Raw genomic sequence first — 108,024 nt, forward strand, 5'->3', positions numbered from 1 at the left:
CTTAATTGTAAAAAAAATTAATGATAGTGCACTATTTAAATGTGTTTTAAAACTTCTTCAAGAAGTTAGCATTTTATTGGGCTATTATTTGTTCAATTAATCAATTGTTTTTTGTCTTAAAAATTATTTTTTGATAGAAGACACCTCATATTTTCATTTTTCCTCCAAAAAGGGCATTAAGGTCTTTTCACCAAACTTGCACTTTAGATTAAGATAGATTACGGTTTAGCCTTATATCTATCGTACCGTGCGAATTTCAAGTCATTCTCACAAAAACGCAGTTCGAACTAAATACACATAAATTATTCAATTATTTAGGTTTGGCCTTATATCTATGGTAGTTAGAATGACTTTTGAGCTCGATTTTGCAAGCATCGTGCGAATTTCATGTCAGAACGTTTTTGGCCCATTTCGGTGTACAGTGCAAGAACTGAGTAACATAATTCAAAACATTATTATTATATCATATAACATAATTCAAACTTAATCCCATCATTTCCTACTTTGAACCAATTCACTCTCGATCCATCGATATCGATCTGTTGATTGTACTCACACCTTTCAAAACTACCTACAACAAATAGGTGTTGGAGGTTTTCAAACAGATAGATCAATTCCAGAAGTTTTTCTACATTTTTGCAATTTTGGATATTCAGCATTTCCATTTCAAACAATCTACACATTCTCCCTAGCATATCAGTGAAGTGATTGCAACTTAAGTCGAGATTTCTAATTTGATCCAAATCTCCAATTTCTTCCGTAATCTTTAGTAAAGAGCACTGTGATAACAAGAGGGTTTGTAAGAAGAAAAACATGCAAATGGTTTTGAGGTCATCCTCAATCAAATTGGTACCACTTAACTCCAACCATCTTATGTGTATCAATTTCTCATGTCCAAGTGGAAGACCATCTAGACACGCAGGCCTTCGCACCCTTGCACTTGCCAGACAGTCACAACAAGCTACGATACTTTTTAACTTGAGAAATTGAATGAGTATCACCAACTCCACAAGTTCTGTTTGTCACTTCAGCTACCTCCTATCTCTCTTCATTCTTCCTAAGAAATGTGGCAAAATCATGTATTATATCATGCATTGTACACAATTTTATCTGTTTTCTCGTCCCTGATTTCTTATACTCTTTAAACAAAGAGTATTACTAAATCGTTCAAATACTTTTGCCCTTTGAGTTCCACTCCACCGTTTTCCCTAACAGATCCCAAGTATCCTATTGTCATCCACCGTTCTACCACATGATCTTTATGATCTTTAGGATAGATGGAACAGTATGAAAAACAACGCTCAAGTGTTGGAGACAGTTCGTTGTAACTCGATACCAAATGAGGGAAAAGCTCCACGTCCTAGATTTTACTGTTTTCTATGTATTCCCACTCCATCTAGCTATATTTGAACCGCATAAGTTTCCCAATATAATTGCAGCAAGAGGCAATCCATGGCATGTGGCGACAATTTTCATGCCGACATCCTCAAATGTGCGACACTCGTCATCACTCCTTCCTAGAAGGGATATCTGACGCAATAGTGACCAACACTCGGCATCACTAAGCTATCCTGAGTGGTAGATCTCATTGTCTAAGGTGGCCATCGTCTTAGCCACCCTTTCGTTTCTTATTGTGACCAAATTCTTACTATCCGAAGAACCGTATGTGAGATTAGTTTTCAGAGGATCCCACTTGTTGTAGTCCTCTGTTCATATATCATCAAGGACAGGAGGAACATTTTTCCAGCAAGTGCTTTCAACTTTATTAGTACCAGCTCCAATTGATTGGCATTCGACTATTCGGAGGAATCGTTTTCGTTCCAACCACGTCAACTATATCTGTTGCAACCTTAGCCACGTCAAACGGATCAGAAATGCATATCTGAATATTGGTATCGAAATAACCCTTCAATTGGGTATCATTGTAAACCAGTTGAGCTAGGGTTGTTTTCCCAAGCCCTCCCATCCCAACTACAGATATGATATGCATATCACCACCATCAATTTAGCCACTATGTTGTTCTTATTCCTATCTATGTCCCCATGAACTTTCCAAGAATCATGAGTTGCAGCACTTTCGGGTAGGGAGATGACAAATTCAAAGCCATCATTCTCCTTGAAAATGTCATCAAAAGTGGCTTTGACACGTTCAAAATCTTCTTTGAAATATCACGGCGATAAGAAACTTTCTTGAACCACATGCATGAAGGAGATGGGTTGAATGAACAATCAGCCTTTTGCTCTGACTGAACAACTTCTTCTTTCATCTTATACTTGAATAGAGTGTAGTTCCACTCATCCAAAATGTCGTCCTTATCATAAGTTGTGGCTTCAAGCTTCTTTAGCCAACATTTGACGCTATAATTCTTAGCACTTCTGGTTTTTTTTTTCATCAGCCATAACCCTTTTGATTCCCTTGAAATTTGTTGATGAAGAAGCTCAATCCCAAATTTTGATTTGTTGAATATGCTGTGATTGAAATGTTTTGCAGCTAGAAAACACATTCTTACTATGACGTCATGTGATGTGCATCGCAGTTACTTCTCCCGGAATGGGTTGGAAACATTATGTGTCAGACATGAAATTCGCACAATACTTGCATATCAAGCTAAAAAGTCATTCTGACATACCATAAGACTAAATCCTAATAATTGAATAATTCATGTGTATTTAAATCGCATTGCGTTTGTGTCAGAATAACTTGAAATTTGCACGTGACTTGAAATTTGCACGTTATCATAGGTATAAGGCTAAACCTTAATTAGAACAAGTATTACACTCGTGCTACGCACCGACTGAGATATTTTCAAAACATTGATTTAGAATATAAATTAATTAATGAAATTAGAAACAACTTCATTATATAAAAATGGTAAACAAAGATTTATGTACTAAATAGATCAATAATAATATGATACAATTAATCATATAGTACAATATTCCATTATTAAATCATAGGAGATAAAACCTATCATATTAAATAATTGAACAAAAGAGGAATCACCCATAAATTTTGGAAAAAACAATTTTATACACTATGTTACTTGTAGAATTAAATGAATATAATTAAAGATCTTTATTGTAAAATAGATCCACTAACACCTTCTACAAAATATGTGTATAGGCATATAGGAATAATTTAAGTATAAATTATTTCTTAAATATTTATAAATTTGAAAATAATATGTAATGCCTATATTATTTTCAGTTTTATATATTATTCGATGCACACTTATTTTGCATGTATATATTGAGTTAACTTATTTTATTTTTTACGATACGTTTTCAATTAACTTATTATTAGTTGCATGTATATTTTGTATTGTATTTTTTCAGAAAAATAGTATAGTTTTTGTTAATGATATTTTACAAAAAAAAAATCAAGTTATTCAAGTAATCATTTTAGAAATAATTTTCAAAATTTAAATGAATCTATGAACAAGATTTTATATTTCGTGATCAATTATGAAGAATATAGTATTTTATTTTTATATTCAAAATCTAACACAAATTTGAATTCCACAAATATATTTGTTATAATATGAATACTGTTGACAATCTATTTCACTGCAATAGTATTATTATCACTATGACAAGTACATTTGTTAGTATATAATAGTATAAATATTGTTAAGAAATTATTCTTTTTTTACTAATTAATTTATTTTGCATTCTGAAGGAATATTATAGAGTATGTAAAATAAAAGTAAGCTTTATTTCAATATAAGTACTCTTTATTTATATTTTTACTTATATTTTAGCAGAATACATTTCTCAAGTAACTACTTAAATTATTCGCATTAAAAATGTTGCAATTAATGAAAATATATACCGATTAAGCATGCATGATCGATTAATTGCTATAATCAAATTATATACTACAATAATAAATTAATTAATCAAATTTAATATAAATTAATCGCATTATACAAAAATTATACTACTATCAAAAGGCTAAGCAAACTCTTTTACTAATTCTTTCAAGCCCATAAATCACATGAGGCCCAACAACAATGTTTAGCCTATGAACTACGGTTAAACATTGTTGTTGAGCCTCACCAATCATACGAGGGCCAACAAACTCTAGTTCAACTACCTGATTCTTCCTACTCCTATAAAAGACGCTTCCTTATCTCTCATTTCATCTATGAACTACGGTCAAACATTGTTGTTGGGCCTCACCAATCATACGAGGCCCAACAAACTCTAGTTCAACTACCTGATTCTTCCTACTCCTATAAAAGACGCCTCCTTATCTCTCATTTCATCTATGAACTACGGTTAAACATTGTTGTTGGGCCTCACCAATCATACGAGGCCCAACAAACTCTAGTTCAACTACCTGATTCTTCCTACTCCTATAAAAGACGCCTCCTTATCACTCATTTCATATATGAACTACAGTTAAACATTGTTGTTGGGCCTCACCAATCATACGAGGCCCAACAAACTCTAGTTCAACTACCTGATTCTTCCTACTCCTATAAAAGACGCCTCCTTATCACTCATTTCATATATGAACTGCGGTTAAACATTGTTGTTGGGCCTCACCACTCATACGAGGCCCAACAAACTCTAGTTCAACTACCTGATTCTTCCTACTCCTATAAAAGACGTCTCCTTATCTCTCATTTCATCTATGAACTACGGCTAAACATTGTTGTTGGGCCTCAACAATCATACGAGGCCCAACAAACTCTAGTTCAACTACCTGATTCTTCCTACTCCTATAAAAGACGCCTCCTTATCTCTCATTTCATCTATCTTCACATCTCTATACCCCTCTGGTCTGTTCTTGTTGCCCTTGACTTCCGCCGCCGTCTTCCTCATCGCAGTCTTTGCTGTCGAGCAGCTTCATGCTCCCTTTAAAACTCAGCATTACTCCTTTCCTTTATGTACTTGCTTTTCTTCTTGGGAACTCTCTATTCCAATGGAGCTTTCACTTGTTTATATAGAGCCAAAATAGTCTGGATTAATGTAGATGAAAAGTTTTAGCTCTAATATTTGAATTAATTTCTTTGTAACCACTATTTTTTGAATTTACCCTATATGAAAACTGCCGTCTGTTAATGTACAAATTTATTACTAACAAAAACAGTCAAATTTACCAGGGTACCATTTGGTAATTAATGCTTGTTCAACAAAAACTAGAATATTTATAATCCTACAACAAATAATACTAATACTACACGAATAAACAAAATCCCCAATTTAGAAAGTTAACATTCACAGGTTAAGCCATGATAATTTAGAACAAGGAATGGGTCAAATGGACCAGTCTTCGAAAAGGTACAGACCTCTAAGGGTTCGCGGTCTAGGCTTAGGCTACGGCTACTGGCGAGCTCTCTTGTTGCTGCACGAGGGGCACTTGTACTGCTTGATGTGCTCGGCTCTGGCAGGGGTGATCTTCACGCATTTGCCATGAAACCACTTCTCGCATATGTCGCAGCAGATCCAGAATTCGTCTGATGCATAGTTATCGCCACAGGCACCGCATAATGTGTCCCCGTGCTCGTCCTCGTCTTCCTCGTCTAGTATGCCATCGTCTTCGTCTTTTGGCTGTGACTGCGGCTGTGGCCTTGAAAACTTTCCAGGAGTTTCAGCTCGCTGTCACCAAAAGAGTGAAATATATTACCATGTGCACGAGGAACAACTGGAACAACGGTTAAACATCAACGAAGATGCATGAGCCTCTTTGAGATTATTGCTTACCGGTTTGGGGTTTGACTTTAACTTGTTGCTACTGTGATTTGAGATTGAAGATTTCTCTTTCTGCTGTTTTTTGGCAGCACCGGTCACAACTTCGAATACAGTCGGTAGATCATTGATCATGTTGAAGAGTCGCTTCCTGCACCCAAAAAAATAATCCACGGACATAAATATCAAACTCCAACAAAACTTTAAGCACATTTAATGATAGAAATGCTCAATATCTTAATGCTATGGAGCCAATCATAAGTAAACAATAATTTGGAATTTGGGAGAGACTTGCAAACAGACAAACAAAAGCGCGATAAACAATACTTTTTCCCAAGTTTTCTATAAAATGGATAATCCTAGAAACGGTCACCAAGGCACTATAGAGACCCTAATTCCACAAAAAAAAAGAGTCGCGTCTGAAACGAAATCTTGAAGAAATACAAGAAACTATCAGAATCACTATTACTAGTTAAAAATACACTTGCCCATAGAGCCACGCAGATAAAATAGCTGTATAGGAGGTACCTGTCGGCTTTATCGAATCCAAACCTAGAACCAAAGTAGAAGGAAACAGCAAGCAACCAAGCGTCGCTGTGGACAGCAACGAGAGATAACCAGTCCTTTTCTTGCATCCCATCCCTAGCAAAGTTGATCCCTAAAGCGGGCTCAGGGAGTTCCGGCGGAACTTCTTCAGCAGGTAAATTGACCTCCCATTGCTCACTAGGAAACCCGTACAAGCACAAATTCTCCTTTTCTGAAAGAAAATGTAAATAATATTAACTGCATCCGACACGAAACAAGAAACGTGACATAAGCACTTTTCATTTATACCACAATCTTAAGACGAAATGAACCAAATAATACGACAATCAACACCACCTACAATCTAACACAGAACAGAATCTACTTCCATATGCGACAGTACCACTATCATTTACAATAGACACAAAAGAAGTCGCTAAGCACCATTATTGCAAAACATAAACATAATGTCAAAGGATCCAATAAAATTGCAAGACGTAAAAACCCAATTGCCACATATCAACAAACATTACGACATGTTTCCACATCGCAATGAATAGACGTCATCATGCACCCGCTTAACAAACTATCCCTCGTGCCCGTTACATAACAATAAAGCATAGATCTTTAAGAAAACCAAAATTAGAATCTTTTATTGAATACAAAAACAAAAAAACGACGAAAAATGTACACTGCTGCTCAATTCACACTCTCTCCGCACAGAATCAACAAAATCGAAGCCATTCCCCAAAACACGGCTAACACAGTAACATCAATCCAGCGAATTAACACTTGAGAATTTATATCTGAACAAGTATATAACTCATACACATTACATTTGCAGTGAGACACAAAATTGGGATTTTATAAAACACAACGTCTCAATCATCCAAACAAATCCACTCTCATTTCCAAACACACATTAAAACCAACAATCACCAAAAAACACACATTCAAAAACCCAAAACCACTGATTCAAAAATCAAATCAAAACCCTAACGAACACAAATCAACCTCAAATCCACTTCACAACACACTCTCTCCGCACAGAATCAACAAAATCGAATCCATTCCGCTAAAAAAGCCTAACACAGTAACATCAAACCAGCGAATTCAACACCACAGAAAACCTAACCAAAAAATTACACAAACGCAAACCAAAAATCACCATACCAGGATCACACTGCTGGAAAAATTCCTCAACATCTGCAAACAAAAACACAAAATCAACCACACCGCAAAAAACAAATCGACAAAAAACACCGCGAAACAACAAATGCAGCTGAAACGGACCAATTCAGCACCAATTCAACGCGAAAACCTACCTGTAGTGAGAGCTTTGATGAGTCCAGCTCTCCTCCCCTTGAAATCCCTAAAAACCTCCTCCACAGTGCGGGGATTGTAGCCTGCTGCATCCATTAATCTCCCGAGCTCAAATTTGCAACGGAATTCAAATGGAAAACGCAGCAAAAAAAATGTCTGCGTGGGTTTTATAGGTAATTAATAGCAGGAGAATTTCAGAGAGAGAAGAATGAATGAATGAGAGAGATGGATTGAATTGATGGAGCGGATTTGAATCTAATCAACATCGTCGGGTTTAACTATATTTGAATATTTGATGATGAGTCCGATAAAGGATTCTTTTTCTATTTACTCTGGTTGTCTCGTTAAATATGCAATATTTGCTTTTCGGAATGCGATTTTATACATTGCTGTTTCATATGGTAGACCATCTCCAATTATACACCAAAACTCATTTTTGGTGTAGATAATTTCTCCAACCGTACACCAAACGCAAACCTATTTTTGGGTTTTTGAGGCCATCTCCAATCATTTAGGCCAAATTCAAACTCATTTTTGAGTATAAGTCACACCAAAAAGTAGTTTTACTCCAACCATTTACGCCATCTTTAAGTTTACACCATTTTTGAGTATTTGCCTAACAAAATTTTGGCGTAAACACCAAATTTGGTGTTATTCTATTGAAGAACCTAAAAATGGCTTTGAGTTTGGTGTATGGTTGGAGAAATTATCTACACCAAAAATGAGTTTTGGTGTACGGTTGGAGGTACTCTGAATGGAATAACACCAAATATGGTGTTTTCTCCAAAATTTTATTAGACAAATACTCAAAAATGGTGTAAACATAAATATGGTGTAAATGATTGGAGTAAAACTACTTTTGGTGTGATGTATACTCAAAAATGGGTTTGAGTTTGGCATAAATGGTTGGAGATGGCCTAAATGAAGAGAGAGTAAAGTAAAAGAGAAGAAAAAGTAGAAAGAATATTGTTTCTATTTTCTTTTAGAAACATTTCATTTTTAATAGGACAGAGAAAGTATTTATTACGCATTTATTTTGTTTTTATTAAATATAATTAGCCATAATCATAATTAGGGTTTTCCACAATTTGGAAATAGTGGAGTAGTATTATTAATTTTTGGAGTGTTGTGTTTAGTTAGATAGGAAAGAGATTCGGTAGTCTTTTGCTTTGACCGTATTGCTCCTTATTTAGTTAATACTATGAAGAGTTGAAAGTGATTTGGATAGTACTATTTGTAGTATTTTATACTAATTCAATAGAAATTTGATTAGATAATAGCTTTTCAGCAATGATTATATGTTGCCTCGAGGAATCCCCATCTGTCGTTTTAAGACATTGATTTCATAAGTCCTTGTGAATCCACAAAATAATCATCCTAAGATATTAGATTTTTTAATGATGAAATTTGTGTAGCAATTGTTCATGAAATATGAGAAGCAAATGATTAATCATATACTTTCGGAAAAAATCTAGGAATTTATTGGGATTCTACAAGATCGCTTCGTTCTTTTTTCTATATTATGATAGATAGTCAGACTTCGTCTTAAATTTAAACTCTGCTAAAAGGTCTACTAGAGATTATAAATTGTTGAAGAAACAATCAGATCTTTCTTTTATTTTTGTTCTTTTTAGGCGATAAAAAAATAGAGAATCAGTTTTTAAATTACATTCTTTTAATACTAACAAGTTGAACTTTTAAGTTTTAACCATCATTTTCAATTTGTCTAAAAAATTAGGTGGTGCTCTTGGCTTGACTTTGTATGTTATCTTACATTGTAAATTTGTAATCCTATGTTTGTGTTAACATTTGGTGATGCTTTTTCAACAAAAACCAGCATATTTATCTGCATATATTCTCAATAGTAGCATTAAATTTACTATTAAGCCATGTCAGTATTTGAAAGTTGAAACAGAGATATGAAAAAGAAGCTGATACTATACGAATAAACAAAATCCCCAATCAAAAAGTTAACATTCACAGCTTGATAACTTAAAACAAGGAATGGGATATAAATTGACTAGTCTTGGAAAAGTTACAGACCTCTAAGGGTTCGAAGTCTACGCTAAGGCTACTGGCGGGCTCTCTTGTTGCTGCACGAAGGACACTTGTACTGCTTGATGTGCTCGGCTCTGGCAGGGGTGATCTTCACGCATTTGCCATGGAACCACTTCTCGCATATGTCGCAGCAGATCCAGAATTCGTCCGATGCATAGTTATCCCCACAGGCGCCGCATAGTGTCTCCCCATGCTCATCCTCGTCTTCCTCGTCTAGGACCTCGTCGTCGTCTTTTGGGTCTTCGTCCTTTGGCTGTGGATGTGAGAACTTTGGCTGAGTACTTTCCATCATTCGCTGTCACCAAAAGAGCCAAGTTGTTATTACCACCCTCGAGTCGAGAAAAAAGTAAAGTGAACAATGTCAAGATGCTTCGATGATTGAGAGATTTTTCCCTACCGGTTTGGAGTTGGACTTCGACTTGTTGCTGCTGTTGTTTAGAGTTTTTTCTTTCTGGTGTTTCTTGGCAGCACCCGTCACAACTTCGAACACAGTAGGGACATCATTGATCATGTTGAAAAGCCGCTTCCTGCAACGAAAAGGGCATAGTTCCATCACACAAGTACGAGCTCGGGCAAAAAGAATCATGCAAATTATGATCATGTCACTGGTCCTCTAATCGACCCAAAATCAAGAAAGGAAGATATAGAATTGGGGTACCTGTCAGCTTTATCGAATCCAAATCTAGCACCAAAGTAGAAGGCAACAGAAAGTAGCCATGCGTCACTGTGGACTGCAACTAGAGATAGCCAGTCCTTTTCTTGCATCCCATCCCTAGCAAAGTTGATTCCCAATCCAGGCTCAGGGAGTTCCGGAGGTACTTCTTCAGCAGGTAAATTGACCTCCCATTGCTCATTTGGAAACCCGTACAAGCACAAATTCTCTTTCTCTGGAAAAGGAAACCATCACATAAGCATAAGCCAAGCAATAAGACTCGAAAGATGGCACACACACAATTAATTTCTACCGTGAGAATATGACAAATATGAAACAAGTGTTATGATACAACTACATCACATGTAGCATCTAACTCAATGATACTAACTTGTGAATGCAACGATACAACTTCCAATGTCAATAGCGACGGGAACCAATAGCCATTTGTACATGCTTCTGCCAGGTCACATATTTGGAAAGTGAATTCTAGGCTTGGAGAAGGAGAATTACAGTGCGTGTTAAAGTATGAAGCAATTCTTGGCAATTCCCGAAGATACACAAAATTTTCAAGCTCTCTCAAGTGTAGAGAAGCCGAGAAGACAAAAATTTGAAGCCCTTTGATGATTGACAATCAAAATAAATGCATTCCAGGAAGAAGATAAGTAGTATGAAGCAGGCTCAAAAACTTGTTGAAGGGAACTCTTCTATTAAAGGAATTAGGTTCTTCTCAAACCAGGAAACCCTCAGATTAGCTAAAGAACTAATAGGAGACTGGCTGAGAATCTTTTTCGTAAAGGAAAGACGAAGATATGGAGCACACATCAAAGCTTGTAACTAGTCAAGGTCAAAATATTTGGCAATATCTTCCAACAGTTTATTAACGCCCCCACCTATTCCACCTCAAGTTTGGGACATATCGCTTTAGATTTCACTGCAAGCCCTCCAAATCTACAGGATATGAAGTTGTGCTAGAGGCAGTGGACTTTTGGCAGGGACTGTAAACAGCTGAGCTTCCCAAAGATATGCAAGAATCTTAACAATTTGAGATCTCAAAAGAGGTAAAAACAGTGAAGTAGCTCTGGTGCAATCAGTGATATCCGGAGCGAAGGTGCACCCGGGCGATTGGGTAAAAATTTGGGGCACAGGCTACGAGGAACACGCCCCACCTAATTAATTCATTCTAATTCGTCAGCTCAAAAATCACATTTGCAGTTACATTAATCTTCAACCCCGGCAAAGTTACGTTCATTCACGAAACCGAAAATCCGTACAAACAGAAGGAACCAATGATGGAAACACAAATATGCATCAAAAAGTTTAAACCTTACGCATCAAAATCCAAGCTAACACTAATTTCATGTCATTATGTACATATTTTACGAAATTGAAATCAATTTACGGATAAAATCTGACACACGAGATGAAACCAGCAATTGAAAAAAAAATACCATTAAAAGGAAACATATATTCATAGATACAGAACTAAAACCCTACCAGGATCACACTGCTGGAAAAATTCTTCAACATCTGCAAACATGAAAAAAAAATCAAATACAAAGTAAAATCAATGAGAGCGAAATTCAAATTAAAAAAACGCACACACCGAAGCAAATTAATTCGTCACTTACAAATACTACCGTGAAAATTCGAAATTCGGAAAAGTTTGGGGGAATAAAACAGAAACCTGCGGTGAGGGCTTTGATGAGTCCAGTTCTTCTGCCCTTGAAATCCCTAAACACTTCTTCAACGGTCCGGGGATTGTAGCCCTGCTCCATCCGCTTCTCGAGCTTAATTTTACAGCAGCAATGGGGAAACGCAGCGGGAATTTATCTCTGTGGGTTTAAGGTTAGGGGATAATAAATAGGAAGAGAGAGAAGAAGGGATGATTTTGTGAAGATTTGAATCTAATGAAAATCAATGGGTTTAACTGTTTTTGAGATTTGGGTAAAGCCCAATATACAAAAACACTAATTTTTATTTTTCTTAAACGTTATTTCTATAATTTTTTTTATTAAGTTTTCTTCAATTTTTTGGTCGAAAAATACAATTTTGAGTTGGTAAATCATAGCACGTCCAACAACTTAGGAGTGGATCAAATCATTTTCTAGAGTGATTTATCATTTTCGATAACTGAGGAAATACTGCAATTTGGCTTGAATAAGAATCGTCGTTAGTGAAATAAGTTATCGCACCTACTGTACAACCGATTGAGAGAGAATTGATAGGTTTCTTTTGAGATTGGTTTTTGGGGTTTTTGCGGTAGTTGTTAATCGGAGCGTAGGTTAGGAGGTTGGTGTGAGGGCGAGAAAGGTGGTGACAACGTGTAATCTTAGCCTACTAATTGCACTTGACGGGAGATTTCGAGAGAGGACACTTTTGATGATACTGACTTCATGGATTCATTTATAGGATTCGGTCAAAGTGGAAAGATATTACACAACAATCGAATATTTCTACCGTTGTAGAAGTAAATGCTCAACAAGTTATAAATTTAGATCATGTTCTGAAATGTTTTTCATTGTGTGTCATCTAGTTAATGACATAACAAGAATCTGAAACATAACAACCATGATGACAATACAAAGACAAAAGGAAAGTACATATTTTCACTTGAGTTGAGGTAATGGATTGTCTCCAACTTTCCTCATTTTAAGGAATCTTCCACCCTTTCCTCTTACTCTTCTCATTGCATGAAGATGTCTTGATTCGTGCAAATATGGCTGCCCAAAATCAATACAGTATTTTGAAATAAACTCAATTCAGTATATGCTTTTTTGTGTTATAATTAAAACGCTCAAAACGAAAGAGACACTGAAATCAACATATAGACAGTAGAAAGAAAAACGGCAAAAACGGCAGACCAACCCACGTAAACAAAAGCAAATGAACAACACCATTACGACATTATCCGTTAACCAAATCCACCCAAGGAGAGTGGCCTCATGGCCGAAGTTTCAAACAAATAATCACATAACACACGATAAAACGATTTAGTACATATTGATGGGATTCGAATTCACGATAGTTCAATCATGACAAAACCATCTAATCATTCATAACATAACAAACCTTTTTGGGCTTCTTGAGTTTATGCATCTTTGCTCTTTGTCTTCTACGTCGCAAGATCGCTTGATATTGCCTTGCGTTGACAAATATAGGCTCAAATTCTTGAATATCAAAAGGGACTAAGATTCTAAATAGAGGGTTTGCGATGATCATTGTGTTTTGTGCTAAATATGAACAAGTAGCTCTCGATTTATATAGATATAGATCAACTTTGGGATTTTGAATTCTTTTTTACAAAGAAAAGAAAGCATCTTTGGACTAAGCCTAGTTGGTTGTTCATATAAATATTTAAGTTGAAATTTTGACAATTTTAAGGTTTTGTGGTTTTTAAGGATCTTAAATGTCGTAGGTTAGTGTATCTAGTGATGGATATGGATGCATGGTTAAATATGCACCGTTGATTTGGCAATAAACGGACTGGCTATCTATCGGTCCGATTCCAATATTTCGAACCGAGAATTGGCGTTTAACCGCCATTTTTTCCGAACTAGGAAACAACTGAAAATTGTAAAAGAAATGTTGAAAAATTCAATAAAATGGTTTATAAATTAAAAAAACGTCGATTTTGATCGAAAACCAGAACTATTAGTTACCAATTCAAAGCCAAAATGGACAAATATGTCGTCGGTCCCTTGGAACTATAACCACCACTTCGTAACAGAAAATAATGGTTCTAATCAATAACACACTTAGATTCGAGTGGTGCAGAACTATTTTTATTATTATTTTTTTAACTCTATATAAATGTTTTGCCAAGAATCATGAACTTAGTTTCCTAAACTATTGTAGTGTATTCCATGAAGTGTAGCATCTATACTATCTATACCACCATAGGTATATTTGAGGAATCACTAGGTGAAGAAAAGGGAAGGAAATTATGCAAAGGGACGAATTGAAAACTTATAAAGTTATGTAGGTGCTCGAATAAGTAAGTTGGACTCCCTTTATAATTTGAATATGTAGACTTGGAATAACGAATTCCATCACATCAAACTAGTGACTATTTAATTTTTATTATAGTACATATCACTTGTCATTTTATTTATACTCTCATTGTATACTAAACAACCACTCATATTCCAAAAATGAGTAAGATACCAATCTTGATTTTCCACCAATATAGTTGCATTTAATAAAATTTCCATAAGAATTAAACTATCCTCATTCAATAAATACTCCTTGGATCAAAATAATTTAATGACAATATGACATGGATTTTAATGAAGTTAGGTAGTGTGTTTTAAATTTTAATTTTTCAAAGTCAAAGGCAAGAGATCTAAAAACTATTTAACGCTTATAGGTGAAAATAGGGGTGGCAAATCGTGCGTGTCGGGTCGTTATCGTGTCGACACGATAACGACACGAACACGATAACAACAAACACGAACACGACCCGTTAAGAAAACCTCAAACACGAACACGAACACGACCCGCTACCCTCAGACACGAACACGACACGAACCGTTTCGGGTCAACACGACACGAATCCATTAATGACACGAAAATAAGTATTGAAAAATGAAAATAATAATAATAATACTATTAAAATATTATGTGTTAATAAGAATAATAGTATTAGAATATTATGTGTTAACGGATAACACGAACACGACACGAACACGACACGAACACGCATTGTTAACGGATAACACGAACCCGACACGAATACGACACGAACACGACACGAAATTTTCGTGTCCTTAATGGGTCGACCCGATAAGGACACGAACACGATAAGGTCTGACCCAAACCCATTAGTTTCGTGCCGGTTCGTGTCGTGTTATCGTGTCGTGTCAAAAATTGCCAGCCCTAGGTGAAAACTCTTTATAAAAATTCAAAGATATTTAGAGAAAATTTTAACTAACTAATAATCAATATATTAATTATCGATTCATATCAAACCCAAACAAAAAAATCAAAAGGAATACATAACTCTATGTTAGAACACCACCAAAGTTAAGAATGTGAAAATCACTCACTGTTAGAAAAAATGTTAAAACCATTAAGGGGGAAAAATCCCCTAATGTCACATGGTCTCATCACTCTCGTCGTCTCAAGCTCGACCGCCACTAAATAACACATCGGCTGCTTGCCTCACACCAAAAAATCCCCAAGCAGCCTTGTAAAAATTTGAATCCCCAAAAACACAACATGTAGGTGGTGTTTGCCATCATTTAGCAAAACTCTCCCTTCACTTGTACTGCATTTACTGCATAAGAATACAGGATTTAATGAATGGGAAAGATAAAAGTAACGAGTTTTCAGCACAAGATACGTTGTGATTGTAAGTAGGTGGTGCTCGACAGAGACGTGGGACAGCATAAATGGAACATTCAAAATCATGTTTGTCTACATTAGGTGTCATTAGATGGGCTCCATGAAGATTGGGAGATTGTCCACATGCAAAATCATGTTTTAGTCGAAATGCATGCTAACAAGGTCGAAACAGTTCTACTCGAGCTTCTACAACATAAAGTGGGAAAAGGAAAGAGGGGGAATGGTTGCTTACATGTGGGTATGTGGGCATGAAGTAAACTGGCCGGTGTTGTCCTACCGTCATCTGTTGTCCATACTACAAAAAAACTAATTAATTTTCCTCGGCACCACAAAATTGTGGGCAGAATCCTGAGTAGAGCAAAATACGACTAACCTGAGGTCCGTTTGGATGGTAAAATTGCTGTGACATTGGTGTAGCCGGTGGATTATACATAACTGGCGGCTGTGCAGTAAACAAAGGTCCAGCCTACACAATCATAATAAGCCCAAAATGGATCGGTGTGAGTTAAATTTACTAAGAAAGTGCAGGCATATGATGATCAAGATGACAAGGAAAAAGTAGTTTCCTTCTTTGTAAACCGAAGATACCAAGGCTATGATTGATACTCCTGTACACAAAGATATTCTTCACTTTTTTATATAATGAAAACAGACATAAATATACATTGTCCAATAAGCTCATTTTCTATTTCTTCTCCTAAAAAACACTCTTAAAGCACTCAAAAGCCATCCTTATGAATTACAATCTCAAAAATCTCGCAGTTATTGAATCATTAGATACAGAATTTCTTTAGTTTATGCGATTTTTTTCTAATTTTGACATTATTGCTGTTGACTGACATGCAACTGAGGGGCTGAGAAATATTGAATGAAAAGAACTAGCATCCACTAGTTATTATACTACATGTGTTTGACAGCTAAGGTAAGCTCGATTCGTAGAAATATACTAGACCATCTAAACCAAGATAAAAGGCAGTAGAAATAGAGATATGTGCACTCACCCCAACACCAGATGGCATGCCATGCATATGTGTTGCAGTAGCCATAGGTGGATAGTAGAAGGAATTATCTACAATAGGAGAAATCGGCCTAGGTGGCTGAAATGGGACGAAGCTCTTAGCATTTGCATTAAATTTAAATTCCTGAAAAAGACGAGTAAGAGAGTTAGCAAAAGACAAATCAAGCACAAGGAACATAATGACACGAAATTATGAGCATGCATCTGAATTTCCAATCATGTAGTTCACCTTGGCATGTGGATTAAGTGTTGACTTCTCTGAAGACAGTGAAGCAACAGATGAACTGGGAGACAATCCACGGCCAGCAGAAGTTGAGGTACCTCCTCCGCGATCAGAAGCGGACGACGCAGAGCTACTGGTCCGGGCAAGAGAGGTTGCTGCCCCTTGTGCTTCAGGACATGATGAACCCTTTGGTAACTCGTTGGAGAAGCTTCCCTTATCCTGAACTTTGGATGAAAAACGTGATGGATCAAATGCAGCAGCATTCGCAGATAATCCAACCTTCAGACAGCTTTCTTCATTCAATGAGTTTGAACCTGAGAATGTAACCACATCAACCTTAATGAACACAAAGATGAATATCATGGCTCAAGGGGAAATAGTCTATAGAACTCAGAATACGCCAAAGCAAAAGAAAATTAATTTAAAGAAATACTGTAAATCCTCCGTCCCACTCAAGATGTCCACATTCTTGAGTGGCACGGGATTTTAGGAGTTTAAAGGTGGATAAAGTAGAGAGGAAAAGGTAGTTGAATATTTTAATTAGGGGAGAGAGATTTATTTCCAAATATAGAAAGTGGATATCTTGAGTGGGACAAACTAAAAAGGAAAGGTGGACATCTTGAGTGGGATGGAGGAAATCCTACTATCCTAGAGATTTTTGAAAAACTCATCCAATAAAAAGAAATTTAGGTCTAATTAAAAAGAATGAAAGAGCCAAACATATATGTGTGGCTGGAAAAATAAGAGAGATCACTCACCCTCGGCTTTAGATGCTCTCCGATCATGTACCTGCAAATAAAACAAGTGGCAGTTAGATCCAACAACATCAATTCAAAGAAACGCCATCAAACTCCAGAGCACTCAATAGACTCTCACATCTTGCATTTCTTCATCCTCCAATACTGTCTCCACAATATCTTCATATGATCTCTCATGATTCCCCCGGTAGACTGAAGAAAAGCGAGTTTCTTCATCTATCTCAATGTTTCCATCAATTTGAATACCTCTTTCCTACACAATAACAAACTGAGATAAACAAAAAAGCATATACTGAAGGAAAGATAAAAAAAAAACATGAAACCAAGCCTCAGTCCAACCTCTGCGAGATGAAGATCAAGGGTTTGTTCACCCTCAATCTCTCTAGCTATCTTTAGAGCTTCTCTTTCCAATTCTCTCGTTTGAGGGCCTCTATCGAGCTTCGTTGTGTAAAGCTCCTCATCAAAGGTGCTCTTAACTCCAAATAAAGTTTTATTTACCTCAAACTGATCCCAGCCTCTGTTGTGCATATAAAGGTACCATACTAATCAAAATAGCATCACATGTACTGAAATAATTGGAGATTACAGGAACTTTTTCATGAATAAATAGTAACATTTCAAATCCTAGTCCTACTATATAATTTCCAAAGGTAATATGTTGCTATCTTCGAAACCATGGCTGATGGCTTTTTGAACATCTAACCACAATGAAGTAGACAAGAGGTTTCGGAGTTAAATAAATTCATACATGCAAAATACCTGTTCCAAGAACCATCAAATATATTCTCCAGTTCAGGACAACCAGGATCATCTTCATCAGGGACCCATCGCTCCAATTCTCTCCCCGCCTCTACATTCCGAGATTGTGATATGCAGGAATCTGTCATAAGCTCTTGCTGCTTTCCACGTTGGAGCTCATTCAAGAAACCATCCCTAATTACAGACACGTCCTGTTCCAGTTACAATTTACAAATTACAAATAAGATTAATTTGGGATTTTAAATCCAATTACAAGATATCCATTTTAGCAGAATGCTCTGCATCATAATCAAGACAAAACAATTTACATAAGTTACAGGTAACTTTATCATGCAAATGCCAATGTAGCAGTCCAAATTTGGCATCAGAAATTTTTTTTTTACAAGTACGAATATTGTTGTACCTTTGCCATGATTTGCACAAGATCCGTAGCAGGTATTATCAAAGTCTTAGAAGGAGGCTCGGAAGAATCTGAAATATTTTTCTGACCTTGAGAACCATTCTTAACTGAACATGCCATTTTCAGAATAACTCCTATACCAACAAAATAGTACTATGTCAGGGAGATTTTGTAACTGCAGGGTTCAAAATAGTTCATAAAACACAGCAAGATGCTTTTTCATTAGCCTTATTGAGCTATATTTTCTTAACGTACCATAATCCTCCCCGCTGATTGCATGAAAGATTCCAGAAAATATTGATCCATCTTGAACCTGTACTTCCACTTTATGCCCGATGAGGCATGTAGTTAAATATATAAGTCTATCACAAGAATTTGATTCATGTGAGTCTGCTACACGTAAAGTTACACAGCGTTAGATTTGGCAGATTATACACAAACTATGAGATCACAATCATGAATTCTTAACTATACTGCTCCTGCTATCAGCTGAAACTTACTGTTAAATCTTGTTGCGGTATCTCCTTCGAATTTATGGTGACCATATCCGTTAGAAGAGGATCTTGGTGGGAGAGCTTGCTGCATATTCATCTTCAACCGACGCAAGCAAATAAATTAGACCCAGGTACAGAAAATGTACTGCAAAGGAAACAAACAATACAGTCAAAATCATCACCAACAAGATAAAGTTCAAGACTTTGAACTAGATAACTTCTCTTGGTAATATGAAAGGAAACAACAAAACACCACCATTTAGGTGTGACCATGGACCAAATGCCTAGAATAGCTGAAGATTCAAGTGGTTGATTTCCATAACCATTAACCATGTTCATTGAACAACCTAAAATTACATGATTTCCAGTTTGAGACAGGTTCGAATTATTCGCCAGAACTCTTCTTTTACCAGCATAGAAGGTTGCATATCTTCTAATTGTGTAGAGGCATCCGGATACATGAAATTTATATTTAAGAAAAAAGGATAAATTAAACCAACAGAAGATGTCTCCATTGGAAGTTACTAAGACACTAGCAGAAGCAGGATCCAAACAACAAACTTGCCAAAAACTAGATTACAAACTCACAAAAAGGGATAATGTAGTGAAAATGGTTGTTATTTAATGTTCACACATAATAAGTTAAAACCAATACTTCAAAAAAATGAAAGAACCTTGAATTCTAAAGATTCCACAAAGCTAGAAATCCAATCCTAGCATGCATCAGCAGATTTATTTACTAATAGGCAAAATATTGCATTTCAAAATCAAAAAACAACAAAAGGTTCCTGATAACGATCACCATTAACAAATAACTACCAAAATCAACAAACATAAATAACTGTTTACAACGCACCTGTATAGCAATCACCACGCAACAAAATGGAGCAACTACAAATTATATTTGCAGCTATTTTCCTGTGTTTGTGTTCAGCTATATCATTTTCCGAATAAATCCAAACGAATATAGCTACAACGGATAAAATCAACTAAATTGGGAACTATATCGCCCTAGAAAAAAAATCGTCCTTGAATTTTTTATTCCATGGAACAAATCGCATTAAGCTATGAATCCTGCGATGAAGGATGCCGGAATTACTCACGGGAAATAGAATGGGAGATGTGGATTGTAGAGAGAGAAAGGGAGGCAATCTCGGAGAAGGTTTGATCGAGCAACGAAACGATGTAGTTTTGAAGGCTACAGCCGCGAAAAATCCGGACCCGGCTCAGGAAATGGGGCTAATTGTGATTGAGGCGAAATTCTGTCTGCTTATATACGGTACCCGCCCGGAGACCCGACCCGAATGAGATATGCCGTTGAATTTCGCGGAGGTTGGTTATTTGACTGGAAAGATTTTGTTTTTGAAAACACGTTTCTTGTAGTATTTTAATGAAAAAAACTTTCAAAGAATAATGGTAAAAGTATCTAATATTTAATTATGATTGGATGAAATCAAATATTTTTTTGGGATATTGGCATCTAATACCACGAAACTTTCAAAAAGTTGGGTTTTTCCCACGAACTTTAAAATTGGCAAATAATATCACGAACTTTATCTCTTGTTTTTTTTTTTCATGAATGAAAAAAATTCATGTTATTTTAATAGATTGAAGAACAATTTTGGAGGGTGTGCTTCAAGAAAAACTATCTTCAAAGATTGAAAAACTTGAAGCTTTCAAAATTGTTGTCGAGAAATTACGAAAAAAAATCCTTATCATAATATTATTTGTGGGAATTTTTTTATTCGTGGGAAAAAAATAAACACGGGATAAAGTTCGTGATATTATTTGCCAATTTTAAAGTTCGTGGGAAAAACCCAACTTTTTGAAAGTTTTATATATTAGATGCCAATATCCCTATTTTTTTTTTTTTATCAGTTAGATATGTATGATAAATTGTGCCTTGTGGGACTCAACTTACTAAAAGAGTGCTTACTACGGCATGTAGTTTCTTGTAATGTTCTAAATTCAAATATTGGGCTAAAAATTCGATCTATAGTTTTATGCTGATATAGTCAAACTTTTACTTATCGTATTGGCCTGCAAGGTTGTCGTAACGTAGTTAATAGCTACTAAAAATTAGAGATGACAATCTAGCTTTGAACTGATGAATTGCTCTAAATCGATCGAAAAGACTCGAGTTGTAGTAGAAAATTTATAGATAAAACCGATTCCAACTCAAGTTTATTGAAATTTTGTAGATGTCAAGTCAATCAAAAACCAATAGATTGCACAAAAAATGATGTACATGGACAAAAGAAAAAATTTACTACTATCATTTATTTATTTTTTAAAAAGATGGAAAGAAAGAGAATATTTCTGCAAAGTAGTTGGAATGAAAATCTAAACCAAAGAATAGATACACATTTTTTTCTTTTTTCTCTACCCTGTTTCTTGATCCCACACAACAACAGTAGGATCATATAATACAAATGCCAGCTTCAAAGAGCAAATGAATGAAATGAAACACATAATCCCCAAAGACGTACACACTGGTGTCAGATATAACACCTTAACCGGCACATTCCCGCTTCAGAAGCTCGATCACGCTGAAGCAAACGCCTCTCTTCGTGCGTTGCCTCAGCCACCGTGCACCAGTGCCACTGTTCGAGTCAAGAGTATGATGTAGCAGAATGGAATCCTCAATCGTGATGCACCGTCCTGCTTCAAGAAGACAATTTGTATAATTTACAGAATGGAGCCTTGAAAGCCTATCATACAGGTTGACTTAGAGAGGTAGTTGGATCCTTTCGGACCAGCTGAAGATGTCTGAGTACACCCGATCACCTCCCAGTTCCTCCCCCGTAGCACCGGCAGCAACCCTCATAACGTCCTCGATCAAGGCAAAGTTTCCCATGATGTCAACATGAGCACCACTCTGCGTGCCGCGGCCTTCAAGAAGATTAGACGGGGGAGCATGATCGCACTCCCGTATATAAGTTTTCATTCCTGAAGGATTGAATCTAGTTTTTCCACGCCACCCTTTTGCGCTCATGTAGCCTGCACTTAATACAGGGACAGTTTCGTCCCCATCAACGGTGAGAACACCATCTTTTATGCATCTATCTATATTTTCTTCAACCGCAGATGTATCAATTTGAAAAGGAATGTAGCAATCTGTAGCCGCGACCTGTCTGTATACATAAGCTCTTTCAGTAGGAATGCCAATTCCATACATAGAAAAGATCTCCATCTCTGGGGCATTTGGTAACCTGCAAAAAGGGTGTTGTTAAATGTATATTACAAAATGCTGCAAACCTAATAAAATCATGGATAAAAATTAGTTAACAGAGATCAAAAGTTAAGTACACGATGCTCACTGTCTAACCTTGTTTCTAATGGATTTGACCAATATTTGTAGTGCGAATACTTGGGGTCGTCCAAGTTATCAGCAATACCATAAGAAAAATGAGCACCGCCACGCTCCATCATTTTGGGGGCAACGTAGTTTAGCAGATCCAGTATATCTCCAGCAGTATAAACTTTATATTCAGTAACAGATGTGATGCCACTAATACCCATGTCATGATACTCTGTCCACACATCTTGACAAGTATCGTTTGCAAAATTGTTGCCCTTTACAGCATCCTGCAAAAAATAACTTGATCGTATCAATAAAAGGTTTAGTAACAGTCCATGACACAATTAAAATGACACATTCAACTACATTATGTTTATACACCATCCAGATTCCAGGCACATCATGTTTTTTCTCAGAGCTGTTTTCAACTTAAACCTATTTCAAAGGCAGGTAAAATAAGTTGAAAGAGATTGAGATCAGAGCAATATCTTGTGACATTGATTTCTCATGACTAGGCTGCTGTTTTGTCTTTATACAGAGAACAATCACTTCCATTTTTGTTTGTTTTTTTGAACTCTTAAAATCAAAGTAATCTAGCTTGGGATGTAAAGCTGAAGCACATTCACTTTGGTGAAATCAAAATTTAGTTTAGCCAATCTTCTAATATTAATATTAATCTGATGCTGCTATTTGCTGTTCTTTTAATCATTGTCATGAAATCATTAATTTGCCAGATGTCTTTATTTTTCCCCGGTCGCAAGAAACAGACCAGAGAAATGGCAAATATGAAACTGGTGGAACTAAATTAGGGACATCCCAAAGTAAGGACTAATTAACATGCGATAGATATCACAGAAGAAAATAAGAAACGTTACCCTAAAATCAACTCTCTGAATATCCGAAGAATCTGCCTCAGCTACATCTTTCCCAAAGGATATTATTCTTCCATAATGGGCATGTTTTACTTTTGGTTCAATATTTTCATCTTCCGTACCGGTTGAGTTCTCAGGTTGGCTGGTATCTTGCTTTCTTTTGCTAGCAGCATAACCCTGCTCAGGTGACCAGTCAAGTCCACCCCAAATGGTGTCTCCACCTTTTGGTATCATTGACATTGTTGAATCCCATGTCCTTGTCATCCTCATTACGTGCTGCAAGGTTTGGATTCGGAATAGATCCTTATCCAGGACACCAGGAGCAATTGTCCTGAATACAATTGACCGAAAATCGGCTACGGGTAAGCACAGGAACTAACCATACAAAAGGTGGCTGGCTATCAATCTTAACGAGATTTGCACTAAAGTAAACAAGAAGTTCGTACCTGGCCACAGCAATATCTCTTGCTTCTGCAGAGAAAAGCCCAGAAACAGCTTTCGGAACACCTAAAAGTGGCCCCCCAATGTTCATCACAGCCTTTATATGTTTAGCACACCAGTCTGGTCCACCTCCTCCACCCACTGGAGCAGGTGCCTCCACCCATTTCATAAAATGGAGAAAGTATAGAACACCCATGGAATGTGGAATGATTACTGCCCTGTGTCCACTTGTAGCAACCATCAGTTCTATATTACTTTTTATTCTGCTCAGTGCTCCATCACGCACCTGAAAAGTTAAGTGAGTATTTGATAACAAAAGTGCGTCAACAAGAACAGAGGATTGATATATGTTAACACGTACTTCTGTGTTCTGGAATGAAAGCCTCCAATCATATGCAGCCATGTACATGGCTTTCTCTTCATACCCAATCTGAGCAAGATTAGCTATTAGAACTGCCCAAACAAAATACCCTGGAGCAAAGTAATCTGCCGCGACAAGGCCAGTGACAGGCCTGACTCTCACACCAGGAGGATCCAAGCCAGTTTCATTATCCAATGACATATGCTCCGCCCAACATAGTGGCCTACCAGTAAAAATAAAAATACAGGTTGAAAACTTATATAAGAAGCAGGTCAATGATAGATAAGAAACTTTTGAGGAATAACTGTTTAAAAACTGTTATGTACAAACTCCATCCCACATCGGGAGTCTGAGGGAAGTTTGGAAGGTGTATATAATTCCTGTCTAACCCCAATTAGTTGCAGTCGACGATCCTAACAAATTATCAGAGCCTGGTTTTCGGACTAGGGTTTTGAATTCCGCTGCTAGGATTTTCTGGTAAATCGAAGATGTCTTCTCTGAACGTGAAGGTAGGTCGACAAATTTGGGAGAAGTGCCTTGAATCTGTATAGGATTGTGTTTCCTAATTGGAATAGGATTATGTTTCCGAATTAGGATAGGATTATATGTGTGCCTATTTATATGGGAGTAGGGCACATAATTCTGTGATTTGACAGATCCAATCTGTAGCCATAATCTGAAAACACTCTGAATACAATTTGTTTTTCGTTTCCTACCCGTGGAGTTAACCAACAACGTTGGTGAACCACGTAAAACTGTGTCTTTTTACGTTCTTTTGTTTGTCGATTACACTATTACCCTATTTGTCATAACAAAAACGTTATCTCATGTATTGTGTCTCAGAAGCATGAAAACATCTTACAGGAAACTCAAGAGTCTTAAACACACACAGACACAAACAAGGCAGTAGGCTTCCACTAATAAGTGGTGAGTGATAGTGTGATACCACCACTAATTACTTTACATAGTAAAATGTTCATGTATTAGTCCTGCAAATACCAACATAGCTCCTAACTAGATAGAGATCTAACCTTTTAGATACACAATTACTGTACAAAAGCTGAAACATTATTCCAATCTTTACTTTTCCTACTCTATCTACCTTTTCAAAAACCAAACAACCAATTTCACCTCAAAATCAAGGAATAGTGTAAACTCAAACAAAAAGAGAGAGTCAAGTCAAATCTTCACCTCTTGTAAACATCACCAAAAGTGCCTCCCCACAGCCTCTTCCTGAACAAATCTTCAGCACAGCTGTGCCCCTCCCACAGCTCCAGCCCTCCCGTGACGATTCCCGGCACGAACACCACGGGATGCTTCGCCTGCAGCCCCTCCTTCTTCAGATTCACCCCGGGCGGGTCGGGCATTGGCCCCGTGATCGCCTCCGTGACGTACTGCGGGAACGAGGAAGGCATCATGTTGAACAGGAACAGCAGCGCCCACCACGCCACGCAGACGCACCCGATGAACCAGCAGCAATTGTCCAGGCACGACCATTTCCGCTGCCTCCTCGGTCTCCGGAGCTCCGGCTTCCTCTCGTCCGGATCAGGATCCCGGACCGACTCCTGCGCCGCGGCGCGCCTCCGTCGCAGCGATGGCATCGCGGAATGAGTGTTGGCGGGAAAATCGACCGATCCGGATTGAATTTTTTTTTTTTTTTTTTGAATAATTAATTCTGTGAATTGATTTGGATTTTCGATGATCGAGGCTGCGATTAGTACCTAGCTGCTGCTTGTGTGTGAGCTCTGAGAATGAAACTGGCGGCGGCGGCGGAGGAATTGGTGGCGCGAGGCTGAGTTTCTACCGATTGAATGAATGATCCAATCTCGTGTCAGTATCACACGGCCGATTTGAGTCGGGTCGGGCCGGGAGGTTCGGGCCGGGCGGGTCGGGTCTAACTAAGTACTACTGTATAAAGATGAACAAAAGCCTTAACTGTAATTGCCTACATTATATTTTTATTAAGGTTATATTTTTATTAAAGGATATTGTCATTTAATATCACGAAATTTTTAAAAAGTTGGATTTTTCTCACGAATTTTAAAATTGGCAAATAATATCATAAACTTTATCCCTGGTTTGTTTTTTCCCACCAATGAAAAAATTCCCACAAATAATATTATGATACGAATTTGTTTTCGTAATTTCTCGACAACAATTTTGAGAGCTTCAAGTTTTTCAATCTTTGAAGATAGTTTTTCTTGAAGCACACCCTATAAAATTGTTCTTCAATCTATTAAAATAACATGAATTTTTTCATTCGTGGGAAAAAACAAACCAGGGTTAAAGTTCGTGATATTATTTGCCAATTTTAAAGTTCTTGGGATAAATCTAACTTTTTTGAAAGTTTCGTGATATTACATGCCAATATCCCTATTATGTTTTAAGTTTCCAAATTTTGCTATGAAATTATTTTTAATAGTTCAACCTCAAAGTCTACTTTGTTTATTTAATTCGTGGACTATAATATTTTCTGTCCATTGCACGGAAGGCACATAATTTGGAATAGAAACCCGAGTTTTTTTTATGAAACATATTGGAAATTATTTTCATTTTATTACTAGAAAAAAATCAACAGTCTTAAAATCGCCACGGTCACATTGAGCTTTAATTTTGTAGAGATTATATTATTCGTATTGTGATTATTGGATCTAATAAATGGATTTAATTTGTAATTTAGATTGGTAACGTTTTTTACACTAAAACTTTCTGGAAATTTGGGCCAAATTATAAATTAGCTTGAAGTTTAGGTGGGCCTGAATTCTGATTTGTGTTCACTGACCATTCCCTCCAAGAGATGTGATAAAATAATGGAATAATATTAACAAAAATATATGGATATATTTTTTAAACAGAGAAAACATATTAAATTAATAATATGTTTATTAAACAGAGAAAACATATTATAATAATGATTAATTCACCTACTCTCATAATATACATTTGGATTAAATATGAGCTATCCAAAGTTTATTAAGGAGTAAACATATAAATATGGAGTATGTTGAATTTCTTAGAAGAGAGAATTACTACTACCTCCGTTCACCAAAATTTGTCCCATTTTTCCATTTCCGTCCGGCCCCCAAAATTTATCCCATTTCACTTTTACCATTTTTGGTAGTGGACATCATCTTCCACTAACTCATTCCTATTCACATTTTATTATAAAACTAATATATAAAAGTATGACCCACAATCAACTAACTTTTTCAACTCATTTTCTATTACATTTCTTAAAACCCGTGCCGGGTCAAAGTGAGACTAATTTTGGTGGACGGAGGTAGTATCAAATACTCCCTCCGTCCCTGAAAATTTGTCACCTATTTTTTTTTTCGTCCGTCCCTAAAAATTTGTCACATTTCACTTTTACCATTTTTGGTAGTGGGCCCTACATTCCACTAACTCATTTCACTCACATTTATTTTAAAACTAATACATAAAAGTAGGATCCACATACCACTAACTTTTTCAATTCACTTTCTATTACATTTCTTAAAACTCGTGACGGGTCAAATGGTGACAAAATTTGAGTGACGAGTACATTAATCCAAAATGGGCATTTTGGTAATTTCAGGTTCCTTAGTCTGCAAATAGTTTCACTTCCATTTCCACTTAAACCATTTCAAATTTCCCCCAAATTTTCGCAATTATTGAAAACCTAATTTCCTAAAAACCCTCGCTCCCAAACCCCCAACTCTCAGCCGTACTCTTCTTCCCTCAATGCAAAACTGAAATTCAATCCAAAACCATAGTCTCTTCAAATTAGGGTTCCTTATCGGATACATTTATCCGATTTTTTTCTCGACGAAGTGACTCTCGCTTTCGGACTGCTGATCCTCTCTTGATTGCTGGATTGGAGATGGTTTCCGGTGCAAAAATCGACGGCGGGGCGCAAGTCTTATCGGCGGGAGTGCGGAGAACTATCCAATCGATTAAAGAGATTGTGGGCAACCATTCTGATGCTGATATTTACGTGGTGCTTAAAGAGACCAACATGGATCCTAACGAAACCACCCAGAAACTGCTCAATCAAGGTTCGTTTTGTTTAAAGACTGTTTTTTTTCCCTTTCATTTGTTGATGCTGTATAGATTTTTATCTTTTTGCAAATTTGGGTGGGATTCTTGTGTTTTGAATCTTTTTTGTATGGAAAGCTGGAAGCTGAGAATTTCAATCAGGGTGGGGTTGTGGAGAGGTTAACACGTTAGTGTTTGTTTCTAGCTAAGTGCATTGGTTTGTGCTTGAAGATATTTGTGGTTTCTCTACAATGCATGTGGAATAAGAGATGTAATCATGGAAATTGAAATGTTAGTCCCAGACTGAGGGGAGCTCATACAAATTGATTCCGCAGCAGTATTAGTTGTATCTTTCAAACAAGTTGGTAGTCTACTGTGTATTTATTTTGTGTAGCTCTGATTCGTTTCATATGGTTTGTGGTAGTGCGTGGGTTGGTGCAAGAAATAGGTGTTATGTTAGGCACTTAAATAACCTTTTAAGGGAATCACTCATAATTCGTTGCTTGCAATAATGGCGAGGACAGAGGGAATATGAAAGCATATTCATCCACCTAGGAACCAAAATTTCTTGCACTTAGCTAGAAGCCTATCCCTATATTGTGGTAGAAAACCTATCAATTCATTTATTTATTCCATTCATCTAATAGTTCTATAAAAGTCCTCACCACTACTACTTATTCTGGAGTGTTGATTCATTGTCTAATGTAGAGAAGCCAATTTTTTCTTTGCTTTATAGTCTATATTCTCTACTATGATACTATCAAGTACTTTATGCTACATAGTTGTTTTTTATGCAGATCCATTCCATGAGGTGAAGAGAAGAAAAGATAGGAAGAAAGAGGTATAGATGGCTGTCTTTTCTTTATATATTTTTGGATTTCTTATTAATATTCATAATATGTATGATGGTAAGGTCAATATTAATTGCTAATTGTGTAGTTTTATTCTAAGAATTTCCCTCTGCTTTTAGTTTATTTGTTGCATGATCTTATTGAAGTTATATACCAAACACGATGCATGAAGTATGAACTTACCAATGTTCTGTCTACAGACCCCGAATCCAGTGCAAAATAGTTACACTGCAGTGGAGCCCAAGAAAAACAATGATGTTGCACGTATGCCTGCCAAGTATAATACTTATCCTGACCGTAGTTCTCGAAGAGGGGGAACCTCTCGAAATACTGCATCTGGTAATAATATCTCCTGAAAAAGTTTTATGTGTTTACCACTTCTTGTGGCATTGGAATTCCTGTATTAGGTGACATATTCTTGCGATTAAATGCCCTTCCTATGGAAAATGGATGATTCCATGACTGCTGGTATACCTAGGGCTGTTACTGAGCAGATCCATGTCAAGCTCGAGCTCGTTGAGCTGGAGCTTGACTCTTACCCATACAAATATCATTAAGGGTAAAAATCCTTGTGAAATATTTTTGATGAGTTTACATGGTTTTATTTCTTCAGTAGTCTTAAAAGTCAGTAGCAAAAATGGTCTCCATCTTTCTCCATTTCAGTTTGCTGCCTATCTCATTTCAGTAATGGGTGTAATTTAACTGGATGCAGGGGGCACTCGAGAGTTTCGTGTTGTTCGTGACAATAGAGTCAATCATACTAGCGTCGCAGATTCAAAGCCTGGCATAAATTCATCTTCAAGAAGTCCAGGGGTGATCTCTAGTGGGTCATTGAAGAGGTACTAATAGTTGGATTGAATTTTACTTGATCTAGTTGTGCTTTCGTTGTCTGTGCCTTATTGAAGATAGTGGTACAGTTCAGTTATAAGCTTTATGGTTTTCATGAAGGAGCTATTGCATCATCTAGGCGGCGTATAAGATGTCCATCGGTTAATTGAGTAGGAGAAAATTGAATTAAATAATTTATCATTAGTGACTGACCTGTTATGGTCAGTTGCAATTGGGGGGGGGGAGAAAAGTTGGTCACTTCCACTTTTGGAACTAAGCCATTTTTTATGTAATTTGTGTCTTATATGAGTAGCTTTCTGAGATATTCCTTTCACAGTTCTCCCAGCGGTTCTGGACATCAAGAACCTGCTGTATTTCAGCATTCATCTCAGTCTGTCAAGACCGCTGATTCACAAACAAGGCAAACTAAGGATGCTTCTTCAGTTGGTAATGACAGGAAAGAAATGGCTGGTGATAAGCGCTTTCCAATTCCGAGTGCTACTTCACATGTGCAAACAAAGGCAAATGCTTCCCAGCAACAATCTACAAATTTGTCCAGTAGCTCCGTTGTGGGTGTTTATTCTTCCTCCTCTGATCCTGTTCACGTACCATCACTTCATTCTAGACCTGCTGCTAATGTTGGGGCCATCAGACGGGAGGTTGGAGTAGTGGGACCTCGTCGCCAGTCATCTGAAAATTCTCCTAAACCATCATCTTCTCAAGGCACATCTTTGCCAAATGCGCAATCCAGACAAGATGGCCAATCGCAAGAGTCTGTGCAGTCATTTAATGCTAAATCAAAGAATGGCCACTCAAACCAAAATGTGGCATCTGACTCTGCTGTAGCTGGTCCACCTGCTGGGAGATCATTTTCCAGTAATTCCTATGGTAGCCGTTCTCATCAACTCATTGGACACCAAAAAGGCAAGATAGGTATTTTGCATTCCTCAGATTGTATATTAGTGACTAAAGTTGAATACTCCCTATAGTTATTTCCTTATACTACATTTAGCATCTGGTGAGCTTACTGAATCTTTCTTCTGTAGCTCATCTGCCCAACAAGGAATGGAAGCCAAAAGCAAGTGTAAAACCAAGTGCAAAGACAGTCTCTCCTCCCGCAGACAATCCAGAACACACGAAAAAAGAAGCAGCTGTCTTGCAAGATAACATTTCGCAATTGAATCTTTCTGAAAGTCAAAATGTGATTATAGCTGCGCATATCCGTGTCTCTGAGGCAGACAGACGTCGTCTGACCTTTGGCAGCATAGGCGATGGGTTTGAAATGTCTGCTAATTCAGTTGGCATGGCTGCTAATGCCGTAGAAGAATTATCTGCCAATCCCTCTGGAAGGTTGTTTTCATTTAACTTTGTCAGATGATTATTTATGAATTTCTTTCCCTTCTCTTATTTTGGTGTCTTTTTACCCTTTCTTACTTATTTACTTACTTGTTCTCTTCATTGGGAAGTTTAGTCAGTTTCATGTTTGTCTTGACATGCATATGGATATTGTTACTTTTATACTTGTACTCTTATGTTTTGTATCTGTTTACCCTTTCCTACTAGTTTTTTATTTCTTTACAGCTGTACTAAAAATGACTAAGAAATGTAAATTTGTAGTGTTTCAGTCTCTGCCACTGAAACCTCAGGAGATGAACCTGTTACTACCAAATCGTTAGAGATGATGGATGGCTCTGTGCGAAGTTCAGAATCCAATTCGCCTCCTTCAGGTGATCTGTCTGATCGGACTGAGAAGAAAGACTCTTCAAGTCCACAGAACTTTCATGACTATGCTGATGTTGGCTTGATGCGTGGCAACAGCCCATCTTATACTCCCGAATCACTACAGCAGCATGATACAACTGAACTGCCAAGCTTCTCGGTGAGTGAATACATAACTTTCTTTGAGCAATTGATTTATTCATAACAGAAGCTGCAACATGTTTAATTGTTTTTTACTGCCCTCAGGGTTATGATCCCCAAATGGCTTGTGATATTTCCTACTTCCGCCCGGTTGTTGATGAAAATGTTAGAGGGCCAAGCCTTACATCATCTCAAGAGGTTAGGATCGAACTATTGTATGCCATTAATTAAGCATGAATCCTTTTTAGTCGTATGCTGTGCCTGTCACACAAAACCAACCTATATACACTCTTATCTAGTTGTACTTATTACCGGACACATTGTGGTCATATTTATTACCGCTGGTTGCATGCATTCACAGCCACACTGATGCTAACAATCCCCGTACTTAGATTTGTTTCAGTAACCAAATAATTAACAGGTCATATGCTCTGCGCTGCATATAAACAACATAGAAGTTGGTTTATGAGATTTCTTATAATTATTTTAAAAACTAGAAATCCTTGGGAGTTTTTCAGTGCCACTAAATATACTAATTTCTCAACATAGACTCTTAGTTTTGAACTTTATATTCTGTCTGATGACTTTGAACTTCTTGTGCATGCAGGTCCTTGGTTCACATGCAACAAATGTTGTTCCAGCTTCCACAATTGCAATGGTTCAGCAGCACCAACAACAGCAACAGCTGCAGCTACAGCAGCAACAACAGCAGCAGTTCGGCCAGATGTATCCCCAACTTCACGTCTCCCATTTTGCTAACATGATGCCGTATCGTCAATTCTTGCCTCCTGTCTATGTTCCGCCAATGCCTGGTTACTCCAATAGTCCCACATATCCTCATCCTTCAAATGGCAGCAGCTACTTGCTGATGCCCGGGAATAGCTCCCATGGGACTCCAAGTGGTGTCAAGTATGGTATCCAACAGTTCAAGCCTGTGCCTACTGGTACTCCAACTGTTTTTGGAAACTTCACCAGTCCTGCTGGTTATGCCATTAATGCTCCTGGGGTGGTTGCCAGCACCGCAGGCCATGATGATTCATCTCGTATAAAGTATAAAGATAATCTTTATGTTCCAAACCCTCAGGTAACTAAAGCAACTCTATGTCATGCATGTTATAGTCATACTGAACTGTAATGCAAGAAAATGAATAATATCTATATGACATGTTTCTCTTTAGAACAAGTCTTGGAAATCATTTGTCTTGAATTAATACCTACCAATTGTAAATCCCTCCTCTCTTACATGTTCTAAAATACAGGCGGAGACCTCTGAAATTTGGATGAACGCAAGGGATGCTTCTGGTATGCAGTCGTCATATTACAACATACCCGCGCAATCGCCTCATCCTGCTGCATATTTGACTTCACACAGCGGTCACGCCTCTTTCAATGCTGCTGCGGCTGCTGCACAGCCCTCCCATATGCAGTTCCAAGGCATGTACCATCCTTCCCCACAGCCCCCTACTATTGCAAGTCCTCATCATATGGGCCCTGCCATGGGCGGTAACGTGGGAGTTGGTGTGGCTGCTCAGGCTCCCGGAGCACAAGTGGGTGCGTACCAGCAACCTCAGTTGGGGCACTTGAATTGGACCGGTAATTTCTGAATATAGTAGTATTTCACTGGAGCCCTTTCGCTTCCAGAAATTGACATTAGCTATAGTTATTTCCAATCTTGTGGTTATTAAATGTGAAGAATGCTATTATTTCAAATCAATGCAGTAAATTGTGTTGTCATTGTTCATTGTTCATTGTTCATTGTTCTACGCAACTCCAATATTTTGTGATATTTCGTTCTCCCAACACACCTCACTGCGCACGAGAATCATTCCCTAGTCCAGTACTATGGAGCATTTGCAGTAGTGAACAAGATTGTGAGTCTTTAGCAGCAACTCTTGTCTCTTTCGTCTTTAAAGCGTGCGTTATAAGGCTAAAGCAGGACACATGGGATGAATAAGTTGGGAAATGCAAAGGTAGAGAGACATGGCTTTTGTCGTAGCTTTAGAAAAAGAAAACCTGCAAAGCACCCGAGCCTCGGATCACTCCCACCTCACCTGCTATATTTGTTTTAAAGTTTTGGTCTCTTGCATTATCATCTTTATTTTGCTGCGTCTACTAAAAGAGCCTGTGTTGTTGAACAATGGAATGATTTGGCCTTTTGTCAGAGAAAGAAAAGGTAAAGAGGGTGGCTTTTGATTTGTTGTATGGATTTGGATCACTTGGAAGTTCATCAGTTCTTAGGGATTGTGTGTGTGTGAATATATTCTGGTATTGGGATTGGTGAAAAACATCTTTGTTTGATGATTTGGTGATCGTGCATGATTCCCATGTTCTACCTATCCCCACCTTCTTTATAGCTCTGAAACTAAAGCATTTCACTCTGTGCGTGCGTGCGTGTGAGAGGTCTGTCTCCATACTAAAGTAGTGGTGTGTGTGTGTGAGAGAGAGAGAGAGAGAGAGAGGCCAAATAGTATACATTTAATTTCTTCTAAATGTAATCTATTTGAATATATGTACCGGGGCATGTTAGGGTGCCACCACCCCTTAAAATAACATCATACCATCATTCTTAGCCAATTATTTGTATACATGGGCAAATAATAAGCTGCCATGTGGCAAAAAAAAGAAAAAAAAATCTGAAAAAACTCGACCAGCAATTTGATGCTCTTTATACAACAATTTTTCTTGTCCAGCAATATTCGACACACTATACAACAATCTATAGATTGCTGTGTAGTGTTTGTAATATTGTTGTGTAGCGTTTATAATATTGATGTATAAGTGGTGTCACTTCACTTTAAGAGGGGTTGTCATTTTAACACAAACCTATATGTACCAAATAAAAACCTTTAACTTAGCACAAAATTCTCAAACTTTCATACAGTATTTTGATTCATGGTAAATCTCAACATTGTTAATTTTTCAATAATGTCACAAGGCTCATATTTTGGTTGTTGATAATACAATGTAGTAGTAGTATATCTTATACATTGGGCATGAATATAGTTGGTTGTGTATATATACTCCAAGGAGTGTATAGGTCCAAAGTAGCTAGTATAATTGGAATTGATGAAAAAATGGAATCTCTTGTGGCCAAGCATGACAAGAAAGGAATCTATAGTATTCTCAAAATTTGAATTTTCCATGTGAATAAATATTGTTTGATGTAGATATATGATATTACCCACTCATCATGGTTTTATGTTGTCTCTATTATCCTTGGCATGATTCAATACCACTATATGAGTAATGTTCCCCTACACAAACATTTATTTCTATTTTGTTTATTAAATGGTAATTGTCTCGTAATATATTTTTTGATGCAAAAGAAAAGTTATGAGGAAAAAACTTAGCAAACAATATACTAGTACTCCCTCCGTCCCACGTTACTTTGAGTCATTTCTTTTTTGCACTCATTTTACAAAAATTTTAATAAATAGTTAGAATGGAGAAAAAATTAAGTAAGAGAGAGAATAATGTAGGGAATAGTCTTATTTACATTATTATGTCTCTTACCTAATTTTTTCTCTACTTTAACTATTTATTAAGATTTTTGCAAAACGAGTGGAAACAAGAAGTGACTCATGTAACGTGGGACAGAGGGAGTAGTAAAGAAACAATAAAATAAATAAAAGCAACACACATCCTGACGTTATCTGTCAACTTCATTAACTAATAGAATCCGAAACCAATAGAAAGAGAGGGCTTCTTGTAAGATTTTTTTTGAGTAAAAATGTGCCAGTATAGACACATTCACTCAATCAAATATTAGTACTTGATTGTTACACATTAACCATAAAATGAAGTATGATCTTGTCTCTTATATATCAATTAATTTTACACCCTTAACTTTTGGTTGCATTCTTTATTTCAATCAAATCAAATCTTGATTAATATTCTTTCCGTAGAATTTCTTCCAACTTTGCATCACATCCGAACCCCCAATGTTGAAAAAGTGATTTTTGAGAGCCCCACGAATGCAATCACCCCAATATTAATTTTGAATAAAACCCTTATCAAATGGGATACTCAACAATGGTAGAGGGTCAAGGGCAAATTATTCGGAAAAATCGAATTTAATAGAAATTCCTGGTTTTCATGGACTACCGATGGTTTGACCGACTCGTACGACACCTCGCCGTTGCTCATACACAAGTCGACCCTATACATGCACGTGCGCGCGCACACACACATTTTAAATTTAACAATAAATGTAAGGAAACTCTATAAGAATTGATAGGTCATTCTCAATTTTAGGGGAAATTAAAGATTGGTTTTGTGCAATAATAGATATATGTACGGGCCATCTATATGATGCAATTTTTTTTAACATGTTATGTTATAATTATATCTATGTATGTTAGTATAATGATTGTGCTATTTATATGATGAACACTTTCACGAACACAAATTGATATATATATCACACGATTCATTATTTTATGTATATGTTGAAATAATTCCAACAATTATAGCACGACTTGTATGTTTCTTACATGAACTAAGCTATAATTAAGTGGTAGCATGATACCAAATCTAAGGCCCAACTTCATTGCTTTCCCCATTTAAATGGTCACTAACTTAACTCGAATAATTTGCACCATATGCTCCATTAAAAAATTGTTTACCATTTATCATTGTGTTTATTTTAATTATTTTAATTTAAATGTAATGATTTTGTAATGTAATTTGAATTCATATTGCCACGTGATATGTTAGACAACCACGGTTACACAAATATTTTCTCTTCTTTTCTTTTTATATTGATTGGCTAGACATATACTATGTATATGCCAATGTGATCGTACCAATAAACTTTCTCATTTTGCCACTTACATAAATTTAACACTTAATTAGCATTTCTTCGACTACTTATATCATAAATTCAAAATTAACCTCTAATGTATATATGATGTATAAGCAAAAACTAAGATAGTTTGAATCACAATAGTTTATTTTAAAAAATAAAAAAGAAGCGGATCAAAACTAGAAGCATCATTTTCTAAAATCTATTTAAATACTACTAATAAATAGACATGCTCCCTCCGTCCCCTAAAATTCGTCACCATTTAACTCGGCACGGGTTTTAAGAAATGTAATAGAAAGTGTGTTGAAAAGGTTAATGGCATGTGAGTCATACTTTTATATATATTAGTTTTAAAATAAAATGCGAGGGAGAATGAGTTAGTGGAATGTGGGGTCCGCTACCAAAAATGGAAAAATTGAAAGGTGACAAATTTTTAGGGACAGACGAAAAAGGTAACAAATGACAAATTTTCAAGGACGGAGGGACTATTATGTTACTCAACGTTAACTTGTCCCGACATTTTGCAAAATTGGACTGACTCGACAACAATATTATTCGTGACTAATTTTATTTCAAGAAAAAGTAAGATTCATAAGCCAAAACTAATCTTACATTATTAAATCATGGGATAAATATTAAGCTATGACCTATTTAATCAAACACAAATTTATAATACTAAGGGCTCGTTTGATAAGTTAGTAATGTCTAGATATAGATACTTATATGACTATTTCTAAGTGTTTGATATCATAGTTAACCTATTATGTCAGTCTGTAGTTTTCTCTATGACCCATCCGAGTCCGCAATACAAAGATATGTATCTCACAAATTTGGTCGGATATCATTTCTACCTCATTTATTATGATTTATTAATACAAAATCTAGATAATTTCTCGTCTACCAAACAACAACGAAAAAACCTTCATCCGAGCTTATCTTGACACGAATCCCGCATTTCTTATCTTATTTAACAAAAATCTTGTTATATCTCATCTTTCTTATCAAACGAGCCCTAAATGTTACTATCAAATTGAAACCAACATAACAATAAAATATACTCCCTCCGTCCCATATAATTCGACCCAATATTCCATTTCGGGTCGTCCAACACATTTCACTTTTACTATTTTTGGTAGTGGACCTCATATTCTACTAACTCATTCTTACTCACATTTTATTATAAAACTAATATTTTAAAAGTAGGACCCACATTCCACCAACTTTTTTAACTCACTTTCCATTAGATTTCTTAAATTTCTATTAGATTTCTTAAAACTCGTGCCGGGTCGGAGGGAGTACTAACTAGAAAAAATTGAAATGCCAGTCCATTCCCCCCTATATAAAGCTCTCCCCATAAGATGGAGAAAAAACTACACAAAACAGAACTCTCTCAAATTCTCTCTCTTTCTCATAAGCGTGCTGGCAAGCTTTGAGTAGACGATGCGCCACTCCATCTCCTTCCCCCACAGCAAATGAGTGCCATTGTTTCAACTGTTTCGCCTCACCAAAATCTTCACCCCCACTGTGTGCTGTGTGTGTAACCATTTCTGTTCCTTTCACATGATTGTGTTTCCCTTCTATCGCATCCATCTCTCTCTCTGCAGCTTTTGCCTCTCTCTCAGCAGACAATCCCTAATTTCTCCTTTTTTCTGATTTCTTCGCTTGATTTTTCGCATAATTGACCGATCATGGTGGAGAGGTGCGGCTACGGCAGGGAGAGCGAGATCTCGCACTTCGCCTCCTCGAATTCGTCGTTTTCCTCGAGTTTGCTCGACGCGATCTACCGATCGATCGATCGAGGAGACGAGGAGGTGCCGATCTACGGCGGAGGAGTGAGGAAGAAGAGCTTCGGCGCCGGCGGCGCAGGAGGCGCTAACGTGCGCCGCGGCGTGATTGAGCGCGATGAGGAGATGGAGAGCTTCCAGCGCGCTTGCATGGTTGAGAAATGGGTGGAGAAGAAGGTGAGCGAGAAATCCGTCGGTCGGAGGAGATCCGTCGCTGATTTTGATCAGGTGAAGAAGCTGCGGAAGGATCGGGAGAGTTCTAGCTGGAGCTCCTCCGATTCGAGCTCGGAGGCGGAGTCGATTCAGGTGCAGCGGCCGAAGCCGATCAGGACGGGGATCGAGAAGGAGAAAATCGCAACGAATCGCCGCGAATCGGAGCAGAAACCTAAAATTGAAGGCGGATTCTCGAAGACGAAGCTGCGCGCGCTGAAAATCTACGGCGATTTGAAGAAGGTGAAGCAGCCGATATCCCCCGGCGGAAAACTCGCCGGATTCCTGAACTCGCTCTTCCCCGGCGGAAAAGGCAAAATCGGCGACGAATCGCCGATTTTGAAATCCACAACTTCCGCGTCGTCGTGCTCTTCCCGATCCTGCCTCAGCAAAACGCCGTCGTCCAGAGGCAACGCGAAGAGATCCGTGAGATTCTCTCCGGTGAGCGTGATCGTCGACTCAGAAATCAACAACAAAAAGCAGACATCATCAAATCACAGCAGCAAAAACAGCATCAGAAGCGTGATCAACGAAGAGCTAATGGCGCACGTGATGGATCAGAACCGCCGCGTCGAGGAGGTGGCGAGGGATTTGCTGAGGAATTACCAGAGGCAAAATCAACAGCCACAGGTTTTCAATCGAAATTTCGACGACGATGAAGACGACAACGATGCAGCAAGCTGCGCGAGCTCAGATTTGTTCGAGCTCGATAATCTCTCGGCGATTGGGATGGAGATTTACAGAGAGGAGCTGCCGGTTTACGAGACGACGCGGCTCGATTCCGCCGGCAACGGATTAATCTATTAAAATATTATTTTAATAATGGTTTAAGTATTAATTAATTAAGAATATTATGTATGTTTAGTTTTTTTTTTTAATTATTGGTTTGGGGGTTTATAAGTAGTATCTGACTGTAATTAATTTAATTTTGTGCATTGTTTTCATGGTAGTGTGAGTCTTTGGTGGTGGTGAATAAAATTACTATGTGAATTGAAATGAAATTTGAAAATGTTGTTAGTAAATTAATAATTTGGGATTAAATGGAAATGTGAAGCATGCAGTGGAAAAGTAAAGGTGAAGAATCTGAGGTGGACAAGATTATGGAGAGAGGTTAAAGCAAATGCTCAGTGACGACTGTGAAATATTTCCTCCATTCCGAATATTTTGTCCTAGTTTTTCATTTCGGTCTTTCTCACATAATCTGTCACATATCACTTTTACCATTTTTGATAATGGACTTTATATTCCACTAATTCATTCCTACTCATATTTTATTATAAAACTAATATATAAAGTTAGGACCCACATTCTACTAACTTTTTCAACTCACTTTTCATTACAGTTCTTAAAATCCGTGCCCGGTCAAAATGACCCGAATTATTCGGGACAGAGGGAGTACTACTCAAATACACATTGAGAAACTTTTACTTTTATTTTCTTGAATTTGATGATCTAAATTTGATTTTTAATAATTTATTTTTTGAATAATATGTTTATGTTCTTGAAACAATTGTTACCAAAATGTGTATATTAATTATGTTCTTTGACGGTAATTTATACTCCCTCCGTCCCCGATTAAGAGTCACACTTTTTCTATCTCGGTCCGTCCCTAATTAAGAGTCACACTTTATTTTTACCATAAATAGGTAGTAGGTCTCACATTCCACTAACTCAATTCACTTACATTTTATTATAAAACTAATTAATATAAAAAAATGGGTTCCACATTCCACTAATTTTTTCAATTAATTTTTCTTTATATTTCTTAAAACTCGTGCCCGGTCAAAGTGTGACTCTTAATCGGGGACGGAGGGAGTATATTGCAATGGTAATACTAGTATTAAATTATTTTCACTTTTAAATAGTAGTTGCAGATGAGCGCGAAAAAAACATTTAATTTCTTGAAAGCTGACGACCTATATAGCTTATTAGTACTATGGTTTAGTTGTTGTTTGTCTTCGTGGTTTCTGGTTCTCGTTTTTGAAATTATTTATTTATTTGTGTACTTCCGTTGCTTGTTTTTGTGTGTTTTGTCTTTATAGTTTTTTTCTTTCTTTTATATATGTCTAACTTTTGGGTATTTTGTTATGCATTTTGTGATTGTTGTTTGAAGCTTTTCCTTTGATTTGGAGCTGCTTATAAAGTTTGTCTTGAACATTTTATGATACTAGCTAGCTAGACAACTTATAAGAGATGGTTAATTTTGAAAGTAGAGATGTAGCAAGTGATGAAGATAAAGAAGATTGAAAATGAAAATTGGATGATGTATGTTTGTCGCCAAAAGATTGGGACATGAGATCTATGGTTAGATCTTTGTTGGTTAGGCAAATTAGTCAGAAATAGAAATGATAATGTTCTAAGATAAATGGAAACCAATTGTACAAATGCAATTGTTAATTTTATTTTTTACAGTTAGTAAGCACTAGCTAAATCATCTATCATTGATTGGGTTGTCACTTTTTTGCTTCATATTTCCACTACTTCACCACCAAACTCATATATTTAATTGAATATCAAATTAATAATGTACTTACTCATTTGGTATACAATGTTGGGGTGAAATAGTGACAATTCATTTTTGGTGGATAAGGTTTAAAGATAACTCTAATATGTGATTTATCTTTTGTTTTGGGTTTGAATAAAATGTTTACTTGTGTTTATATGTTTGACTTATTATTTTTTATATTATTTTTATTTTTAACTGATTCTGTACTTTGTTTCTCGTCAATTTTGACTCTAGGTATTTTTTCGTATGATAAAAAATATTTGGGTGAATTTTGTCATCATGCATTATATCGTGTTCAGGTCTTAATAAAACATTATATGTAATGCATACAAGCGCACATGATATGAAACCGAACCCCACTTAAAGCCCGACTACTCTATGTGTGCGCGTGCGCGATCGATAAACTAGATTTTCACCATCATGGTTATTCTAGTTTTTACACAAAGTAACTTGCATTGTTTTCATATTTCACCAACAAAGTTAACCAAAAATGATTAATAATAATTGTAGAAGAAAATTCTTGCTATCAGGACCACCTTGAAATCGTGGTCAAGTTATCATACTAAAGTACTAATTAACAATACATTAAACACAACTAACATATTAATGCCAACACCAAGATTCTTTAACTCTTGAACTAAAGAAAAAGAAAAGCCTAACCTACGAACAATTTCCTAATAAAAAGTGTGCTACATAGGCTTTAATTATAATTGTCTAAATTCAACCAACAAAGTTGGATGGATGTAGGTGGCAAAGTACGATGTTTACATTATTCAAGTACTCATTCATTATTTATTCACTTATTATTCAAAATAAAAATAAAAAATAGAACCCTTTTAAAACTAAAATTATGAGTCATTTTCAATCCCTATGTTAAATTCTCTAAATTCTGTCCCACCTCGGCTTGGTGATTATCCTACCTCTTCTATATAAGTATGGATAACTCTCCCCTATAAGGCCTTTTAAGGGGTGAGTGACCCATTTCTAATATGGTATCAGAGCCGGCCCAAGTCGATGATGGGTTATATCTCTTTATCTCTTCTCTTGCTTACCCACGTGATGGAAGTCCGATGTGTTATTCCGGCCCACACGTGAGTGGGCGTGTTATATTCTCTAAATTCTGTCCCACATCGGCTTGGTGATGAGGAGTGAGTGGCCCATTTCTAATACCCTAGATCGTGAAGATCTATTCAACTCAATCTAATCCCACAAGAAATGAAAATTTTTATTTTTGAATTTGTATATATTCGCAATAATTAACGCATTTTCTAAAGAGAATTCGTGTTCGTAAATTCTATTTTAAATGGGATTAGTAGCTTAACCATTCTATGTATAAGTGTGGTATTTAAATTATTGAAATATTAATCAATGGTTGGGCTCTAGACTTTACGCATGCAGTTTCCTTTGGCTCAATTAATTGAGATTTTATGAGGACCCATACACAAAGTTAATAATTTTTTGGTTCTTTAAATTTTTAATCACCAAAAGTAAAAAAGGTGGGCCAATTGCATGCTTAACTCATTTATGTTCACATTAGGAAGTGAATTATTCTTTTCTTTTCTTTTTTCTAGTGCTATGAATTTTATTTTTAACATTTGATCTTCGTAATATTTTATGAATATAAAAGAAGCATAATTATAAAATATTATGCCTTTTTATAAAATATTTCGAAATATTATTGTGAGAAAACATTATCCAAATCTAAGTATGCACAGACCATTTATATACCAAGTAAAGTGCTATATATTTTAAATTATTCAATAGATTTGGATGAAGTCAATATTGATTTGGTATAAAATGGTATTTTAATTTGCTGCAAAAAATCGTTTTCTAACTACATTAAATCAATATATTTCATACTTCAAGTGGAAACATTGACCTTTTTTCCCTTCTGCGAAATAATAAATGCAGATTTTTCGAAAATAAAAATAAAATCAATTAAGGTATTATGAACATGACTATATATAGTTAAACATGAATTTAAGATGCTATTATCTAATACTAATATTTTGCCAAAATAGCATAATTAAAACACGAAAAGAGGCCCTAATTAAGATGAGGTGTGCAATTTAAGTAGGCTTCTTGCACGACTCGAAAAAGCACTCAATTAAATATTTGCCCACTATTTCCAAACTAGATTAAAATTATATAGAATATCTTTCTAATGATTAGAGATAGATACAAGGCTACAATTTAGTCAACAACTAAAAGAGTTGTGGTCTTTTCATTAGTATATAGCCTAAACTCCCTATGATCTCATGATCATAATTAAGTTCCCTAATTAGCCACACATACACATAATTAAACTAATGCATACATAACACATACTAATACAATAGTTCGCCTAAAAGTTTCACTCCATTTTATGTTTTTTTTTTCTTATATGAACTCATTAAATTTCTTTTTTACGTCCCCCCATTCAAATTTTTTTTTAGAGAATGCATGCCACCGCCTGATTATAAGAAAAAATTAGCGAGCCTAAGAAATACCAACTCTATCGTGCAACAACCAAATACCAACTCTATCGTGCAACAATCAAATACCATACCAATAACTGTGTTCTCTTAAATTCAGTGTAAAATTTAAAGTTATATAGTCCGATACCCAAGATAAAATTCACATGATTTTTAGATACTATAACTCCCTCCGTCCCAATAAATATGAAACGTTTGCTTTTCAGCACGAGATTTTATGTAGTGTTATTTTGTGAGTTAAAGAAGAGAGAGTAAAGTAAGAGAGAGGGAAAAATAGAGATAAAACTATTTCTATTTTAAGAAACGTTTCATTTTTAACGGGACAATTCAAAAAAGAAAACGTTTCATTTCTAGTGGGACAGATGGAGTATTATTTCGAGTGAAATGATACCTTAGGTTTATTGATTTTACAACAAATTTTTCCTTAAAAATATCCGTAAATTAATTTTACTCGCATGTCACAAATCCATGAAATTTAATCATGACCAATAAATGTTGTAAATCAAATATATAAAGAAGCACAAATTTATCAATCAATCTATTTCTGTTTATAAATCAACATATATCAACATTTACAATCAAAATCAACTCCATATACATGTCCAATTTGGTTAGTCTATTTCTGAATTGCAACTATCGTATTTTAATATACATGTCTCATCATCCAGATTGAGTTGTTACAATCACTGTTCACAAATTTGAGGGCAAATTTTTCTTTACCAACCGTGCAAAATTAATGTCACAAAACTTATTAAACTTATTTGTTTAATTGTTCAATTTTGGTGGCTAGATTGTTTTTGATGTGTTACGAAATTCCGAATAACATTCGCAAAACACACGACAAAACAACTAGCAACGGAACGAACAAAAAAGAAGAAAAAGCCATGAAAATAAATCACACCAAAACAAATAACAAACATAAATAGAAAACCTGCGAAGGTAAACCGTAACCCTAAACCTAAATTGATTCACTCGTTTGCTTTTCGTAAATATAAATGTGTCATCTGCTGCAATAGTCAGCAGTTTCAAGAATTTAAATGTATCTTATGTTACACCATTTTCCGATAATTTTTGTGGCTACATTTGAGTTTTCTTATCTATCTTTATCATTGATTTCTTCATTTCCTACAATAATTGGAATCGTAACCACTCTTAAAATTTGTGTCTATTCATAAGGGTGCATAAGGGGTCGATGACTACACAATAACCCATTGATACATAGTTTTCTTGTCTCATTTCTCGAATTGCATTTATATCTATATCTCCAATATTGGTGATTCCCCACACGTTTGCGTCATGCACGTGTAATTTGTATAATTGTGTTAATACTACTCCCTCCGTCGCAGATAATTCGATCCAGTATTTTATTTCAGGCCGTCCCACATAATTTGTCCCACTTCACTTTTTATCATTTTTTATAGTGGATCCCATATTCCACTAACTCATTCCTACTAACATTTTATTATAAAATTAATACTTTAAAAGTATGACCCACGTCCTGCCAACTTTTTCAACTTACTTTCTATTAGATTTCTTAAAACCCATGTCGGATCAAAATGTCCCAAATTATCTGGGATGGAGGAAGTACTAACAAATAGTACTATCTATATTAAAATATTGTGTGATGTGGGATGTGTTTTGGATCGAAAAATATTTTTTAAACTTGCAAATATATTGTGTGTTTTGGATTGTACCTTTGAACATTTATCCATGTATAGATGTGGGATGTATTTCGTTATGCATCAAATTAAAAGCTTATATTTATATGAAAGTATTAAAATGGGAATATATTTTTGTGTATGGATGTTCATGGGAAAAGCCAAAAAAAAAAAGAAAAGGATGGTTGAAGTAGACTATACTTATTCTTGGTTGATGATTTGCCTTCTCTTATAGGGAACTTGAAAATGACATGTCTAATTCAATACTAGTTGGGATCTATTTTATATAGATTCATTGCTAAATGTTTCTTTTTTATTTTATATTATTGTATACAAAAACCATTTAATTCCAAAATGTAAGATTAGTGGTTTTAACTCAACCTTGGCCATGTTGATAAAGTCATGAATAGTATGATAGTGACTATGATTTATTTTTTATGATAATGGCTATGAATAATTGAATTCTTTGTTGCAATTTTGAATTAATAAATGGAATTCTTGTGTGGTTGTGAGTTACATGAATTTGGATATTTAATAAACTAATAATGGTGAGTAGGGAAGCTTTTTATACTTCATCGAAAGACAATAAAAAAAGTAATTTAATGTGAGTTCCAAATTTGGATGGAAGTTTCCCATTGTTTGTTCACATAATTGAACATCCAAATTCTTTTAACTCACACCACATAACAATTACTCCATATTTATTGATTTTAAATAATGTAAACCTTGTCATGTAGCGTTTAGGTTCATATATACTTCACACAACCACTCATAAAAATAGAACCTAAAATATCATTTCTAATTAAAAAAACATATTAAATCTATTTTATTTTCTTCATGATACTCTTGCCATGCATCCGATATATATTGGCCTATTTCTTTTAGAATTAAATGTTTAAAAGCAATGACAAATGGTCTATTTGTGATTAATCAAATACTCACTCCCTCCAATGTTACTTGCACCGTTGTATCTCAACTCTTCACAAACTCCTTACACTATTTATAGTTTAAGTTAAAATTAATGTATTTAATTAATATGTTAGATTAATTTAAGAGGTCATTTATTAAGTGATGTCTAATTATACTTAAAATTCTAATTTATTTTTTCTTTTTTTAAAATTAACTCCTATATGAAGGAGGATATTATATATAAACTCCTAAGAAATGAGGAAATTACAACTGAGGTTAAGAGGGCTCAAACTCGGCACCTCATACATTGATGTCTAAGCTCCTTGCCGTTAGGACAAAGGCTGTGGACAAATTCTAATTCAATTATACTAAAAACTCAATCCCAAATTTACGGCCTAAAATGAAAAGTGCAAGTAATATAAGACGGAGGGAGTAATATTTTAAATGTGTGTAAATAACAAAAAGTATTTCAATAAATAGACAACATTATATTGGGAATAGGGAGTATGACACTAAATAAAACAACAAAGAAATTAATTAAAATTTACTAATGTAAGTATTTAACTAATTATATTTGGTATGGGCCCACCTATGAACTGGCAGCCTCAACTGAAAAACTATTTGAAAGCCCACAAGGCTTTTAGGCGCACGTGGTGGGCTGGTCCAAATGGGCCCAGACGTGTCGGGCGTGTACACGTGTGCTCGCCATATCAACGCCACGTGGGGCCCTTCCCGTTAATTTAATGGCAGCCAATAAGAGAGTGGCGCGTGTATCACTCGCACGTGTGTGTTTCTTGGCACCGTAATTTTAGGGTGGATTTAATAAAAAAAGTTATACTCTCTATCACCAAATTTGACCTATATATTTAGCAATTCGATTTAAATCAAAACTATTTTAAGTAGAAATTATGAATTATTTTATGTGGAGATGAGAGTGTGCCTCCTCCTCATAGTTACCCCTCACTTGATAGATGCTGGTTGAGAGAGATTAAGAAAATATTAGAATTTTAACAAAATTCAAACGAGTTTAGCTAGAAATAATTATTTTATGTGGAGATGAGAGTTAGTAACCCCTCACTTGATAGATGCTTGTTGAGAGAGATTAAGAAATTATTGAATCTTTTTTTATAAGGATGATAAATCGATATAGCTAGTTGATATTCGAACTTTGGTCACTCCTTCAACTTTACACGAACGCTCCACTCCATCACCAAACGAATAGCTATTAACCTGTCTCAATATAATTAAGTATTCATTATTTAGGGGTATAGTTGTACCCCTAGTACTACATTGGATCCACTATTAGGTATAACTGTCGTCATTGGCGATAGATGACATTTCAAAAAGAAAAGTGAAGTCCAAGCCTTCAAGGAGAGCTACCACACTAGTTGTTGGCCCACAACAACTCCAAAAATTGAATTTAATTGAATTTTGCAGTCCTCATGGACAATTGATGGGTCGTTTGACCCGTCTTAATCCATATTTTTATCAAGTCTTAACTCATAGTAAATTAGACCAAATCCCTCATATGGTTTTCCTCTACTCTACCTACCTGGGGCCTTTGATAACATCAATGTAGCCATTGCAAAATTTTATTTTACAAATATGTCCACCCATGCATAAATTATTTGACAATAATTGAAACTTGTGAGATATTCTAAAAGAGAGAAGAAAAAGGGGCAGAAAAATAAGAGACATCACAGCTTTAGTAAAAGTTGTATTGTAGTAGTAAAGGAATTAAAAGATTTATGGAGAATTTTCTTTTTTTTGTTGATCCCAAGAAGATTTTGTACAATTTGATTTGATTTATAGCCAGACAAAATACCTTTTCTTTTCATTGTAGGGGAAAAAGAAGTGGTTCTAAACCTAATGACGAATTTGAATTCTTTAACACATGATATTTCCTTCTAATTGTGATTTATTAGCCATGTGAAACATGTTTCTCTTGATATATAACTAGCTACTTACGTTGTTTCATGCGTCATTAATATTTTTTGGGGTAGGAATAGGACATTGTCCTAGTCAAGAAATATATGATGGAATTTTAATTAACTTCCTAAAAATAGTAATAATAGTTGACATATCTTTTTATTTTGCCTAAACTCAAATTACAACACACTAAATATATTATTATTAGTGTTTGGGCATACAGTTAGGCCAAAGCCCATTATATTGCTATAAAGCTCCTTTGCTATGATCATGGGCTGGACCTTCCATCACAATATATTTACTACTCTCCTAATATAATTATTATTTAAAAATATCTTTATGTGAAATAAAATAAAGTTCCTACCACGCATAAGTCGCTTTTCTTCAATTAACAAACGCAATGAAAAGTTCCATGCTATTTTTCATATCAATAATTTAAAATTTTAAGTTAAAAATCTAATCCATAGATTAAGTATTGGACTCTACTTACATATTTACATAATCGAACAACACTCATAAGACTATAATCTGATCTAATCCATCAAACCGAACAACTGCTAAATGTTACACATGGGAAGACCAAACACATTAGTCATTTATGCCAATGAACTGATAAACATCCTCGCGCCTTTGCTTCAGAACAGGAAGGTTCTCCCTAGAAACATAAAATCGACTTAGTAAATAAAGAGTAAAAAAGGGGGGAGAGAGAGCGAGAGGAAAAACTAGAATAGTATTCGACTCGTTACCTAGTGATCCGAACCACAGAGTAATCAACTTCGGCAACAACAACCGACTCATCATGCCCTACGGTGGCGACAATCTCACCCAACTGATCAAAATTGAAAGCAAACAACAAAATTACATCTTCTTTCAACAAGCTCTTGAGCACTACACAACAAATAGAGATTTTTTTGATCTAGTACCGGATTAACAAGAGTAGAATGGCCCCATATCGGGTAAGAACCAGCAGAATCACGGGAAGGTGAGCAAGTAGCAACGAAAAGCTGTGATGACACACTCATAGAGGGTTCATTTCAAGCATGAGCGGAAACAGTTTTTTGAAACAAAATTGGGAATGCTTAGAAATTTCCGGTTCAACAATTGGCATAAGCATTTGTAAGATCAGCTGATCAAGTATACCTGGTTATCAAGTGCCCTGAAAGTTCCAAGAATCGATTGGTAAGAGCACGGAAATAAGAAGATGAAACATGATAAAAGAGAACACGGGAATACTTGCCTTGCTCGTTGCATGAGTTCCCAAAGTGCTTCGCCAGTGCTAATGTTGAAAGCTCCAGGGTAGCAAATTAAATGAGCACCTAATCATATCACACAGATCAAGAATATCGAAACTAAACAAATAAATAGTTAAGAAACTGGTTTAATTTCAGTAATTAGAGAAAAATATATATTGGGAGGGAGATCGAAAACCAACCTCTGTCCCTGTACAGCATAGCAAGCTCAGGGAAGCCAATATCATGGCAAATGCCAATTCCAATACAACCAACATCTACAGAGAGAGAGAGAGGTTTAGCATTCAGTCATCTAACTACTGTAGCAATATTGATTTGAAATTTCAATCAAACCAGTGTCAACTATTGTAGGATCAGATCCAGCTGCAAACGTATCCGACTCACGGAATGTAATATCCCCTTCGATGCTAATATCAAACAAATGTATCTGCAAGCAATTATCACGCTGCCATCTCAACTCCGTGTTTCCAAAGAGTCCTATATTAGATCGTCTAACTGTTGAGGTACTTTTTTGAGTTCGAGATTTTGATATATGGTAGGAGAGGCTTATACACCAAAAAGACATGATCCTCTTACAAAATTCTAGTCTATAAATATACGAAATTTCAATTTTTCTCATTTTTCAAAATTTTTAGCAGGATCTTAGCAGAGGTAGTTTGACTAATAGTGAGACGTTTTCGTTTCATCATGTCGTTCCGGCCTCCACATTGGCTTAAATCAACGCGAAGAATGAATACAATTGAAGCAGAAATTATAGTTTATATGCCAAATCGAGCCAAAGTTCGTTTATTTTGATGCAATTCCCTCTATCAATATAGTCTAAATATGCATCTCAAAGTGTATAATAAGGTTGAGAAATCAAGAGATTCTTACTTTTCTGTGCTTAGATAACAATTCTCCGCTGCTTGAGAAGACACAACAAGTGTTGTACAACCGATCACCGCTCCGTTCTGGAACCGAACCTCCAACAACAATTATCTTCTGTTCACGAGCAGCTTGCGACATCGTTTTAAACGAAGAAGCACTCTCTTCGTCCTCAAAATTCTCAGCAAACAGCGCGATGAAATCGCTCGAATTAGGGCAGTTCCACAGCTCCTTGAACACAATGGCGGAGATCAGTTTCGAAAGGGGAAAAATCAGCATTAAACGAGATGAATCGAGTGCTGAAATTACAGGTAAGACTACTAATCTGGCGCCTTGCTTGGAAGCGCGCTCGATCGAGCTTCGCGCTCTCTCGTTGTTGACTTTCTTATCTGAGGTGACTGATAGCTGACACAGCCCGATCTTCAGCTGCGGTTGATCAGAGGAAATAGGAAGATCACAATTGTGTTAATGGAAGGAGCAATTGTTGATTTGATTTTACACTAGCTAGTGTCAATTTAATTTGTTTACCTTACTGGTTTCCTGCATCCTCAGCTGATGATGAATCGTGATCTTAGCTTGATGAGGTAACGATCGCCGTCGCTGATTCGCCGCCGGTAAACACCGCCTGCGTCGTCAATTTACAAAGAGGGCAAGTTGCAGAGAGGAAATGGGGATGGAGAAGGGGGCGGGTAGGGCGGTTGATGACGGGGAATTTAAAATTTTATTTTTATGTTTATTTTTTTCATTTTAAATCATTATGAATTATTTATAAGAGTTTCTTTCAATTTTAATTTAGTAATTGGTAGTATATATATATTTTTTTGTTATATATATATATTTTAAATCTAATGGAGTTGATGCACATTTAATGAATTTATTTTTATGAAAATGCCATTTGCAATTGCAATGATATTGGATGGAGAAACGAACATACTACTACTATATAAATAGGGGTGAGAAAAAATCGAAAACCGAAAATCGAATAACCGAACCGAACTAAACCGAAATTTTGAAATTCAGTTCGATTTTTTGATTCGGTTCAGTTTCAAAAAAATACAAAATATTTGGTTTTTCAGTTCGGTTCGGACGAAAAAAAAAATCGAAAAATCGAATTATATTTTAAATACAATATAATATTATATATAATTAATCTAGTATTAATTTAAATATAATATGTATTAATTTATTATATTTTATATAATAAGTATGTAGTATATATTTATATGAATATATACTCCATAGTTTTTTTTTCAATTTTTCAGTTTTTTTGAGAATTTCATTTTTTTCGATTTTGTTCGGTTTTTGAAGTTTGGTTTTCAATTTTTTAGTTTTGGTTTTTCATTTTTTCAGGTTCCGTTAGGTTTGGGTTTTAAACTGAATTCAGGTTTTCAGTTTTGGTTCGGGCGAAAAACCGAACCGAAACCCAAATGCTAACCCCTGTTATAAACATAAATCGTGGATTGATAGATGAATAAGAATGTACAATCGCTAAAGTGACAACACGCTTTCTGGGTTCAAATTTAGATTCTCACATTACATTTTAATCTCTACAGAATATTCGCGGACATAATCTAACTATTGATATCCCCAAAACAGAGGAAGTTACTTCCTTTTCCTTTTCTCGACCCCGCTATTTCTTGGGTCGTTTCTAACGGAAGTAGATCCGTACTGCATTGGCGATGGAGCCTGCGGAGGGGTAGGAGGGATGCTGGAAGCTGCAGCTGGGATGGTAGCCGGTGGCAATGCCGGAGGGGCTGCAGAAGCTGGGGTTGCACTAACGGAAGATTCTGGAAGTGGCTTCGGTAGAATGTGCTTCAACCGGTTGTTTCTGTAGTTTTTCCAGAAGTAAAACTGTTGTCTGTGCGCCAATTCCTACGACCAACCACAGAACGCGTAATAATGGCGATTAGAACCTAAAACAGACTCATCTATACTAGGAGTTGAAAAGGCAATATTAAATTCAATACCTTGTTTGCAGGATGCGCCATTGCGTTTTTGAAGTTGGCATTCTGCAGAAGCTCAAGAAAGAAGAGGCAATGAGGATACCTAAAAAAATCATCGAAAAATCATGAGTGTATCTGATATATAAACTGCGCGAAACTGACAAGCATGTTATATTTTCTTAGTGCTAATGAAGACTATTCAATGCATACAAAAGTGGAACGGACATAAGATAAGTGGCGACTTGAACTTGGAGATGTATGGAGTACTTACATAATGAACTTTAAGTACTCGGGCCTTTGCCAATATTGAAGATATTTCAGGTATCCGATAAATGCCTCATCTTCAAAGTACCTGTTTTGAGCTAAATCTGCACTGGAATGAAGGCAGAAATCAAATAACCGAGCCCAGCTATAACTATAACACATAAATCAAACCAAGTGCAACCAACGCATAAAGAGATAGAGGGCCAGAAACTCATAAAACGATATCAGATGTAGTGACACTGTGACAATAACTCATTTTTTCTAAGATACACCAACATCTAAGCAACGAGATAATGGCTAATGCAAAGTAGCATACTACTAGTATGCAGTGTCAATGTCACCAATTAAAAGTTGTGACGGAGAGAGTGAACCAAGTTATGGAAAACTGCAGCATATATGGAAATACTAAGCATATCTAACCAGAGAAGCATATATTACTAAAGGCAGTGAGATCTTTTATGCACCAACAACAAGTGAATTAAAAAGTCAAATTCCTAGCATAATTTCCAACAAAATCTGAATTCGCATCCAACAGATACCCTATGGTCAAAATTTTTCCAAGATATCTCTCCATAAATCTATTCAAACAGTGTAGAAAGACATAAAAAACTACTACTCCACTATTTTACAACCGCAGTCCAAAGCACTTATGGGATCAAAATCATTTTACAATCACTTGAGGGACATTATCCGTTTATTACATATTCTCGTACACAGCCTCTGCGAAACACCCCCTTCTGTTGCATTTCATCAAGCACCTTGTTCACTTGATCAAACTCTACCTTTACTCCAGATAAAAGGCCTCCCAAACTAACCACACCAGTCAACTAAACCCATCTAATCATCAAAAATCCAGCTTTCTATCAACTAGTCTTAAACTAACCACAATCAATTCACCCTCGTCCTCATTATTATTCGGTAACAGCTTCGAATATCAGACAAAAAAGGGCAAAATAAAAAAATCACCATTCCAGCTCCCAATCACTCCTCACACTACCCAAAATAATCTTTCCCCTCGTTTAATTTCTAGTTATAGCCTCGAATTTCATATAGGCGGTGCATTTCTGCTACCTTTTCCACGCAACAAGAAGAACAGATCCAACAACTTCTCAAGCTACAAATTCAGTGTTCCAATTAGAAATAGCAAGCGCGAAGGAGTTACATACAATGTATATAGGTGGGATTAGCAAGGCACTGGACGAATTCAAGCTCAAGCAAGAAGCGCTGGCGGCCATCATCTGGATCCTTGTACACATTTTTGGGCCTGCAATCGAACAAATTTTCATCAAATATGCGCCGGCGGAAAAATTTGGAGCTGGAATAAATTAGGAGACTTACGGCGAAGGAGGATCTGTTGCTTCGACAGAATCGGACGCCATGGCTGAGCTTCTAGTGGATTGTGTTAGGGTTTATAATTCATAGAGCTAATTTCGTCGAGAGTAATTTCCCCCAATTTTTTTCGATTGTTTTGCCCTTTTCTATGGATTTTCGCGAATAGAAAACTAATATAAAAAAGTAGGACTCACATTCCACTATCTTTTTTCATCAACTTTCCTTTACATTTTTTAAAACTCGTGCCGAACTCAATCGGGGCTCCTAAAGTGGGACGGAGTGAGTACTATAAAAAATATACTCCTTCCGTCCCAAGATAAGTGACCACAAACTTTTCGGCACGGGATTTAAGGAAATGAGGTTTTATTAGTAAAGTGAAAAATGATTAAAGTAAGAGAGAAAAAGTAAGAGAAAGTGTACCAAAAAAAGGAAATGAGGCTCTTATCTAGGACGTCCCAAAAAGGAATATGAGTCACTTATATTGGGCCGGAGGGAGTAAGAAAATTATGTTTGATGAAATGATCAATTTTTTCCTAATTAAAACTACCTAAATAGCAAAAGAAGAAAATCTACGTGGAAATTATAATGAATCCATTGGATGCCACGTCGACGTCATTATTAGAATGGCAGTTACCAGAAACCATGTTTGTGGAATCAATTTCAGTATAAAAAGTCTAATCTTCCAAAGCAAAAAATCTCATGGTTCAAACTAAGAATTTCATTTTCCATATTCTCGATGTGCTGAGCCTGTGAAACTCATCATCAAGAGCATGTATAACTGTCCTAATATGCGTCGAGCTGAGATCAAATCTAATCTGTAGTCTTGTTGTAGCTGATGCTCAGAAGCTGTTCGATATAATGACTCAAAGACTGGATCTTTGAACACAATTTATTTTCAGCAATTGGTATGACTTCCTCCTTTTTTTAGCTTCCGTGTAGAATTCCTTATGCTATTTCGTTTATCTTTTCACTCAAAATTACTCTTATCAAGGATTTCATCAAACACTTCCTGTGCATAATGCTGGTTTTATATTAATGCTATAGCTTCTGTGTAATTTTTCTCCAACTATTTCATGGATTTGATTGGAATTGATTGTATTCTTGGGAATTAGAGAAATTTAATTTAGGTACATGAAGATGATAATATGTGGATTGATATTATTGTCCTAGTCCCTTTGTCTTTTTTCCTCTGTTGATTTTAAAGTATAGCCTTTTATCTTTTATACCGACAACTAGTCATGCTTTTTCTTGTAAAAAGTAATGAATGCCAGCTATGAAAGAAACAATACAGTTTCAATAATTGAGTTGAATTGATAAGAACAGAGAAAATAATTGATCTTTAACAGTTATATGGCCAAATTTTGAGAATTCAGTAGCATTCTCACTCACACTCTTCTCTCATATTCCACCTTTAAGAAACACACCTACAACCATGGCGGCTTATGCAGCTCTGCTTTCTCTGATGCATATCATAGATAACCTCCGTCTTCATCCTCGCCCTCCTATTAATCTCCACCACAAACAAGCTCATTTCCTCACTGAAAAAGTCACACACCTCCTGGATTTTCTCAGACGCTACAACCCTCGTCTCGGCTACAGCACAGAAGCCGATCCCTTGGAGCTTCGCATTGCAGATGCAGCTTATGCGGCTGAGGACATAATCGAGTCTCATATCGTGGATCAGATCACAGGTGATGGCGGAGAGATGAGCTTCGAGGCCTTGTATCAAGCTCTAGACAAGGTGATACAAGACATGAATCTGATCGAAGAAGAAGCCATGGAGATTGAAAGGGGACTCGGAGTTCTAGATCATGTTCAAGAAAACTCGACGTATTCGGATTCAAAGAGATCGTCTTCCATGGTGGGAGTCGAAGATGTCAAAATTCAACTGATGGATAAGCTCACTTCTGATTGCCGCGATCTACTGATCATTCCCATTGCAGGAATGGGCGGAACGGGTAAGACGACTCTTGCTCGAGCTATTTATCAGGAGCGTCTTATTACAGAGCATTTTGATACTTGTGCTTGGGCTACCATCTCTCAAGAATATAGTGTTACACAAATTCTAGCAGAGATTCTTGGATTGGGTAATGATCAGCATTCAAGTGTGGGTGAATTAGGAGAAAAGTTGCATAAACATCTTTTTGGTAGAAGATACCTGGTTGTAATGGATGATATGTGGGATATTCAAGCATGGGACAGAGTTAGGGTTTATTTTCCGAACAATAAAAATGGTAGTAGAGTAGTCGTAACAACTAGGCTATCAAATTTGGCATCTGATTTGTCGAGTAAAAGTAGTAGTCTTGAGATGGGGCTTTTGGATGAGGCTCATAGTTGGGACCTTCTCTCTAAAACTGTGTTCGCAGAGGAAAGTTGCCCTCTTCATCTCGAAGAAATCGGGAAAAGGATTGCGAAAAGTTGCAAGGGACTTCCTTTATCAATTGTTGTGATTGGAGGACTTCTGTCCAAGTCTGAACATACAAGCGAATTCTGGGAATACATAGAGAAAAACCTAAGTCCAATTGTGAACTTAGAGGATGACGAGCGTTGCTTGAAAATCTTACAACTGAGCTATAAGCAATTGCCGGTTCATTTGAAACCATGTTTTCTCTATATGGGAATCTTCTCCGAAGACGAGGTGATTCATGCCTCTAGGGTTGTTAGGTTATGGATTGCGGAAGGATTTTTTATAAAACCGGTAAGTGGGAAGAGCTCTAAAGAGGTGGGGAAAATGTATGTGAAAGAGCTTGCAGATAGAAATCTTGTTTTAGTTCACAAGATAGGGAGTATTGGAGGCATCAAGGAGTGCAAAATGCATGATTTGTTGAGAGACTTCTGCTTGAGAGAAGCTCGGAAGGAGAGGTTTTACAGTTTTGTGGATGGAGAGGACGAAACAAATGCGCGACGCGGCATTGTTATTCCGACCACATCAATGGAGGAAGTTGAGCATGCCCTGCAGTCCATGCCACAAACCCGTTCTCTGATTTGGGGCCAGGACGGAAAACCACCATCGCTAAGATTGAGATGGCTAAGGATCATTCAATCTACGAAGCCTTTCGTTTATCAAGAAACAATGCTTCAGTTAGTTAATCTTCGGCACGTTACTGACGTGTCTCTGGAGGAGGAGAGCGTATTTCCTTCAATGCAGCGATTTTGGAATCTTGAGACTTTGATCATCAAAGGCAACGGCTCGAAATTTTCCTTGCCAGCTGAGATTTGGTGCATGCCTCATATGAGGCATATTCAGGTCAAGTATGTCCATCTCCCCGATCCTCCTGTTGGCCACGCTGCTGCTGATGACAATGGCGACGATGGTGGTTGTGTCTTACAAAACTTGCACTCGCTGAAGAGGATAACAAACTTCAAGTGCAGCGAAGATGTGGTTAAGAGAATTCCCAATATCAAGAAATTGGGAGTGTACTACAATGAATTCGACGAAAGGCTGCAAGTCGAGAATCTAGTCTCTTTAGATAAACTCGAGTCGTTGAAGTTCGTTATATTCCAACCGCCCCCGAAAGGTATGAACTCTTTCCTTTTTAGCCCGTCCCTGAAAAGTACGAAAATTCTAATTTTGGAAACCTTTTCACCTTTAATGAAGTGGGACTCATTTTCCACTAACGATACTTTAAAAACTTTTTCTATCTCTCTTACTGTACCTATTATGCATTAAAACCCGTGTCAAACAAAATGTTCATACTTTTCAGGGACGGAGGGAGTATCAAGAATGGATGGACAGAGCCTTAACTTCCCTCATTCGCTCAAGAAGCTGACTCTTGGATTGCACTACTCCAAGTTTAGCCAACAAGTGTTGGGAATGATAGGTGTTTTGCCCCATCTTGAGAAGCTCAGGCTCGATAGTGGCAGTTTCGAAGAACGGAAGTGGGAAACAGTTGAAGGGCAGTTCAGCCGCCTGAAGTTCTTGGAGATTTCGCGGTCGACTATAGTAGAATGGAAGATGGAGGGATCCCACTTTCCGCGCCTTGAGAAGCTTGTTCTTAGAAGGTTGTATTACATGCAGGAGATTCCTCTAGAAGTTGCAGAGATTCCGACTCTTGGATCGATTTACTTCGTATTTGGCCACACTCATGCTCTCAATTCACTTTTAAAAATAGTAGAGATGCAGGAACTATACGGAGATGTATCCATTCGAATTCTACTAAGGCTTAAATATATAGTGCAATGTGCAGATGAATGCAGCGAATTAATGAAGCAGTGTAGGAACAGTCCCTACATTCGATTTGAAGTTTGAACCATGGTACGAATGGATTTCACTTGATTCTGTTTTCAGTATTTGATTTTATACTACTTTTGGCTAATCTATGAAGCGTGTGAACAGATAAGGTTGATACAGGCTTAAGAAGCCCAGGCCCACCAACACAAGCCTCGTTCGAGACAGCTGAGCCTTGAACCATTCAAGGCCCATCAACCATGTCGACGCGTCTCCTCAACTAGGCGTAAGGTTGGTTATGTTATTTTACTTTTTTTAAAGTCCTTTCATTGTGTTGAGCGTGGTTATAAGTTCCGTTGCGTGCTTTCTTTATCGTTTCTTTTCCATGTATTAAGAGAGTTGAACCACATGGGGTTGTCATTTACCATGTATTCTCAGCAACATTACTTAGATAAAGGAATGATTAAAAGGAAATGCTTAGATAAAAGTATTTGTGAATGGAATTAACAAGGTTTCGAATTCTTGGGGAATCAAGATGAATTCATCAATTTTGGGAATAGGGTTTATGAGAGTTGAGATTGGGGAATGAAATGAAAGCATGGGTTAAATTGATAGTCACAAATTTTAATGTGGGAGTGAATTAGTGATCTTCAGAGAAAATTAATTTTAGTCTACAAATATTAGGTTAAATCATGACAAATTTATGCAAAAGGTTCTTTGCATTTTATTTAATAGATTATGTCATTTGTGTTTAGATGTAGTTAACTCTTTTAGCCCGTCTGATTAAAAAGGTGAGATATGAGAAGATATGTAAAATAAGATAAGAATTATGTACTGCTTCATGTCAATCTGCGCAGAGATAAGATTTTTCATTGTTGTTTAATAAAAAATAAACTATATAAATTTGTATACTAGTCATAAATAACAGCGGCTTAACTAAAATAATTAGTGGGTTACATAAACATGAGTTGAGTTAAAATTATGGCAAGATTGAGACGAACCCTTGTCTTATGATATCAAACAATTAGAAGTTAAATCTGTGCGAGATACAAAATATGAAATTGTAATCAGATTTTTCTATCCTTGTAAAACAATATTAAAAATATTTGTACTATTAAAAAATAAAGATAAAATTTTTATATATCACGCATAGATATAAGTTAGCCCATTTCGAGTTTATAACTTATAGAATAAGTTCTGGGATTCAGGCCCAACTAACTATACATAAAAAACACAGATTCTTGAATGAAAATAAACATTTCATGTTTACAAGCGCACTTGATATTATCTACTTTGAAGTAGCTCTGTCTACATAGTAAAATGAAAATCCTTCACATTCATATTTAATGTAAAACATATAGTAGTACTTTTATTGAATTAAATATAGCACACCACAAACATAAGAATACATGGTAATGAACGAACTAATGATCTAAAACAGATAATTTCTCTAAATCAACTGCCTTCAAGTCCCCTTTTGCGATCATGTCTTTCCCGCAGAAAGAGTAACAAATGAAGAAGTTGCATAATGCACAGTGAAATCCTTCACATTCATATATATTACCACCACAAAGGTCGCAACGGCGTTTTGTGGTGAGAAGTTGAAAGGTGAGAGGGTGTGGATGGGTTGTAGCATTCACATAATATTCTTGCCCCAACTTCATGTTTCTATACATTCCGGATGTAGTTTTATGGCATTTGGGATGGAAGGATATATCGCAGGCGCGACAGTGATACATCCAGCTCCTGGGATTCATTTGTGTTTCGCATTGATCGCAGTAGAAATCGCCAGGACGGTTGAGAGTGGCGTCGTACGTCAACAGCAACGGGTGGTGCTCGTCCCATCTACGGCTGCTGACTGATGCCGGCAGCACAACGCATTTAAGGTGCACAATGAAATCACATGAGCTGTTGCTGCACCTATAACAATCGTAACGACTTATGAAGCCGTAACAACTAGCAGCACACGTCAAGTGCCATGAGTAGACATCTCTGTCTAGATCCGACTTGATCACATAGTTGAGGAGATGTTGCGGGTGATCTGCGTGAAGTATGGTATCCGGCATACAAGCGCACTTGATATCTACTTTGAACTCGCACTCTGTACAAGTGTAAAACAGCCCATTAGATTTATACTCACAAACACTGCAATGTTGGCCCTCCCAAGATTGAGGTTTGTCACAACATCGGAGGACAAGCTGGTGATCATCATGTTGGTGGATTGGAAGACACGGGACGTTAGCTGGCAAGTGAAAGCAGGCAATGTGAAGATTGTATTTGCATTCGCTGCAATTCATATAGTAGTAACATTTACTACTATTACTGCTACTACTTGATGATGATGATGACGACGAAGATATAGGAGTGATGCACCCATCACACATCAATTCCGATCTCACTCCATAATTCTCCTCGTCTTCTTCTTCTCCTTGGATTTGAGGGTGTTGAGATGTGGATGAGACTAAAGTGAGCTGATGTTGGTGATGAATGAACTTATATTTCATATTCACCAACTCATCAAAAACAGCAGCGGCAGGGATGATGGGTGGTATCAATGTTCCTACTTCTCCTCCTCTTTGTCTCGTCACAAAAGGTGTAATCAGTTCCTCGGCCACCTCATTCGTTGGAATACGGACTATTTCTTTCCCGATGGATGCACTTGCATAATAGTAAAACAACAATAATTTAGTACTGCTACTGTATATAAAAGTAATGACATGAATGATGTAAAAAAAATATCATACTCGCGAGGAGGCGGCTTGTTGAAGGCACATTTGATGTGGACAATAAACCTGCATATTTCACAATGATATATCCAATATTTGAGTCGCAAAGTTTTGCTGCACACATCACATTTGTAGCCAAATTTGAAATATTCTTGTGGGATGATTGAAGAGAGAGACAGAGAGTGATGATGGTCTTCCCTTTTGAGAGTTTGAGGCAATGAAGCACATCTCTCATGGATCCAATACTGACAATCACCTGTGGTGCATGTGTAGGAACTCCCGCTGCGTGTGGTGCCGCAAGCATCACACTTGAAGGAACATATTCTCCTCAGCAACTTCAATTCATGCACGGGGTGATTTGCATCGATCACGCCCTTGTCGTGCGCGCACATAAGGTGCACCGTGAAGCTACATCCCGAGCTTGTACATTTGTAACCAATGCTACGAATATTATCTTTGCAGATACGGCAAAGATATGATCTTCGTAAGTGGCATTGGCTGAGTATGTGATGAGTGTGCAATGGATGTCGTATCTCTCTCACCGTCGCTGCACATTCTTCGTGTAATACGTTCTGATAAGCGCATCCCGGGATGCTGCACCTATAAGCTTTCTCTCCGCTACTGAATCGCCGTTCACAGCCATAACATCTATCGGTTCCATAAGTATCCACCAGAGTAAGTGGATGCTCGTGGCTCCAATGATCAAGCATCTCCTTCTCCTCCTCCATCTCTATCTTTTTTTCTATCTCACTCATTATGTGGTTTGTGGAGTAACTAGTTTTGGAAATAAAATGACATGTTATCTGTCCTATCTTTCAAAACATTTTATAGCCAACATTTAGCACAATGAAATCAAACAAAACTTCCAACCACAGCAAAGAATATTGCATCACTCAGTTGTCATATCAGTCGAACAATCTCTCCCTCTTTCTTTGACATTTTGTCTTAATTTGTCTTTTTCGTGTAATCACTCAATCTTCTTTTTTGTTGATAAAGAGGAATACTATGACAGTAAGTAACACTTGCTAAGTAAAACTTCTGTCATGTATTAATCCGATTGTAAAGCGCGACATCAAATAATGTGTTGATCAAGTAAATAATCTAATTTAGTGGTTAGGATTGAATAGAGTCATGGAGAGGAAAATTATACTACCTCCGTCCCCCAAAATTTGCTACACTTTGACCCGACACGGGTTTTAAAAAATATAATGGAAAGTGAGTTGAAAAAGTTGGTGGGATGTGGGTCCTACTTTTAAAGTATTAGTTTTATAATAAAATGTGAGTAGGAATGCGTTAGTGGAATATGAGGTCCACTACCAAAAATGGTAAAAGTGAAGTGCATCAAATTTTCAGGAACGGACCGAAATAGTAAACTGTATCAAATTTTCAGGGACAGAGGTAGTAATACTAAAGGCTATTATAGTTTAGCATATCAAAAGACAAATTAATTAGAGTTGTAAATAACATTAAATATATACATTTAATCTTTGCTAAATGGAATAGAAGAATCATACCAGTAGTAGTGTAGTACAAAGCTTCACAACTAATCAATTCAGCCTTAATTCAATAACATAATCTCCTTTTATCTCTTTGTCTTTTGCTTTTCTAAAAGTTTGTATTTGTCTTTAGTTTTCTCTTTCTCTTTAATTTATCTTTTGCTTATCTCAAGATTTGAATTTCTCTTTTGCTTTTGCTTATGGATTCAATACAAAGTACTACTTGGTACTCCAACTATATAAGAGTTTGTGGGCTTGTATCCATCTTCTTCTCCTAGGCCCAACAAAGCCCATTCCGGTCCATTAGCTCCATAATTTTTATTTTTTTTTTCTGTTTTTAATTAACTTCTTTTTAAATAAATGTTGAGTACTTGCTTCCAGATTATTTATTTATTTATTAGAATATTTTCCATGTGACTTTTTTATTTCTTTTGTGGAGAAATATTTAATCGAAATGTATTTCCCAGTGCTGGAAAATGTTTTTTTAAAAGAAATCGATAGTGTGGAAATTGCAGAAAAAGCCAAAAATAATAAATTAGGCACTGTGGAGCATCGGATCAAAGATGATGTGTTGTGAGCGAGAAGTTAATCTGCATGATAGAAATAATAAGAGGATGATCAGTGATATAAATTAGAGATAGATACGATTGTTATTGTTAAAAAGTAACATCAAAAGAGCCAACATTGTTGGAAAAATGGTAGTGGTGTTGTCATAATTACTACCCTCCGTCCCAACTAAGTCGAGGGTGAATTAGGAGAAAAGTTGTATAAACATCTTTTTGGTAGAAAATACATGGGACAGAGTTAGGGTTTATTTTCCGAACAATAAAAATGGTAGTAGAGTAGTCGTAACAACTAGGCTATCAAATTTGGCATCTGACTTGTCGAGTAAAAGTAGTAGTCTTGAGATGGAGCTTTTGGATGAGGCTCATAGTTGGGACCTTCTTTCCAAAACTGCGTTCGGAGAGGAAAGTTTCCCTCTTCATCTTGAAGAAATCGGGAAAAAGATTGCAAAAAGTTGTAAGGGACTTCCTTTACCAATTGTTGTGATTGGAGGACTTCTGGCCAAGTCTGAACATACGAGTGAATTTTGGGAATAATTAGAGAAAAACTTAAGTCCAATTGTGAACTTAGAGGATGACGAGCGTTGCTTGAAAATTTTACACCTGAGCTATAAGCAATTGCTAGTTCATGTGAAACCATGTTTTCTCTATGGGAATCTTCTCCGAAGATGAGGTGATTCATGCCTCGAGGATTGTTAGGTTATGGATTGCAGAAGGATTTATAAAACCGGAAAGTGGGAAAACTGTTAGGATCGTCTCCTGGGATGGGTTTGATATTGTCCGCTTTGGGTCAAGCCTGCACGGACCTGGAATGGGTTTAATATTGTCCGTTTTGGGTCAAGTCCGCACGGATTTATTTTTGGGTCACTCCCAAAAGGTCTGAAACTGATTGGGGTTGGGCAGGAATTATATACACCTTCCAACTTCCCTCACTCATCCGCCGATGTGGGATGGGTTTGTACCCCAACAAGGGGTTGGACAGGCATTATATACACCTTCCAACTTCCCACATTCATCCGATGTGGGATGAGTTTGTACCCCAACAAACCTCCCCTCAAACTGAGACCACATAGGGAACGCAGTCGACACGAACATGGGTCGTTCCAGCCCTGGCCCTTGGGTCATCCTGGGCTTTGATACCACTTGTTAGGATCGTCGACTGCAACATTAGTTTGATATTATCCACTTTGGGTCAAGCCCGCACAAATTTGTTTTTGGGTCACTCCCAAAAGGCCTCAAACTAATTGGGGTAGGACAGGAATTATATACACCTTCCAACTTCCCTCCATCATCTAACGTGGGATGGGTTTGTAACCCAACAAAAACCTCTAAAGAGGTGGGAAAAATGTATGTAAAAGAGCTTGCTGGTAGAAACCTTGTTTTAAGTCACAAGATATGGAGTATTGGAGGCATCAAGGATTGTAAAATGCACGATTTGTTGAGACTTCTGCTTGAGAGAAGCACGAAAGGAGAGGTTTTACGGTATTGTGGATGGAAAAGGCGAAACAAACACACGACTCTGCATTGTTGCTCCGACCATATCAATGGAGGAAGCTATGCATGCCCTGCAGTCAATGCCACAAGCCCGTTCACTGATTTGGGGTCATTACATAAGTCCACCATTGCGTTGATTAAGATTGCTAAGGATCATTCAATCTACTAAGCTTTTCATTTATCAAGCAACTGTGCTTCAGTCAGTTAATCTTCGGCTCGTTGCTGGCGTGTGTATGAGGGAGGAAAAATCGTATTTCCTTTAACGCAGCGATTTTGGAATCTTGAGATTTTGATCGTCGAAGGTGCCATGGAATTTTTCGTGCCAGCTGAGATTTGGTGCATACCTCATATCAGGCACGTTCAGTTCAAATATGTCTATCTCCCCGAACCTCCTGTTGGCCATGCTCTGCTGATGACGACGATGATGGTGGTGGTGTTGTCTTACGAAACTTGCACACGCTGAAGAAGATAACAAACTTCAAGTGCAGCGAAGATGTGGTTAAGAGAATTCCCAATATCAAGAAATTGGGAGTGTACTACAAAGAATTCGACGAGACGGTGCGTCTTGAGAATCTTTTCTCTTTACATAAACTCGAGTTGTTGGAATTCGTTATATCAAGGATGGATGGACAGAGCCTTAACTTCCCTCATTCGCTCAAGAAGCTGACTCTAAGATTGCTCAACTTCAAGTTTAGCCAACAAGTGTTGGGAAACAGTTGCAGGGCAGTTCAGCCGCCTGAACCTTAAGAAGTCCAGGCCCACCAACACAAGCCTCGTTCGAGACAGCTGAACCTTGAACCATTTAAGGCCCATCAACCATGTTGACGCGTCTCCTCAACTACTACGCGTAAGGTTAGTTATGTTATTTTACTTGTTTTAAAGTCCTTTGATTGTGTTGAGCATGGTTATAAGTTCCGTTCCGTGCTTTCTTTATCGTTTCTTTTCCATGTATTAAGAGAGTTGAACCACATGGGGTTGTGCATCATTTACCATGTATTCTCAGCAACATTACTTCATCAATCCTGCTTCATGATAGCAATCACCTTAAATAAAGGATTGATTAAAAGGAAATACTTAGATAAAAGTATTTGTGAATTGATTTAACAAGGTTTCCAATTCTGGGGGAATCAAGATGAATTCATCAAATTTGGGAATAGGGTTTATGAGAGTTGAGATTGGGGAATGAAATGAAAGCATGGGTTAAATTGATAGTTACAAATTTTAATTTGGGAGTGAATTAGTGATCTTGAGAGAAAACTAATTTTAGTCTACAAATATTAGGTTAAATTGACAAATTTATGCAAAAGGCTTTCTTTGCATTTTATTTAATAGATTATGTCATTTGTGTTTAGATGGAGTTAACTCGCCCGTTTGATAAGAAAGTAGATATGAGAAAATACGTAAAACAACATAGGAAATACGAGTGTCATGTCAATCTATGCAGAGATAAGATTTTTCATTGTTGTTTGATAAAAATTAAATTATATAAATTTGTATAGTAGTAGTAAATAACAGTGGCATGACTTGATAAATTGATGAGTTATATAAACATGATTAAAGTTAAAATTATGGCAAGATTGAGACATACCCTTGTTTTTATGATATCATATAATTAGAAATGTCCAAATATAATTCTCTATTTTACGTGAGATACAAAATACTCCCTCCGTCCACAAAAAATAGGGCACATTTACCATTTTTTGCCGTCCACAAAAAATAGAGCACATTCATTTATGGAAAATTTTCAATAAATAATCACCCTACACATCATTCCACTAACACTACTTCTCACTTACTTTTTCTCATTCTCTCTTACTTTTTTCCCTTCTCTCTTACTTTACCATTCTACATTAAAACCCGTGCCATACACCAATTGCCCTATTTTTTTTGGACGGAGAGAGTATGAAATAGTAATAATAATTTTTTTATCCTTATAAAACAATATTAAAAATATTTGTACTAGCAAAAATAATGATAAAATTTTATATATCACACATAGATATAAGTTAGCCCATTTCGAGTTCATAACTAATAGAATAAGTTGTTGGCTTCAGGCCCAACTAACTATAATAAAATGTGAGTAGAAATGAGTTGGAATATAGGGTCCACTACCAAAACTGGTAAAAGTGAAGTGAGACAAATTACGTGGGACGGTTCGAAATAGAATACTGAGTCGAATTATCTGGGACGAAGGGAGTATTAACTAAACATTACTTTCTTGAATGAAAAGAAATATTACATATTTACATACGCACTTGATATCTACTTTGAAGTAGCACTCTCTGCATAGTAAAATCCTTCACATTGATATTAAATGTAAAACAAATAGTAGAACTTTTATTGAATTAAACATAACACAACACAACGTAGTGAACGGACTAATGATCTAAAACAGATAATTTTTCTAAATCAACTGCCTTCAAGTCCCCTTTTGCTATCATGTTATACCCACAGCTGTATCCGCGACAAATGAAGAAGTTGCATAATGCACAGTAAAATCCTTCCAGTTCATTAACTGTGTAATGACAAATGTCGCAGTGGCGTTTTGTGGTGAGAAGTTGAAAGATGAGAGGGTGTGGATGAATTGCGTCCTTGATCACATATTCCTGCCCAAACTTGCAGTTTCTATAGTAGCCGGATGTAGTTGGAAAGCATCGTGGATGGAAGGATAGATCGCAGGGGCGGCAGTGATACATCCAACTCCTGGGATTCATTTGTGTTTCACATTGATCGCAGTAGAAATCGCCTGGACGGTTGAGAGTGGCATCATACGTCAACAGCAGCTGGTGGTGCTCGTCCCATCTACGGCTGCTGACAGATGCCGGCAGCACAGTGCATCTAAGGTGCACAATGAAATCACATGAGCTGTTGCTGCACTTGTAACAATCAAGATAGGTTATGGTGTCGGGACAAGCAGCAGCACACGTCAAGCGCCATGAGTTGACATCTCTTTGTAGATCCGACTTGGTCACATGCTTGAGGAGATGTTGCGGGTGAGCTGTGTGATGTATGGTATTCGGCATACAAGAGCACTTGATATCAACTACGAAGTCGCACTTTGTACAAGTGTAAAACAGCCCATTCGTACGAAACCCACACACACTGCACTCTTTCCACATCCAAAGTTAATGTTTGTCGCAAGAACAGAGGACAAACTGGTGATCATCATGTTGGTGGAATGGAAGTGAGGGGAGTTGAGGTGGCAAGTGAAAGCAAGCCACGTGAAGAAGGTATTTGCATTCACTGCAACTCATATAGTAGTATGATGATATAGGAGTGATGCAAGCATCACATATCAACTCCGACCTCACTCCATAATTCTCCTCGTTTTCTTCTTCTCCAAGGATTTGAGGGTGTTGAGCTGTGGATGAGACTAAAGTGAGCTGATGTTGGTGATGAAGGAACTTATATTTCATATTCACCAACTCATCAAAAACAGCAGCGGCAGGGATGATGGGTGGTATCAATGTTCCTACTTCTCCTCCTCTTTGTCTCGTCACAAAAGGTGTAATCAGTTCCTCGGCCACCTCATTCGTTGGAATACGGACTATTTCTTTCCCGATGGATGCACTTGCATAATAGTAAAACAATAAAAATTTAGTACTACTACTGTATATAAAAGTAACGACATGAATGATGTAAAAATAAATCATACTCGCGAGGAGGCGGCTTGTTGAAGGCACATTTGATGTGGACAATAAACCTACATATTTGACAATGATATATCCAATATTTGAAGCGCAAAGTTTTGCTGCACACATCACATTTGTAGCCAAATTTGAAATATTCTTGTGGGATGATTGAAGAGAGAGACAGAGAGTGATGATGGTCTTCCCTTTTCAAGCTTTGAGGCAATGAAGCACATCTCTCATGGATCCAATACAGGCAAGCATCTTTGGTGCATATATAGGAACTATCCCTGCTTGTGATGCCGCAAGCATCACACTTGAAGGAACATCTTCTCCTCCACAGCATCAATTCATGCTCGGGGTGATTTGCATCGACCACGCCCTTGTCGTGCGCGCACAGAAGGTGCACCTGGTATCCACATCCCGAGCTTGTACATTTGTAGCCAATGCTAAAAATAAACAGATTGCAGATAAGGCACGTATATAATTCTCGACGGTGGCATTGGCTGAGTATGTGTTGAGTGTGCAATGGATGTCGTATCTCTCTCAGCGTCGCTGCACACTCTTCATGCAATAGCCTCGAATACTTGCATCCCGGGATGCTGCACCCATAAGCTTGCTCTCCGCTACCAAATGAACGTTCACAACCATAACATCTATCTCTTCCAGTAGTATCCACCAGAGTAAGTGGATGCTCGTGGCTCCAATGATCAATCATCTCCTTCTCCTCATCCTCCATCTCTCTCTTTTTTTCTATCTCACTCATTATATGTGTTTTGTTTGTAGTAGTAAGTAGTAACTAATGTTGGAAATAATATGACATATAACATGCTATCCCATCTCTCAACATTTTATAGCCAACATTTACCTCAAACCGACAATAAAATCAAACAAAACTTCCTACCACAGCAAAGAATATTGTACTCCCTCCGTGCCCGATTAAGAGTCGCACTTGCATTTCTGCACTCGTTTTGTAAAAATGATAATAAATAGTTAAAGTAAAAAAATGGTAAAGTAAGAGAGAGAATAAGGTAGAGAAGAGTCTTCTTTACATTATTCTCTCTCTTAATTTACCATTTTTCCACTTTAACTATTTATTGTCAATTTTACAAAACGAGTGTAGAAATGCAAGTGTGACTCTTAATCGGGGATGGAGGGAGTATCACTTTACTGTCACATCAGTCAAAGAATCTCCCCCTCTTTCTTTAGCATTTTGTCTTTTTCTTTTTCTTTTTCGTGTAATCACTCAATCTTCTTTTTTGTGGAAAAAGAGGAATACTAAGACAGTAATTAAGACTTGGTGAGTAAAACTTCTACTCCCTTCATCTCCAAAGAATATGAACATGTGGTTCGATACAAGTTTTAATGCATAATTTGGAAAATAAGAGAGATAGAAACAAAAAGTTTTTAAGGCATTGTTAGTAGAGAATGAATCTCGCTTTAAAAGATTTATATTTTTCAGGGATGGATGAAAAAAAATGTTCATATTTTTCGAGGAGGGAGGAGTGTCAATTATATCAATCCAATTGTAAAGCGCGACAGAGAGTTTTGTGTTGATCAAGTAAATATTCTAGTTTAGTGGTTTGGTCGTTTGGATTGAATAGAGTAATGGAGAGTGAAATTATAATAATTAAAGGCTATTAAGTAGCTTAATATATCAAAATACAATTAATTAGAGTGGTAAATAACATTAAATATATACATTTAATCGTTGCTAAATGGAACAGAAGAATCATAGTAGTACAAAACTTCACAACTAATTAATATAACTTAATATTCTCCTTTATCTCTTTGTCTTTTGCTTTTATAAAAGTTTGTATTTCTCTTTAGTTTTCTCTTTCTCTTTCTCTTTAATTTATCTTTAGCTTTTCTCACGATTTGAATTTCTCTTTTGCTTCTGTTTTGCTTTTAGATTCAGCGCTGCTCAATAATCTTTTGCATGTCTTAATGCTATTGAAAGTCCTTATTGCTTATATTTTATACTAATAAATTTTATAATCTTTGATAATTTTCTCAATTGTTTTTATCTCTTCATTTTTAGTATACAATCGTATTTGGACATTTTTAATATTTAATCACTATAAAACTTTTGTAATATTATCCTACACACCTATAAATCTATAATGAATACTGTATTTGTGCAAAGGACTGAAGGAGGTACACCACCATGGGCCAAATCCAAGTTGGTGATATATAATTGGATGCATGGAGTATTTATTAAAAATGAATCGTTTTTTATGAAACTCCCAATCAAACCCAAACAGATTGGAGTATCTACATTTAAAAATCAACACCCAATACTTTCATAGCATAAGTATAATTACCAAATACTATAATAAGTTGGTCATCTCAATACAAAGTACTCGCTACTCCCTCTATATAAGAGGTTGTGGGCTTGTATCCATCTTCTTCTCCTAGGCCCAACAAAGCCCATTCCGGTCCATTACTTCCATATATTTATTTATTTATTATTATTTTTTTAATGTTTTTCACTTCTTTCGAAATAAATATATGTTGAGTACTTGGCTTCCAGATTGTTTAGTTATTTATTACTCCCCCGTCCCGCTTAAGATGACACATTTTCCTTTTTAGTTTGTCCCAACTAAGATGACACATTTCCTTATTTTTTAACTTTCTCTCTCCAATTAATACACTCAACCACTTTTTCTCACTCCTATTATACTTACACCCACATTCTCTCTCTCCAATTAAACACTTTAACCAATAATTCCTAAAACCCCGTGCCGGCTAAGCAATGTGTCATCTTAGCCGGGACGGAGGGAGTAGAATATTTTCCACGTGACTTTCTTGAACAATAGGTGGTGTTATTAAATTACTAAGGCCCATTACTTCCATATTTTTATTTTTATTTTTTTATTTTTTAATGTTTTTCACTTCTTTCGAATTAAATGTTGAGTACTTGGCTTCCAGGTTGTTTATTTATTTATTAGAATATTTTCCATGTGACTTTCTTGAACAATAGGTGGTGTTATTAAATTACTAGACACTACTTTCTTGAATTCTATTACGAAAGAAACATTTCACTTAAAAAGGGGCAAAAGTAGTAGTAACACATATAGTGTTAGGATTGTCGACTGCTACATTAGTTTGATATTGTCCGCTTTGGTCAAGCCCGTACGGATTTGTTTTTGGGTCACTCCCAAAAGACCTCAAACTAATTGGGGTTGGACAAAAATTATATACACCTTCCAACTTCCATCACTCATCCGATGTGGGATGGATTTGTAACCCAACATATAGCATAGACATAACTATTCAAAAACAGGAAACATCTCATTCAAACTGACTTCATGATATCTCTGAGTAGATCCAACTGAGTCACATGCTTGAGGAGACGTCGCGGGTGAGCGGGATGAAGTATGGTATCCGGCATACAAGCCACTTCATATCTACTTTGAACTCGCATTCTCTATATAGTAAAATCATTCACATTCACATTTAATGTAAAACAAATAGAACTATAGTACTAATACTTTTATTGAATTAAACATAACACAGCACAATATAATGAACGAACTAATGATCTAAAATAGATAATTTCTCTAAATCAGCTGCCTTCAACTTGCCTTCTAGGACCATGTATGCCCCGCATAAATTGTAACAAATGAAGAAGTTGCATAGTGCACAGTAAAATCCTTGGCGTTCATATTGATTATATCGACAAATGTCGCAGCGGCGCTTTGTGGTGAGAAGTTGAAAGCTGAGAGGGTGTGGATGAACTGCGTCATTGATCACATATTCCTGCCCCAACTTCATGTTTCTATACGCGCCGGATATAGTTTGAAAGCAATGTGGATGGAAGGATAGATCGCAGGCGCGGCAGTGATACATCCAACTCTTGGGATTCATTGGTTTTTCACATTGATCGCAGTAGAAATCGCCAGGACGGTTAAGAGTGGCATCATACATCAACAGCAGTGGGTGGTACTCGTCCCATCTACGGCTGGTGACTGATGCCGGCAACAAAGTGCATCTAAGGTGCACAATGAAATCACATGAGCTGTTGCAGCACCTGTAACAATCATAATAGATTATGTCTTCGCCACAACCAGCAGCACACGTCAAGCTCCACCAGTTGATATCTTTGCGTAGTTCATCCTGAGCCACGTGCTTGAGGAGATGATGCGGGTGAGCTGCGTGAAGTATGGTATCCGGCATACAGGCGCACTTGATATCTACTTTGAAGCCACTAGTGTAAAACAGCCCATTCATACGATACTCACAGACACTGCAATATTGGATCTCCCAAGGTTGATGTTTGTCCAAAGATTGGAGGACTAGCGGGTATTTCTGGTGGTGGATTGGAAGAGACGGGACGTTAGGTGGCAAGTGAAAACAAGCAATGTGAAGATTGTATTTGCATTCACTGCAACTCATATAGTAGTAGTAGTATGATGATGATGATGATGATGATGATGATGATATAGGAGTGATGCACCCATCACATATCAATTCTGATCTCACTCCATAATTCTCCTCGTTTTCTTCTTTTTGTTGTTGGCTTGGATCGCCAGATGAGAGTAAAGTGAGTTGATGTTGGTGATGAAGGAACTCATATTTCACCTTCATCAACTCAGCAGCAGCAGCAGCAGGGATGATGATGGGTGGTATCAATGTTTCTCCTCCTCTTTGTCTCATCACAAACGGTGTAATTAGTTCCTCGACCACCTCATTCGTTGGAAGACGGACTATGTCTTTCCCGATGGATGCACTTGCATAATAGTACAACAATAATAATTTAGCAGGGGTAGTGTATATAAAAGTAATGAGAATGTATGATGTAAAAAAAAATCATACTCAGGAATGCGAGGAGGCGGCTTGTTGAAGGCACATTTGATGTGGACAATAAACCTACATATTTGACAATGATATATCCAATATTTGAGCCGCAAAACTTCGCTGCATACATCACATTTGTAGTTAAATATGATATATTCTGGTGGGACCTGAAAAGAGAGAGAAAGAGAGTGATGATGGTCTTCCCTTTCCAAGTTCTGAGGCAATGAAGCACATTTTTGATGGATCAAATATTGGCAAGCATCTTTGGTGCATATATAGGAACTATCCTTGCGTGTGGTGCCGCAAGCATCGCACTTGAAGAGAAACCTTCTCCTCAACAACTTCAATTCATGGTCAGGATGACTTGGATGATGATGTATGATGGTGTGCCTTTGCTCATCAGCATCAGCATTGGTTGCTGCATCCATCACGCCCTTGCCCTGCGCGCATCTCAGGTGCACCTGGTATCCACACCTCGAGCTTGTACATTTGTAACCAATGCTATAAATAATATTTTCGCAGATAACGCACATCATTAATTCTGGATGGTGGCGTTGGCTGAGTATGTGTTGAGTGTGCAATGGATGTCGTATCTCTCTCATTGTCGCTGCACATTCTTCGTGTATTAGCCTCGAATACTTGCATCCTGTGACGCTGCACCCATAAGCTTGCTCTCCGGTACTGAACGACCGGCCGCAACCATAACATATGTCGCGTCCAATAGTATCCACCAGAGTAAGTGGATGCTCGTGGCTCCAATGATCAAGCATCTCCTTCTCCTTCTCCTCCTCCTCCTCCACCTCTATCTTTTTTTCTTTCTCACTCATTATATGTGTTTTTTTTGTAGTAGTAACTAGTTTTGGAAATAATAAGACATGCTATCCCATCTCTCAAAACATTTTATAGCCAACATTTACCTCAAACCGACAATAAAATCAAACAAAACTTCCAACCACAGCAAAGAATATCGTATCATTACTACGAATCATTTCACTCCACTGTCACATCACTCAAAGAATCTCTCCCTCTTTCTTTGGCACTTTGTCTTTGTCTATTTTGTGTAATCACTCAATCTTCTTTTTTGTTGAAAAAGAGGAATACTATGACAGTAGTAAGACTTGGTGAGTAAAAATTCTACTCCCTCCGTCCAGCAGAGAATGAATATTATGAACATTTGGTTTGACACGGGTTTTAATATATAATTGGAAAAGTAAAAAAGAGATATAAAGAAAAAGTTTTTAAATTATTGTTAATAAAGAATGAGTCTCACCAATTCATATTTTTCAGGGGCGGACGAAAAAGAAAATAGTTCATATTTTCGGGGACTGATGGAGTATCAATTATATCAATCAAATTGTAAAGCGCGACAAAGAATTTTGTGTTGATCATGTAAATATTCTAATTTAGTGGTTAGGATTATGGAGAGTAAAATTATAATATTAAAGGCTATTAAGTAGTTTAATTATGATTTTTTCAAAACAATTTCGAAAAATGAAATCGGCCATCTTAACTGGGACAGAGCGAGTATATCAAAAGACAATTAATTAGAGTTGTAAATATATACATTTAATCTTTGCAAAATGGAATAGAAGAATCGTAGTAGTACAAAACTTCACAACTAATTAATTCAATAAGATTATCTCCTTTTTTATTATCTCTGTCTTTTGCTTTTCTAAAAGTTTGTATTTGTCTTTTGTTTTCTCTTTCTCTTGTTCTTTCCCTTTCTCTTTAATTTATCTTTTGCTTTTCTCACTATTTGAATTTCTCTTTTGCTTTTGCTTTTGGATTCAGCTCAATAATCTTTTGCATATCTTACTGCTATTGAGAGTCATTTTTGCTCATATTTAATACTAATAAATTATGTTATACGGAGTTCTACTAATTTAGGAAAAACTTCATATTAAAATATTATAAATTTATAAAATACTAGTCAATTAAGTATATCATAACTTTGATAATTTTCTCAATTGTCTTATAACTAAAATGAATTTGGTGCCCTTTATCTCTTCAGTTTTAGTATATAGTCATATTTGGCCATCTTTTCTAACAGTGTCCCAAATATAGACTTACAAGACAAAAAAAATTGCTAAAGAAATACTCCCTCCGTCCCACAAAGATAGTCCCACTTTGACCCGGCACGGTTTTAAGAAATGTAATGAAAAGTGAGTTGAAAAAGTTGGTGGAATGTGGGTCCTACTTTTAAAGTATTAGTTTTATAATAAAATGTGAGTATGAATGAGTTAGTGGAATATGAGGTCCACTACCAAAAATAGTAAAAGTGAAATGGAACAAACTTTGTGGGACGGATGAAAATGGAAAAATGGGACAATCTTTGTGGGACGGAGGGAGTACTATTAGTACAAATGCCCTTATATTTAATCTGCATGAAAAATATTTAATCACTATAAAACTTTTGTAATATTATCCTACACACCTATAAATCTATAATGAATACTGTATTTGTGCAAAGGACTGAAGGAGGTACACCACCATGGGCCAAATCCAAGTTGGTGATATATAATTGGATGCATGGAGTATTTATTAAAAATGAATCGTTTTTTATGAAACTCCCAATCAAACCCAAACAGATTGGAGTATCTACATTTAAAAATCAACACCCAATACTTTCATAGCATAAGTATAATTACCAAATACTATAATAAGTTGGTCATCTCAATACAAAGTACTCGCTACTCCCTCTATATAAGAGGTTGTGGGCTTGTATCCATCTTCTTCTCCTAGGCCCAACAAAGCCCATTCCGGTCCATTAGTTCCATAATTTTTTTCTGTTTTGAATTAACTTTTTTTTAAATAAATGTTGAGTGCTTGACTTCCAGATTGTTTATTTATTTATTAGAATATTTTCCATGTGAATATTTTTTAATTACCGTATCTAAAATTTTTATACCAACTTAATTCAGACGAAGGGAGTACTAACACTCTTCAGTTGTCCATTACTATTAATGATTTAAAATGTGGACTTTTGATGCTCGTGATCAACAATTTGGCCTAATCATCCAATTAGGTGATATATCATGTCAAATTTTTCTCAACCTTGCAACCACTCTTATGAAGAATAAAATTATAGCATTCGTGGCCTCCTCCCTTCCATATAAATTCCTGTGTTGTCTAAATATGTATAGGCCCCACTATCAAAATGGAGTAGTAATAAGTAGTTTATGAAATTATCATTCGTGAATTGAAATAAGCATGGGATGTTATGGCTGCTAAGATAGTTGGCCCCACTCGTGAATTGAAAAGTCGTAGCATATCACAATATAACATTGATCTTTTTATATTTTTTTGTATTTTTTTTATATCATTTTCATTCACACTGACACTATATTTAGTTTCTGAGCATTCATAATCATGGCGGCTTATGAAGCTGTGGTTTCTCTTATGAAAATCATTGATGATATTGAAACTCATCCATCCCCTCCTATTTCTCTTGATAAACAACAACTTGAATCTCTCACCGAAAAACTTGTGTTTTTGCAGGAATTTCTCGAGAGCTATAACTCTCCTTTTGCATGCAGCAACGAAGCAGATCCACTGGAAATGCGTATTGTAGATGCAGCTCATGCGGCTGAAGATGTGATCGAGTCCTATATTGTTGACACAATCCAGCTCTCTGGTGATGAACAAGTCAGTTGCTTCCACTTCTATCAAAATATGCATAGAGTGATAGAGGAAATGGAATTGATCAAGAAAGAGGTTACTGTGATAATGAAGGACAAGGAAGTGGCTTCTGATGGTGATGGTGTTGGTTTAAGGATCGATCCCATTGAGAAGAAGAACCATGTCATGGTAGGGTTTGACGACGTGTTGGTTGAGCTCCTGGATAGGCTCGAGGGAGGACGTGCCGGACGCCAAGTCATCCCTATCGTAGGGATGGGTGGCATAGGTAAAACTACTCTTGCCAAAGGTGCGTTTGAACACCCGCTTATTAAAGAGCGCTTTGATATTTGCGTGTGGGCTACCATTTCGCAAGATTATAATATGGTAGAAACTCTTAGGCAAGTTCTCTCGAAAGCAAGAGGGGAGTTGAGCAATGCGAGTGAAGATGACTTGGGGGAAATACTATATAAATATTTAGCGGGTAGGAGATATTTTGTTGTTATGGATGATATGTGGAGTATAGAGGTATGGGACAAGATGAAGTTTTTCTTTCCTGAAAATAATAATGGGAGTCGGATAATAGTAACAACTAGGATGTCAAACTTGGCTTCATGCTTGACTGATTCCAATAACCTAGTTAAGATGAGATTTCTAGACGAGGTTAGTAGTTGGACTTTGTTCTCCAACACTGTGTTTGGGGCACAAAGTTTTCCTACTAAACTCGAGAGTATTGGAAAGAAAATTGTGGAAAAGTGTAATGGACTTCCTTTGGCTATTATTGTGGTAGGGGGTCTAATGGCTAAATCCGAACTTACACTAGGATACTGGGACCACATTGAGAAAAACTTTAGCTCAATAGTGAATTCGGAGAATGGTGATTATTGCTTGAGAATATTGAAATTGAGTTATAATCATTTGCCTGTCTATTTAAAGCCTTGTTTTCTGTATATGGGAGTGTTTGAGGAAGACCGTGCAATTAGAGCTTCAACAATCGTCAAGCTATGGATTTCTGAAGGATTTCTTAAACCAGTAGACAATAAAAGCTTAACAACTATTGCCAAAGAGTACTTAAAGGAGCTAGTTGATAGAAATCTTATTATGGTAGTTCATAACTTGGGGATACTTGGGAATTCAAAATACTGCAAAATTCATGATTTACTAAGAGATCTATCTTTGAAAGAAGCTCGAGAACATAGGTTTTTTTATGACTTGAAGGAACATAGTCCTCCACGAGAAAATAGCCAACAACGCTTTGTTATTCCGAGAAGCACTTCAAAGGAAAATATCCTTGAAGCCTTTGAATCTATGTCACATGTTCGTTCTTATGTATGTGTTGACAATGAAATCTCAGAATTGCGAAATTCTAGATTGTTGAGGACACTATATGCATATGATACAACAGACGGACAGAGAGGCTGCGCTTATTCCCCGGAAAGTGTGTTTCATTCGGTGAACTCACGATACCTGGCTTTTAGAGCTAATTGGGAGTGCGTGATTCCTTCAATCAATCTGCTTTGGAATCTACACACACTTATCATAAATTGTAGTAAGGATTTTTTCGCACCGGTTGAAATTTGGAAGATGCATAACCTTAGACATGTCGACTTCTTACAAGGGAAATTGCATCTCCCAGATCCTCCGAGCATCGACAAAGATGTTACTATCATGGAGAATCTAGAGATGATCAAGGGAGTGAATAATTTCAACTTGAGTGAAGATGTTGTTAAAAGAATCCGCAATATCAAGAAATTGGATATGAAATATGATGTGAAACTACTTGACAGAGTGAACTATGTCAGCTATCTTCAATGTCTTAGTGAACTGGAATCCTTGACGCTGTGGGTCCTCTCCTTCGACGATGGGGAGTGTCTGTTGAAGAAGATGAGCTTCCCGCGCTCCCTTAAGAAGTTGACTCTCTTTCTACCAAGTAATTTTGAGTTGGAAGACATTCTGCAAACGATAGGTTCGTTACCGCTTCTTCGCCAGCTCTCGTTGTATGGGGGTCGGTTTGGAACACGCGAGTGGGAAACAGTTGAAGGCCAATTCCCGAGGCTCAAGTCACTAACGTTGTATGGATGCCGTGATCTGGAAAACTGGACAGTGTTAGAGAGCTCCCACTTTCCACTTCTTCGGGATCTCTGTCTTTCTTGTTTAAGAGAATTGAAAGAGATCCCTTTAGAAGTTGGAGAAATAGCAACGCTCAGATTGATTGAATTGAAACGTTGCAATGAATCAGTGGTGTTGAGACGCGATCTTCACATAATTATACGTATAAAATATCATTACAAAGCGCATAAAAAAATTTCATTGTTACACATATACTCCCTCCGTCCCAGATAATTCGTCTCAGTTTTCCATTTCAGTCCGTCCCACATAATTTGTCCCACTTCACTTTTACCATTTTTGATAGTGGACCCCATATTCCACTAACTCATTCCTACTCATATTTTATTATAAAACTAATATATAAAGGTAGGACCCACATTTCACTAACTTTTTCAACTCACTTTTCATTACAATTCTTAAAACCCGTGCCCGGTCAAAGTGACCCGAATTATCCGGGACGGAGGGAGTAATACAGTTTTGATTTTAACGCGATCCTAGTAAAATGGCTAATTATCCTTCAACCGCCGCTTGCGCTCTGCCCTCGTCTTGAGACGCAAAAACACCGTTACTGCACGCATCAACACATAATTATACGTAGATATGTTCTTGTTGGATTCCGAAGACCCCAAAAGCGGATCTTCAGATGCCTCCGCCTCTTGTCCGAGGCCGGAGGCTGAGCTTTCTTCTACTACTATATCTTCTCCACACCTTCTCTCTGGGGGCTCCGGGAGCCCCTCGATCTCGACCAACTGCTGCTCTGCAATCCCCGTCTCTTCCTCCACGAGGAAGTCGTCGTCTCCGTACCACCGCGTCGCCAAACAGTAGACCACCAAGTTCCCAACATTCAAACACCCTAAAAAAATATAGTACTTGTCGAGGCGACTGTCTTCTAGATCCTTCCGAAACCACTTTCCGCTAAACATGAAGACACAAACGATGCTCAGATATCTACCAACCCCCATCATGAGATCCACAAACGGCGCCCCGAATCTGAACAAACTCTCCAAAACCTGAGATCTGTAGAACGATTCCAGCCCATGCCCGGCGAGTCCTCCCGTTATCCCCAACAACAAGTAGCGCGGGGTTAGCCAGTACACGCTCATATCGTGCTGCCTCCGTGCTGCTGCGTTGGCCCAGGCCACCGCGCAGCACAGCGTGCAGCAAAACATCCCAATGCCGATTCTCACCAGCTTCATTTTCTGCTCAGTGTGAGTGCAACTCTTCAGACGCTCGATTGTGTAGTAGGATATATCCGAGACTACGGCCTGTGTGAACCTCTGAAGATTGGCGAAGAAGATGATGTTGCGTATGTTTCCGCCGTTGAGGCTGTAGGCTTCTTCGACGAAGAAGGTGCTGCCGGAAGCGGCAACCAAGCTCAAGGTGAGGAAACATGACCATAATGGGAGCATCTTCAGCAAAAGCTTCACTCTCATCACTTGTTCGACGGTGGAAGGGACGGCCTCGCCCGGTTGGATTACGCCTTGCACGATCGCTGCTCTGTCTACCCACCTGGTCGTGTTGGAAAGAAGCACAAGTTAGGGGATTTCTATGCTTAGATCACCCTATAAGGGTGATGAATGTGATATATAGTGTAGATTATCAAAGCCTAATAATGTCGGAATGAAGGCATAAATCAAGAGAAAATCAGTTTAACCAAACTGAGAAAATCAAATTAAGGAAAGATGAATAGTAGAAAATAAAGTACTACTCCCTCCCTCCGTTTCATAGTAATGGAGGCATTTCTTTTCGCCACAGAGATTAAGAAATATATGTGTAATATATTAAATTAAAAGATAATGAAGTAGGAGAGAGGAAAAATGTGTTTGACTTTTACTAAAAGGGAAAATAACTCTACTACTATGGAACGTACCAAAATAGCAAAATGACTCCACTAATATGGAACGGGAGGTAGTAGAATTTTAGTGTAATTGAGAGAAGTATCAATCCATGGTACCAAATATAGTCCATAAGCTATTCTCGTTCTTTAACTTTAGTATTTATATTTCTATATTTCAATTCTATTAACCCTAGCCTTTTAGGGGGGTTAATAGTATGATCACATTAAACCCTAATGAATAACTAGTATTTTAAATTGATACCTAGCACTAGGTTTTTAAATTGATAAACTTTTTAATTACTAATATTTTCGTTAAGTACGAGACAATTTATACGTGAATATCTCAACAAAATCTTCTCTGCCTACCTCAACCATGGAACACGAGGCGGGACATGTAAATCGCCATTAGAGTTTTGGAATAGCCCTTCTGGAGTTTGCGGATAGTCGACTTTTCTCTTAGCAACGGCTTTGACGATGACGGACCCAACATCTCTGAAAGGGTTCGGAACTGTGGAGGCGAAGACGTAGTATTTGGTACCCAGCAAGAACAATAAGAAGAAAAATTCCATCATGGCGGCTAACACTAGTGCGAGTTCCGTAAAGTCGAAATCCGCTAAAGGCCCAAACTGAGCGAAAATGGCGGCCGCGATGGCGACAAAGTTCCACCAGAACATGCTGCGTCTCCCATCCGTGAATTGGGCGGCTCGCAGCTGATCGTCAAGAAATGCTCGCAGAGTGAATGTTAGCGCTGCTTCCGCTAGAGTCAAGAGCGCCAATGCTGGGTAGAATAGACGAAACTCAAGCCGTTGCTCGTCGTTTCCAGCTGCAAGAGCGTTGAGCGATAATCCCTGCCAAAATTAAACCAATTATTCCTAAATCAGGTAGATATATATATGTTACTCATGTTAGGTTGATGTCACACAAAATTTGGGGTTAATTGACAATTTCACCAAGAGATTTTTCATGTTGCATGGTGTCACCCTATAGTAGACAATGCCATATAGTAATAGAATTTGCAACCGTGTAAATATAAATATGAAAATAATACTCTCTCTGTACACCATTAAAACTCTCATTCTTTTCATTTTGAAACGCTAGATTATTACATATCTCATTTCACTTTTATTACAGATAGTAAATAGAATGCACATTCAACTAAGTTTTGATTATAAAATTAAAATGAGTCCATATTTTACTAACTTTTTAACCAATTTCTTAAAATGCATATAGATATTTTCGCATTTTTTTCTTTCTATGTTGTATATTTTGTTCAAATTATCCGAAATCATACTTAGCCTCACTAAATTGACGCAATCAAAGACTAATTGTCAAATATTGGAGGATTTAGGAGGGGCTGATATTAGAGCTAAATTAAAAAATAATTCCAAAAAATGGATTTGGAGAATGAAGAATAAAATATTGTTAAAATGAGTAATAAAAGTACACGAGAAAGGTCAAAATATATGCTTATTTTTTAAATACACTAGTATTTTCCGTCGATAATATAATTTCTTTTTTAATTAATCTACTTTCCGTGGGTAATCCGTCGGTAAAAAAAAAATTACCGACGAGTTCTTTACCGACGGAAAAATTTTCCCGACACCCTAATCCGTCGGTAATTCGTAGCGAACTTTTTCCATCGATAATTTCCGTCGGTAATCTGACATTGTTTTTAGTGTACCGATAAAATTTTACTGTATTTGTCTACAACCTACCTCCACAGATTTCATCTAGAATTTCATTTTGGTATATTGAAAAGACAACTCACGATGATGCAAACCGCGGTGGAGCAAACCGCCATTTTGAAGCGGCCGGTGCGAACGTCGGCGACATAAGCGAAGAACGTCACCAGAAGTGCGCCTGTTCCTTCCTGCAAATTCACGACCACTACAGCTCGCCGGAAGTCGTAATCCTCCCACGCATTGGTGAGGCGCGTGAACAAGATGTTTAGAAACGTCTTCTCCACCAACATGTAGCTGAATATTAGGCCTGCGTTTGTTTAGCACAATCAACATTATATAGTTCTGCAAGAATCCGTCGACAAATTAATTTTGCTGAGATTAATCTCACCTAAGATGAAAACGATGGACTTCATGAAGACAATGTTGTTGCCACACCACCGGCGGATGAGTTGGACGAGAATGCTGGACTCGAGAATAAAAAATTTTGGATACGCCACTGTAAGTTGACACGGGTTTTAACTGTGTTTCTTGACTCATGCATCCAAGTCAACAAACTAGCAATATGTTTTCTCAACTTTATTACAAGATCAACAGTACTGCTCCCTCCGTCTCACTTAAGATGACACGTTTTTCTTTTCAGTTTGTCCCAGATGAAACATTTCCTTTTTTGGTAACTTTCTCTCTCCAATTAATACACCCAACCACTTTTTCTCACTTCTATTAAAATATGCATCTTTCTTTCTCTCTCTATTTTAATACTTACACCCACATTTTCTCATTCCAATTAAACACATTAACCAATAACTCCTAAAAATTCCATGCCGGCCAAGAAATGTGTCATCTTAGCCGGGACAGAGGGAGTAGTTATTAGGAGATGGACACATTTGGTCTAATAAACGTCACCATTTAGAGTTGGCTCTCAAACATCAGCGAAGAACGTCACCAAGAATCTCGCTTTTACTTTATTATTTATCAACTTTAACGTATTTATTATGAATTTCTCAAAATAAATATAAAAAAGAAGTGACTCAATTTTCTCTTGGGATGAGAGTAGTAATTTACAAAGTCGACGTGGGACATATATTTTTACACTTTAACTCCAGGACACAGTCTTACTATAATCAAGTCATATGCCTTGTACATTTCATTTCAGACTACTCAGCACTTTTTTTTGCAAATAAATTATCATCTCATACTTCATTTTCTATTTTCGCTCATATTTTATTCTTTTTCATATTTTATTATCTTTCCATTTAATTTTTAAACACCAATTTTGTAAAATTCGCACCCAAAGAAAATGCCTCAAATAGCTAGGAATAAATAAAATAATATTCATTGTAAAAATTAATAATTATTAATAATATAATAAATCCTAGCTTGCATTTATTCCAAAAATCTGAAGCTTAGTAATCAATTCATGATAACATCAATTATAAACTTGAAATTTTGAAATTTGAAAGTATATGTTAAAAATAATTACATATCCTAATTTATATAGTATGTTACAATGAGAAATTTCATGGAAACAAATCATTCTCCAACAGTCCTTGCCTTCCCTTTCACATTTTCAGACTTCACAAGTCATTTTCCATATTTGATATTTTCAATTAAAATTTCAAATCCAAATACTCCATTTATGTTTGATTTTGACTAGCAACTACTAAGGACTAAGGTAGACCCCTCGACGACTAGCAAAGCATAACGTAGGCCCCTCGACGACTAGTAATCAAATTGCAGGACCAATCAAAATTTGAATGGCTATATGTGGAAGGGAGGAGGCCACGTATGCTATAATTATCTCATAATCCCTCTATCCGTGAAATGTTGTCCAGTTTTGTCATTTCGATCCGTCCGTGAAATGTTCTCTACTATTTTTTTTTTTTTTTTCATTTTTGGTAAATTGATCCCATTTTCCACTAACTTATTACACTCACATTCTATTATAAAACTAAGAGCATCCACAATGGTGGAAAAATCGTCTGTCCGATCTCTAGTCCACGCGATCGTCCGACCATTGCAGGTCGACGAACAATCGCCCGGACGAGCGACTCGACCGAAAGTTCGGTCTCGGAGGAAGGGGCGCCCGACCGTCGTCCGTCTCCTTGTCCGCCCATTGCATGAGCATGGACGTGGACAACGGGCGATAAAAAGTATATTTTTAATTATAAAAAATCATTTTTAAATTAAAACATAATAACTATAATTTCACAATGATCCATACTAAAAGACTGATCCGTGAAAGGATGGTGGGGATTTGGTGGAGATGACATTTCTCAAAGTCTTGATGCCGCTTCTCCACGACGCTTGGGGAAAGGATAACTTCGGACCTCCGAAGAGTTGTCTTCGGAAAAACTCAAAATTTGGTCAATTTATTTGCAATGACGAAAAAATATGGCGAAATTGTAACTACACACTAATTTATTTGATATTGTCAGCTTTGAGCGGTGCAAGGATTTGTTTTTGGACTATACTTATATCTAGCTTCAAACTTCTCTCATTCATTCGAGGTGAGATAAGTTTATAACCCAACAAATCATACTATATGAATGTAGGTGAATTAAACGATAGCATTTACTCATAAACAAAACAACGTGGTTAAGAAAAGCATTAACACTTCGGCAACATTATTTTTTTGCCTAAGAATAACAAACAAATCTAAACATTATGATTTTTTTGCCTCAAGTAATGTTAGATGTGGGAGTATATACTAGGCACACTCTATCTTATACGGCTTGACTATAAATTTTATTTTTATTCATTTTATTTCTACTTTATTTTAATTTATAAACTAATGAAATTTGTGAAATTAGAACTTTTATTATTTTTATATTGATGTAGTAGGAGATGTATATATTAAGATAGTTGGAAATGAAGTTATTATTATTATTATTAAATTTTTTTTTTTGGTAAAGAAGTTCTTATTCTTTTATTATAGAAAATATTCACATGTCTATTTTTGTTAGTGTAGTAGGAAATGTACTTGTAGAATCATTAGGCAATCCCTACCCCTAAAAATCAACGCCCATCATATAAGTGTAATTACCAAAAATATTAAATTTGCCCTCTCAATTGTACTCCCACTAATAAAATATGTTGTGGGCTTATATCCATCTACTTCTCTTAGGCCCAACCAAGCCCATTCCCACCCATTATATAATTCCATAATTTTTTATTTTTTCCTGTTTTTAACTTCTTTTGAAAGAGTACTTGGCTTCCAGATTGTTTATTTTTTCCGTGGTACTTTTTTTTTATTTCTTACTATGGAGAAATTAATCAAAATGTATTTCCAGTGTTGGAAAATGCGGACTTTTGATGCTCGTGATCAAGAATTCGGCCCCACACACTAATAATCCAATTGGGCAAATGAGGCCAAACATTGCAACCACTTAGAAGAAAATTATGTACTACGTGGTCTCCTTCCATTCTACATATAGTCTTTCAAATTGATTGTTTAGTGATTTTTATTGGTCCTAGAATTTAATTACTAATCAAAATCAAAAACCTAAATATTTGGATTTGAAATAGAGAAAACGTCTTTTTATCCAACACGCAATAAAATCCCTTAACTAAATGTTTCAAGTAAAAAGGATGAAACAATGTATCTATCACAATGGCGTATCCAGAATTTTTCTTACACTGGTTTCTTGAGCCCAGCAATGAAGCTTGTCCAACTCATCCGCGAATGGTGTCGCGACTACGTTGTCTTCACCAAGTCCATCGTTTTCATATTAGGTGAGATAAATCATCGCAAAATTTATAATTAATAGTAAGTATGTAAGAAATAGAATCATAATTTCCTAAATTTTGTTCCACTTTTTTTTATTTCTATGTAGATAGTATTATCTTTTTTCAAGCATTTCATCGAATCAAGGAACTCATATTTGAATCAACATGTAAATAGATATATCTTGCGGCATAGAGAGAGGCACATATTTAATCGGAGATATAATAGATTATAAGGAGACTATACTATGCAAAATGAAATCCTAAATTTGAATTGGTCATGAGATTTTTTGCTCGTCTAATTATTAATTTTCCTATTCATATATGGTCAGAGTTTATTCACCTTTTCATAAAATATGGTCACATATTTTTGCAACTAAACGACTTACTGTATATCAAAAATCAAATTAAACTAAATGACAAATCCAACAAAAGCAATCGAAATTTACCATGTATTCTGAGCAACATTACTTCATCAATCCAGATTCAAGATGGCAATCACCGTAAATAAAGGAATGATTAAAAGGAAATACTTTGATAAAAGTATTTGTGAATGGAATTGTTGTGTCTAAGTACTAGTTGGATTCACTATTTACCAGGACATTTTTGTTCTTCTACAAGAGGGCTAAGCCAGACCCTCACCCACGCGGCTTATTTACAAGTAATTGAATTCAAGAACGAACTCTTCAATTACAACACAAAACTCCTAACTATTACAAAGTAACATGCAATACTTCAGTCACTCGTTTCCGAGACACCTCTGGAAACCCTAGACCCTGCACACTAAGTAAAGGAGTTAGTAAAACAACAAATGATCCTTACGGATCTAAGATAGTAACTCAAGAAACACTCAAGAAAACAAGCAATCGTCCAGACACCGCCGATAGCACCGAGCTATTCAACTAGAATCAAGATCCAAGGAGAACACCGAAGATCAGACACCCAGACTCAGTCACACTGCTGATCTAGCCACATCGACTCGTCTAAGACTGGATCTATCACCTATTCACCGTTGAAATTAGGTCTCACTTGTTGAACTCACTGATCGTCGCTTTTTACAGTCGCCACCGCCGGAAACCAAAGTGGTTACCACCTTCGAAGCTGTCACAGATCAACACTCAACTATACCGAGCGTTTGATCGGAAGAAGCCATCGGAGAGTTGTCGGAGAACGGAGAAAAGAGAAGATCGAAGACAAATCGCCGTCGAGAGAGTGAGAGAGAAAGAGAGTCAGAGAATTAAAAACCCAACCGTCTCACAGCCTCACACATATCACAGGAAACCTGGATCCAACGGCCAGCATCAAGGATCCGAGCGAGCTGCGGTGTGGCTAGATCTCAGCCATTGATCTCAGGTCTCGGTCAAAGCAGGCCATAAGTATTGGGCTAACAATTAAATCCCGATGGGCTGAAACAATAATCAAGCCCGGAAGAATAAATGTCCATAAATCTTCACATTCTCCACCTTGGACTTTTATTTCGGGAAACCACTAGTGCTATTGGTTATGGTGAAAATTCATCATTGCCTTCAAGGCACTTTACCCTTTGACACAAGAGATTACTCCCTAAGTCATTGGACAAGTACCAAGAAAAGATTTGCATTTGAACAACATAGGCTGAGCCCACTTAGTTTATAAAGGACTTTCACTGCCTTAGCCACTAGAGGGCCCCTAAAGGGCTGACCCATTAGACTTAAGGTCTTATGTGTTCCCCAAATGCAATGCATGTCCTACCCAAAATCAAAGTGTAAGTGCTTTATGTATGACAAGAGTTTTTCAATGGATAAACACTTTGTGCCCATGTCAGCAGGATTGTGATCAGTGTGTATTTTATTCGAAGAGACTTCCCCTTTTTCCACCACATCCCTAATGAAATGAAACCTAACATCTATGTGTTTGGTTCTATCATGGAAGACATGGTTTTTACACAATTGTATGGCGAACAACTGACTGTCTGAAAACAAAGAAGGGATATTCACAAGAAACTTGAGTTCAGACAACACTCCCTTCAACCAAATTGCTTCCTTCATAGCCTCTGTAATGACAATATATTTAGATTCAGTTGTTGATAGAGCCACAATGTGTTGAAGTTGACTCTTCCAGCTAATGCAAGATTTGCACACTGTAAAAGCATAAGAGGTAGTAGATTTCCTCTTGTCTCTATTATTTGCATAGTAGTAGGACATTGGTCTTTACTCAACACAAAATGGGCAGCCAAGGGAACATAGGCTTGTTTAGCATTCAACATATTAAACTTAGCAAGGATTTTCTGCACATAAGGTTCTTGGTGAAGAATCAAAACATAATTTTTTCTATCTCTAAAAATATTGATTCCTAAAATCTTCTTTGCATCACCAAGATCTTTCATATCAAAGTTATCACACAAGGCAGATTGCACAAGCTTAATAGCATTCAAGCTAGGATACATAATGAGCATTTCATCAACATATAACAGAAGAAACACAGAAGAAACACAGGATCTTTACTCAAATTTTTCACATATAAGCAAGCATCAAAGGTACTTCTCACAAAACCTAAGTCATGCATGCAATTATTGAACCTAATGTCCCACTGTCTTGGGGATTGTTTCAAACCATACAGAGCTTTTTTAAGTAAGCAAACATGATTAGGACTTTTGATCAACAAATCCTTCGGGTTGTTTCATGTAAATTGGCTTATCCAAGTCACCATGTAAGAAGACAGTTTTTACATCCATTTGCTTCATTTCGCAATTAAAGAAAGCATACAAGACAAGCATTAATCTAACTGTAGTAAACTTGCGTTAATTTCTGTCCAACCCCAATTAGTTTGAGGTTTTTTAGGGAGTACCCCAAAAGCAAAACCGAGGGCTTTGCCCAAAGCGGACAATGTCATATTAATGTGGAGTTCGAGTGTGCACCACCGGGACCCAAAAGTGGTATCAGAGCCCAGGTGGCTATGGGTCATGCCTGGATGAGCCTCGGTTAGTGTCGGGCCCTAAAGGACTCAGAGTTAGAGTCGGGCCCTGACTCGAATTATTTTAACACGAGAAATACCCGCAAGTGTACGGGGCTATCGTAGTATAAGCAAGTCAAGAGTATCGTATCCACAGAGACTAATTAAGTGCTTAAGTACCTCGAATCAAGATCATTCGCTATTTAGACAACCGAAGATTGGGTTTTTGTATCTAAATCGTAAGAACAAAGAATCAAAACAAAGTAATAAAATGAAGATGAGTGAATTGAAGAGAAAGTGGAGAAAGAGTAGAGCTTTGGGATCCAACTACAATGTTATAGTCTTGATTAATCTCACTGAACCTCTAAATCAATCTTCGAGCTATGCCGACTGGGGTCTCAAGAGTTACTAAGCTATCACGAAGGTAAGATCATGCCTTCTCTCGAATGCACATGACTTGTAGGTTGCATGCTAGGTCCAAAGTCTCCTTATAGTATAAGCACACAACTCCAAAAAGCTCCTAAGATTTATACCCTCACACAAAACCTCACTCCTCTCGGATGATATTGATTAAGGTGTTGTCCACTCCCAAATCACACATTTGTTAATCAACTCTCATATATTGTAAAAATGTAAAGATGCATTCAAACGGGTAGCTAATCCAATGAATGTAAAAGAGCGGGAATGACAAAATAACTACATGAGCCAAGCATAACATTAAAAGATCGATTCACCTATTTGTGTCTCTAGGATTATTAGGAAAGTCGCTACCATAGGATAAGCCCTCTCTCGAGTGCACCTACCCAGTTGATTAGATTCTAACTATCATAGTCTCCTTCCAATAGATTAGATTCTAACTCCTTAAGTTCCTAAGACTCAAGCCCTCACATAGGGTCCCCTCTCTCGAGTGTAGATAAACCATGTGTTGTACTCGTTCCTTTTACCACATAAAACTAGCCATCTCTCGATTAATCTAGTTAAACGGACATGGTTCTAAAGTTGGCCAAACAAAAGAACAATAAAAGCACAAGAACAAGCAAAATAATCACAAGAGCTAGGCGAAGGTTCAATTCAATTAAATCAAAACATATTCAAAGTAATCTTCACCCAAAGCTCCACAAATGTATCTAGCTACTCATGTTTAACAAGAATTCAACAAAATCATCGGTAGAAAACATGGAAAACACAAGTAAATCCCGGAGATGAATTGGGGGTTGAGAATCCTTCGTCTTGATGGTTGAAATCTTCTCAATCACCCTCCTCTTGCTCTTGGACGAAAATTGGTGTATATGAATGTTTGGAGGCGGAAGAATGGTGTAGGAGGCGGATGGGCGTCTCCCTTGAACCCTAGGCGTTGCACATATATATAAAGCAAAACACCCGCCCGGGCGCCGTGCCCGGGCGTTTTTCTTCTCAAACTTGAGGGCGTTTTCTTTCCTAAGTCAGGCGTTTTCACTGGACTGGGCAGTGTTCGTCTAATGGCCATAACTTCTTCAACCGGACTCCAATTGAGGCGTTCAAGATACCCACGTGAAGCTCTTTCGAAGACGAAGAGAATGGTATGAATTAGGGGCTGATTGGAAATTGAAATCTCCAGAAAAACAGCCTCGAACTAAGGCTATTGCACATCCACTTGTTTTGCACATTTTTCTACACATTCTTCACAAAATGGTCAAATACCAAAATAATAGAGAATTAATCATAACCATATCCGATAATAGACGAAAATGTGATCAAAACCATGCAAGATTACTCTCTAAAACCAAGCAAAATCCAAGTATGTCAAGCCCTGGATGACCCAGGTGCCAGGGCTGGAACGACCCATGTTCGTGTCGACTGCGTTCCCGATGTTGTCTCAGTTTGAGGGGAGGTTTGTTGGGTTACAAACCTCTCCCACATCGGATGAGTGAGGGAAGTTGGAAGGTGTATATAATTCTTGTCCAACCCCAATTAGTTTGAGGCCTTTTGGGGAGTACCCCAAAAGCAAAACCGTGAGGGCTTTGCCCAAAGCGGATAATATCATACTAATTTGGAGTTCGGGTGTGCACCACCGAGACCCAACAGTGGTATCAGAGCCCTTGTTCAGGGACTGGGCCTGTGTGGCTCGGGGGTTTGGTGGTTGCGCTTGCAAGTTCTCCAATGTCTCCCCGTGAGCTCGACCAAGACCTGTGGTGACCGGGTGACCTGTAACATGAGGCACACATGTGGTCTTGGTTTAGTGGTCTTGGTTTGAGGGGAGGATTGTGAGGGCAAACAATTCCCACGTTGGAGAATGAACAAGACTTGCAAGTGTATAAATGGACTACCCCAACTCTAAGGCCTTTTGGGGAGTATCCCAAAAACAAAACCGTGAAGGCTTTGCCCAAAACGGACAATATTATACTAATGTGGAGTTCGAATGTGCGCCACCGAGACCCAACATACGACGGTAAGTAAGACTTGCTAAGTAAAAATTCTGTCATGTGTTAATCCGATTGTAAAGTGCGACATCGAATTATGTGCTGATCAAGTAAATAATCTAATTTAGTGGTTAGGATTGAATAGTCATGGAGAGTAAAATTATAATATTAAAGGCTATTATAGTTTAGCATATCAAAAGACAATTAATTAGAGTTGTAAATTACATTAAATATATTAATTAATTCAGCCTTAATTCAATAACATAATCTCCTTTTACCTCTTTGTCTTTTGCTTTTCTAAAAGTTTGTATTTGTCTTCAGTTTTCTCTCTCTTTAATTTATCTTTTGCTTATCTCAAGATTTGAATTTCTCTTTTGCTTTTGCTTTTGGATTCAGCTCAATAATCTTTTGCATATCTTAATGCTATTGAAAGTCATTATTGCTTATATGTTATACTAATAAATTATGTTATACGGAGTACTAGTATTAAAGTATTACTATAATTTTATAAAATACTAGTCAATTATATCATAACTTTGATAATTTTCTCAATTATTTTTGTCTCTTACAAGACAAAAATTTGCTAAAGAAATACTATTAGCGGCCGCCCCTTCATTGCAAATACCCTTATATTTAATCTGCATGAAAAATATTTAATCACTATAAAACTTTTGTAATATTATCCTACACACCTACTATGAATACTGCATTTGTGCAAAGGAGGTACACCACCATGGGCCAAATCCAAGCTGGTGATAGTATTGGATTCAAGATGATTTCATTAAATTTGGGAATAGAGTTTATGAGAGTTGAGATTGAGGAATGAAATGAAAGCGTGGATAAAATTGATACAAAATTTAATTTGGGAGTGAATTAGTAATCTTGAGAGAAGATTAATTTTAGTCTACAAATATTAGGTTAAATTGAAAAATTTATGCAAAAGGCTCTTTGCATTTTATTTAATAGATTATGTTTAGATGGAGTTAAATCTTTTAGCCCGTTTGATTAGAATATGTAAAACAAGATAAGAAATATGTGCTTCATATCAATCTATGCAGAGATAATATTTTTCGTTATTGTTTAATAAAAAAGGAATTATATAAATTTGTATACTAGTAACAAACAAGAGTTGCTTAACTGGAATAATTGGTGGGTTACATATACATATACATGATTAAAGTTAAAATTATGGCAAGATTGCTACAAAACCTTGTCTTATGATATCAAATCATTAGAAACGTCTAAATACAATTATCTATTTTACGTGAGATACAAGTAGTACGAAATAGTAATAATATTTTTTTATCCTTATAAAACAATATTAAAAATATTTGTACTAGTAAAAAATAATGATAAAATTTTATATATCACTCGTAGATATAAGTTAGCCCATTTCGAGTTTATAACTTATAGAATAGGTTGTGTGGGCGTCAGGTCCAACTAAGTATACATCAAAAACACGGGCAAAGCTCGTTATTAACTAAATAAACATTACTTTCTTGAATGAAAAGAAAACATTTCATATTTACAAGCGCACTTGATACTATCTACTTTGAAGTAGCACTCTCTACATTATAAAATTCTTCACATTCATATTTAACGTAAAACAAATAGTAAGTAGTACTTTTGTTGAATTAAACATAACACTGCACAACGTAAATATGTAAAGAACGAACTAATAATCTAAAACAGATAATTTCTCTAAATCAACCGCCTTTAAGTGCCCTTTTGCGATCATTCTTCTACCGCATAAATAGAGACAAATGAAGAAGTTGCATAATGCACAGTAAAATCCTTGGTCTTCATTCTTATTGCAACGACAAATATCACAGCGGCGTTTTGTGGTGAGAAGTTGAAAGGTGAGAGGGTGTGGATGGGTTTCTGCATCCACATGACATTCCTGCCCAAACTTCATGTTTCTATACTCGCCGGATGTAGTTGGAAAGCATTTGGGATGGAAGGATATATCGCAGCTGCGGCAGCGATACATCCAAGTCCTGGGATTCATTTGTGTTTCGCACTGATCGCAGTAGAAATCTCCAGGACGATTGAGAGTGGCGTCATTCGTCAACAGCAGTGGGTGGTGCTCGTCCCATCTACGGCTACTGACTGATGCCGGCAGCACAGCGCATCTGACATGCACAATGAAATCACATGGGCTGTTGCTGCAACACCTGTAACAATCATAATCGTCTATGTCTTTGCCACAACCAGCAGCACACGTCAAGCTCCACCAGATGATATCCCTGCATAGATCCGACTTAGTCACATACTTGAGGAGATGTTGCGGGTGAGCTGCGTGGTGTATGGTATCCGGCATACAAGCACACTTGATATCAACTACGAAGTCGCACTTTGTACAAGTGTAAAACAGCCCATTAGTTCCGTACCTACAGAGACTGCAATGTTGCATCTCCCAAGGTCGACGTTTGTCACAAGATTGGAGGAGAAGATGGTGATCATCATGTTGGTGGAGTGGAAGTGAGGAGAGTTGAGGTGGCATGTGAAAGCAAGCCAAGTGAAGATTGTATTTGCATTCACTGCAACTCATATAATAGTAGCATTTACTACTACTTCTTGCTGCTGATGATGATGATATAGGAGTGATGCACCCATCACAGATCAATTCCGATCTCACTCCATAATTCTCCTCGTCTTCTTCTTCTCCTATGATTTGAGGGTGTTGAGATGTGGATGAGACTAAAGTGAGCTCATGTTGGTGATGAAGGAACTTATATTTCACATTTACCAACTCATCAATAGCAGCAGCAGCAGGGATGATGATGGGTGGTATCAATTTCGTTTCTCCTTCTCCTCCTCTTTGTCTCATCACAAAAGGTGTAATTAGTTCCACGGACACCTCATTCATTGGAAGACGGACTACATCTTTCCCGATGGATGCACTTGCATAATAGTAAAACAATAATACTTTAGTACTTACTATAGTATAAAAGTAATGACATGAATGATGTAAAAATAAATCATACTCAGTGATGGGAGGAGGCGGCTTGTTGAAGGCACATTTGACGTGGACAATAAACCTACATATTCGACAATGATATATCCAATATTTGAGGCGCAAAATTTCGCTGCATACATCACATTTGTAGTTAAATCTGAAATATTCTTGTGGGATGCAAGAAGAGAGAGAAAGAGGGTGATGATGGTCTTCCCTTTTCAAGTATTGAGGCAAGGAACCACATTTTTGATGGATCAAATATTGGCAATCATCTTTGGTGCATATATAGGAACCATCACTGCGTGTGGTGCCGCAAGCATCGCACTTGAAGGGACACCTTCTCCTCAACAACTTCAAGTCATGGCTGTGGTGACTTGCATCCGTCACGCCTTCGTCCTGCGCGCATCTCAGGTGCACCTGGAATGTACATCCCGAGCTTGTACATTTGTAACCAACGGTAAAAATATACTTTTTGCAGATACACCTCAATAATTCATGACCATGGCGTTGGCTGAGTATGTGATGAGTGTGCAATGGATGTCGTATCTCTCTCACCGTCGCTGCACATTCTTCGTGTAATAGCATCGAATACTTGCATCCCATGACGCTGCACCCATAAGCTTGCTCTCCGCTACTAAATGAACGTTCACAACCATAACATTCATCTCTTCCAGTAGTATCCACCAGAGTAAGTGGATGCCTGTGGCTCCAATGATCAAGCATCTCCTTCTCCTCATCCTCCATCTCTCTCTTTTTTTCTATCTCACTCATTATATGTGTTTTGTTTGTTGTAGTAACTAGTTTTGGAAATAATATGAAATGCTATCCCATCTCTCAAATGATTTTATAACCAACATTTACCTCAAACCGACAATAAAATCAAACAAAACTTCCAACCACAGCAAAGAATATTGTATCACTCAACTGTCACATCAGTCAAAAGAATCTCTCCCTCTTTCTTTGGCATGTTGTCTTTGTCTTTTCCTTTTTCATGTAATCACCAATCTTCTTTTTTGTTGAAAACGAGGAATACTAAGAGAGTAATTAATTAAGACTTGTGAGTAAAAATTCTACCCCCTTCGTTCCCAAAGAATATGAACATTTGGTTCAATACGAGTTTTAATGCATAATTGGAAAAGTGAGAGAGATAGAAAGAAAAAGTTTTTAAAGTATTTTTAATAGAGAATAAATCTCAATTAAGTAGTTTAATATATCAAAAGACAATTAATTACAGTTGTAAATAACATTAAATAACGTTCAATCTTTGCTAAATGGAATAGAAGAATCATAGTAGTACTAAACTTCGCAAGTAATTAATTCAATAACATAATCTCCTTTTATCTCTTTGTCTTTTGCTTTTCTAAAAGTTTGTATTTGTCTTTTGTTTTCTCTTTCTCTTTTTCTTTCCCTTTCTCTTTAATTTATCTTTTGCTTTTCTCACGATTTGAATTTCTCTTCTAGCTTTTCCTTTTCGAATTAAGCTCAATAATCTCTTGCATATCTTATTGCTATAGAAAGTAATTTTTGCTCATATTTTATACTAATAAATTATGTTATACGGAGTACTACTAATTTAGGCAAAAATTAATCATATTAAAATATTGTAACTTTATAAAATATTAGTCAATTATATCATAATTTTGATAATTTTCTCAATTATCTCTAACCAAAAAGAATTTGGTGTCCTTTTGTCTTCATTTTTAGTATATAGTCATATTTGGGCATTTTTTCTATCAAGAGTGTCCAAATATAGACTTACAAGACAAAAAATTGCTAAAGGGATACTATTAGTGGCCGCACCTCCTTTGCAAATGCCCCTATATTTAATCTGCATGAAAAATATTTAATCACTAATAAAACTTTTGTAATATTATCCTACACACCTACAATGAATACTGTATTTGTGCAAAGGAGGTGCCAAATCCAAGCTGGTGATAGTATTGGATGCATGTATTTATTAAAAATGAATCGTTTTTTTATGAAACTCTCAATCAAACCCAAACAGATTGGAGTATCTAAATTTAAAAATCAACACCCAATAATTTCATAGCATAATAAGTATAATTACCATATAGAGTACTATAATAAGTTGATCCTCTCGATACAAAGTTCTACTTGGTTCTCCAACTGTATAAGAGGTTGTGGGCTTGTATCCATCTTCTTCTCCTAGGCCCAACAAAGCCCATTCCAATCCATTACTTCCATATTTTTTTATTCTTTTTAACTTCTTTTGAAATAAATGTTGAGTAAGTACTTGGCTTCCGGATTGTTTATTTATTTATTAGAATATTTTCCATGTGACTCTTTTATTTCTTTTACTACTTGGACTTTTGATTCTCGTGATCAACAATTCGGCCCGCACACTAATAATCCAATTGGGCAATGAGGTCAACATTGCAACCACTAAGAAGAAAATTATGTACCACGTGGTCTCCTTCCCTTCTACATATAGTCTTTCAAATTGATGGTTTAGTGATTTTGATTGGTCCTAGAATTTAATTACTAGTCAAAATCAAAAACCTAAATATTTGGATTTGAAATAGAGAAAACGTCTTTTTATCCAACACGCAATAAAATCCCTTAACTAAATGTTTCAAGTAAAAAGGATGAAACCATGTATCTATCACAAGTGGCGTATCCAGAATTTTTTTTACACTGGTTTCTCGAGTCCAGCAATGAAGCTCGTCCAACTCATCCGCGAATGGTGTCGCGACTACGTTGTCTTCACCAATTCCATCGTTTTCATCTTAGGTGAGATTAATCATCTCAAAATTTATCGACGGAATATTCCAAGATTATTGATTGTGCTAAGCAAACGTAGGCCTAATATTTAGCTACAAGTTGGTGGAGAAGACGTTTCTGAACATCTTGATCACGCGCCTCACCAACGCGTGGGAGGATTACGACTTCCGGCGAGCTGTCGTGGTCGTGAATTTGCAGGAAGGATCGGCCGCGCTTCTCGTGGCGTTCTTCGCTTATGTCGCCGACGTTCGCTCCGGCCGCTTCAAAATGGCGGTTTTCTCCACCGCAGTTTGCATCATCGTGAGTTGTCTTTTGCATATACCAAAATGAAATTATAGATAAAATTTTTGGAGGTAGGTAGATAAATTAAAAAGAAATTGGTAGATATTGACCTCAATTTACTCAAATAGATCCCAATAATTTTATACTCCTATTTTAAGTTAGTAAACTACGGTGGTGTTCGGTTGTCATGACTATCCGTCAAGGATTAAGTTGATGGGGTTAATCTTATGAACCAAACATGATACATATTTAATCATGAGATTTAGTCTTGTCAACCATCTATGATTAAGTTGAGGGGGTTAATCTTATGAACCAAACATGATACATATTTAATCATGAGATTTAGTCTTGTCAACCGAATACCCCCTACATTAACTTATTTTAGCCTTATGCATACATATTTTGACCTTTCTCATTTACTTTTACTACTCATTTGAATATCAATTATTTGCACTTATTTTTTCATTTTTTCTCTAACCTAATCCTCCTATATTTGATCTGATTTCGGATAATTTCGACAAAATTAAGAATGAAAAGAAAAAAAAAATGTGAAAATTTCCGTGTAGAGACCTTTCGTTTGCAGTATGCCTCATTTAAGTTCGATATGTATTTAAAGAAATGCGAAGGAAAATTAGTGAAAAAGTTTGCAAAACATGGACTAGTTTTACATAGTATATTAATTTTGTAATTAATAGCTAATTGAACGTGTAATCTATTTATTAAATATAATAAAAGTGAAATGAGATATGTAAGTGAAAAAAGAATTGAGAGTTTTAATGACTTATGGAGAGAATATTTCAGGGACTGTCGCTCAACGCTCAGGCAGTTGGAAACAACGAGCAACGCCTCGATTTTCGTTTATTCTACCCTGCATTGGGCCTCATGACTCTGGCGCAAGCAGCGCAAACTTTCACGCTGCGTGCATTTCTTGATGATCAGCTGCGGCCGAGGGATGCCACTGTAGCCCCCGCAGCCGCCCACCTCACGGACGGGAGGCGCAGCATGTTCTGGTGGTACTTTGTCGCCTTCACGGCCGCCATTTTCGCGCAGTTTGGGCCTTTAGCGGATTACGAGTTTAGGAAACTCGCAATAGTGTTAGCGGCCATGATGGGATCTTGCTTCTTATTGTTCTTGCTGGGTACCAAATACTACGTCTTCGTCTCCACGGTTCCGAACCCTTTCAGAGGCGTTGGATCCGTCCTTGTCAAGGCGGTCGCCAAGAGAAAAGTCGAGTATCCGCAATCTCCAGAGGGGTTGTTCCACAACTTTAACGGCGATCTGCATATCCCGCCTCGTGTTCCGTGGTTGAGGTGGGTAAATAATGTTTTGTTGAGATATTCACATATAAGTTGTCTCGTAACGAAAATGTTAATTAATTGAAAAGTTGATCAACAAGTTGAACCACTCGTCCTATCACCGGTTGGATTTTAAAATGGACATTCATTAGGGTTTAATGTGAATATTTGATCATTCATACCTAGCCCAACCTAAAAGACTAGGGTTTAGTTGTGTTCATATTTAGTTGTTCATGACAATCTCTCATTCATGTATTTGTAGCTAGGATTGATACTTCTCTAATTACATTCATCCACTTGAGGGATTATATACAATAAGGAAAGGCTAAATTTCTACTCCATTCTTTAATAATTAACCATCTTTCCTTAATTTGGTTAAATTGATTTTCTCTTGATTTATCTCTTCATTCGACACTGTCATGTTTCCTCACCTTGAGCCTGGTTGCCGCTTCCGGCAGCACCTTCTTCTTCGAAGAAGCCCTCAGCCTCAGCGAAAACATACGCCACGTCATCTTCTTCGCCAATCTACAGAAGTTCACAGAGGTAGTAGTCTCAGAAATATGCTACTACACAATCGAGCGCCTAAAGAGATACAATGAGCAGAAAATGGAGCTCGTGAGAATCGGAATTGGGATGTCGTGCTGCATGCTATGCTGCATGGCTGCCTGGGCGACTTCGCCCAGGCAGCACGGGACTGGCATGAGCGTGTACTGGCTAACTCCGCGCTACTTGTTGTTGGGGATAACGCGGGGACTCGCTGGGGATGGGCTTGAATTGTTCTACAAATCTCAGGTTTTGGAGAGTTTGTTCCGATTCGGGCCGCCGTTCGTGGAGATCATGATGGGGGTTGGAAGATATCTGAGCATCGTTTGTGTCTTTGTGTTTAGCGGAGAGTGGTTTCAGAAGGATCTAGAAGATAGTCGTCTCGACAAGTATTATATTTTTTTGGGGTGTTTGAGTGTTGGGAATTTTGTGGCCTACTGTTTGGCAGCGCGGTGGTATGGAGACGACGACTTCCTGGTGGACGAAGAGATGGGGATTGTAGAGCAAATGCTGGCCGAGATAGAGGGGCGCCAGCGGGCGCTGTCAGAGCCCGAAGAGAGAAGAGTGCGTGGAGAAGGTAATAGAGGGGAAAGCTCCGCCTCTGTCTCTGGATTCGGACAGGAGGCGGAGGTATATGAAGACCCGCTTTTGGGGTCTTCGGAATCCAACAAAAATTTATCTGCATATAATTATGTGTTGATGCGCGCAGTGACAGTGTTTTCACGTCTGAACTCAAGAGCGGCGCGCAGGCGGCGGCTGAAGGATCAATAGAGTATATATATAGTATTCCCTCTGTCCACTCGTTAAGAGTCTCAGTTTGACTTACCATAAATTTTAACAAAATTTTCAAGACTATTCTACCCTTTTCTTATATAATTTATTATTATAATTAACATATAAAATATTTTTACCATACATGCCATAGTGCAGTGTCATGTTTTACACTATTAATTAAATAATAATACTAATAAAATTAATAAATTTATAAATATAAATAATAGTGTTAAAATTTGAAATTAATGATAATTTGAAAAATAATGTTATGACACTGTAATAGTCTATGATACAACAATAGAAAAAACTTTAATAAACAATAATAATTATATCACATCTAATTTTTTTAAATTGTAATTTACAAATTTTATTTGATTAGTAGTACAAAATTATATTTTGATGTTATCAATTAATTTTTAAAATATAAATTATAATATAGTAATTATATGGATTATACAATCGTTATAAATTTATATACTTCATATAATAGGAAATCATATGTTACTTATCTTACGTGAGATTCATATTTAAGCACCACTTTTATTCGAGGTACATTTAATATTATTTGTTTTGTGCTTTTATAGAGTACTAATTTTTACATGTAATATACTATGTATATTGTACCAATCAGCATATACCATCGTTGTGTTATGTTATCGGTCATTAAACGATTGATCATTTGAATTTTAATTAAATTCTAATAATCTTGAAGTCAGTTGATCTTTAATTTATTTATATAATTAGAATATTAATTAACTGTATATTTGGTTTAATCGGAATACTTAATATACATAAGATAACTTTTTAATCATGGAATTTTCTCTTGAAGGTGATTTTATATATAAAAGAAGGTTGAAACGGAATAATATCACTAATATATTTAATTGAAAATGAAAATAAACATGGTAATTAAGGTATTTCCAATTAAAAGTGATATCAATAATATATTTAATTGAAACTGAATACTATTTACTTTTATACATCAAATTATTTACCAATTATACTATCCATAAACACTAATAATAATATGAGTCTTACTATCACTAACACTAATTTAACTATCAATTATCAAGCTGCAACAATAATCAAACTGCATATAAATTTTTTGGAAATTTGTGGTAAACAAAATGGTTAATTAATTTGTTACCATATTTAGAGGTTGGGGTGCATTGAGAGCTAAATAGGGAGGAAGATTTGGTTGGAACCAAGGATGGTGTCGTATACCATCAATGGTTATCCTCCTCGCAGGGTCCACCACCAGGATCCTTTCAATCAAATATTTTTGTATAAATATTTTTTTAATTAAATTCTTCTTCAATTATGTAATTAAATTTATATATTATTTTGCCTCCTATTTGAATCAAAATTGGAATTGTGCTAGATGGTTTAATTTGCCTTCTATTTGGATCAAAATTAAAATTTACTCAATTTATCCTTCATACTATATTTACTCAATTAAAATATTTAATAGTACTATATTTTAAGTAGTCTCCAATAATTATTAAATAATACTACTAAGTTTATTGAATAAATTATGGAATAAAATGGAATTAGAAATATTTAAAATTAAATCTAAACTTATAAAGTTTGTTTGGCTTCTTATAATATAAAGAGTAGTGTACATTGTCACATTATTCAAAACAAACAAGATACATAAAATGTTATCGTTATTTTAAGTGATAGTTTACTTTATATACGTATGAAATAAGAAGTTTGTCTTTTCCAATATATAAAATGCATGTAGTATTTGGCGATGCATATCAAGTTATGCTAAGCTTTATATATAACTAGTTTTACCACCCGTGCTATGCACGGGCCAAATGATTTTCAAAAAATAAAAAAATATATTTAAAATAAATTAAATCAAAATAAAAAATATATAGAAAAAATGAAAAAAATATTGCAAATCAAGAATAGAAACTATTTAACTTTGGTATTCATAAGATTATAAAGATTTAAAAAACATACTTCTACTTCTACATCAATCAATCCACTGTAACAATGAGGGAAATAAATAGAAATTAGGATATACAAACAAAAGATTGAGAAATACTACTAAATACCAAAGTAAATAAATAAAATTATTTGAAAAATAAATAGTTCTTTATAAACAAAACATTGAATTCAAACATCTTCTCAACAAAATCGTTACAAACATCTCTCTGACACCAGTAATTCATACATTTTGAAAGACTTCTTTTTGTAAACAACATTAAAAGTAGAATCATTTCTACTATCATTCTCATCCCCACAAACTAAAATCTTCAAACTACGGCCCAAATATTTTTCAAAAACGAATAATAAGAAAATAGAATTGAGAACTAAATATAACAACATCATGGCATCACCCCCTTCGAAAAGGAAAGATAAATTGAAAAATATATTTCTCATTTGCCTTCTAAAATAAGATAACTATACATTTTAAAAAATAATAAAAACTAAAAGAAGAAGGTAAGTTTAAAATGACAAATAAAATGCAATGATGAAATAGAATGTGATTCATGCACACATTCAATTTATTTGTTTAGTAGTATGATAAAATGAAGAAAAAAATAACTTTTATATAATAAATATAATAAGATAGTTCAAGGTATATAGTTAAATAATTAATGGATTTTCAAATTTTTAACAATTTATGAATGAATGAATGAAGAGGTTCAAAGTATAAAAGTTAACAGCTTACTCCTTTTTATTAAGGATATTTTCTAAGTAAGAAATAAAAGTTTATTAGTGTTTTATTTTGACCTGATATAGGTTTTGAATAATGTAAAAGAAAGTGTATCATAAAAATTAGTGGTGTATGAATTCTAATTTTTTTATATTAGTTTTATACTATTATGTACACGAAATGAATTAGTTGAATATATGTCCATCACTAAAAGTAGTAAAAACGAAGTGAAAGATTTAATTAGGAACAGACTTAAAATGTAATACTCATAAATAAAATGGGTACAGAGGGAGTAGTGGTTTATTTAGTTAAACGGCAAAGTGATTAAAATATTCTAAAGCAAAATATATTAAAATAAAGAATATAGAATGAAAAATAAAAAATAAACTAATTATAAAGAGTATTCAAAACATTATAAACAATAATAAAAAAAAAATTGTATACAAAAAGAATTTTACTAATCATCATTGCATATAACACATCCAAAGGAAATTGACACCGTTGAAAATATAAAATTAAATAAGTTAAATATTGAAATAAAAAAAAAAGACAAAAGTGCAAAAATACCTTCACCTTGAATCAAATTCGACCAATCCAAATTACTCTCACTCAAATTAGACGAACTACGCTAATTAACAAAGTCTCCGTTTATAATAAGGGATCAACATATCCACCCACATCAACTACAAAAAATAAAACTTAATATTAATAAAATAGAAGTAAATTACAAATGATTAAATTAATTATATTTAAATTATAAAAACAAATCAAATATAGGGAATAATTAAGAAATTTACAAAGCAATTATAAAATTACAACACCAAAGAATATGATTTTTCAGATATAACAATAATGGGCTGCAAATAAAATGAAAATGTGGCCCATTCTATACACATATTAATACAAGCCTGCCAAATTTCCTTGCTCCATTAAAACGACCCAAAACAAATAATGAAATAGAATTGATAGTACAACAATTTAATGAGATCTGAATAAATGGAGTACAACCTAGACTGTTTATCTAAAATAAATCTAATTAAATTACATTAGAAATGATTGAACATAAATAGACCATATAAATACCAAATTCTTTCCACCGACAAAACCCTAATCTCTCTGCCTTCACCAAATGTTCGAAACGACGACGCGACGACTCCTCCCCACTCTCAGTCGCCGACGATGCGATCTGGGACACGGTACAACACCAAATGGTTAAAAACTCTTTTCCGCCACTGACCACCAAGAATCAGGTAATGGATGCTCTATCTCTGTGTTAATCCATATCTTGGCCCGTTAATCCCACACTGATTTTTTGCCTTCAGATTTCGTTGATGGGTAGTGAATTTTGCAGATTGGTGAATGATGGTGTTTTTTTACATTTTTAAACCTCTCATATTTTTTGAACTCTTTAGTTCTCTACTTTTATTGTTCTAAATGCATATACAACATACTCCCTCCGTCCCACATTTGTAGTGACAATTAGTTATGGCACGAGTTTTAAGGAATTGGTGGAGTGTGTAATTAATGAAGTGAGAGGTGGAGTGTGTAATAAATGAAGTTAGTTGGTGGAAAGTGAGATGAGTTGACTTTTAGATTTTGATTTATGTTTTGGTTTATTTTTGTGTATATAATGGCATTTGGGTGTAATTTGAGTGAATAATGGGGTAAAATGTTATGTGCAAATATGGTAAATTCTAAATGTTACTCCAAATGTGGGACGGATTTTTATGGCAAAATGTCACTCTAAATCTGGGACGGAGGGAGTACTAATTTGCTTATATTTAGCTGGCTTCTAAAGATGCTAAAAATTGGTCAACAAAGAAAAATCTTTTGGTCAAAGCGGATTGCAATTGTTCAAAGGAGTTAGTCTGTGTAATACACAAGATTGCATTTAATTGTGCATGTGTGATTTAGCTTTGGTTGGTTACTAAATGTACTTTAACTATGATTTACAGTGGCTACTGTCGACAATGGAGATGAACTCTGCAGTATATGGTCATAGATAGGGAGAAAAGCTCTCTTGGATTTGAGGTAAGCATTTTCTCTATGGTTCTTCCTTGGCTGTGTTCAATCGTTATGAAGTTTATGCATTTTAAAACAGGAGTTCTTGAAGAAAATCTGAGACAGAAACTTATTCTCAAAAATAGCGGTGGCAGATAATGAAAGCAAAGTTAAGACAAATATTCATGAGGTAAACAATAATCTAATTAAACTGAATTCAATACTATTTAAAAATCATTGGAATTACAGCAATAACCAACAACACATGAGAACTTTCTCTATCAAGATATAGCATGACATCCATCGTTTTTGCAGGAAATGATCTCCAACAATGACAAAAAGCATCAAAGACAAACCAATATTAAATCCTGATACTGGATGAGGTAAATAATATTACAGATTAATGGTACAAACTTTTTTCTGAAATGCACAAAAAATAGTAAATGAAAAAAATGCAATTTACAGTCAATTTGCAGGAGATGATATAAAAGAACAGACATCATGAAGGGGCCATGACCGGAAGAATAAAAAGTTAGCAGTGGATGCTATGGCAGATTAAAGGTATGAACTTTTTCAGAAATAGGAACATTAAAAAATGAATTCTATATAAACATGTTAGTATACACATATGAGATACAGATGATCCTCCTGCAAATATCATTTAAAGAAGGTAAATGACTTTATATTAGAGCTAATGAACATTTAAATATAGTAAAAGACAGAAAAACAACGAAATGCAAGAACATAAATGAAGAAGGGAGGGAAGAATGTTCAAAGAAACCGAAGTAATCTTTTTGGCTGATAATGTTAAGAGTGATTTTCAAGTGTTATAGCTGGGTATTTATAGGACACACATGGAGTGCATGCTGGTTAAAAAAAGTTTAGGTTCCCAAGAAAACCACAATCATCAAAGAACCTGCCATATAATAAATATAAATATTGGGTCAGTTAATAATATTCACTAAAAGGCCTTTAAGAATAATATGCAAAAAAGTTAAAATTATAATTATAATTATAATTTTATAAACACACATTGATATAGGACATTTAAATTACTGGAAAAAAAATTGGTAAAGCTCGGACCATTTAATTTCATAAAGTTCAGAATCATATAACTTCATATAAAGCCCATTTCATCTATTATATTACTAACTCACTCTTGTGTATATAGGTGATTCATTCAGCCGTGACACAATACAAACCCTAATATAAATGAGCCGCCTCTCACTCTACAGAATAAGGAGAGAGGGTTCTAGACAACTGGAACGCCACAATCCACAAAGAGAGCACGGATAACGTGGCAGGCGTGGGTGCCTAAACTCTACTCTACTCTACTCTACTTTACTCATCAGCACAAAACAGAAAAGGTATCAAATTCTTTCTTTAGATATGAATCCAAATTGGCTCAGAGATGTAGTTGTTTTATATCACCTTAACAGATGCATATAGATTATTATACATGATAAAATTAAATCACCCAATTCTACTTTTTTCAGACCATATTCACCTAGAGTTAAATTATTAGTATTTCGGAATTAAATTAAAGATCTTGAATATTATTATACTATTTTTCAGATTAGATATATTTCTATTTTGTATTTTAACTGTCAGATACTAATAACTAAATTGTTTCCATGGAAAATTATTGAATATAATTGGGTTTCCCTTTTTGTTCCAAGAAAAAGTGAGAATATTCATATAGTTGTATTCAATAATTCTGCACTTTTTGAATACAGAAATTTACTATTTCACATATTATTTCGAAAATATATACTCCAAACGATATATTTTTATGATTCCTAAAATTCTTTTTGTATTTATTATCAGGGACAACATCTCATTGAAAAGAGACAAATGGATCACTGACAACTTTCTCTCTCATTTCAAAAATAGATTTTGTAATAGAAGAAATAGATTTAGTAATAGATAGTAGTAATAAAATACTACAACCTATACATACCTTCAAGGCTGCAACGCCATAGTAGACTGGATCTATTGTGTGCAAAGAGAAAATAGGCGTGCAACTCAAAAAATGAATTTTTAAAGCATACAAAATTATTTTTAAAAAAAGAAAACAAATGACATTTTCCAGCCAAAAATGTGTCAGGCAGTCCAAAAAACTGCTACTTTACATATTGATAGATGAATTTAGAATAAATATATTTTGAAATATTAAAATCTTAGCAATACGCACTAACCAATTAAATTATAGTATTACATTCATTCTATGGTAGTTGAATTGTGTTCCTTTCGAGCTAATCCTTTATATTAAATTATAGTATTATGAAATTTTGTTGAATAGTACTCTTTATAATACAAATATGGTAGTTTATTACACGTTTGTAATTTTAGCAAAATTGGAGATGAAAAATATTTATTTAATTTATTCAATTATTTGGCAGTTAAACTATAGTCATCTAACTATAACATTGAAAAAATGTTTTCCTATTTTTCAAAACTTAGAGCACTCATAATGCAGCCCCTTTCAGGGTGGTCGCCCGACAAGGGCTGCATTACAGACCCCCATTTTACATCGGCTGCCGGCCTTTAACCCGGCTGAATCGCCTGTGTTTTCGGCAGACGGGTCGTTATCGTGGCTATTTATATATTATAACATATATAAATTAAAATTTGATACGAGTGTAATCTCGACAACACCAGGCGGAGCGTCACAGGAGGAAAGGCATGATCAAGAGGTCCCCGAAGAGGTACAGCCGTCGAAGGTAGTGGCTGAAGCAAGTGTTCGGGAAGACGCTGAAGAGAGTAGGAGAAGCCGTCCCAAGCGGCTGACTCGGAAGCCCGACAAGTACCAAGACTTTGTTTCACGTTGATTTATTTATTTAGATAAGTATTTTGGATATTTAGTATTTTTTTGGTTATTTCTTTTTGAACAATTGTTGATTATACATTTATGAGTCGAGCGTAATTATAAGCTTCCGTTTCGGGTTTTCTTTGTTAGTTCTTTCCCAAGATGTCTAGGAGGTCGAACCAACCCTAGGGTCCTAGTCATAATAAAAAGGGATTCTGTAAATTGAAACACCAATCAATCCACATAATTTACCTACTTTTATCGTTCTTTTCTTTCCTTGCAATTATTCCAACGCTCAAAACCCTAGTTGAAAGATAACTTGGCTGCTCGACGGGATCCATCCTGTTAACTAACCAATATCATCTCAACGAACTTTCGTTGTTATCCCTCGGTACGAGTCACCTCGTATCAAAATTCCTATTAAATCTTTTTCTGTTTTGAACTACTTTTGAAATACATGTTGTGTACCTGGTTTTCAGTTTGTTCATTCATTTATTATAGTAGCAGTAGTATATTTTCATTGGAAAACCTTTTCAATTCTTACTGTATGGAGAAATTAATCTAAAAGTATTTGAGGGGGGGAGATGTAGGGATTTGATAGGATTTGAATCCTATCGGAGCGATTAGAGCACACGAAATTATGAAGAAAACGATAAAGAAACCTAGTTGCTTCAAGTAGGGTTTTGAAACTTGGGTTTCAAGAAAAAAATTTTATTTCTTAGTTCTTGAATGATTTTTACACTCTCTAATGGACTTTTTATATAGAGTCCGTACCCTGATTGATTCGACTCTACGATTCGGGAAAGAATCAAAAAGAAAACCCAAAAAGATATAATAAAATCTACCTAAAGATATTGTTCAATAAAAATAATAAAGCAAAAACGTTAATAAGGAAAATAACTATTCTAACTAATATAACGAGTAGTCACTGTTGCTGGTGGCCGTTCTCCGGCGTCGGACTCGTCCGGTTGAGTAGGTTGCGGCAGATCGTTGAGGTCCCTATCATGATTGCTGAAATTGAAGTCAAAGCAACACCAAAATATAACAAATTATAAATATAGGAGTATATGT

The 108,024-nt window shown here is 36.3% G+C and overlaps 16 protein-coding genes and 2 long non-coding RNA genes across 33 annotated transcripts; 6 read left to right on the plus strand and 12 right to left on the minus strand.

The window, feature by feature from the left end:
* Positions 1 to 5,194: 5,194 nt before the first annotated feature.
* LOC125208519 (PHD finger protein ALFIN-LIKE 4-like) lies at positions 5,195 to 7,793 on the minus strand. The gene is made up of 5 exons (XM_048108153.1): positions 7,548 to 7,793; positions 7,396 to 7,428; positions 6,226 to 6,454; positions 5,713 to 5,848; positions 5,195 to 5,607 (listed from the first exon to the last, which is right to left on the minus strand). Exons 1-5 carry the CDS (start codon positions 7,639 to 7,641, stop codon positions 5,332 to 5,334), a joined length of 768 nt encoding a protein of 255 aa, XP_047964110.1. The 5' UTR covers positions 7,642 to 7,793; the 3' UTR covers positions 5,195 to 5,331.
* A 1,672-nt stretch (positions 7,794 to 9,465) lies between these two features.
* LOC125203438 (PHD finger protein ALFIN-LIKE 3-like) lies at positions 9,466 to 12,136 on the minus strand. The gene is made up of 5 exons (XM_048101776.1): positions 11,943 to 12,136; positions 11,753 to 11,785; positions 10,262 to 10,490; positions 10,001 to 10,130; positions 9,466 to 9,898 (listed from the first exon to the last, which is right to left on the minus strand). The coding sequence occupies exons 1-5, from the start codon at positions 12,031 to 12,033 to the stop codon at positions 9,617 to 9,619; spliced, it is 765 nt and encodes a 254-aa protein (XP_047957733.1). The 5' UTR covers positions 12,034 to 12,136; the 3' UTR covers positions 9,466 to 9,616.
* A 621-nt stretch (positions 12,137 to 12,757) lies between these two features.
* LOC125204138 lies at positions 12,758 to 13,464 on the minus strand. Its single transcript, XR_007173497.1, has 2 exons — positions 13,328 to 13,464; positions 12,758 to 12,978 (listed from the first exon to the last, which is right to left on the minus strand). It is a non-coding gene; the product is annotated as an uncharacterized LOC125204138 (long non-coding RNA).
* A 1,771-nt stretch (positions 13,465 to 15,235) lies between these two features.
* LOC125203285 (polyadenylate-binding protein-interacting protein 4-like) lies at positions 15,236 to 20,491 on the minus strand. 4 transcript variants are annotated; one of them, XM_048101595.1, is made up of 14 exons: positions 20,357 to 20,477; positions 20,110 to 20,171; positions 19,260 to 19,398; positions 19,015 to 19,158; positions 18,763 to 18,893; positions 18,360 to 18,550; positions 17,940 to 18,117; positions 17,719 to 17,853; positions 17,601 to 17,631; positions 16,849 to 17,156; positions 16,603 to 16,743; positions 15,975 to 16,067; positions 15,834 to 15,896; positions 15,236 to 15,533 (listed from the first exon to the last, which is right to left on the minus strand). In XM_048101595.1, the coding sequence occupies exons 3-14, from the start codon at positions 19,348 to 19,350 to the stop codon at positions 15,531 to 15,533; spliced, it is 1,509 nt and encodes a 502-aa protein (XP_047957552.1). In that variant the 5' UTR covers positions 19,351 to 19,398; positions 20,110 to 20,171; positions 20,357 to 20,477; the 3' UTR covers positions 15,236 to 15,530. The 4 variants fall into 4 exon arrangements, with proteins under 4 accessions (XP_047957552.1, XP_047957551.1, XP_047957553.1 ...); XM_048101594.1 differs by having other exon boundaries at positions 20,110 to 20,491; XM_048101596.1 differs by having other exon boundaries at positions 19,015 to 19,149; positions 20,110 to 20,487.
* Positions 20,492 to 21,552: 1,061 nt separating this feature from the next.
* Positions 21,553 to 26,049, minus strand: LOC125208495 (phospholipid:diacylglycerol acyltransferase 1-like). Of its 3 annotated transcripts, none has more exons than XM_048108128.1 (7): positions 25,420 to 26,048; positions 24,229 to 24,451; positions 23,873 to 24,153; positions 23,430 to 23,757; positions 22,582 to 22,841; positions 22,010 to 22,465; positions 21,553 to 21,914 (listed from the first exon to the last, which is right to left on the minus strand). In XM_048108128.1, the coding sequence occupies exons 1-7, from the start codon at positions 25,827 to 25,829 to the stop codon at positions 21,896 to 21,898; spliced, it is 1,977 nt and encodes a 658-aa protein (XP_047964085.1). In that variant the 5' UTR covers positions 25,830 to 26,048; the 3' UTR covers positions 21,553 to 21,895. The 3 variants fall into 3 exon arrangements, with proteins under 3 accessions (XP_047964085.1, XP_047964084.1, XP_047964086.1); XM_048108129.1 differs by lacking the exon at positions 21,553 to 21,914 and having other exon boundaries at positions 22,117 to 22,253; positions 22,384 to 22,465; positions 25,420 to 26,049; XM_048108127.1 differs by having other exon boundaries at positions 21,553 to 22,465.
* Positions 26,050 to 27,862: 1,813 nt separating this feature from the next.
* LOC125207323 (GBF-interacting protein 1-like) lies at positions 27,863 to 33,515 on the plus strand. 2 transcript variants are annotated; one of them, XM_048106613.1, is made up of 10 exons: positions 27,863 to 28,262; positions 29,040 to 29,083; positions 29,294 to 29,432; positions 29,806 to 29,932; positions 30,259 to 30,854; positions 30,968 to 31,271; positions 31,539 to 31,800; positions 31,887 to 31,979; positions 32,389 to 32,865; positions 33,041 to 33,515. In XM_048106613.1, the coding sequence occupies exons 1-10, from the start codon at positions 28,088 to 28,090 to the stop codon at positions 33,383 to 33,385; spliced, it is 2,562 nt and encodes an 853-aa protein (XP_047962570.1). In that variant the 5' UTR covers positions 27,863 to 28,087; the 3' UTR covers positions 33,386 to 33,515. The 2 variants fall into 2 exon arrangements, with proteins under 2 accessions (XP_047962570.1, XP_047962571.1); XM_048106614.1 differs by having other exon boundaries at positions 30,259 to 30,845.
* Positions 33,516 to 38,109: 4,594 nt separating this feature from the next.
* LOC125204554 (protein BIG GRAIN 1-like A) lies at positions 38,110 to 39,580 on the plus strand. Its single transcript, XM_048103245.1, has one exon. It carries the CDS (start codon positions 38,274 to 38,276, stop codon positions 39,384 to 39,386), a length of 1,113 nt encoding a protein of 370 aa, XP_047959202.1. The 5' UTR covers positions 38,110 to 38,273; the 3' UTR covers positions 39,387 to 39,580.
* Positions 39,581 to 48,456: 8,876 nt separating this feature from the next.
* LOC125207375 (omega-amidase, chloroplastic-like) lies at positions 48,457 to 50,852 on the minus strand. 2 transcript variants are annotated; one of them, XM_048106679.1, is made up of 10 exons: positions 50,698 to 50,852; positions 50,479 to 50,595; positions 50,179 to 50,400; positions 49,639 to 49,732; positions 49,488 to 49,562; positions 49,293 to 49,371; positions 49,196 to 49,211; positions 48,979 to 49,059; positions 48,802 to 48,884; positions 48,457 to 48,710 (listed from the first exon to the last, which is right to left on the minus strand). In XM_048106679.1, the coding sequence occupies exons 1-10, from the start codon at positions 50,713 to 50,715 to the stop codon at positions 48,644 to 48,646; spliced, it is 852 nt and encodes a 283-aa protein (XP_047962636.1). In that variant the 5' UTR covers positions 50,716 to 50,852; the 3' UTR covers positions 48,457 to 48,643. The 2 variants fall into 2 exon arrangements, with proteins under 2 accessions (XP_047962636.1, XP_047962635.1); XM_048106678.1 differs by having other exon boundaries at positions 49,639 to 49,750.
* Positions 50,853 to 51,653: 801 nt separating this feature from the next.
* LOC125207503 (mediator of RNA polymerase II transcription subunit 31-like) lies at positions 51,654 to 53,850 on the minus strand. Its single transcript, XM_048106879.1, has 5 exons — positions 53,715 to 53,850; positions 53,543 to 53,640; positions 52,384 to 52,480; positions 52,137 to 52,215; positions 51,654 to 52,041 (listed from the first exon to the last, which is right to left on the minus strand). Exons 1-5 carry the CDS (start codon positions 53,753 to 53,755, stop codon positions 51,772 to 51,774), a joined length of 585 nt encoding a protein of 194 aa, XP_047962836.1. The 5' UTR covers positions 53,756 to 53,850; the 3' UTR covers positions 51,654 to 51,771.
* Positions 53,851 to 54,405: 555 nt separating this feature from the next.
* On the plus strand, positions 54,406 to 65,132 carry LOC125207563 (putative late blight resistance protein homolog R1B-16). Of its 7 annotated transcripts, none has more exons than XM_048106957.1 (4): positions 54,406 to 54,613; positions 55,125 to 57,226; positions 57,413 to 57,963; positions 58,045 to 58,406. In XM_048106957.1, exons 2-3 carry the CDS (start codon positions 55,141 to 55,143, stop codon positions 57,955 to 57,957), a joined length of 2,631 nt encoding a protein of 876 aa, XP_047962914.1. In that variant the 5' UTR covers positions 54,406 to 54,613; positions 55,125 to 55,140; the 3' UTR covers positions 57,958 to 57,963; positions 58,045 to 58,406. The 7 variants fall into 7 exon arrangements, with proteins under 7 accessions (XP_047962914.1, XP_047962919.1, XP_047962915.1 ...); XM_048106962.1 differs by having other exon boundaries at positions 55,281 to 57,226; XM_048106958.1 differs by lacking the exon at positions 54,406 to 54,613 and adding an exon at positions 64,912 to 65,132 and having other exon boundaries at positions 55,067 to 57,226; positions 58,045 to 58,074.
* Positions 59,062 to 60,147, minus strand: LOC125207564. The gene has a single exon (XM_048106963.1). It carries the CDS (start codon positions 59,940 to 59,942, stop codon positions 59,301 to 59,303), a length of 642 nt encoding a protein of 213 aa, XP_047962920.1. The 5' UTR covers positions 59,943 to 60,147; the 3' UTR covers positions 59,062 to 59,300.
* Positions 65,133 to 66,525: 1,393 nt separating the features above from the next.
* Positions 66,526 to 68,575, minus strand: LOC125204868. The gene is made up of 2 exons (XM_048103624.1): positions 67,811 to 68,575; positions 66,526 to 67,725 (listed from the first exon to the last, which is right to left on the minus strand). Exons 1-2 carry the CDS (start codon positions 68,548 to 68,550, stop codon positions 67,281 to 67,283), a joined length of 1,185 nt encoding a protein of 394 aa, XP_047959581.1. The 5' UTR covers positions 68,551 to 68,575; the 3' UTR covers positions 66,526 to 67,280.
* A 2,644-nt stretch (positions 68,576 to 71,219) lies between these two features.
* LOC125204581 lies at positions 71,220 to 73,421 on the minus strand. The gene is made up of 2 exons (XM_048103268.1): positions 72,603 to 73,421; positions 71,220 to 72,516 (listed from the first exon to the last, which is right to left on the minus strand). The coding sequence occupies exons 1-2, from the start codon at positions 73,409 to 73,411 to the stop codon at positions 71,322 to 71,324; spliced, it is 2,004 nt and encodes a 667-aa protein (XP_047959225.1). The 5' UTR covers positions 73,412 to 73,421; the 3' UTR covers positions 71,220 to 71,321.
* Positions 73,422 to 75,953: 2,532 nt separating this feature from the next.
* Positions 75,954 to 78,415, plus strand: LOC125206966 (putative late blight resistance protein homolog R1C-3). The gene is made up of 2 exons (XM_048106179.1): positions 75,954 to 78,302; positions 78,359 to 78,415. Exons 1-2 carry the CDS (start codon positions 75,954 to 75,956, stop codon positions 78,413 to 78,415), a joined length of 2,406 nt encoding a protein of 801 aa, XP_047962136.1.
* Positions 78,416 to 78,814: 399 nt separating this feature from the next.
* On the minus strand, positions 78,815 to 82,117 carry LOC125206967 (protein NRT1/ PTR FAMILY 5.6-like). The gene is made up of 3 exons (XM_048106180.1): positions 81,914 to 82,117; positions 80,512 to 80,993; positions 78,815 to 79,817 (listed from the first exon to the last, which is right to left on the minus strand). The coding sequence occupies exons 1-3, from the start codon at positions 82,115 to 82,117 to the stop codon at positions 78,815 to 78,817; spliced, it is 1,689 nt and encodes a 562-aa protein (XP_047962137.1).
* Positions 82,118 to 92,419: 10,302 nt separating this feature from the next.
* LOC125204583 lies at positions 92,420 to 94,660 on the minus strand. 3 transcript variants are annotated; one of them, XM_048103270.1, is made up of 3 exons: positions 93,868 to 94,660; positions 93,471 to 93,783; positions 92,420 to 93,440 (listed from the first exon to the last, which is right to left on the minus strand). In XM_048103270.1, the coding sequence occupies exons 1-3, from the start codon at positions 94,608 to 94,610 to the stop codon at positions 92,556 to 92,558; spliced, it is 1,941 nt and encodes a 646-aa protein (XP_047959227.1). In that variant the 5' UTR covers positions 94,611 to 94,660; the 3' UTR covers positions 92,420 to 92,555. The 3 variants fall into 3 exon arrangements, with proteins under 3 accessions (XP_047959227.1, XP_047959228.1, XP_047959226.1); XM_048103271.1 differs by having other exon boundaries at positions 92,420 to 93,126; positions 93,271 to 93,783; XM_048103269.1 differs by having other exon boundaries at positions 92,420 to 93,783.
* A 1,854-nt stretch (positions 94,661 to 96,514) lies between these two features.
* LOC125206968 (protein NRT1/ PTR FAMILY 5.10-like) lies at positions 96,515 to 99,472 on the plus strand. Its single transcript, XM_048106181.1, has 4 exons — positions 96,515 to 96,590; positions 96,661 to 96,881; positions 97,665 to 98,173; positions 98,617 to 99,472. Exons 1-4 carry the CDS (start codon positions 96,515 to 96,517, stop codon positions 99,470 to 99,472), a joined length of 1,662 nt encoding a protein of 553 aa, XP_047962138.1.
* A 3,775-nt stretch (positions 99,473 to 103,247) lies between these two features.
* LOC125203112 lies at positions 103,248 to 106,204 on the plus strand. Its single transcript, XR_007173299.1, has 7 exons — positions 103,248 to 103,393; positions 104,099 to 104,174; positions 104,245 to 104,334; positions 104,460 to 104,527; positions 104,610 to 104,705; positions 105,316 to 105,511; positions 105,972 to 106,204. It is a non-coding gene; the product is annotated as an uncharacterized LOC125203112 (long non-coding RNA).
* Positions 106,205 to 108,024: the final 1,820 nt, after the last annotated feature.

The sequence above is a fragment of the Salvia hispanica genome, chromosome 2 (assembly GCF_023119035.1).
Source record: "Salvia hispanica cultivar TCC Black 2014 chromosome 2, UniMelb_Shisp_WGS_1.0, whole genome shotgun sequence".
Lineage (NCBI taxonomy): Eukaryota > Viridiplantae > Streptophyta > Magnoliopsida > Lamiales > Lamiaceae > Salvia > Salvia hispanica.

Coding starts and splice junctions, on each gene's coding strand:
- LOC125208519 (XM_048108153.1), bottom strand. CDS start 7,641: ATGGATGCAGCAGGCTACAATCCCCGCACTGTGGAGGAGGTTTTTAGG. Junction 6,455..7,395: donor TTTCCAGCAGTGTGATCCTG/GTATGGTGATTT, acceptor ATTTTCTTTCAG/AAAAGGAGAATTTGTGCTTG. Junction 5,849..6,225: donor GGATTCGATAAAGCCGACAG/GTACCTCCTATA, acceptor TTTTGGGTGCAG/GAAGCGACTCTTCAACATGA.
- LOC125203438 (XM_048101776.1), bottom strand. CDS start 12,033: ATGGAGCAGGGCTACAATCCCCGGACCGTTGAAGAAGTGTTTAGGGAT. Junction 11,786..11,942: donor CATCAAAGCCCTCACCGCAG/GTTTCTGTTTTA, acceptor TCATGTTTGCAG/ATGTTGAAGAATTTTTCCAG. Junction 10,491..11,752: donor TTTCCAGCAGTGTGATCCTG/GTAGGGTTTTAG, acceptor TTCCTTTTCCAG/AGAAAGAGAATTTGTGCTTG.
- LOC125203285 (XM_048101594.1), bottom strand. CDS start 19,350: ATGAATATGCAGCAAGCTCTCCCACCAAGATCCTCTTCTAACGGATAT. Junction 19,159..19,259: donor TACCGCAACAAGATTTAACA/GTAAGTTTCAGC, acceptor GTGTAACTTTAC/GTGTAGCAGACTCACATGAA. Junction 17,854..17,939: donor TTGATCTTCATCTCGCAGAG/GTTGGACTGAGG, acceptor GTTATTGTGTAG/GAAAGAGGTATTCAAATTGA.
- LOC125208495 (XM_048108127.1), bottom strand. CDS start 25,829: ATGCCATCGCTGCGACGGAGGCGCGCCGCGGCGCAGGAGTCGGTCCGG. Junction 24,452..25,419: donor TTTGGTGATGTTTACAAGAG/GTGAAGATTTGA, acceptor TTTTACTGGTAG/GCCACTATGTTGGGCGGAGC. Junction 22,466..22,581: donor TCAAATCCATTAGAAACAAG/GTTAGACAGTGA, acceptor CCCTTTTTGCAG/GTTACCAAATGCCCCAGAGA.
- LOC125207323 (XM_048106613.1), top strand. CDS start 28,088: ATGGTTTCCGGTGCAAAAATCGACGGCGGGGCGCAAGTCTTATCGGCG. Junction 29,433..29,805: donor CTCTCGAAATACTGCATCTG/GTAATAATATCT, acceptor AACTGGATGCAG/GGGGCACTCGAGAGTTTCGT. Junction 30,855..30,967: donor ACACCAAAAAGGCAAGATAG/GTATTTTGCATT, acceptor TTTCTTCTGTAG/CTCATCTGCCCAACAAGGAA.
- LOC125204554 (XM_048103245.1), top strand. CDS start 38,274: ATGGTGGAGAGGTGCGGCTACGGCAGGGAGAGCGAGATCTCGCACTTC.
- LOC125207375 (XM_048106678.1), bottom strand. Junction 49,751..50,178: donor TGTTATCTAAGCACAGAAAA/GTAAGAATCTCT, acceptor TTGAGATGGCAG/CGTGATAATTGCTTGCAGAT. Junction 48,711..48,801: donor TCTGTGGTTCGGATCACTAG/GTAACGAGTCGA, acceptor TTATGTTTCTAG/GGAGAACCTTCCTGTTCTGA.
- LOC125207503 (XM_048106879.1), bottom strand. CDS start 53,755: ATGGCGTCCGATTCTGTCGAAGCAACAGATCCTCCTTCGCC. Junction 52,481..53,542: donor TAATCCCACCTATATACATT/GTATGTAACTCC, acceptor ATTCCAGTGCAG/ATTTAGCTCAAAACAGGTAC. Junction 52,042..52,136: donor TGGCGCATCCTGCAAACAAG/GTATTGAATTTA, acceptor GGTTGGTCGTAG/GAATTGGCGCACAGACAACA.
- LOC125207563 (XM_048106957.1), top strand. CDS start 55,141: ATGGCGGCTTATGCAGCTCTGCTTTCTCTGATGCATATCATAGATAAC. Junction 57,227..57,412: donor ATTCCAACCGCCCCCGAAAG/GTATGAACTCTT, acceptor CATACTTTTCAG/GGACGGAGGGAGTATCAAGA.
- LOC125207564 (XM_048106963.1), bottom strand. CDS start 59,942: ATGCCGGATACCATACTTCACGCAGATCACCCGCAACATCTCCTCAAC.
- LOC125204868 (XM_048103624.1), bottom strand. CDS start 68,550: ATGAGTGAGATAGAAAAAAAGAGAGAGATGGAGGATGAGGAGAAGGAG. Junction 67,726..67,810: donor AACAAGCCGCCTCCTCGCGA/GTATGATTTATT, acceptor CTATTATGCAAG/TGCATCCATCGGGAAAGAAA.
- LOC125204581 (XM_048103268.1), bottom strand. CDS start 73,411: ATGAGTGAGAAAGAAAAAAAGATAGAGGTGGAGGAGGAGGAGGAGAAG. Junction 72,517..72,602: donor CCGCCTCCTCGCATTCCTGA/GTATGATTTTTT, acceptor CTATTATGCAAG/TGCATCCATCGGGAAAGACA.
- LOC125206966 (XM_048106179.1), top strand. CDS start 75,954: ATGGCGGCTTATGAAGCTGTGGTTTCTCTTATGAAAATCATTGATGAT. Junction 78,303..78,358: donor GTGATCTGGAAAACTGGACA/GTGTTAGAGAGC, acceptor TTCTTGTTTAAG/AGAATTGAAAGAGATCCCTT.
- LOC125206967 (XM_048106180.1), bottom strand. CDS start 82,117: ATGTTGGTGGAGAAGACGTTTCTAAACATCTTGTTCACGCGCCTCACC. Junction 80,994..81,913: donor CCACCGCGGTTTGCATCATC/GTGAGTTGTCTT, acceptor TAATTTTGGCAG/GGATTATCGCTCAACGCTCT. Junction 79,818..80,511: donor CCTCGTGTTCCATGGTTGAG/GTAGGCAGAGAA, acceptor CAACACGACCAG/GTGGGTAGACAGAGCAGCGA.
- LOC125204583 (XM_048103269.1), bottom strand. CDS start 94,610: ATGAGTGAGATAGAAAAAAAGAGAGAGATGGAGGATGAGGAGAAGGAG. Junction 93,784..93,867: donor CCGCCTCCTCCCATCACTGA/GTATGATTTATT, acceptor CTATTATGCAAG/TGCATCCATCGGGAAAGATG.
- LOC125206968 (XM_048106181.1), top strand. CDS start 96,515: ATGAAGCTCGTCCAACTCATCCGCGAATGGTGTCGCGACTACGTTGTC. Junction 96,591..96,660: donor TTCCATCGTTTTCATCTTAG/GTGAGATTAATC, acceptor AAGCAAACGTAG/GCCTAATATTTAGCTACAAG. Junction 96,882..97,664: donor CCACCGCAGTTTGCATCATC/GTGAGTTGTCTT, acceptor AGAATATTTCAG/GGACTGTCGCTCAACGCTCA.